This window comes from Raphanus sativus, chromosome 4 (assembly GCF_000801105.2).
Source record: "Raphanus sativus cultivar WK10039 chromosome 4, ASM80110v3, whole genome shotgun sequence".
NCBI lineage: Eukaryota > Viridiplantae > Streptophyta > Magnoliopsida > Brassicales > Brassicaceae > Raphanus > Raphanus sativus.
The window spans coordinates 6,847,825-6,984,296 of record NC_079514.1 but is presented as its reverse complement, the minus strand read 5'-3'; the positions used below and the strand labels follow the sequence as shown (position 1 = coordinate 6,984,296).

Here is a 136,472-nt window from a genome sequence, read left to right as displayed (position 1 = left end):
TAGCCTCGCAATTAGCATTCACTGCCTTCTTCTCTTACTTCCTTAACTCACAAAAGTTCACTCCCTTCATAGTCAACTCTTTGTTTCTCCTTACCGTCTCCTCTGCTCTCCTCGTGGTCGACACCGAGTCACAAGACACAACACATGTCTCAAGAGTACAGTACGTGATAGGGTTCATATGCACCATCGGTGCTTCAGCTGGGATAGGACTGCTTCTATCTCTGATACAACTCCTCTTCAGGAAGGTTTTCAAGGAGCATACATCATCAGTAGTCATGGACTTAACCATCTACCAGTCTCTAGTTGCGAGCTGTGTTGTTCTCATCGGTCTTTTCGCGAGTGGAGAGTGGAGAACATTGCCTAGTGAGATGAGAAACTACAAACTCGGGCAGGTGTCGTATGTTGTGACATTGGCCTCTGCAGCTATCTCTTGGCAAGTCTACACTGTTGGTCTTGTGGGTCTGATCTTTGAGTCGTCCTCTGTGTTCTCCAACTCCATAACCGCTGTGGGGTTGCCTATAGTACCAGTCATAGCTGTGATTGTTTTCCATGATGAGATGGAAGCATCCAAGATCTTCTCCATCGTTTTAGCTATATGGGGCTTCCTTTCGTTTGTCTATCAGCACTATCTTGATGAGAAGAAGCTGAAGAAGACTTGTAACACAGACCCTGTGGAGGATGATGGTATACAAACTTGGTGAAACGTTGATGTATGAATGGGTTACACAAACATATACACAAAGTTGTGTGCGCACGTTCATGCATATAATCATATATAAAGAGCTCTTTTGTGTGATTTTGTAATGGTCCATGCGAGTGGGATACATACATGTCTCTATGTACAGTTTGAGTTCATTTAAATAGTGCACGACTCTGTTTACAGAACTTCAGTAGCTAAAACTTGAGTTCATAGCAACCAAAGAAGAGCAGTATTACCAAATGTGATTCAGTCGTGTATATAAAGAGAGAGTGGTAGGCTTTGTAGCTATATTCAAAGTTATTGTAGACAATGTATGTGTGAGGATGGTTCCTGAAATGAGCTTTACATGAGGCAGCCAACATAGTGAGCACGAGGGTAGTTCTTTTGGAGATGTGACCATTGAACAAAGAAGTGATCAGCAATCCTTAACTTATACAGAAGCAACCCACTTAAAGAGAGCTTCTTAACTCTTGCTACACTCTCAACATAAAAGATGGATGACCATCTGATGCCCAGAACCTGTAACCATATGTGAAACAAGCACCTTGATGAAATGCTACATATAAGGCGTAACTAAGAAGAATGACATCCAACATACGCTCACCGAAAAAGTCAAAGCAAAACAACTGAGTAGTACAACAGTTTTGAAGTGTGTATAGTATACCTTGAACAAGAAAGCGATCACACAGAGAGGTATACAGGTCCCAGGCCCATTGCAAAGGATCTGAAAAAAACTTGAACCAGAATTAATAAAATAATCTGTTTCAAATGTTTTTTTTTTTTTGATGAAGAGGTCTTTTAGAAAGCATATAGAGAAAGATGATACCACTTGTGGTCTGATCCGGATCATGAGCCAAAGAGCATGGAAAATAGCAAGAATAGTAGTCCAAACAGAAGTCACATAAGACTGACCAACTTCTCTACTCCGGTAAATTTGTGTGAACCGTAAGGAGGCTTCCTTAACAGCAGGCTATATATCACAGCCACAGAAAACAAAACTAATCAATCGAAGAATCATCCAAAGAAGAAGGACAAAACAAAAATAAACCTTGTGAGGTAGAGAGTGTTCAAAGGAACGAGCTTTGTGGAGACTCATGTTATCAGTAGCAGCAGCAATGTAAAACCTGGGTGTATATCTATCCATCCGCATAACAGAGACAAGACTCAACATCTCTGCCGTGTGCCCCCCTAATTAAAAAAAAAAGACATTTCAGTCTAGTCAAATGATATGCAACATTCACATTGTATCCAATTGCATAAGACACTACTATATATAATTATTATAATATCAACTCCTTCTTACCAGAACCAAGAACAATGAGAGTAGTGAAAGAAGAGGGTGAAGGTCCTTTGGGAAAAGGTTTGCCACATCGGTACAGAACATACACTACACGTCTACACGAACCGTTAGAAAGATTGAGGAGATGATTAGGAATGAACCGAAGGTGCATTTGGAGAGCATCTTCGAGTAAATGCAGCAATGGTGTTCCTCCATTTTCTTACAGCGGAAACAGAAGATCTACGACGGAGACGGGAACTCCGGCGGTGTCGGAATCGAGATGGATTGGCGTTGAATTTTTCAATGGTCACCGTGTTTTTCTTTTACTGCTTATAATACTACACGTGTTAGCACGTGACTTATCTTTGTACTTTTTGCATTTTACCAAAGTGGCATTTTTGTATGTAAACCGAATTTAAGAGCAATTTTGTCCGGTTTAGTCCATATCTCTCAAAAAAATCATTTCTCTCTGTCTTCTTTGATCCATTTTCATTGTCTTTGACATCGATGATGATATAGATACCAACCCAGTTTTAAAATGGGTTTACGTTCGAAACCACGGGCAAACATGTTACTGAACGATTCTTTCTTGGTTTATATCGATGAGAAACATCCCACATCGGAAATATAAGAATTAATCTAGTATTATATAAAAAGTTAAGGCAAATCCATTCATTATTAATTGATTTTAAGTTGGAAACCCATAATAATCTGAATCTAACATGGTATCAGAGTAAAAAGATTCTTAAAACCTAAAAACTTTATGTTCTAAATATTTTTTCTCTCTTCTCTTCTACAAGTTGTTCGTCTATCATGATCGTGTATTCTTCACATCATGCCTTTTGTTTCCATTGACGACAACAAGCAGTTGCTTCCGTACTACTTTACTATGCAAGTTGCAGCTGGACAAGCCAGTGTTGCTTTCTCTTTGAGTTACTACTTCTACTACAGCCGCTTCATCAAGCAGCGTTCAAGTTCTACTTCTACTCAAGCAATCGAGCTTCATCAAGCCGTCGGCTTCTTTAAAAAACCCGCCTTTGTTTCATTCACGACAACAATGCCGTCACTTCCGCACTATTTTAACAACTACAAATAGTTATTGCTTACTTTTCAAGTAACCACTTCTAATGGTGCTTTAACAGGCCACAACTACTACTCCTACCACCAAACAAATCACTGCAAATTCAACGCATCAGACTGTTTGTGCATGGTTTATTACGTTGCCTTCCATCATAATTAAGAAGCATAAGCTCATGATGGTATAAAGGTATATGTACTTCAACTACTACTACTACTCAAGCTAAGTATTTGGTGACCCCAAAACAAGCGATTTTGTATCTCTACATTAACTACTCTTAAGAAAAGTCCAGTGTTACAAATCCAGAGCCGTTCAATTCTCCTACTTCTAGGAATTACTTCTAATACCATATTTTGAAGATTTGTCCAATCTCATACATGTTACCACATATGAGCTTGCGGGAGGGTATTGGGAGATCTAGAAGATCTAGATCGACCCAAATCCAAGATATAAAATATATGTCAATATATTAGAATAGGATACTTATCATTATCTATAATGTAATATTTCTTATTAGTTTAGGAATTAGGTTTAGTTCTATATATAAGCATATCTATATTGTAATATATCGGGGACGAGAGTCAATAATACTTCTCCTAATACTATACTCTCATCAATCTATTATGGTATCAGAGCGATAAAATCATTTGACCTAATTTACTACAATTACTACTACTACTATATCGATGGTGGACCCTCTGTGGATGTTATTCCCACATTGTCCACATTTCAGATTTAGATGTCTGAGCGTGAGGGAGGGTATTGATGAGAAACATCTCACATCGGAAATCTAAGAATTAATCTACTACTATATAAAAGATTAATGTCAATCCACTCATTGCCAATTGATTTTAAGTTAGAAACTCATATTAACCCGAATCTAACAGTTTACTTAGGTTTGGTTTATGTGTAGCTGAAACAAAAGAATGTTAAAACAGGGTTTGAATTACACGTTGAATCGAGCACATCATCAATTACATAATACGAAGAGCTCTACACGAGATCAGTGCCCAGAGCAAGAGCTTCTTCTAATCGCACGTGAGTTTTTCATCACGTGCATCCAAGGCCGGCTCGGACCTAAAGTTCATAAAGCATGGGCTTTGGGCGCCAAGTCTATGAATATATTAGAGGCGCCAAAACACATGGAGTCCGCTTTAGTCTAGGGGTTTACAAATCTCAACACTTATCCTACTAGTGGCAGGTTCGAACTCGAACTCGGCTTTTACTTGCCCCCTCCCTTAATATTTTCCTTTTTATAATGATTACAAATAAGACGTGTTTGATTTCTAAAAAATCTTAGTTTCCTTTCAATTATGTATGAAATAAATATTACACAAAAACATAACTATTTATTGCATTTTCTATGTAGATCTGAACTTAACTATTATTTTATGATTATTGTAATTTTAGGAGTTTTAAAATATAATCAAACATAACTATCATATATTAGAGATTATGCTCTCTCTGTAATTCTTTGAAATTCAACAAAGTTAAAGAAATGTTAGTGTCGAGAAATATTGTAAAAAAACGATAAATATGGTTGAGATGTTAGAATTTTTATACAAATGACAGAAAACATAACTATAAAATATATTAAAAGTTAATATGTTTTAACATAATAAAAAATATAAATATCAATGACTTTCCCATTATCTTATAAAATAGTTGAATAATTTTATTCCTCTTACTTTTAAACAAAAAATATTGGCAGTGATATACTTTATTTTTTAGTAAACAAATTTAAATTTTAATATATTTTGAGTTATTCTGATTAAATGATTAAAAATGCTAAAATTAAATATCATTAAGGGGCATAATTTTCTTAACATGCTTTAGGCGCCAATAAACACAGGACCACTGCATGCATCCTCATATAGATTCTTTCTTCTCAGCATCTTCTTTACTTTAATTTTTCATAATAGAGGAGTTTCAATCACATTCAAAAGATTTTTCTTTTTTTTTTGAACGCTGATCCATAAGATTTTTACTCCTTATGTTTCATGAAGAATTATTTTCTATAGACTTTTACACGTTAATGAACATTTAAAACTGTTGAATACTTATTGACGCTCTCTTTTTTTCTTTTTCTTTTTTTCTGACTACCTTCAGTTGAATTCTTATGTTTGTATATAGTAAAAAAGATCTAGTGTTTATTCATTATGAACTCTTTAAAGATTTTAAAATCTTTCTGAGTGGCTTAGTGTCAGAAGACTAGAAGTCTCTTCACTCTCTTCAATAGTTTCCCAAGCCATTATGGCTGGAGTAAGGAGAGGCTTAGGTGGAACCACTAGAGCTTCTAGACCTCCCTCTAACATCTCACCAACCTTTTTCACCGGTGGACGGTCACATGGATTGGTCTGAATACACCACAAACCCACTAACGTCATTTTCTTCACTATCTCCTCTTCCTCTTCAATAACATGATCTCCTAATACTCTCATATTTTCATTCCTCTCCAGATCCTTATAGATCCAATCCGGAAAGTACATTGTACTCATACTGGACCTACAAGTTTCAGCTCTCTCTCTGCTGGTCAAACCAATCAGCTCAAGCACCACCATTCCATAACTATACACATCAGACTTATGGGAAACTGCTCCGTAGCTCTTGGAAAACACTTCAGGAGCAATGTAACCAACGGTCCCTCTCGCCTCCAACATTGATATGATGCTATCGTTTTTCTTGCACAGCTTAGCAAGACCAAAATCCGAAATCTTTGGGCACAAATCTTCATCTAGGAGTATATTCTGTGGCTTTATATCGAAATGCACAATCTTTGATACGCAACTATTGTGCAAGTAATCCAACCCACGAGCAACGCCTAACGCAATGTTGTATAACGTTTTGCAGTCCATCTTCGTTGATATATCTTCGGAAATGAACTTGTCAAGGGATCCATTAGGCATGAACTCGTAGATGATAGCTCTCTTGCTCCCTTCATAGCAGAATCCAAAGAGAGAGACGATGTTGACATGAGATGCTATGCTCATGCTAGCTAGTTCATTGATGAAGTCTTCTCCATTCTCTTTTGGGTCTTTTAAGATCTTAAGTGCGATATCCTGTCCGCTCGAATCGGGTAGTTTTCCTTTATAGACAGTTCCATATCCTCCTTTTCCAAGAACATTGGCAAATGAGTTTGTCATCTTCTTGACGTCTGCATAACTATATCGTTTCAACATTACAACCGCTTCAATCTTCTCGTAATTTGAATCACGCTTTCTTCTCGCATTCTTTGCTCTAACCATTACCACAACCGCAACAACAATGATCAACGCGGCTAAGGCGGATGAGCCTCCTACAAGAACAACAAGCAAAACTTAGGTGCTATGTACATAAATGAGCAACATAGTTGTGGTTGCAATGAAGGTGGTACCAAGTATGGGTTTTAACTTCCCTTGAGAATTATCTGCAAATTTATCAAATGAAAATTATGACTAATAAAACCAAAAGAAAACATTGCATATATATATATATACACGTCTTTATGGAATGAGGAAAAGAAAATTTACTTTTGGGTCCTGCAAATGGAGACATGGAGCTTCTGTTGTTGTTTCCCGAGCAAATATCATAATTACATATATTAGTTTATGAAAGTAGAAACCAATTAGTTGAACCAATATAATATGTATGCATGAAGGCCGAGCTACTTCTCTTCTATGGGAATTTCTATAAAGCTCATGATACATGACTATGGTTAGAAATGTACAGGGTTGATTATGATATTCACATTAAGGGTTTTGGAGACTTTTTCTTTTATCATTGGTTTTGATGTTTTTCTTTTTATATTATGCTTTAATCGTTTTCCTTTTGTCATTAAGTCGTATATGATTAATAATAGTCCATAACTTATAAGAATTAACCTTATTCTGTAAGAGAGAAAAGGATTAAAAAGAAAAGTTAGCCTAAATACTCAGTTTAGTTCTTGTGTGAACTAAGCTTTATATCAACTTGGTATCAAAGTCTAAAGATTCAACTCCATGACAGTGTTTCTATAGAAACTAGACGAGATGATGGAGGCGATGAACCAAAGGATCATTCAGACTATGGATGATAAGTTAAATTGTTTCTAAGAGTACTTCCAAGACACAACACCAAACAAGATGCAGTGTTTGGAGATGACAACTTTTCTCCAACACTTTTTGATGCTGCGTGCAAGGAAGTTCGTGAGCCGACCGAGGTGGTGCTAGAATCTTTGTGAGGAGAAGTTACATTGCAGGAAGATATATAGAGTGACGTAGAGAAACCCTAAAATATTTCTTAAGGTTTCATTCAAGTAGATTATATCTCAACAAAGGAGATTAACTTTTGTGTTGATGAAGTGCAGTTTCTTTTCAGTACCTAGAAATCATCTTGGACATGACTTGCTAAAATTATAAAACGAGCGGGCTACTAGTAGAACATGCAGAAAGACGCATAGAAGTTTTTTTTTTGCTATAACGATAGTCACAAGCATACCATGGGTTGGAGCCAAGGAAAAGCTCTGAGTGGAAAAAGATATAATTGATTATGATATTCTACATGAATCCCTTTTATATATGGTTTTGATGTTTCTTTTTTATATAGTATGTTTAAATGTTTCTCCTTTCATTCTTAAACTATATATAGGCCTAAAAATGTAGCAAAACGAAAAAAATCCCCTATTTTATCAAATTCCCACCAAATGAAAGAGAGTCTGACCTGGTGTTATTGGGAATGGACGAGGGACAAAACGTGACGACGAAGTCAGTTGACTTAGGGCATTTAATGGTGCTGTTATTTTCATCGAAGGCATAGCTATAGGTGAGTGGGCAAGCTTGCTCGAAGTTCTTCGTGTACATCGTCCTCTCGCATCTTTCCTTTGACCTGAAGTCATTAGTGCAGCAAATTTCTCTGGTGCCGTACTTTCTGCACGCGCTTATGCAGCCGATTTGTTTCCCAGCGGTGAAATAACCAAGATCCTCTGGACAAGTCTTGTTCAAGTCAACCAAACAACCGGTGCTGATACATGTCTGGCTAGGCTGTGACGGGACTACCACTAAGGGAAGGTTGTAACCGTGCTCGACAGTGATTGTGTAGGTGCTAACTCCGCCGTGGTCCATTCTAAAGTAGACATACGTCACGGCAGACCAACCATATGAGCCGGGACATTCTATGATGCCGGATCCGCAGTCCCCGGTGGCGCACGAGAAGTATCCAGTCGAGTTTGTTGAGCAGAGCGTCCTAGCCGAGATAAGACCATCCCATGAAGATGGCGCCGGTAGGGCACGCGCCTCGCCGCTTCTGAGAACGAAACCAGTGGTGGAGAGGTTTGATTTCCATGAGAAGATTACTGGCCAAACTGTCTGATTACATTTGTTCTCTATGGTAATGTTACTCACTGACAACACTCCTGCGAACATAGTTAAGAGTTATGATTAGGGGAAAAAAAAGTTAAATATATAAAAAAAAAATGGAGACAAAACGTACCGGACACGAACAAGTGTGAAGCAAGGAGGACAATCAGTAGCAACTTCTTTGCCATGAGTTTAAAGAATTTACTAACAATAAACCCTGTTTTTTTTTGGTTATGTTATCTTTTGCTTCGTCCTTTTGGTTTGCAACTAAAAAAGGACGAAATCTACACGAGCTTGTGTATGTCTCTATCTTCTGCAGTGTACAATTCACTCAGCCACTAGTTTTTTTTGTTCTTTTCTTTCTGGCATGTATTAGACCATTCCTAATGGGGTGGCTTCAAGGACATATAGCGAGAGACATTGTCTACCGTATAGTAGAAGTCTGATGAACTTTCAACCATCCACACACCTCTGCATTAACACTGTCCACGTCCCGACGAGGATTCAGCCGTTTGTGTTGAAAGATCAACTTGTTGCGTACTGCCATATTCTCTCCACAATAGCTACAGAGGCATCAACGGTTGTTGTTTCGTTTGACCATCAATCTTCTGCAAAATTTAAAACTTGTCTTACATTTTCTTCAAGAGAGTTAGAGTGTAATGCAGGGTAGGTATTAGTAATTTGTGATAGTCGCCATGTGGCAGTCAAATAACTGAAAACATCCTTTACAACAAACAAAAATGAAAAACAAATTGACAGCTGTGGGATTTGAACCCACGCCCTTTCGGACCAGAGCCTAAATCTGGCGCCTTAGACCACTCGGCCAAACTGTCATTTGGTTAACTCAGTGTTGTTAATTTTATAAATCTATTGAATTCATTTGGAGCACAGTATACACCTGAAATCTGTAATGGACATTTTATAACGAAACAACCTGTTGTGTAGTACAGATTTAAAACTTAAAAGCATCAATCATAGCTACAATGCAAAAGAATTGTTTCTTTTTCTTTTTTGAGATTGGAAAACAAAAATTTTACTTACTCTTTACAAAAGAACATACTAGTCACAAATACAATATAAAAGCTATCCATCTAATCGAACTTAAAATTGATACTCATTCAAATAAGTCTGATGTTTCTTTGATCAGCTTAATTACCTTTTTCTGGGATTTATGTATCTCCCAAGTCATTAAAAGCTTGGCAAAGTAAAAAAACACATCAAATAAATCAAATTTTCCCCTCATCTTGTTGCTGCGGTTGTTGTTGTTGCTGAGCTTTAAGTTTCTCGAGCTGCTTCCGAAGATAAGCTTGCTTGAGTTTCTCCCGACGATTTGTTGCCTGCTCTTGTCTCCTTTGCTTCAACTCTGTTGCCTTTTCTCTCGCTTGATTCACTTCTTGATGAACCTCTCTGCAAAAACAAAATTTGCATTACTAATCAGATATATATAATATATGTATATATATGTTGATTCGCTTTATAAAAGCAGAGGACTTATCAATTCCTTCTCGGACATAACTAAACGGAGAACAAGGAGAGACAACAATCTACCTGACCATACGCACGTGTTGACTTATATCAGCTGTCTCAACCGCACGTCCGAGCCCGGCAAATTTGGTGCTAAACAGCAGCGAACCATCATCCTCACCATCTGCTTTTAAATCCTCAGGTGGTGCCGAAATGGAAATGTTACTAGTCCTTGGTGCTTGTAAATCTTCCCCATGTTCTGTTCCTTTCCTGAAGAAATCAACACAGTACTTCTCCTCGGCTTCTTCATCCGAAAGCTCCCCCCTTGCAAGCTTCTCATATAACTGAGCCTTCTTCTCCAACGCAGCGTAGCTAACTGCTCCGTCTTTAACCGCTTTAAGCTCGATCTTGTCCCTGCACTTCCCACATTCAAAAGCAAACTATTTGAATCCAGAACCAAGTCCTATCGTCTTAAATAAGTTCATCTAACTTGTGATTCTTCTACAACATGCCTAAGTTTCATACTTTTCTGCTTAATCTAAGTTCAATTTCATATAAATCAATCTAATTAGGCTTGGAAACTCGATTATCGTCCAATCTTATTCGATTTGCATTATAAAAAAAAAAACTAATTCCCAAATCATCTAACTTGTGATTCTTCTACAACATGCTCAAGTTTCAAACTTTTCTGCTTAATTTAAGTTCAATTTCATATAAATCAATCTATTTAAGCTTGGAAGCTCGATTATCGTCCAATCTCATTCGATTTGAATTTTAAAACCCTAATTCCCAAATCATCTAACCTGAGATTCTTCTCCAACCTGCCCAAGTTTCATACTTTTTTTTTGCTTAATCCACGTCTAATCTTAATCGATTAACAAACCCTAATCTCGCATCATAAAACCCTAATTCACAAATCAAATTGGTAAGCAATTTCAAAAAAAGGAAGATTCAGACTCACTTGAGAGCTCGACCCTCGACGCCGGAGTTCTTCGCGGCGAAAGAATCTTTAGCGGCGATCCTTTCCTTGGCGCGGTGGTACTGAGCATCGGATCCCGCGAAATCCTTCGTCTGCTTAGCTTCTTCCTGAGACTTGTAGAGCTGAGCCTTGAGCTCCATGATCGAGGAAGGACCCACGCCTTCGATGGCGCGGTGTTTCTTCGGCATGATGGAAGATTCCGTTATCCATCCCAGCGATTCGACTACCACTCTCATCTTTGTCTCCTCTTCGCCTCCCATTCTTCTTCTTCTTCTTCGCTCTATGAATCTGTACAATACAGAGTTTGACGATAAACTAATTATAATCATATTAATGACGTTGGGCCTTTTTGCCTACTAATGGGCCTCTCTTTGTTTATTTAGGCCCAATATTTATCCCGCGTCATGCGTCTCATGACTGACGTCACCTCCCAACAACAAAAAAGTACTGTAAATTTTTATTTTATTTATTTATTTGTTAAGTTGATTAACTTGGTGCTAAATCTTCAGCAATTCACCAAATCTGGACCCCTCAATAAGAAAGAATATATATCCTATATTTTCATTTTTCACTTTAAACGACTTTTTCTGATCTCTTTCTTTTATCATGTTACAGAGATTAAACTATTCAAATAAAAGTATATACTAAAAGAAAACAAAACAAAGACTATACTTACAAAATTCTCAAGAAAAAAAACATACAAACGGAAGCAAATCCAATAGTATATGTCATAAAAATATTTAAAATAAAATATGATACTGAGGATCACATCCAAAAAAAAAAATCAAATCCTTATATAGTTGATCTTGACCAATCAAATCAGTTTAAACAGATTCACAAGTGCATTACTCTTGCGACAAGGCTGAGGAACCATGACCTTTTGTTCTTGATCATTTCTTGTTACCACTTGAATAGTTTGGTCATTACTTCTTCCATTCGTGTCAGTATTTTGATGATGATCCAATTCATCAATAACCACTCTTTGCTTTTGAAAATGTTCCAATTTGTCTTGAATTAGATAGAAGAGAACAAGACAAGAGAGTTGAGCTGTGAACAAGATTGTCCAAATACTTGAGTCTCTACTTGAAGATGTCTTCTTTTGGTAAGCTCTTATGCCTGTGTATACGTTTATTATGCCAACTACTGACACTATTGTTCCAAGAATCCAATGCAATAAAAACCATTTCAACCTCCTTTTGCTCCCTCTACAATGCAGCCGATAATATCGCGAGAAGTGTGAGAACTGAGGCATGGATAGATACATATAAATGGTGTTTTATGTACGTATATGTACCTAGAGGGCCTGAAGATACCGGTCAAGAATTGGAGCCACATGGCAACATAAAGAGCCAGGCCAAGTCTTTGATGGTTGTTGTTAAAGGAGTTCTCCAATGTTCTTAAAGACATTATAGCTCCTATTGTTGCCAAAACCACTGCTAGTATCTGCTCATATATAACGTAAGAGAAAAAAATTTATACAATCTCATATAAGTAAAATCTTGTATTTTATGTGTGTGTGCATATATATGTACTGATGATGGATTCGAGTATGTGTGTAAGAAAACAAAGAGTGTAATCATAGTGTGTACTTCATTTCCCTTAATATTTAAGAAACCATGATCAGCTATAGAAATTTCAAGAAGCATTTCCTTCTTAAGCTATCTATCTGAAATTATTTCAGTGCATATGTATCTAGCTGTTGAAATTGAGTAAATGTAAGACTAATATGAGTGCTTCTTGATCTTCAATTTAAAAATAGTATTTCCCTTATTTAAAAGTTTTACCCCTTATATATATAGCATATTTAATATTATGTTTATAGTGGAGAAAATGATTAAAGTGAGATGTCATCATGAGTTCAAACTAAAGATTTGAAATATTTTTCCACATATTATATTGTAGAATGATACAATCTCTTAACAATAATTTACATTTTCCATCATTATAAACATTTATGAGGGGATGGATACTAATTAAATTACCTGGAAAATGACATGAAGGTAGAAGAACACTTTTACATTTCTTCCATTTTCATTAGCTTTATTGGCCATTCTAATGAAGAGAATCCCCATTGGCATAAGAAATCCCATTGAAGCCCATAAGAGAATGCCATGAAGCTTTATGCTGGTAATCATTTGATTACTCAACTGTCATTCAAAATTAAGATAATGGTTCAGTTAATGGTTAAAACTTAAAACTAGTAGCAAATACATTCAAAAATATTATTAGCTAAAAATATGTATCCAAATGTACTGAGAATCATATAATATATAAGCTTGTATAAATGAGGAAGCAAGAACCAGTTAAATTATGTACCAGGGATCCGTTGTTCTTGCGATGGCTTGGTGAATGGTTATCAATGGTGACGTCAAGAGATGAACAGATGACAAATGGTGAAGCAGAGGATAGATAGAAGATAACGGAAACCAAAACAGTCCCTAAAGATGTGGAGATTTTCATTCTGATCTTAATTACACTACTAGCTCACCACACTAAGAAAACAAACACTCTCTAAAACTCTCTTTAACTCTCTCTCTCTCTCTCTCTCTCTCTCTCTCTCTCTCTCTCTCTCTCTCTCTCTCTCTCTCTCTCTCTCTCTCTCTCTCTCTCTCTCTCTCTCTCTCTCTCTAAATCAGTTCATTACTCTGAGAAATTAAGAAAGACCCGTGATATATATATATATATATATATATATATATATATATATACAAACGCTTATTACTGAGGTAAACGGTGCATATGGTGATGATGAGAGAGAGAGACAAATAAAGAATAATATGCATGTGATTGCTGGTGCAAAAGAGGCTTTAATGGAATGATTTGAAGGCTTAGCTAGTTAAAGAAATCATATTCAATTTGTTCATGGAGGGATGGGCCAAATTCATATGATCATCATAATAATAATTTTCTTTGATTTCATAAATTCAATCACCAAATCCAAGATACCATCCAACATAATCATTGTCATTATATAACAAAGTCAAAAAGAGATAAAATAAAAAGTAGGAAAGTATATTTATTGGCTTGGTGATTTCAACTTGCATATCTTCATGTAATTGAATCATGATCACATCCCCTTTTCTTCTTGACAACTTAGTATATGCGCACAAATATGTAAAAGATAACATCAAGAGATACTTCCATGATATCACACTTGATATTCACGATGTGTATCGCTCTGATACGTACAATAGTAACGGGCCAAGGCCCAGACTATCTCTTTTATTAATGCATAATCAGTTGATCAAAAAAAAGGAAAGAGATGGAGGAGTCTAGGTTTACTAATTAGAGAAGATTCCTAAAACAGAACGATAGACATCGTGAACATTAAGTATGTGATCATGGGAGTATGGGGTATTTTACACCACTCAGTCTCTTACATGTGAGATTTTGGACTTTATGTGTTACCAAAGAGAATACATTAATAGTTTTAGCTTTTCAATTTGGTCCCATAAGCAACCAAATAATCCACTTCTTCTTGGCTCCAATGATGTAAATTATGATCATAGATTTGTAGGCTGTTTTGCAAAATTTCTTGGTATGTAAGTTATAACAAATCTTATTAGAATAAGAGAATTTTTTTTTTCTAGTTAAAAAGTTCACTGATATGTTTATGTAGGATAAAGAGTATTCATTAATCTATCTATGCAATGTGCACATTACTGAGATAGATTCCATCTTTCACAATAAGATTTCAGAAAGTGTAGCAACGTCATTAAATAGTTAGTTTACTACATATTACATCTTGTAGTTTTAGTTTCAAAATATAGATAAGTTGCATCAAAATGGCATTTTCTTGGCCAAAGAATATATGTTCTTTGAAAAAAAATGAATTAGCACTTTAGAGAGAGTTTTGTCTACGTCTTCACTATTATTGTTCTCAGAACATTATAATTCCATTTTTAATTGAAGAAATATATAATTATTATATAAGCATAAACATATGAATGGAATTTACTTTTTTGTTTCATTTTCATGTTTTCGTCTGTTTGAGTGTTCAAAAGTTGCAAGTGACATAGAAGTTGGCAGTAAAGTTTTAAATGGTAATCTCAGTCAGATCAGAATTTTGCGGAGATAACAAAATGCAAAGCTACTTTTGGAAATGATTGCAAATGCATGAGTAAAAAAAAGTCTCTGCTTCCATCGACTAAAACACCAACCAAACTATATATGCTTGCACCTAATTAACTTTTTGGTAGGCAATCAGTCTATTTTATATCAACTTTTTTCGTTTCAACTTTTTCTCGCTTTAAAGAATTTAAGAAAACAAAAAACTGTGTAGAGATCCGAAGGGTAAGAAGAAAAGAAAAGTTAAGCAGAGATAAGACCTACGTAAGCTGCTGAAAGAGAGAGCAAAGAAGATATAACATATGCCATTGTAACTATCATTGGCTCCTTCAAACCACTTAGCCTTAGGTGATGATGAAACGGCACCGTTTTGAAAACCCGACGGCCTCTTCCCTTCAAATGCTTAGTGGCTGAGTAAAACGCTACCTGCGTGACAAAACACACACACATACACATATATTTACATCATCAGCCGTGTAAAGGGTCTATTATTCTACTATTTACCTGAATAACGACAGAAGCAGCTTCCAAGATGGAAACACCAGAGGATATGAACAATGGCAAGAACATTCCAGAGCAAGCAGCCATTGCAGCCAAAGCTCCACCGATGGCCAATGATCCTGTACCTCCCATGGACACGGATGCTCTGTATCGATTGTGAAGTAGGAAACCAAAGCAAGCTCCAGCCATCGAAGCTCCGAATATAGAAAGATCTGGTCGCAAAGAAAAAACACACACTATCTTCACTTGAAATGTAATGTCTTTAAGATTTATGAAAGTAGATGATCATTAGGGACTGACTAACCAGAGCAAATAGGAAGAACTACTATTGCCATAGCAACGAAAGCCAAGGCAGCAATACCTCCAGCCAATCCATCGAGACCGTCGGTTGCTTTGAGTAAGTTCCCCATGGAAACGAAGTAGAACGATGTCAACAATAGGTAAAGTTTTCCCAAGCAAATGAGACCTCCTAATGGTGAAGGCAAAGGAACCAACATTTTCCTGCGGAAAAAAAATGTTATAATCAATAAGAATGTTATGAAAACATCTAAACAACCCAATCTATGAGTAGCTAACTGTGGTCTGGCTTTGATATAATCAATCATGTAGATTCTTTATTCTCATTGTAGGTTCATATGAAAGTGGATACGCGAGTTACCCTCATATTAGTTATAAGATGCTATACATGCCATAGGGAGATGATATGCTTGCACCCTCCAACCAAAACGCAAAGCATGTCCCGACTGCTCCCTGTGATTATTACATGCCGGTAGAACAAGTCAAGAAGATGAAAACGTCTATAAGCAAAAAAAAAAAAAAAATAGAATTAGTTAAAAGCACCTCCAAAAAAAGTTGTATCTTTGCAGATAAACCGTTACTATTATCATTGCAGAGGCTTAACGAGTCATCAACTAGACCAATCGCTGAAAACAAGACAGTAACAGCCGCCGCTCCAACGACTTCGATGGAAGAGAATTTAGTCATGGCTATTGCAACGAGAACACCAATGGGAACAAAGAACAAACCACCCATAGTGGGGATAGTTTGTCTGCGGCTATGTGTAACAACTAGCCCTAGTCTCCTGATAGGCTCATGCACTTTCATCCTGTCTAGCATTGGAACGCAAACGTAACCAGCCAAGGCGACTAAAACCGCCGAACTGAAGAAGGGGAGGGTCAAGAAATACGGAGGGAGAGGCAGTCTAACGATCTTCCAAGCGAAAGAGTCCATAAATAGAAGCAGCAGCGTCAAGAAGGCGAGAAGTCCCAAATTAATCCCGTATCTGATCCTGCAAACTTATAAAGAAATTATATTAAGTGGAAAAAAAAAATGAAACAAATAAAAGTTGAACGTGCCTGTGCTTTTTGCGGCCCTTGCGGAACTTTCCTAGCCTTTGAGCGGTTGTTTCAGTAACGACGTTGAGACCATACTCACCATCGCTCTCTTCGCCTTCACTGGAAGAAATGGAGTAGGCAGCGGCAAATATGTCACCGGAATCATAATCATATGAATCCTAGAGGAAAAAAAAATCAGAACATTTTTTTTAAGTCAAAAACCAGAGGAATGAAGGCTACTAATCAATCATTTTTTTGAGAGAAAAATGTTACGTCATCAAAGGCCTTGACTGACACAGAGCTATTATGTGCCATCATGATGATGCTGCTTCTACATCCATGTCTTGATACATTGAACTACATTGAAATATATTAAACATTAAGTATATTATTAGTTCCACAATAGTAACAGATCTTATGAGAATGTAGGGTAGAGTACCTTGAAAGAAGAGGGAGATCGAGAGTGGAGGACGCGAAGACGAGTGGCGGAGAGGAGAGGAAGCGATTCTAGAGATCGGAACGGATTCGGATGTTGGAATCTGTATGTGCTCCGACTCAACGGTATAGATCTCATCGCATCTCCTCGAGAAGGAAGAAGAATACGTTTCGGGTGAAGGTGTGGTCCAGTTCCGTGTGCTCTCGCTCCAACGAATCTCCGAGTTTTTTTTTCTTTTCTTCTGATTGCAAAACTAATCCTGTGAAAATGATATAATCCCAATCCTGAGAAAAGGTTTCTTTCCGACATTTAATACTCTGTGGCCACAAGTGACAAAAAAAAAAAAAAAAACTATGTGGCCACTGTCCACTGATTAAACCCACTCCTATAGCCCATGTCAAATTTGTTTTTTTGTCACCAACGCCCTAAAGCCCATGTGTTAATTATATCCAAATTTGGAGGATTTCTTCAAATTACAACCAAATTAAAGCCAATAAAAATTGACATATTTGCAAATACGAAATCGTATGTATTATAGTTAAAAATTAAAAAAATATATATATTTACTTGTAATTTTTAATCAATTAAAACTCACAAAAATGAATCGTAAACACCCAAAAAATAAAACACAGCTGAAATTAGCAGTTTTGTGTCGCTTAGTACAATTTATAAATAAAACACAACTGAAATTAGCAGTTTTATGTCGCTTAGTAAAATTTCTTGCCCTATTTAAAATTGTATAATGCATATTCCTTCTAGTTCTCTTCGTCCTTTGAAAAAGAAAAATAGAATATTTCATGTATAAGTTATAAATCTTTTCTGTTGTCTATCTCGTTTGTTTATGGAGGAGGAGAGTCTGGAACCCCTGTTCATTCTCCGGTCAGCCCAAATAGTTCGACCGGAAGGTCCAGCGGTGCAAGTGGTTCGGCTCATGGACCTAAATTAACTTAATGATTGGTGGTGGGGATCAACATTAGAAAGTGGTTATATATGGTTATGGTTTTGGCTCAGTTTCAACACCAGATGGAGGAAAAGGGACCGGATTTGGGTTTGGTTCTGGTTCAGGAACTGAGGTTGGGTTATTGTCAGGAGAGGAGGATCCACAGGCGGTGGCTCAGAGGGTGGAAATGGTGGAGCTTCTCCAGGTCGTAGAGAAAGAAGCATCTTCAACACATTTAATACATAAGACTGGAAAAGAAAACTAAATTACAATTATTATTGTATTGTATGAATACTACAAGCTTGATGCATAAATAAGGATCAGACGAATAATTAAATAGTTGGGCGTTTCCTCTGTATTATAGCTAAACCTGATGCATCTTTTGTTTTCTATGCAAAACTAGTGTGTTAATACAATATTTGATTTAATACTTACAAGATGATCATATGCGAATATGCAAAAGGCATAGAAGTATAGAAAACTATTGTTTTCTCATTTTCTTCTATTTTGTTTTTGTTTTTAATTGTGATTGTATTGTATATAAAGGAATTAATCAGCTATGTCATATATCTTGAACTAAAGAACAATATATGGTTGATTCTAAACCGTATTGTTCGTCTATTCTATGGCTAAGGGTCAAAGTAACACAAAGCTTTTGCCCCCAATATAAGTTTTTCTTGAACAATAAACTGCTTTTATTTATTTACATATTAATTTATCGATATGAGATATCCATAAGTCCAATGTACATGATAAGGACGACAAAAACATATAATTTAATTATCCACCGAGTTGATTGGAATATCAAATTAAATATGAAATTTGTATTTTATCGAACTTCAATAATTAAATTGTTTAGAAAAAATACTCTAACCAATCACGTTATTCTAGTCTCGATAACTTTCCGCCTAAAATAGTCTTGACATTACAACTTGAATCATCGCCGATATCAAAATTGTCCAATACTCCAAGGTCGTCTTTGCCTGTAGGAATAACAAAACATAAAATTCATTATTATACTTTTATTAATATTACACATCTAATGCCCTCAAAACCATTGAATAGTGATCGTACCTTAGTGGCATAAGATGAATACGTTACAGATTCTGAATTCGCAGTGGTAGTCGACATCGTAGAAAATCCCAAATTGTAAGCCAATGATCCATCGGGTCGAAATATACCATAATTTTTCTCTGAAGTAGGACCCGGTTTCATATCCTCGTTGAACAAGGCGAATATATAAACATCCAGCCTTGAATTGCGTCTGGCCGGAGTCCCTTCTCCGGCGAATTGTCTCATCATAAGATTCCTGTTATAAGTGGCAGCATTCGTAGGAGATGCTCCAACCTCTCCCGCATCTCCTTTTGAAGGCCACCCTGTTTCCGCGACCCTAACTTCTAAGTTACGGTACCCTAGTTTCGCAGCAGCATAAGCAACCGCATCAACTTGAGCATACATCATGTTGTCGTAATGTAGTCTTGTGTTGGGATCGGTCATACCGATGTTTCGGTTGAATAGGACGTAGTCGATGGGGATCTTGTTAGGGTTGTCTTTGTAGGCAAAGTAAGGGTAAGCATTTATCCAAAAAGGAGATTTCGTGGCGTCCAAGAATTGTAGAAGTTGTTGCATCACGGAGGAGACCTCTGGCTTGAAACTTCCGGCTGATGGAGGATAAGATTCAGCTAGGACAGCAAGAGAGCTAGGAGATGAGACTTCAATGTATCTATCTAAGCCTAGTTGAACCAAGGCTTTGTGGATGTTGATTACCGCCGGCATCATGTATCTATTACAAAAAGGAAAAAAAAGGAAGAAGCAAAGTTAGCATTATTGGACAAAAACTATTTCACCTACTTGAATAGAACAATATATATATAGTTTTGTAATTATATAATGTTGTTGCTTCTATAAAAACATATAAAAGTAACTTCAGTTGTATTATATGAACTCAAGTGTGTGAATCTAAGTTTTTTTTGTAAACAGTGTGAAGATAAGTTATTTTTGATAATTAGCTTTTTAATATATGGGATACGTCCCAAATTCGTATAGTTTAACCTTTTCTAAGACGTTTATAGTGGATAACATTATTAAAATCTCAGTGGAATTATGATAACATTTGAAAACAATGTAAAGATCCCAAAAAATGTAAAAATCTTATTGATTAAATATAATTAATTTGAGTCGAGACTAGTTACCCGATTAAACTAGAGTCTTCATCAGTGAAAAGCTCATTTCCGACCATGATTCCGGTGATCCTTGTCGCCGAAATATAGGGTTTGATGTGAGAATCCACCCATTGGAAAGCTTGTTGAGGATCTTGTAACAATGTTAAAACTTGATTTTCGATGGTGACGATGATCTCTATGTTTGAATTTGCGAAGGAAGTAAGAATTTGGGGATTAGTGTCGTAGATTCTTGTCTTGGTGATCCTTAGAGATCTCAAAAGGTTAATAACTTTGTCTGGTGAAGGCAAATTGTTCCCAACTTGTCCGTAATTGATGCCAAGAGACGTAGCTCTTTGTAGTATATTCCCTGCATTTATTTCCAATCAAAGAATCGGATTTTTTTTTTAAATTAGTGCCATGCAAAACCCTTTATAATATTAATAACGTACGAGACCAAATAAGGCAATCTAATGATTGATGATAAAAAAAAAATCAAATCACCTGAGAAAACAAGAGAAAGCATGAATAAGACATTACTGATATTAGGAAGCCTTGTGAATGTTCTTGATGTCATGTTTAAGAAGAGAGAGAGAGAGAGATAGTGAAGCTTTTGGATTTTAAGAAAGAGTAACCTGAACATATATATATATACTACACATGAAGGATGAAGCCAACCAAGTTGAAGAAGACTTTTCTCTGCTTGTTTGTTTATTTTCCACGTTTTTTATTTTCGTAAAATGAAATTGTTTAGTTTTGAAGTTTATGTTTTTTCGTAGCTGTTTAGCTTTGCCTTCCGTATTCTCATTTATATGCCTTTTTATACATTAAAGGCTTTCTTCAAACCAAAACGAGGGATTTCTTATTTAAAAATGATATATTAGGCTTCAAAATATTTATTTTCTATGTAAAATATGTTCTTTTAGATTTATGCAGACTTTATGACGATAAAATTTGCATGCACATGTATGGAAACACATTCTGTGTATTTTGTTTACATGTATTCGACAAGTTGTGCGACCGATTTGCAGCTTTGGGTTAAAAAGTGAGCAGAGTTATTAAATTTTTTTTGTAAAAGAGAGTTATTAAATTAACAAGAAAAAAAAAAAGAGCAAGAATGGGATACACGTAAGTGGACGTAATTGAAAATGGTAAAGTTTTCATAAAGTACCGAAAAAACTTTAAAAATTTGTTTCAATGAAGTTGGTTAGTCTGAATTCTGAAATAAAACAAACGTTTGCTCTCTCTATTTATATACTAAAAGCATATTCCACGATAATCCGGGAGAAAAAGCTATAATTTAAGTATATCACATAACAATAGCAAAACTGATCTAAACATGCTGCCTTTTTCTAAAAAATGCTAACTTTACCTCAGTTATTATAAATGTTTAGTCTTACAACGCCACTAAAGTAAACTCTAAAAAAATTAACCAATCATATTCATATGTATTAATAAAATTGTCGTATGTAAATACACGACTACACACACACATATATATATATAATATATATATATATATATATATATATATATATATTATATATATTATTTTTTTGAAAAATACATTTATATTTTTCTAAACTTAAGTATTAATTAATAACCGACACGGATTATTAGTCACAAAGAGTGGCTATTTCTTACAATTTTCAACTGTCATTATAATAATAATAATTATTAATAATATTATTATTATCATATTAATTATTTCTGTTATAATACTAATAATAATTATTATTATCCTTAGATTTCCAAGAAAATGCTCGTGTCGAATAGTTTAAAGCTAATTTCAAACGATTCGAAGAATAATAGTTTACATTTTCGCATGAATCTTGTGATAACAAGTGTATCCTAACTTTTTTTTGTAAATCTCTCGAGAGTCGAGACAAAAGTTACTTGGAGATCCGATGTGACTTGACGTGTCAAACGATTCAACGGTATACAGAGCCTCCCCGTTCTCCTAGTTTGTTTTTATGTTCTTTTCTTTTTTTGAGAAACGTTATTTGTTTTCGAATTTATTTTTACGTTTGCTTATAGTGTTCTAAATTCAAATCTCCCGGAGGAAATATATACATACAAAATCAAAATAACCGATATAAAAAAACAAATCTTTATTAATGTAGGTTAGATGAATTCGTTTTTATTAAACCTGAAAATAAAAAATAAAAAAGTGATCTAAATCATAAAGAAAGATTTCATCTAAAATTAAAGTTTTTTATGAAAACTGAAAAAGTATTCTTTTTAATTTAAACCTAAGTCAAAATCAAATCTGAACCAACAAATTTATTAATATTTAATTTTACTTTGGATGTGAATACTTATTAACCAAATTAAAACATCTGCAACCAAACCAAAATCAGGATTAAACACCATAATATATACATATATTGAAGGCAATAAACATATTCTGAAATGAAAACGAACCTAATCGTATATACGACGAACGTAGTAATTTAAATGCAGATTTAACGATATTTTGGTAACATATGGTACATTTTCTGTTTCAAAAAGAAAAACATATGATACATTTTCACCATATCCAATGTGAGAAAATCCTATTCCAATGTGAGAAAATTCTATTTTAACCACATGGTGGTGAGTTAGTGGTCTCGAGGGAACTTCAGCTCCAATACGGATCTGGTTTTGAAACTCTGTATGGTCATCCGGACTAGCGTTAAATTATAAAAATACGTATAGTATTTTGGATCTCGTGAGATTAGTCGGTTGACCTGGATCGCCGGATCCTCGTAGTTATCAAACAAAAAAAAGAGAAAATCCCTTTTTTTTTGTTTCTGAGGAGCCCAATATATATCTTTATTCGTCCAACAGAAAAGGTTGATGGCTTGATGCAATATAAATTTCTTTAACCGGGATTAAAATAATTCACCATCCATGTTAATTTGTTGGAATTTCTCCATCTTTTAGTATATTAAAGTTTGCATTATGCAAGCTAAGATTTGGAAGGCATTATGCAAGCTAAGGGATCTCGCGAGACCTTTTCTTCATTGTCAGGTTGGATCCGGCATTTCTGCAAGCTTATGGTTTGATAGTTGGACATCGGCAGGTCCTCTTATCGATCAGGTAGGCCCTAGTGGCCCAATGACAACCGGAATAGACATTAATGCTGTAGTGGCAGATGCTTTGACTGAAGATGGATGGGTGTTTGATCGTAGTAGAAGTAGAAGCCCGACCATTCAGTTTCTCAAGAATTGTATGCCTGATTCGCGCCCTATTATAAGCTCGGAAGCTGATGACACTTATGTTTGGTATGCGAATGGTCAAAATGGTGCAGGTAATGGTGCAGGTATTTTCTCTACCAGTGAGACTTGGAGAGCTCTATTCCCCTCTTCGGAGGTGGTTTTTTGGCATCAGGAGGTTTGGTTCTCTGGTCGGATCTCCAAGCATGCTTTTTTGACTTGGATAGCAGCAAGGGATAGAATTGTTACAAGGGATAGACTGATTAGATGGGGGCTGCAGGTCTCTCCGCACTGTGTGCTATGCGTGAGTGATATTGAAACAAGACAGCATCTATTTTTTGACTGTCCATTTAGTCATCAAGTATGGTCTTTTTTCACTTCAAAGCTCCATCTTCCCCCCCCCCCCTTTACCTTTTGAGGATGGTCTGCGATGGCTAAAAAACCCAGTCCGGGATGGTAATGTGAAGTTGATTGTGAAGTTGCTTCATCAGGCTTGTTTATATTTTATCTGGAAGGAAAGGAACGATCGGATCCATTCAGATAGTAGAAAAAGACCTGCAGTGATTATTGCTGAGATTAAACACCTGATAAGGTTGAGATTGGATCCCTTGGCGAGGGCACAACGCTTGCGTGAAGGAGAAGAGTCGGTATTAGCTACTTGGCTGAGAGTTTTTGCAGGGTAGAAACGGACTTGTTCTTGCGCTGCTTGTTCAGAGTTTGTCAGCCTGGGTTCGAGTCAGCATTGCTAAAAGTGAAGAGTAAGTGCAGAGTAAGTAAAGATTTAGGATTTTTTTTTCTCTGTTTTAGCCCGTTTGTGGGCGTTTTTTTGTTATTGTTTGTTTTTGTAATGTTTTTATCTTTAATAAATGGAAATTTAGAGTAAAAAAAAAAAAAGTTTGCGCTTTCTGTAGCGCATACTCGTTTTATTAATATCGCTGTAGTAGATTGTTGATATGTGCTTAATGAGTTAATGTTGAGGGACTCTGAAAACAAAAGAAGACAATTTTGTTTGTGTGTGTTTACAATACGTAAGAGCCATGGAGTAAGAGGAGAAACTTTTGAGTTCATCCTTAAGGTGAATTTATAAGTCTATCAACCAATAGAATTTAATTATTTTAGATTCAGTATACTTTCAAAAGGAAAACAAAAGAATAATAATTTATCAAATTCTACTATAATTTAAAAATAAATAAAATATAGTATTAGCTATCGAAAAGAAAAGGGAAATTTTATTACTGTTAACGCCGTCATAAAAAACTAAATCTTAAATTCTAAAATTTTGGATAAATCTTAAACTTTTGGATAAATAATAAATTTTAAATCTTAAATATTGTAAATTAAATCTTAATAACATTAAACTCCAAATCTTTAACCATAAATCTTAAACCTTGGACAAATCTTAAACTCTAGAGTTTATGATTTATTTACGAGTTCATAGTTTACTTAAGGGTTTAGTGTTTAGCATTCAGATAAAAATACATAAAATAATAACAGTTTTTGAAAAAAAAAAAATTTAATGCCGTCAGCAAAATAGTAAATCCTAAATTTTGAGTAAACCATGAACATTTGGATAAATCATAAATTTAGTGTTTAAGATTTATCCAAAAGTTTAGAATTTAGGGTTAAAGATTTAGAGTTTAGTGTTACTAAAATTTAGTTTTTAATATTTAAGATTTAAAGTTTAGAATTTAACTAAAAGTTTAAAGTTTATCCAAAGATTTATGGTTTATGATTTAGTGTTTTGCTGACGGTATTAATAATATTAAAATTCTTTTTGGTAATTACTATTATTTTTTATTTATTTTAAAGACATGATATAATTTGAGAAATTCTTATTTTTTTGTTTTTTTTTTAAAGATATTGAATCTAAAATAATTAAATTTTATTGGTACAACCTACAGGGGATTGAATCCAAAAATTTCTCGAGCAAGAGTAGTAGGTTAACAAAACTAAAATAAATGGGTCAATTGCTATAACGTTGCTAAGACTTGTGGCTGTCGGTCATTTTCAACCATCCGTAATACTTAATCACTTGATATTATAAGACCCTACAAAAGAAATTAATTTAAGCTAGAGGAAAAGTCTCTCACACAAACAAGCAGGCACGAGCATGGATCGAATATTTAGGTTTTTGAAAATATTTGTGATTTGCTTCGTATGTTATCTAATTTTCGATTTGCTTTACTTCGACAAAGTACTAATATTCGAAAAACGGATTTTTGGAAAATAAATAGGTATTTATGAATATTTATGAATACTTACAGATTCATATATTTTGATTAATACAAATAATCTTAAATATCCAATACAACTTTGTTTTGTAAAATATATTTTTGCATGATATATAAGATAATTAAAGGAATAGTGAATCTATAAAGTTGCCTACAAATTTGATTTTTTGTGGATATTGGATAAGGATTAACAGCCAAGATTTTATGCAGAAGAAAAGAAACCTTCGAAATGCAAAAAAAAACTTTATAATGCAAGAGAGAAAGTAAAGGCTCGACGATATAGACTGCTTTTTTGATAACCAGTAAACATCGTGCATGCATGGCTAAAAGCTTTTACGTGTGCTTTTTTCTTTTTACTATTATAAATCAACTTTATTATACTATATTCAAATTGTTTTTTTTTTCATTTATGACGCGCATACGTAAAAAGGGCCTTAATCTATGTGTATGTTTCTCCTTTTTCCGCAACCTTTTGTGGTATCAACGAAAAAGAAAATGAGAGTTTCTAAACATTTATATAAACTAATAAAAGTATGTAACTTGGGTCCGATATTAATGGATAAGACACGTCAGACAGTGGAAATTGTATTGAAGTTCAAATGTAGTCGTCTTGTCTTACGTCATGACATATTAGTATTACACGTTTGTTATCATAACGAGAAAAAATGGACGATACTAAAAGCCATTCTAAAATGATAAATCCAGCGTATAGTCTTCTCTTGTCAATTGTCATGCATAGTACATTTTCTTCTTAGATGAGTTTGCAAACAATATTACCGCTCTAGTTCCCAATACGTATTGTTTGTTTATTTATAATTAAGGTGTTGTAAAATAAATATTTCTATAGAAGATAATCGTTCGACCTTTTGGTGAGAATTCGATGAGGATCACCAAAAAATAGATTACCGACTACCGAGATTCGAGACTGATATCCTCTCCATTATGATATCCGTTACATTGTAATTTCATAAGCTATATACATGGTTGGCCTTCGTATATGCAGGGTTGTGATTTGTGTCTATGTTTCCTTAGTCACTTCTTGGAACCATCTTTCTCTTTAGTCTTTACTGTCATCCAGGGATATTTTAGTATTTCATTAAAAGAAAACATATCAGTTGCTTTTTTGGCACATGGCTTGACATGTAAAAGGGAAATTGTATGTGTGTGTGGAATCACGTTTTTGCATATGCATATAATATATGTTACGATTCGTATCAAAAATCACAAAAAGAGATCCATAAAAAAAGGAAATATTTTTCTTTCCGCCAAAAACTTAAAAGAAAGACAATTTTTCTGCCGACTTAGTGAAAATACAAGCAAGTATTAATGTATATGTAGAGAAAAAATATGTTTTAGGAGGTGTGTAGAGAAAAAGATCCATTTAAAAACAAGTTACAGGGGACAAAAAACGAATCATAGAACCGAAAATATAGTTCTCGCTTGGAGCCATGGAGTCAAACAATTACCGAAAATTAACAGCAGCACTTTTTTTTCATGCTGCGTGAACTTATTAATAACTAATAAGGCTTTCTTTTAAATTAACAAAAGATGTATTATTCTGTCTCATCAAATTTGAAGAAGAATTTCTCGCCAGCTTTGATTCCAGAAATGTATCGTTATCTGCCGGTTATGTATTTCAATGTTTATTCTTCCATGGTTATAAATATTTCGATGTGTGTTCCTCCATGGTTACAATGCAAAAGTTCAGATGATAAAAAAAACTTCTCTTGGGAGAGACGATTGTTTATATTCTCTATGTCATCTCTCATACTTTTCTTTTCTTCTAGTCAAGAGATTCAGATTTTTTGCACCACTGCAAATGTTCTAAGAGCAGGATTATCGCAGAGACCCACTAAAGGGGTTTTTCAATTTTTTTTTTTTTTTTAATTTTTGTCTTAAAAAAATATATTAAAACGTATCAATCGCGGGTCGCCACCTGTCAGTGGAATCTGCAAACAGTGCCAAATACCCCCAATTCCCGTTTCTTCCCTGGCAACTTTTGTAACACATTTCTTTATTTTTGTGAGACCAACTACCTACTTTTTCTCTAAATACCCCCTCAGGATACTGCAATAAATATGCGATACTGCAATAAATAAACTTCTAATGTTATAGAACTTTGCAAAATTCTTCTTTTTTGTTCAAAACTTTGCTGTTTTTATCAATAGTTTATATTTACTAGTTATAAGTATTCGTTTGTATTTGAGATCTCATAAATGTGCTTAGACTTAAAATAGAAAATTTAGTTAATCTATTTCTTAGCAGTTGATTTTAAGTAAAAATCTATAAAATTTAATGTTATTATAGTTCATTTAGTTAGTTCCGGTTAATAATCTGATTTCGATTATTGTCAATCTTAAAGTGGATAATTCGAGATGGAAAAGAAGGAAGAGTTATTTGGAGAAAACATGTTAGTAATCCCACATAAAATTTTAAAAAATAAAATAATTCGAAATCTAAATAAATAGGTGTCAATCTACTTATTAACTTTAGTCTGAGATGCTACTATATATTAGTTAATAATAGGCTATTTGTTTTCTATAACCTACAATTACAGCTTAGGCATACACATCAATAGATTGAAATTCGAATACATGACATAGCAAGATGCATCTAAAAAAAAGTGGGCAAAGGTACCACAGACAAATTTAACACATCCGACCTAATACCAAAAAAGTATTGGGTTTATCATTTTTGGTACTGAACCGTGCATATTTATTGGGCTTTTATGAATCATATACACATGGTATTGTAATTTCGCTTTTTGACAGAATCAATATAGACCATAACCAGAGATCAAGTCTTAAGCCATGCTCGTTTAATCACTGAGCTCTTCCAACAGGTAGCTTATTTTTTATGCTCACTTTATATATCCACCATACTCTCACTTCATAATCTTTGCATGATCTTGGTTTGTTTTATGAATCTTGCAGCCAGAGGTGGATGTACAAATATATTTTGTACGAGACACATATTAAACAAATACTTAGTTTAGGGACAATTAAATAAATTTTATATTTAAAGAAGAAAAAAAAACAAAAATCAATATGAGGCCTGTGCCATCTATGTTGTACGTGCGTTCGTCCCTGCTTGCAGCTGAAATTCCCAATAAAACGGGCTGATTTGAAGAAGTAAATGGAAAGTTTGATCGATCGAGATTACGTGGACAGAGACGAGATACTCAGATGTATAATACAATTATCTGCGTACTTATTTTAAAGCATTGTCACCCTTTTTCCTAACATTTCCTCTCTGTATATTTTAACGAATTACACAATTGGGAAACTCAAAATTTTCCTCCACAATCTTCAAAAAAGAAGAAGATCAAAATTTTTCTTTTGAGAATCCGAGCTTCTGTTCTCCCGCCATTTTATCTTTCTTTCATTTTGTTGTTCTTGATTAGATAGGCTGAAGAATATTCGGTTTAGATTTCGGTTTTGGGTTGGTTTAGTTATATGCCCATATAAAGAGGCCTCAGTGATGAAATTCATAAACAGTCCAAAATAAATAAACATAGCACTGTAACGGGTCTAATATGGGCCTATTCAATTCCTAGTTTTTTCTTTGATAACTACAAAATCACAACTTTAAAAAATTAAAAAAAAACTTGCTTTATTATAGTGGTTTATGCTAGTTTTGGTACCGTGTAATAATTTACGTTTATATTTATGTTTTTCCTTCTGAACTAAAATGTGTATATATATGTTCCAGCTATGGGGTAAAAAGTAACACTACTCCATAAGAGTTAATTGTGTAGTCTAAATTTCCAACGAATCCAAATTTCAATTTCTGATGAGTAAGATATATAAAACAAAAAGATAATATTAGTATAATCTAATGCACAAGAATGGTAATTAATAGAAACATTTTATATAGTTTTCTATTAATTATAAAAACAATGAAAATACAAAATTTTGGCTATATTAAATTCTTGCAATATAAATTTATAACTAAGAAATTGCTAGTGTTTCATTTTTTTAACTCTTGCAATAAAAATAATTTTAGATATTAAAAAAACTAAACAAATCATTTATAGAAAAGTATATCTAATAACATAAAGTTAAAATGTAGATGACCTTTCAAACTACAGCTTAATTTATTTGCGTCAAGGCACATACAAAATCCCATAATATGATCCTCGATTTGGAACTTTAGTTTTTAAGTCAACGATGTTGGTTTTTAGCCAAACTTTTGAGTTGTAAGATAGAATGTTTATTGTCATAATTCACTTACAAGACGACCATACTTTTATTTTCATACTTAAAATAGAGATAATCTGATTATGTTTCGTTCATTGGCGAAACTTCTTTCAGTAAGCACTTAGTTGATACGAAAGAAACACGATATAGTTATTCAAACTCTATAGATGTACCACAAAAACCTATCAAATTCATTGTACCTGTTATTTTCATAAATAAGCTTTCCTTGCTTTCTCGTGACCAAAAAAAAAAAAAAAGCTTTCCTTGCTTTCACTGAAATCAGAAAATAAAGAATATGAGAACGACCTTTCTCAAAAAAAAAAAAAGAATATGAGAACGATTAGACGAGATAAACACCATAGAATTACAACGTGCATTTAAAATATTAGTTAGTATACTTTCATTTGTTAAATTAGATGTATATACTATTTAAGTTATATATCGGATATATTTAACGTAAAAATTATAAATATTTAGATATCATATCCCTAGACATTATTTACGAAGTGAATACGTGTCACTACTACAATCATCTCGCAAAGAAAAAAAAATACCTGACACATGGTTTATAGTCAAATATGACATGGAAAATTACATTTAATATTTTTATATATTTTTGGAAAACTTTATGGAATATGACAATAATTCATACGTTACATTTAATGTCGATTTATATTTTTGGTAAACTTTTTAAAATATGGTAATAACTCATAAATCATCACTAAAATAATATTTTCAAATATGAAAAATTAAATTTCGAAAATATTATTGAATTTTATTTCTACAATTATAAAATTTGTATTACTAAAATTTTCAAAATTTTCAAAAAAATTTCAGAAATTATAAATTTGTAATCGTAATATTATTAGTTTCTTTTAGATATACAAATTTTATAAATGTTGTTTAGTTTTAATTTTTGATAACTATACAATTTTTATATGGATTTTTTTAGTAATTTTATATAAGTTGATTTAATATATATAACCAAAAGAAATAGATAAAAAATTACTAACGTTAAAATTTTAAATATATACATACATATTCTTAAATATAATTTTAAATAAACAAAAAATCTTTTAATCTACCTCTTGCAGATTTGTGGTGATTATCTTGAGGGACCTTTGGGCCCAATACGGAGAAGCTCAGATCTGCTGCGCGTGGCCACTGGTGGCTTAACATGGGGTGATCACCAGTCCTCCTGGATGCCTTCGGCGGGCTCTCTGGCGGGCAATGCCCAGATTTCCGAGACGGTCATTATGCGCTAGTCGGATTCCTCTCGAGGCATTCGGATACCAGGGTCATCAAAAAAAATCTTTTAATCTTATATTTAATTAAATTAAATTTATATTAAATATTGGTCAAAATAATAAAATATATAATATTAATAAATTTAAATTTTAAATAAAACCTAAATTTTTGAAAATTTGTCGTGAAGGAAAACACCTAGTATATATATTACATATAGAGAGGAAAATTGAGAAATATATAATATATAATATATACATGCACAGATGGATACAAATTATTTATACTTTTCAAGTTATATGGTGTAGAAAATTACAAAGGTTGAAGCATCCCCTTCCACTCTGACTAGTGTTTGACTGAGTATAGGTCCATATAGTTATAATATACTAAAGGAGTATGTGCAATATTATTTTCAAGAAGCATTTGACTTTCATGTCGACAAACTCTGCTCATCCTCAGTTATAAAAAAAAGTCTAGCTCATCCATTTTTCATAAATACCAAATAACAAGAGCCTATAATTTGTTTGTCGATATTATACGATTCCTAGTTATAGGAGAGCATATTTTTCAACAGAAATTATTTTCGGATTTATTTGTTTAAGAATGAAGTTTAGAAAAGTCTGGAATTGAAGTGGTGCATAAAACTTTAGAAGTTTTTAATTTAGTCAATTAAAAATATACAGTTGCCAATATGAATTATGTAAGTTGATATATCTTGACTAATCACACGTGTGCAGTAGCGTAGAGGTTTCGGATTCCTACATAAACAGCATTTTCAAGTCTTTATTTGAACTTGGATTAGTGGATCCATTGAGTTTAAGGTATAATTAAAGTTCATATGTATCCAGTATTCTATATGCACACACAAAAACACACTACACTATTGATATCTTTGTTTGGATTTATTGTATTTTGAATTTTCTTCCATCATTATAAAATCAGTTTCCTTACGTAAACAGTTAGTTTCTCATTTGCGCTTTAATTCGTTTTTCACATCTGTTTAAGCAAAATTTGCTAATATATATTCTTACTTAAGGCAGATACTCTATTCTAAAATATAACCTAATTTCTTAGTGGTAGTCTTAATTAAAGTTGTTTGAACAGAATATTTAAGTACTGTTTTTTTTTTCATTTAGAAACGCACGAACACTTTCTCCCCATATATAGGCATATTAGAGCATCTGCAGTGCAAATTTCTGGCAGATTTTTCAAAAAAAAATATATTAAAAACTATAAACGAAAAAAAAAAGATAAATGGAAAAGGAAAAGAGAAGTTTTTTTTTTGACGAAAAACTTGAGAACTGGAAAAAGAGAAGTTAAGAAACAGATTTGAATAGCCCTTTTCAAAAAAAAAAACGGATTTGAAAAGCAAATTCTTCTTTTTGGAGAGAAATAAACAACATATGTCAATATTTGGTTAATTTACTTTTATTTATGACTTCTACTTTAACTAATAAATAAAAATATAGTTCTTTTTTATAATCGGTATAAAATATAGTTTAAATTGGTGAAATTTTCGCAAGAGTCTAAACACACCACTAATGATGTTCTTAGTTTTGACAGTCTTATCATGGAATTCGTTAATTATTATCTTATATCTGTGCGTATATATATATATGCAGATGTACCTACCAATGTGTAGATCTATGCGTGCATGCGTGTATAATGTGTCTTACTATCTTATTACAACCAGACGACATTTCATGGAATTGTAATAATAACTTTTCTCCCTAAAACTTTATTAGAGATTTAGTTATTTTAACATATTATTTTCTTTATATTGTTTCAACCACACAAGTCGGTTTTTTAGTCAACAAGATCTCCACTATTCTTACAACAATTTGACATAATGATAACTGGAAAAAGCAATGTTTTTGAAAATAATTAACGGGGCAGACTTATAAAATAACCAGGCTAATTCGTAAAGAGAAGTACATTCTACATATAGATTTTTTCTGGATATTCAAATAAACTCTAAAAATAAGCTTATATCTGTGTAGCTACATGATCGAATTGTTAGTGCAAAGACGACACAAACAATAGTACTGCAGAAGATAAATCAGAGAGACAAAATACACAAGTACACACCAATAGCTTTATTAGAATCGTCTTGTACAACTCAATTACAAGTTCTGCTTAATCAGCTTCGCTAGCCTGTTAACACCCTAACAGCTGCTACTGAACAATTCTTAAGCTACCCGCTTATGTCTCTCCACCGTCAAGTACTTATTCCTTACTTCAGCACGACCCAGAACACTTCCAAACACTTCTCTCTCTTTATAAGATCGGCCTTTGTGTCTCTGTCTCTCTACAGACGACCCCAAAACTATCTTATACTAGTCTCCACTTCCTTACTTCTTATGCTTAATATTTAGATATCAATTATAAAAATTAGTTAACATATATCATACAACATATATACCATGCCATCTTACATTATATAATTACAAATATTTAAAAATAAAATTTAATAAAAACACTTTAATAAACCATCTTTAAAACAAAATATATACATTATGTTACATTAATTTTATAGAAAGTATTAACAATAACATTTTGTTATTTCTGATAAGTTTAAAAATTATTAAAATTACAAATATTTATTTTTGTTTTTTGTTAACAAAAAGTAAAAACACTGCAAATCTATGCTATTAAATTAGCAAATATCTTTCAACTAAATTTAAATATCACTAGCTCAACAAATATACTCTTATAAAACGCACAAAAATATAATGAGAGAAATTGGATTCGGGCATTCGGTTCCTCGGGTTATATACAAATTGTTTCATTTCAAGCCTGATTTCTTCGTTTTAGACATTTAGATCCAATTAAGTATTTTTTTTAAATCAGTTTAAATTTAGGTTGGTTCATTTTGGATCCAGGTCAATTCGAATCCATAATTCAAGTACATGTAAAATACATGTATTTGGGTACGTGACGGGTCGGGTTCGTTTCATATATTTCCCAAAAATATTCAAACTACATGAAAAGTCGAAACACGAAAAATACATGAAAATAAAAGAAAATCCAAAAATACTTGGATTGTTTTCCGAATCTTAGCCTAAGAACCAAAAAATTATCCAAAGTTTTATCCGAATACTTAAAATATATTTTTTAAAAATTTGATTTTCCTAAAAAATATCTGTAATACTGAAAGCATATATGAAAAACCCAAATATACATTATACGCCCAAAAATTGGTTACTTTGATACTGAAACTCGAACATATACGTGAGTCAAAAATATCCAATAGGTAAAAAATCCAATCGGTTATGTGTTTCGGGTCTGGGTAAAATATCCATGCAATATTTACATATATAAGATTTTATAGACATCAAATAAACTAATTAATAAATTATATAAATCTAAACAAAATTTATTATCCGATATAATACGACTTTTTAACATAATAATATACAACAAACTTTAAACATTAATTCATATCCAAATTTATTTATAATCCAAAGGAAAATTGTGTGTTTCGAAGCGTATATCAAAATCTAGTTTAGTTAATACTTTCATATGAAGCAACATAACATCGTAATCTACTATAAAGTAATACAACTATTAAATCCGATATATTGAATAAAATTTAAATTAAAAATCATTTTAAGTGTGTCTAAAGTGTTTGAAAATATTTTTTAGTTATAAAAATAAAAATAAAAATCTTATTGTTTTAGATAAAATTCTAGAATGATTCGAAAAAAATCACACCTGGTTTTTAAATTCACCTTAAAAAAATTCATTGGAAATCAAATTAATTAAAATTTTGACTGAATACACCTCCTATGTCTTGTATAAAGGGGATAATGTAGCGCTAAGAACCCTATCTAATGATCTTAGGAACATGTTAATTAGAAGAAAAATAAACTGTATATTCTTTTATCAGTGAACGTCGAAGGTAAGACATTGTTTTGAAGAGACGTTTACTCTGACCGGGTCTCATTTACATCAGAAAAAATATAACTATTGTTTCTCGTCTCCTACAAAAAAAAGTTTGCACGTGGATTCAAACCATGCACCAAATTTGAGTAATCTATTCTTATATGTATAGTGTAACTTGCAGTTCTCTTAAGCATACTATTGCCCATAGTAGTCCTTCCATCTCACCATGGAAAGCCTAGAATTTTTACAACAGATTTTAATTCCACTGTTTTACTCCCATTTGATCCCTGTGTGTTGACTGTAGTCCACTGATCATACTATGATTAATCCATGAAACATTAATTTAATAAGAAAGTTTATTAATTATTGTTCAAAAAATTATTAATTTTTACTGTACAAGAAAGCTTATTATATTTTATCAATGTATTAAGGTTGAATGACGCCAAAATCGTTGATGAACAAATTTTATTTTCCATTACTACAACTACGGTATAACAAAATTAATGTTAAGAATGCCTTTGATTTTTTTGGTTCTAATTATTGTGGCTATTATTTAGTAATAATATATATTTTTACCGTATCAACAAGTTGATTTAACGTATCTATTGGCATAGGTGAAGGATATCTGGAAAATTAATAGTAATAATTTTTTTATTTAAAATCTATCTAATGGTTTAGTATTATTAAATATAGAAGACAAAAATAATTTATTAAGAGATATGCAATATGTTTAGCAATCTTCAAATATTTATAGAAAAATCTCTTAATACCTTACTTGATTTCTTTTGTACAACAATACCTTATTTTACGAGCACAATTTGATATTCAATTTGTAAGTTACTGCTTATAAAAAATTCAAAAATTTCAATTTATTTTGATACTAGTTAATAAATAAGGAAATTTGACACAATGCAAAGAATTTTTTGAAGAAAAAGATTATTTTCTTAATATGATATCAAAAAAGATTTGTATCCTGATAAGAAATTTGTCTTAATGACTTCCCACTTTTAACCATAATACATCAAAATTATTTATTAATTTGTTTTCTATGGGTTTTCATGTAATACAAGGCTGGTTTTGTTCAAAAAAAAAAAAAAAAAAATACAAGGCTGGTTCATATCGTTTTCTAAATGTACTTATAAACTAGTAATATAGAGATTACTCTGTCTGTCTCTCTTACCCAACTCTATATATAGTTTCTCTTTCTTCATTTTTCTTATCATCGAACTTTCTTTTCATCTCCTCTCTCTATTCTCTCTCCCTCTCGCTCTCAGTCTTCAGACCAGAAACAAGATATACACAGCCAGTTTCTCAAAATACCATGGTTTCTCTGCTTACAATGTCGATGAGTGGTTCTTATCAAACATGGCCTCAGGCCCATATTGATATAGGCTTTAGGCCTATCAAACGACAACCGAAGATTAAATGCACTGTGCATATCGACGTAACGGAATTACCCTTAAAACGGCCTTCATTTACACCCAGAACCACCGCGACGCCACCGCAGCATAATCCTCTCCGGCTAAACATCTTCCAGAAAGCCGCGGCGATTGCGATCGATGCGGCTGAGCGCGCGTTGATCTCACGTGAGCAAGACACTCCTCTTCCCAAAACCGCCGATCCACGTATTCAAATCGCCGGGAATTATTTTCCGGTACCGGAGTCTCCCGTCCGAGAGTGTCTCGACGTTGAAGGAACAATCCCTGAGTGCATTGACGGAGTTTACGTACGTAACGGCGCGAACCCGATGTTCGAGCCTATCGCTGGCCATCATTTATTCGACGGAGACGGAATGGTTCACGCCGTTAAAATAACCAACGGTTCAGCGAGCTACGCGTGCCGGTTTACTGAAACCGAGAGATTGATTCAAGAAAAACGATTGGGTCGACCGGTTTTTCCGAAAGCAATCGGCGAGCTTCACGGACACTCGGGAATCGCACGTCTGATGCTATTTTACGCACGTGGGCTTTGCGGTCTCGTGGACAACCGAAACGGCGTCGGGGTAGCTAACGCCGGTTTGGTTTACTTCAATAACCGGCTTTTGGCAATGTCAGAAGACGATCTACCGTACCAATTAAAATTAACTCAAACCGGCGATCTCCAAACCGTTGGCCGTTACGATTTCGACGGCCAGTTAAAATCATCGATGATCGCCCACCCGAAACTCGACCCGGTCACAAAGGAGCTCCACGCGCTAAGCTACGACGTCGTGAAAAAGCCTTACCTGAAATATTTCAGATTCTCGCCGGACGGCGTCAAGTCACCGGAGCTTGAGATCCCGCTCGATACTCCGACGATGATTCACGATTTCGCCATAACGGAGAATTTCGTGGTGATTCCGGATCAGCAAGTCGTGTTTAAGCTAGGGGAGATGATCGCCGGAAACTCGCCGGTGATTTTCGACGGCCAAAAGGTTTCGCGGTTGGGGATAATGCCGAAAGACGCGACGGAGGCTTCCGAGGTGATCTGGGTGAATTCGCCGGAGACGTTCTGTTTCCACCTCTGGAACGCGTGGGAATCGCCGGAGACGGAGGAAGTGGTGGTGATCGGGTCGTGCATGTCGCCGGCGGATTCAATCTTCAACGAGAGAGACGAGAGCTTGAGAAGCGTCTTGACAGAGATCAGGATAAACCTCAGGACGCGTGAAGCCACGCGGCGCGCGTTGCTGGATGACGAGGTTAATTTAGAAATCGGTATGGTTAACCGGAACCGGTTAGGTAGAAAAACCCGGTTCGCGTTTCTGGCTATCGCTGATCCTTGGCCAAAAGTTTCCGGTTTCGCCAAGGTTGATCTTTTCACCGGTGAAATCGAAAAGTACATTTACGGCGGCGAGAAGTACGGTGGAGAACCGTTTTTCTTGCCTGGTGGCTCAGTTGACGGTAACGGAGGAGAAAATGAAGATGACGGCTACATTTTCACTCACGTTCACGACGAAGAGAAAGAGACGTCCGAACTTCAGATTATTAACGCCGTTAATTTAACGCTTGAAGCTACGATTAAACTACCGTCTAGAGTACCGTACGGGTTTCATGGTACATTTGTGGATTCAAGTGAACTCGTGGATCAATCATAATAATTACTGTACTTCTTAATGATTTGAAAAGTTAGTTATAGGTTGAAATTCTAACAATTTGTACCAGTTTTATAACGAATGGTGAGATTGTATATTGCCTTTTTGTCTGGACGTGATATTCAGAATAAACATATGAAACAAAAGAAAAAAAAATTGCAAATGTTAAGAAACAAAGAAAGAAAAACCAGCTGCATTTTCATCATACAAATACTGGTTGCATGTGATGTGATTGATGCAAATATTAAGAAACAAGAAAGAAAAACCAGCTGCATGCATTTTCATCATACAAATACTGGTTGCATGGGATGTGATTGATGCTAATATGCGATATGAAAATTACTCTGCGGATATGCGATTCTGTGGCTTTTAAAACTTATCGTTGACATGTAACTTATAAGTAACTAATATGTTCTTTCAGCGACGGAGATGTCACAAATTCCGCAATTTTATGATGTATGCCATAGTTAACTACCATAAAGTAGCTATAAGAACTAAATCCCGTTTTCGAATTACAATAAAGAAAATGATAAACATAGTAGCGGTGTTAAGTTGCTAAATAATGGAGTGTCGTGTTTGGTGATAGAAATTTAATCCATCTACAAAGAATTTCTTTTATCTTATTATGTAAATATAAACTCCTAATATTTATATGGTTCCTCCTGACTAGGATCATTTGCGTTCATGCATGAGTTGACTCTTATATGAATAGAAATATAAAAACTTAGCTGTATCACTATAAGAGATGACTAGCGCAATGACGAAACAGCAGAAATGACGATCTTAAATCGAATGTAGATTTCTCGTACGTATAAACACCCAAAACCAGCAAAAAAGACTGTTGAAATAATCCATAGATTTTGAACATTATATATGATGGGCAAGAAATTCGTGGTATTAAGTGAAGCCACCTGCGAATCATGTATCGACAGATAGTATTATACAGTCACTAGTATATTGTAAAAGCGTGTAAGTGTAACTCGCTATGTATCTAAATATACGGATGCAAACGGTGGGATTGTCAGATGAATGTATGATGGTGATGTCATGGACCTCATGTTGTTTACAAACGTTGCATGGTTAATGCAACCACGTTGTAACATTTTTCGTTTTCATCCAAATTATTTGGACCAAATTAAATTGTTGTTATCGCTTCAATGGTCGTCATCCAAAACAAATAGTCGTGAAGGCCAACCATATATTAAGTTCATCGGTACTGTTCCGTTTCATACATATATAGTTACAAATCAGAAACGTCTCGAAACTGTTATTGAAAGAAAAATAATAAAATCTATTCTGACTGTATAACAGATATTAAAAGTTTTATTCGGGGGGAAATTGAATTGGGTATAGGATAATAGAGTAGTGAAAATCATCTAACCTGATGAAGTAACTATATATATGGGGGGGGGGGGGGTTGAAGGAAGCATTTTGTTTTTATCAGTGTCATCACTTTTTTGCTCATATCCAAGAAGTTCTCGGTCTGGTAGGTTTGGAACTCGCTATCTCAAACTTCGAAGTAACCCTTAAAGAAATAGTTGGATATAATTGATGGATCGTAGATATAGGTCGTACCAGCCCGTCTCTTAAGTGGACTTTTAGTGCTAATTAAATCCAGTTCCAATTTATTAGGACCTTAAAGATATAAGATTGGAATAGTAAATTGGAACGCAGTTTATTCTCTTAGCTTCTTTGTTTTTTTTTTCCTAAAAATTCTCTTAGCTTCTTGTGTGGTAACTGACAGCAAAAATATTGATATCTATGTTAGTAGATCTCCCAATAGTCATTTTACCTTTTTTTTTTTGGTTCAACATAGTCATTTTACCAAAAAAAAAAAAGTAAGATCTTAGACACCGACCTGCTAGGGGATAAAAGGACCTGATCTGCCTACTCTGTTGGGAGCTGGCTAGCACGTGTCGTACATGACGATTTAAGGTTTTTTCTTTTTTGTCACGAATGACGATTTAAGGTTTGTACATTAAATACGATGAATACTACTCCCTCCGTTTTTTAAAGAGTATCGTTGTGACATTTTTCACATAGATTAAAAAAATTATCGAAATATATATAAGTTGTAATTAATTATACCTCTTTGACCAATAGTATTTTAGATAAATAAAATTATTTATAAAATCAATGCAGTTTGCAATTAATTTTCAGGTGAAATTTAGTATAATTTATATTAGAATTGTAAAGTGACACTCTTTGTGTGTAACAAGAAAATGAGCTCAGAGTGACATTTACTATGAAATAGAGGGAGTATGTATTTATATCCTCTATTTAAGGTTTCTACATTAATATGATGTATTTTTTTTTTTTGGAACACTAAATATGATGTATATCTTCTCTTTGCTTTATATAATGTTCATCTCTCTGTTATTTTTTTTGTTTATACATCCAGCCGCTAAATAATCTCAAAAAGTTGGATTTATCAAAATCTCGGGCAGTATGTAAAAGATATGAGCGTGATGTAGAGTACTCAATCACGCTCAGTATATATACTGTATTATACCATCTAATAAAATCAATTCAGTCAATATATTCTATACGTGAAACTGTGAAAGTTGAAACCTACAATGGAGCAATCAGTGACTCCAAAATAAGACGAGAATCGCGACGCACAGATTGTTCGATTAGCTCTTCTATAATGGGCTTTAAAACCTTTATGTGTAAGCAGCAAGCCCAAATGTTACTAAGTTACTAACGAGGGCACTGGTTCACTCTTCGGCCGACCAATGGGAGACCCACCTGGTAAAGTGGTAAGTGGTAACCATCTCCAGTCGTTAAACTTTTCTTTATTATTATGAAATTATATTAAATATTCATGACTAATTGTTATTTGCATATTGGCTGTGGAAGTTTGTGACAGAGTTTGAGCTACATATTCTTCTCTCAGTCTCTTATCAACTTAATCCAAACGACTGAAACTTCTTTATTAATGATCCTGTAATATCTGATCTTCATCACAACAGAATGGACTCCGAAAGTCTTTCTTTGCTGACTGCTCAGTCAAATACCTGTTTTATTCATATGCCTTCATGTTCATTCTCTTCTTATAGAAATACAGTTGGTCAAGCTTATCAATTTGCAACAAAATGTTCACACGTTTCGTTACTTGTATCGTTTTAGTGTTTGTTTCAGTGTATGATCTTTTATCCTTGTCTAAAAAGTATTTTCTGTATGCTTTGTTCTGTGCTGCTTAGCATCATCTAGAAAGGTTACTTTCGTCTCTTTTTGTGCCAAGATTTGGCCTGCTATCTGTTATCTTTTTATGTTTAGCTGAAACTTCCTACGTTTTGCTTAGTATGCGGAATGTTGCAATCGCTTTTGACTGATCATTTGGAGAACTTCTTTGTCGTAATATTCGGTTTATGTGGAAAAGCGTGGACACATGTCACTGGTGCAGTTTGGAAGATTTGGCAAAATCAAAGCTTAACCGACGACTTGACGCAAGACTTGCTAAAGTCAAGCCAATTAAACCGAGTTTTTTTTCTTTTCTTTTCTTTATTAGAAGAGCTGCATTTTAAGCCGTACTCATTAAAAAAAAATTGTCATTTTCCACACAAACACTAAAGAAAGAGAGAAAAAAAAAGATAAATGACGATTTCAAATCGATCTTATTGCTTTTCTGGCATTGTTACCTTGTATTTCTTCTTCTTCTTGGCTTTCCTCATTCCACACACTTTTGCTTCTCCTTGCGGTCATGATCAGAGGGATGCTCTTCTGGAGTTCAAACACGAGTGTCTGGTAAATAAATCCTACTCAACTCCACTTTTAAGTTCATGGAACAAGAGTAGTGATTGCTGTTCTTGGGAGGGTGTAACGTGCCATGATAAATCAGGCAAAGTGATTTCACTTGACCTTAAATTCACCCCTCTGAACAATAGTTTGAAACCAAACAGTGGTCTTTTCAAACTTCAGCATCTTAGCAGCCTAACTCTACAAAATTGCGGTCTCTACGGAGAGATTCCTTCTTCGTTACGAAACCTCTCTCGTCTCACAAATCTTGACCTTTCGTACAATGGTTTAGTAGGCGAACTTCCGGCTGCTTCGGTGGGAAACCTCTCTTCTCTAACTCGTCTCGACCTTTGGCGTAACGATTTAGTAGGTGAAGTTCTAGTTTCAATCAGAAACCTAACCCTACTAGAATACATAAGTCTTGGTTATAACAAGTTTGGTGGATATACTCCCGCTTCATTTGCCAACTTTATCAAACTGTCCACTTTTGATATCTCACACAACCAATTCACCGGTAAATTCCCTTTTCCACTACTAAATTTAACCACCAGTTTGTCTATTTTAGGCATCGGCAACAATCAATTCAAATCCACGTTTCCTTCCGACATGAGTGGATTCCACAACTTGGAGTATCTCGACGTGAGTGGAAACTCATTCTCAGGACCCTTTCCTACATCCTTGTTCACGATCCCTTCGCTGAGTTCAGTTAATCTGGAGGGAAACCGGTTTAAAGGACCTATAGAATTTAAAAACATATCTTCATTATCCTCTCAGCTCGGAACTCTATACCTTGCTCAAAACAAATTCGATGGGCCTATCCCAAAATCCATATCGAGTTTTCATAACCTCCATATTCTAGACGTAAGCCACAACAGTCTAAGTGGGCCGGTCCCGACCCCGATATTCTCAAATTCCGACAATCTGAAGAGGCTTTATCTTTCCAACAATAAACTGGAAGGTGAAATACCGAGTTGGTTTGGGGGCGTGTTGATGTTGTTGGTTTCTGACAACTCTTTCACCAGTTTTGGAAAATCGCTTGACCTTTTCGATTTGGACCTCCTTACACAAACGTTGGATTTTAGTTCGAATTCTTTCCAAGGCCCATTACCCCATTGGATCTGCAATGTTAATCCGTTAACGCGTTTAAATCTTGATTTGTCCAACAATAACTTCAGCGGCTTCATCCCTCAGTGTTTGGGGAATACAATTATTGGTTTTAAAGGGCTGAATCTGCAAAACAACAACCTCAGTGGAGTTCTTCCGGATGTATTTGTCGATGCTACCGAGTTGGTTTCATTTGACGTAAGCAACAACCAGCTAGAAGGAAAGCTTCCGGAATCATTGATCCACTGCATTTCTTTGCTGATTTTAAACGTGCAAAACAACAGAATCAAGGACAAGTTTCCATCTTGGCTAGGCCCACTGGTGTTATTAAATGTACTGATCATAGGATCAAACGATTTCTACGGTCCGTTGTATCATCCTCACGTGTCCGTTGGGTTTCAAAGTCTAAAAATCATCGATATATCGCGTAATAATTTCAACGGAACTTTGCCGCCTTTCTACTTTGCCAACTGGCCTGAAATGACCATGTTAACCGAATATGGTGAAGGATACATGGAAGATGGTTACCCCTACCATATTTCGATGGAAATGGTGAACAAAGGAGTTTATATGTTATTTGAGCTGATCCGGACCGACTTCAGAGCTATCGACTTTTCAGGAAACGAGTTTTCTGGTGAGATCCCCACATCCGTTGGATTGTTGAAAGGATTGCGTCTTCTCAACTTGTCAGGTAATGCATTCACAAGCGATATACCTCAATCTCTGGCAAATCTGATTAGCCTTGAAGCACTAGACCTATCTCGGAATCAGCTGTCGGGTCAGATTCCTGTAAATTTAGGCAGCCTCTCTTTCTTGTCGGTCATAAACTTCTCCCACAACAATCTCCAAGGTCCAATACCGCGAGGTACGCAGTTTCAAAGACAAAATTGTTCTGCATTCATTGGCAATCCCAAGCTCTTCGGTCTCGAAGATATATGTGGAGAAACTCATCACGTCCCGAGTCTTCCACCACCACAACAAGAAGCAGAGGATTTGTCGGAGCCGAAAGAACAAGTGATTAGTTGGAAAGCAGCTGTGATTGCCTATGTACCTGGTGTGATCTGCGGATTGGTGATTGGACATATCTTCTCTCCTTTCATACACAAGTGGGTCAAGTAAACGCTATGTCGAAACAGTCACCAGATGAGCACCATCTTCTCTTTTTAAATGTTTGTGAAGCATATGTATGTGTGGGTGATCTCCAACTGTCATTTACTAAGTTATGATTATATACAATTTGATCATGCATTTTGAAACTTCTTCTTACATATATCTAAGATATAATAATTTTTTACCTGTTAAATAAAATATTTTGGTTATTTTCTTACTTAAGAGACTTTTTGTGACAAAAATTTGAAAAAATGTTTAATCACGAGAATCGCCCAATTTTTATTCTCCAAAATAATATAGGATGAAAGTCTTCAACACTCTTGCTTCTCACACACGTCAGTATCGTTGTGCTATGCTAAAAATAAATCGATCGGGAAATTAAAGACATAAGATTTGGAATAGCCCACGCCTATTAGATACTATCACTTAATATTCGTACGCAATTTTTGTTTTATTCAAATGGAAATTTTCCTACTGTAAAAGTTGGATGGGGAAGAGTACATTATTGAATCGTAATTCAAACATTCATATCTCGTTTCATTTTGTTTGATGACTATAGAAAAGAAGTGAATAAGATATCCCCTTATAGCTTGGCCGGGAGGTAATGAGGAAAGTCCCAATCGGTCTTGATGTGGTTCCGACTGATCTCTCTCAGGGAGCGGCAGCCACTTAGTGCCATTGTCAGCTCAAACTCGTCTCTTAGCATCTGCAGCATCTTCCTCACTCCCGCCTCTCCATTCGCTGCAAGCGAGAACAAGCTAGGCCTCCCAACCTAATATTCAACACGTAATTGTTAGTTCAAAAAGTAGGCATATGCTATAGCAATGGGATGTGAAAAAGTAGTAATAAGGATAAAACAGAGGAAACTACAAGAGCTAAAAGAGTGTGTGATATGGATGAACTTACAAAGACACCTGAAGCTCCAAGAGCCAATGCTTTAAAGACATCAGTTCCACGGCGAACTCCACCGTCAAGAAACACCGGTAAACGACCCTCCACCGCTTTAACCACCTGCCATTTTTGAAATTTGCTCAGTCAGATTGTATTCAAATTTTCATAACACAAGAATAAAAAAAGAAAAAAAAAGGATGAAGGCTTTATAGTTAAAATGCTGAGATGTAAACCTCTTCAAGAGCCATTATAGTTGCAGGGACATAATCAAGCTGACGAGCTCCATGGTTAGAAACTATAATTCCTGCAGCTCCATACTCAACCGCGATTCTTGCTGCCAAATTTTTCAAATGATCAAAAAGAAAAGTTCTTAACTTTAAGAATAAGGTTTGATGCAATGTATTACCATCCTCAGCTGTAATAACACCTTTGACAAGAATTGGCAAGCTTGTGATAGACTGAAGCCACTTTATATCCTATAAGAAGAAGAAAGCATACGGAAAAGAAACTATTAGGTTTCTGGATACAAAATAGTTATCAAACTGAATAAAACTTGTTTACATATTTCAAACCTTCCAGCTAAGTGATTGATCAACTTGACCCGCAACATATGAAGCTAGCCCTGAGTCATCGGTCTGCAATTATCAACAGAAACACAAAAAGATATATAAGTATTAAGCATTTTGGATTTCAAATGTATTCATCATTTGTAGCCAAACTGACTTTGTCTATTTTCCCAAGATCCAACCCTTCGAAGTTCTTCAAGGTCAGACCTCTAGGAAGCGCGAATCTGCAAAAGATAATATCCATCAGGAGAAGAAGCAAAAGATCTCACAAATTGGTTTATATATATGAAATATGATGGTGGAGGAAGTTTCATCACCTGTTTTTGATGTCGGATTCTCTGCGTCCAAGCCTAGGGGTATCAACAGTAAGAGCAATCGCTTTGAAACCAGCTTCTTCAGCTCGTTTCACAAGCTGCCTAACCACGTTTCTATCCTTATAGACCTGAATCAATAGCCTAACTCAAGCCAAAAAAACATAACCGAGAAAATAAATACATGAAATGTCTTGTGAATGCTTACATAGAGTTGGAAAAAGCGAATCCCAGGTCCTGTGGAAGCAACTTCCTCAACACTAGACGTCGCCCATGAAGACAAAGTCTGAAAACATATCAAACAGTACTTAGACAGTTGGAAACAAAACGAGACAGCCTGTAAAGAAAAATATCAAAGGACACAAAAAATGAATGCAAAAAAGGTGTGTGTGAGAGAGAGTTAGAATCAAAACCATGATCGTTCCAGCAGCTGAAGTAGCTCTAGCGGTTGCAAGCTCACCTGCAAGGACAATAAGACATTTCATTCACATAGAGCCATTACTCTTAAGACAAAACATACATCTCCTTCTTGACAAGGCATAACTCTAATAAAAGGACATACCATCAGGGTGAGCCATTTTCTGCATAGCAGTAGGAGCAACCATGATTGGCATAGATATGTTAAACCCTAAAACAGTCGTGCTCACATCAATCTTGCTTACATCGATCAGAATCCTAGGCCTAAATCTGTTTTTTTTTTTAAATCAACACACAACCAAACCAATTAATATACTTTAAAACAATTAAAATAAAAAAATAAGACTCCTTACAGAATCCTGGAGAAGGCGTTACGATTCTCCTGAAGAGTCCACTGATCCTCTGCACCAGATGCATAGTAATCATAAACCATCTTTGGTAGTTTCTCCTTTGCTATCTTCTCGTATTCCATCACGTTCGTTATCTCCATCTTTTTATAAAATTTCTGCGTCGAATTAAAACATCTCTTTCATATTCACATCATCAAAAAATCATTTTCAAGAATTTACAAGAATCAAAAACAAGAACAATGACTGAGTGAGTGAACTACAATAGTACAGTAAGCGATCACATAATCAAACCGAAAACATAACCGATATGGATTCTAAAATCACAAGATCTTTCACAAAAAAATCAGAAAAGCTTACAGAGAGCTTACCTAGAGCGAGAGAGGGCGGCTTGGTTGGTGTTCTTGAGTAGGTGGCGAAGAAAACTATAAGGAGAATAAAAATAGAAAATAACAAAATGTTGATTGAATATTCCTGATATAGAGATCTCGATAGTCACAAAATTAGGTACGTCTCTGTTATTTTTTTAATACCACTGCTATATCTTATAGTCCCAAAGTAAGACAGCTAATTTTCTAATTTTATAGTCAATCTTTTACAATGATGCAGCTAAGTTTCTGCAAATCCTGAACAGTGTCAGTGCATGCATGAACGCAAATATTCCTACTTCTTACAGTCAACGACAAAGGTCTCATATCATATGGGGTATGATCTCAGCCCACATAACCACCTCAAGTTTAACCCGGTTAACGGTACTGATAAATCAATACAATTTAAAATCACAATGCGGATATAAAAACACTTTGGCAATAGGGGTAAGAGTTAGAAGAGTCTTTGTATATATCATATGTTACACTGATGCTGACATCAACCCAATTAGGTGGGTTGGGCAGAGAGAGTTACCTTCACCGAATTATGTGGGTTAGGCAGAGAGCTTTTTTTTCACTAATCTATGAACATAGAGATAACTCTGCTCTTGGATCCTCTGTTTTTTCTGACTTCGAGTAAGAAACTGTTTGTGTCACAGGGACCGGTATGTCTTCAGATGATAGCTTTGCCCATACCCATTGACACAGTTATTAACGAACAGTACCGTACCCTCATTGTATATGGAACAGCTTACAGAGACAGGTTCTGAAGAACACATACTTTGAATTTTTTTTTTTCATATTGTTGTTGATAATACAATTTGTAAAGTTTAAGACCTTTTTGTCTTCTAAATGTAAATACAAAAACATTTCCAAAAGGGTTTCTTATGCATGTATGTGAAACATACAATGACATGGAATACATTTTTTTCTTCTTTTTATGCATAATGATCGAAGAGATCAAAATCCATAATAAAAGACTAGTGTTTTGTTGACGCAATCTCTCGAGACTCTCTCTACTCTTTAAGCTGGATCAACGAAAGCTGTTCCTCGACAGAGCAATCGACATGGCAGGAGGTCCTGCAAGAGGCAGGGATAAGGATCATACCAAGACAACGCTGTTCGGTAGGCGAAGGAGACGACGATCTTCTTACGCTGCGATACTCCACGGCGTCTTGGAGAAGTATGTTCCCTTGTTTGTCAATGCAGTGGAAACTGCCAAGGAAGAATCTCCCGTCTTCGATTCCAACGAGCATCTGGCGGAACAAGAGCCTCCTCACTCGTGCTATCGGATCTAAACCCGAACCTTCAGAGGTTGATGCAGCAACAGTGGTGGTGCTTCTCTCTGCTTCTTCTTGTTCCATTTCCCACAACAGGTTCTTTGGTTTTTTGTATATATACTTTAAACACAAGAAAGAACAGTTAAAGCTCTAAACTTTGAATCTTACGAATGCAAATAACCAAACTTTTGAGAGCTAATCATGATCACCACACGGCCATACCACTTCATAAACACTTACAGAGTCCATCAACTAACACGAATCAAGACCAGAAGATACCTAAAAGATGATGGGCTTCAGATACGAGGACTCGGGGGATTTAATAATCTACGGCGTCGATCCGCAGCTGAGACGATTGTCGGAAAAAAGACGAAACGGAGATTGTCACGTCTCGTCTGTAGGGGCAGGGGAAAGGGATGTTGGGCCTTAAGTCCATTATCATTGTAAAACTTTTATCCGTATTTTAAAGGCCAATTGCTTTTTAGTATATTTTTTTTCAACAGCTGTGGATTCACTGCGGCTGAAATAGCTACAAATATTTGAGGACAAAACACTGATTATTTTAGTTCATGATATAAATAATTACGAAACACCATAACTATTTTTTTACTAATAAAAAGATAAATTATTAGTTTTTACTCTAGTAACATGGTGGCGGGCCTGGCAGTGATCATTATTAATTGTTACCCTTGTAAGGTGCAAGTTGTAACATGGTGGCAGTTGATTTTGTTTCCTATTATAGTACTAACAGAAATTCGGGTTAGCAAAATAAAAACAGCCACCATGTTTTATTTTGAATTGACTGAACTCGATTTTGCATTGTAAACCCTCTTTCTTCACATTCCTTTCAATTATCTTTCCATTATCAGTCTCGGGTTCTCTTATACCAAAAATTTTATCAGGCACTTAGCTTCTCATGTCCTATATTCCAACCCATTTAAACAAATGGCCATCCTAAAAAGTGATAATCAGTTGTGTAGCATCACTGCATCGAAAAATTACACCGAGTGGAAGGTAGTAGCTTACCTCTCAGAAAACACCACAACGAAAGTAAAGACATTTATGATTATGGTGTGGTGGTGATATGTAAATGTTAGCACCACTTCCACGTACAAATTTGGTCTGAATTTCCTTTTCCCATTGAAGAACAAATTGTTTAGAGGAAATTTCAAATTTTAACACAAACGATAGTTGGAGACAAAAAATCACCTGTTCTAAATAGGTGAGAAATTAAAGGAGCATTCCCAGTCGAAAAAAACAAACATGTCTGAATCATCTAGTACCGTAGGGAACATCACGCGGGTATTATATAAACAAACAGTTTGGCTTTTTAGGACGTAAGTTAGTCTCAATTGGGCTAAGTTCTAATTTTCCTGTCTAAATAACAATTCACGTCAAGAAAAGCAGTTTCAAGATAATTAAATTACATACGACTAGTTTCTAGAAGTCTAGAACTAGTGTTTTTAGTTATCTTTTGGTTTGGAACTGGCTTGTGATCCATTCGGAAAAAAACGTTCGATATAACTCTCAGAAGGATCATTTTGTTGTCTTCATTCTATCATTTTTCATTTGTAAATATGGTCCATTGACTTTAAACGATATTTTTGTCTCAAACTTTTAATCATTATAAATGTGACAAAAACTTATCATAATAAATGATATGGACCATTTGACTCTCTTCATACAGAAGATGCAGAAAAGAGTAATTAATTCGAAAAGTGTGCGTTAAAGATGATGATCAGAGACGATATCGAACATTGGAACTCGAAACACCAAGATATACCTAATACTCACGAACGAAGCAAAATCGAGTACACAATATCTTGCAGTAAACAAGTGTTGATTCGAAGATTATAGAATTATTTTCGAATTCCAAAAATGATAGGATTTTGCCATTTATCATCAAAATTTTAAATGTAATTAAAGAAAATTGTATAAAATTAGTTGAAAGAATCCTTTTTATTTTCTGTAAACATGAAAAAGTCCTCAGAACACATGAAACCCATGGCATGAAACACAAGTACACCAACTTTACTTTAATCCCAAAACCACAAGAAAGTTGAAAGCATCCTAAAATAAATAAACAACTAAAAGAATGAATTTAATAATAGTTTGTCTAGTACCCTAAAAGATGGGTTAGCCATGTGGGTGCAGAAGAAGATCAAGTAGCCCATGAAACAAAAAGTTAAAAGAATAAATAATAAAAACAGATCGTAACAAAAAAATATGAAAATTTGGGAATAGCCATTGTTGAAGACAACGACTGTCTAAAGGGGGGAAGATATATCATATTATACTCCTATGTAGATAGATATGAAACAATACGTATAGAGAGAGACAGAAAGAAAGACATGAGAGATGCTAAGGAAGAAGGGAACCAAACAGAGATCACAACAGGAGACAAATCATTTTAATTTCCACTCTCTTCAATACATAATGGGCATTGCCCTAAATTTTCAGTTTCAGTTATTGATCATAACTATTTTTCTTCTTATCAATGAAACTTTTATATTTTCATTTTAATTATAAGTTTGCTGTCTCTCCATTTAATTTCCGTATTTTTCTTCTTCTGATATTTGATTTGATTCAATCTAGTATTCTTAAAAGGCTCGCCCTATTACCTTGACCCCTATACTTGTTCATGAATACCAAGAAACAGTATCTTAGTACTATAACAATTAACTAAAGAAATAAAAAAATTCATACAAAAAAATAATACAGTAATATTCCAGAAACAAAATGATATTATCACAAATACAACATTACAAAACCCAATTCAAAAAGATTTCCAAATTGGACCATTAAACAAAAAAGGGAAACCCCTAAACAGATTTAACACACAATAAGGAAGATTATCAGAAGATAAACCAAGAAGAAGATTGACAGTTGGGTGATGAATAAAGCAAAAAAAAAACAAATAAAGAAAAAGATGCAAATGGGTAATAGCATCATCAGTTCTTGCCGTTGCCCTTGTGGTCTGAGTTTCTGCGTCCATTCTCATAGTAAAGCTGAAACTGGTGATGGTTGTTGTGATGATGCAGGTGGTGATTCTCTGCAGGCAGTGCACCGGTACCGAACAAGAACTGTGGACCTCCACCACCACCACCTTCTGATGATGGAAACCTCTGGAGATTAGCTAGAAAAGACTGATGATGCTGATGATTTGTTGAATTGGACTGAAGGGTCCCCCTGTTGAAACCACTGAACGCTCCGGCGGTGGAGGTTGTCGTCGACATGTTGAAGTCGAGATTGAAGCCGCTGGCTCCTGCCGGAGACATCAGTTGGTCGGGAACGAAGGAAAACTCTTGATGAGGTGACGACGAAGAGAAAGGGTGAGGAGAGTTTGTTTGGATCGGGAAATGGGTTTGACCCGACCCGAGAATCAAACCCGAGCTGAAATACTCCATAGGAGGAGGAGGCGACGAAGAAGAAGGAGCCATCCATTGCCGGTTTGCGTTAACCGGATCCGAACCGGAATTTAACAGATCGGTAAACGAAGTAGTAGTAGTAGTACTGTGGTGGTCTCTCTCCTTGGTCTCTTTCGCTGTTCTCTCTCTAGCTCGTTCTCTAGCTTTATCCCTCAGCTCCGATCTCGAGAGAGACAGACCAGAAGAGTTCTTGCTCGTGTCCGAATTGCTACTACAAGCCGATTTAGACAACGAATTAGCAGCAACAGTTCCTGTCGGAATCTGATTGTCGTCGTCATTGTTCATCGGAAAATTCGTGTTGTTGAGCGAAGGGAGCTCGGAGATGGAATCTTCAGCAGCTTTGATTAGCCATTCGACGGCTTTGCTGGGCTGATCGAGACCTAACCGGTCTTGAAGATCGTAGAACTGAAGAGCGGTGGAGACTGATAACCGGACACGCCGGTCACGTGGGCCTTTGGAAGTCCAGACTTTGCTGTGTCGATCTTTGCCGCCGGAAGCTCTCGAAACCCTAATGATCCTTGAGGAGTTGTGATGCCACCGGCTTAACCGGTTGTTGTTGTTGTTGTTATCCACGACGTCTCCATTGTTGTTGTTCTTCATCAGATCTCCGATCATTTCATCATCTCTAATAATCTCATTCCTAAGCTTCTTCTCTATAAGCATTTAGGGCTTTTTTTTTTTTGGTTCCCCTCAAAATTTAAAATTCTAAAGGGTTTATTTATTTTTGTGTGTGTGGGTTTTCTTGGGATTTAAAGGAGTAAAAAGTTTGGGAATTTGAAGTTTTACCCACTGTACTGTGTAAGCATTGATGATTAAAACCCTCAGAGGAAAAATCAAGGAAAAATAAATAAAATGAATTAAATTAGGGTTTTTGATATTTCACCATCAAAGTCAGTAGATACGGCTTCGTTTAAGCTTGTCTGCAGCAGCTGTGTTTCAGCAGAGTCATCAAAATCACTGTCTGAAACAATCTCAGGCCTGCAATAAGAAGATGAAATAAAACCAAATAAACAATCTCATCAGAAGAACAAATCTCTAGATATATATATATATATACACTCGTATATGCTTATGTTATATCCTTATCTACATACTTTACTAAGAGATGACTTTCATTTATGTACTTATTTAAGATACATCAGTTATTCTGATTTGGAATTTATGATCTACACTTTTTAGATCTGACATATTAATTTATTTTTTTTAAAAAGACGATTTTGATGAAACGGGTTTGAAGTGATGATCTTTAGTAACACTCTGATGATGGTGAAAAAGGATAATTAAAGTGAGAAATAATCAAAGAACTGCTACAAGGAGAATCAGAAGCTAAGATAAAAATAATTAAGCTAGTTAATTGATATGAAGACATCAACTTTCGGCTGAAGCGAGTATCATTGGAGACTTCAAAGATAACAAGACAAAGGATGCAGAAATCGAGTTCAATCTGTACATAAATATTTGAGTGTGTTTCTAATTATGTAAAGAAATATTATAAGTTGAGTTGTTGTTTCATAGTTACCAACAAGAAGATAAGTTAAATTAAATTTATTGATGTAGTAGTGTTCTGGATTCTATGCAGATCGCTGGACTCTAGATGAAACAGGTGTCAAGCTTCTCTTGCTTGATTTGTTTGAAACAAAGGTTTTTAAAACAAATAGGTTTATTTCTAAGTTGAATTTGGCTTTCCTGGTTTAGAAATTCTCAACAAGCAATCTAAATCATCGATCTGGAACTGTTTTCTTCGAATCATAATTGAAAAAAAAAATTCAAAATTTCGATTTTTTATCTGATTGGTTTATTTTTTTCCGGGAAAAGTTCAAACCTTTATGAGATAATCTGAGACTTACAGGAACAGAGGAGCTTGAGCTATGAGCTGAGTTGCGTGAAAGAGGGCTAGGGTTTTAGGGATTGTAAGAATTAAAATTTAGAAAGAAAATCCGAGAAAATTGGAATTTCTTTGATGGTGATTTAAAGGAGTGATTGATGATCAGGGAGAGAGAGAGATTGGACACAAACCAGTCTTCTCTGTTTATTTCCAGCTCTACCCCTTGTTACATGACTTTTTCACTGAATTGCCATATTCCCCTATAAATATCTGAATTAAATTATCATCCTTTATCTTGGAAATAATATTTATGATTTATTGAATGTAAAATGGTTTAATATTATTAAATGTAAAATAGTCTAAATATTTTAATTTCCATATTCCTCTATTTAATGTAGAATGATTTAAAAAAATTCAAAGCGGACAAATTTTATCTGAATTTGGCATTAAATAAAACACACACACAACAATTTAAGTTTACCAACTTTAAATCAAATTACAAAATATTCCTATAGTATTATTCGAGAATTCGGTTTCATATGTGTTATCATCAATTTAATTCTAAGAGTAGTTAATTACATAATTAACTTTCGTAAATAAAAGATACTCACATATATCATTATTAAGAATTTCTGCTATATTTCCTTTTTCTTAACAATTAAATTTTGTTTTAATATTTCATCACAAAATATAAATAAAATGGGAATATCTTAAATAAAAATAAATATAGACGATGTGAATTCAAGAAGCAAATTTCACAATATATATAACAAAGGAAACAATTTCACCCAAAAAAGTTATTTATCTATACATATTTTTTTTAAAGGTTCCCTTTGATAGATATGATCTCAAATAACATAAACATTTTATATTTTATCCTGTTACAAATAAATTGCAAAATGACTTCTAATTTATAGAAAATAAAAGTAAAATACTAACTAATTTCTTATGCTTCAATTATTATGCATATTAATGTATGAAAACCAATTATTAATTATGTTAGCTAGTGTTACTCCGTACCAATGGATCTAAACATAAGAAAAACTCATTACGATTACAGTATAACTTAAATAAATCATTAAACCAATCAAAAATCATAAATATAATTAATATATAAAATGATTATTAAACTGATCATAAATCATCAAACTGATCTAAGTTATAATATTCAAAATAAGAAGTTAAATTGAGCCAACAACATATTATTTTTAAAAATAATTTTATATTTAGTTTTAAAACATGTAAATTACCAAATGGCTTAAATTTTATAAAAAATACTATTGATTGATTAAGATGATAATATAAAATATACATCTTATAAATAAAAAATAACATTAATTGATTAAAAAGATTAATCAAATGTACAAGCTTTGTAGATATGTCTTTTCAAAAGTTATTAAAGTTGACCAACTTCAAGATTTTGGTTGGTACTTGACCCTAAGAAAAAAAATTGATTGGTGACTGATTATAAATGTTGTATTTCGGTAATTTATGTGGTTATAGTCTGACGATAAATCTTTTAAGAAGCAAATAGAGATGTCATCAAAAAAATGACTAGAAAAAATTAAGTCGGATCTTTTTCAACTAGGTCGTATTGTATAGGCCTACAGAACTTGAAAAGTTTTTAACATCCCAGGTCACTTTCCAAGTTTCTATTACACTTTAGATCACTTTCAACTACCAAGGTAGTTTTTGCATGGTTATTTACCTTTTTGTCCTTAGTTAAAGCCAAACGAGAAAGAGTCCTTTTTTCTCTTACTTCTTCGGATGATTTTTATGGAAAATAAATCAATTAAACTTTATTATATGTAGTTTCATTTTTTAACAATATCCTCTTTTATCTTTGCACCGTAATCAAGGCAAAACTTTGTTGAGAAAATTATAGAAAGTTATGACGGAGGCAAAGAGATCTGCCGACAGAGACAGTGGGCTAAGACGGCATCACGTCGGAAACGTATGGGCAAAGAGAGATTCGATAGTGAGCAACTTTTTCTATGGTCTGGACTTGGACTAAGTTGAAATCGAGACTCGACGATTTCCTCGAGTCATGATCAACAAGGCCGTTCGAAAACGACTTCACTTTGATCAGATTCGTCATCAAGAAAGCTCCACTGACTCGGATTAAGAGAAATTTTGTTAGGTGCTTGGGTTGGTATAATGTGTCTTGAGAACGACTCACTACCCTTGATGACTAATTTGTCTTTTTTTGTTGTGATTCTGGCGACTTGGGGTGAATATAGCTTGAGTCGACTCAGTAAGAGATGAGCCCAATAATTTCATTTGTAATTGGTAGAGAGCGAGATGACGCATCAGCCGTTGCAGCACACCAAAATTGAAGTGTTATAAAAGAGCCACTCAATAATCTATCCATGTAATTAACAGCCACATCTGCTCCTTTTGAGCTGTTTTTTTATTCTTTCATAGTTGAAGATGTGATTTGCACTTTGATGTGTTCTTGTTTGTAGTTTAAGGGGTTCAGTGTTTTTTGTTCGTTATATAAGCGAATGAGATGGTGTTCTAGTGACATTTACGGTGCTTGAGCAGATTCTCTTGTTGTCTTCTACTGGTTTTGATAAAAAAGTAATATAACATTAGATTATGTATGTCGACAACATGGATATGAGTGTCCATATGACATCTCTTTTTGGACAAAATCTATATGGACATCTTAGTTCCTGACTTTTTGTAGTGTGTACATGAATAACTTAGCATTCTTGATTATTTTTAGTTCCCGTAAGAATAATTTTAAATATCTAATAACATGAATTTGTGGCTCGTATAAAACTATATGGACAATAGTCAGTGTACACTGAGATGATGAATATGAGTGTCCATATGGATACAATAGTTCTTGTACACCTTTTGTAGTGTCCACATGGATAAAATGTCCATAATGATATGGATACATAGTTCTTGTGCACTTATCTCTGTTTCTCTAAGCCTTTGATATGAGTGTCCATATGGACATCTCTTTTTGGACAAAATCTATATGGACATCTTAGTTCCTGACTTTTTGTAGTGTGTACATGAATAACTTAGCATCCTTGATTATTTTTAGTTCCCATAAGAATAATTTTAAATATTTAGTAACATGAATTTGTGGCTCGTATAAAACTATATGGACAACAGTGAGTGTACACTGAGATGATGAATATGAGTGTCCATATGGATACAATAGTTCTTGTACACCTTTTGTAGTGTCCACATGGATACTTTAAAATTTTGATCTTCTGAAATGTCCATAATGATATGGATACATAGTTCTTGTGCACTTATCTCTGTTTCTCTAAGCTTTTGATAGTTTTTTTCCATCTCGTGATCTTCAAACCTTACCACATAAGCGAATATATATATTTGATACTCATTCCAAAAAAAAAGAAAAATTAGAGTGAAATTTTAAAGACTATCGCATTACTATCCAAGCTAGTTGGACGGAGCATGAACTGTTTACTTTTATTGGAAATGAAAAACTGTAAGTATTATTCTAACATCAGTTCCCAAAGCTTTTGCGACAGAAAGAAATAAGCATGGCTATTTGGCATGAAAACATGTAGGTGTGCATAATATGCATATGTATGTTTATAGCCGCAATACGTCTCCGATTTCCTAAAATATGACTGATATTTCTTCTTTCCAACAGCTCATATAAGTGTGAAAATTCTATTCAAACCTTTGTTATTGCGTACAGAGTATGCAAAGGTATCTGTATAACTGCAGACTTTATTTGATTTCTTAAAAAATGACACATTTCTTACTTTTTATCTTTTCATATGTGTGTACATGTGTACAAGAGTTGTTGTGTACAAAATTTTTATTTGTACACATGTACAAGAGTGTATCTCATTGGTGTACACATGTACAAATGTATTTTCAAACAAGATCGAAAAACAAATTCATGATTTAAGTGGTCCATCTGCAAAGCGTAATAATATAAGCACAAAACTCATATAGATAAACTCCAGATGTGAAACAAAGTTTATTCTCCACCAAAAGACGTAGTATGATTCCAATAATGAGGCATTAAACAATCAAAAGTTCCAACAATGAGACATCGTAACCTCTCGCACACTTTGGAGTTTGGCTCCTCGGCTAGCTCACATACTTGCGATTAAAAACTCAGAAAAGAGATAAGCATTTTTTCTCTATCTCTGTGATGTGTAAACTGTAATAAATTAAGCTGTAAATTTTTGAGTGAGCCATCGCCGCCGCGGAGCCACCAGAACTGGTAAATTCAGGCAAGACGAAGAAGCACAACGAAGGTTCTTGTCCTTTCATGTTCTCAAGCTCAGTTCGTGAGCAGAGACAGAATCTAAACGAGGAATTGAGCACCTTAAGCTCAGTTCGTGTACTCAAAGCGTCTCCATTTCATCAAATCAATCACCAAAACTCTTGTGTTGAAGTAGGAAGGTGAATCTCTCGGAAATGAGAAAGTGGAAGAAGATGCTCCCAGGACAAAAGTGTGTGTTGGAGGATGGAGTTGATAGCTGCGACTGAGCGATTCTGAAATCAAAGCCGGAGAATCTATGTGGATGAAAGAAGGAGGGCAGATGCCGAGAATCAACACTTGAGACTCTGCATCGATGGGATGCGTTCATGGCGGCTAGCGAATGGATGTCGGAGGCAGGTGTAGCAGAGATAAATGATTTAAGGCAACCGTCATCTATGTTTTTGTTGTCGTCGATCAGTAGCTTGATGTATCTTAAATTATAGATTGAACAACATAGATAAATGATTTAAGATAAGCTCTCTCGACAAATGATTTTGGAGGAAAAGTTTTTGATTTACAAAAAATGAAGTTCTGGAGGAAGAAGATGAAGAGAAAAGATAAAAATGTGTTTCCAATCCTTTAACGTCTTTTGATTTTTTGGTTAGGATAAAACTAAATTGAATAAAGAGTAAATAAATAAAAGAAGAGAAATGATATGTTAGGAATTTGTATGCTCAATATGCATCGGTTAATGTAAAAAACTACCTCAGGAGTGATAAGTGTCTTGCAATGTAATAAAAAGACATAAAGTGACCTCCGATGTAATTGTTTGGAACTTGAATGTCATTACCTACTTTCTCTGTAGCTTGTGCTCATGGTTTACACAAATTTTTTTCTTGATCAAAAGTTTATACAAATTTATTCCTAAATATACGTGTGTGGATGGAGATAGTTACTTGCACAATATTATATGTAGATATCTGCTTTAAGCATTTTGTAGCTACTATGAGTTAAATAGTTTTATCTATTATTCTATTATAAAACATGTCAAATAAATAAGATAAAAAAAGATCAAAATAAAGGGTTATACGCGAGAATCTTATCCTCTTTTGAGTACTCCGAAACTTCAAATGATCCGTATTAGAGACTGAGTAGCTAACCACAAGGAGTTTGCATCTTTTGACCTCTTTAACCATTGTTTGGCAAGTGTTCTGTATAGAAAGCTTGGGTATATTACTTACTCAAGCGCAAGCTAATTGATAGTATTACCCATCAAGTTGTTTGATTCTTTGCAGAAATATGCTTATACACCCTAAAACTGGTATAGAAGATCAAGAAATAAGCTCAAAATTAGCTAAGTAAGTACAAGCAAGACTGCAAAACTTGTTTAAACTAAATTCCACGTAGTGTTAAGTGAGTTGTCCAAGCTTTAGCGATGATGTATATTCAACCCAAAATTATACATATTTATGCAAATTAACACATATTTATAAGTATATATGTATATACTTTTTTTGACATCGTATATATGTATATACTTATATACGCAACAAACATATATACTATATATAACTACTTTTTACTTTAGATAGCTTATAAATTTATTTTCCACCTCTAATCATATTTATCAAGAATGCAGACCCAGTTTTTATAATATATATTATGTCATATCTTACGTCACAGCACTTAAACTCATACTAGAATAAACACCTAGAGATTAATTTAAGAGCTAAACATGTGTCTGCATTCGCGCAATTTGAATTAACTTTAATAAGGTGGATAGTTAATGTGATTTGTGGAATTCAATAATAATAGTAGTAATTAAGAAGTATAAACGAGAAGCAAAAAGAGGAGCAAGTGGTTCACGACGGGCTCGAGAGCACGTGTCGCTGTCTTAACGGACACTTGCTGACTTCTCGATCACTGTTGCCTTTACCAGACCACTGCACGTGTCTGTTTCTTGGTCATCCAAATTTCTGCTTACTCTCTATTTATCGCTCTCAAACAGAGTTTTTACACTGTAATATATTTTGATATTTCAATATAATTTAATTTTTAATATTTTAAAATTATACCTCTAAAATATGATAAATTGATAGAGGATTTTTCAAAAAATTCAAATAAAAATGAATGTATTTATTTCTTTTCTCATATTTCATTATTATTTGTCTCAAAACACGGTGAAAAATGTTAATTTGTCAAATAACCAATTTTGATGTATTATAAATACTTCTCAAACTACAATTGTTAGAAGATACATATTGTGATCGTTTAATACTAAATAATAATACAGTAATAGTAATAGTAAAACATACCTTAATGTAGTAAAAGGTGGAAAATAAATTATGCATTTTATGTGTTATATTGCATATCTAAACAATTTTATTGATATTGTAAATAATAAATATCTATATAATAAACAAACTATTATAAATAATTAAGAAATGAAAAATGATGCATGGATCTGAATTCTTACTAGATTCGCAGTGTAGTGGTACTGTTTTGACCACAGTTAGTGATGTGATGTTATGATTTTATAAACAGCCTTTTATAGTGCACATGTACTATTTTCTGGTCATTGCCACTATGTGCGTACGTACTGCCTTGCACCCAAATAAAAGATCTAACTAGTTTATTATATTTCACTTTAGTCTTTTTTTTGGAGCAAAATGAACATGTATACGAATCATCTGATCACTTGCACATATATATATAAACAAAATAAGTTCAACGATAAAGACTTCTTATGTTTGACAAAGAACTACTTAATCATGATATATCTATATCGATGAGCATAGTACATTGACTGATTGGTGTGTTGTATGTGTAGGTCATTCATCTAGATAAGATTTCATAGCCGTGCTGTGAGTCCTACAAAACAGTACTAACTTGATTTGTTCTTTTCATCAATTTAATTAATTTTTTGTTTGTTGAAAAAAAAAATTAATTTTTTGTACATTAAAATATAAGCGAAGTTGATGTACTTTTAAAAAAGAAAACTACATAAAGTTATTATATTTCATGCCCAATTGGATCAAGCGTATTAACTAAGAGTGTACATTAAAATATAAGCGAAGTTGATGTACTTTTAAAATGGACCATTAATTAATCTAGTGGGTCATTACTCATGATTACTTTTGTCCATTAAGCTTGTACATGCTCTATATGGAATAAACCCTAATTACGATTTGAAAGATAGGTCCACCCTGAGGTATATACCTTTCTATTATTAGATTCACTCTAATTAATTTATGATTACCCATTACATGTAAATTAGTCCAAACTAGCCTATGTACTAACCTTGGTTTTTATTGGTTAATTATCTTTCAGATAATCATGGAAGGACCACAACGTACACATATGATGCATATCGTTTCACTTTCACCATCTATATAGTTTATGTAAATGGTAATAGTGAGTTCAACGTCATATTCCATTAATGTTCAAAGCTATGATTAAGGCGCCGAAATGACGCCAAATTTTTTTAGAAAGTTAATTTAAGCTTAGACGAAAGACAAAATATGTTATGAATTTTACCAAAAAAATCTGTTATGAATTTATGGATAAAGAAGTTTATAGCTAAAAAAAGTTGGATAAAATTAAAATTTCCAGTATACAGTACTTAGTTGGACAAGTATGTACAAATTAAGGCCTAATGTAACTATACATTTTGGGCCGTAATTTACACAAGCTAGTTTTGATATGGTTAAACTTAAAACGATCACGTTAAAGATAGATAAAAATTGGTTAGTTTCGGTTAAAAACATTGTTCTGGTTTAGTGCGGTTCATACGTTAATCTTTGTTTCCAATTCCTACATATACTATCTAAAAGTGGAAAGTCCACAAAATGTAGGAGTCTTTCCTGTGTAATTCTTAGTTAGGAGACGTCTTTAGAAGGGGTAAAACTAATGTATACAACTTAGATAATCAAATGAAGTTTCAATCTTTTCACACATTCCATCTAAAATATAAGGACCGATTCAATACTCACGTAGAATTAAGCACCATACACGTTGTCTTTTCTTAACGTTTTTTCTTAGCTCGTTTGGAAGAAGACCTCAACGTCTCTTTTCTCACATCTTCTGGAGCTTTCGTGTACAGAAACGGCTGCACAGAAAGAGCAAAAATCAAACAGGTTACAACCTAAAAAACGAAGCCTAAAAGTTTTGCCATTGAGTTTCACCGATTAGGATCCAAGTTTATCAACTTCAATCCCTACTTGGAAGAACAGAACAACACACTAGTTTCATGCTTAATTCGTTTTCATGCTTAATTCGTTTAAGATTATTAAAGAGTCAACATTGTTTAGGATTCAATAATAGGGTGGTCCATTGCACAACTTAACATGTATCTATATATTCTACCCAATGCGAACAAGTTCATATAAATTTGCGAACCTCGGCCTTTCTCTTTTGGAGCTCCAGAAGCTCTCGACAATAAGCAATACAGTCGTTGTGGTAAGCTGCAGCTAAATCCTTAATCAAAGCCTTCCTCTTGATGATCCCAATCACTTTTAAGAGTCATAACGAAGATGTTAGAAAGGCGCAAAACCGAGCAAGATGGTGAATGAATGAATCATGGATCTTTCAGAAACATTAGCGATTCAACTTGTTACACATAATATATACTCCCTCTGTTTTTTAAAGATTATGTTTTAGAGTTTTCACACATATTAAGAAAACACATTAATCATGCATTGTTTTTAGAAATTATCAAATTTCAATGTATTTTAACCAATAGTCTTTCAATAAATTCTATTAATTTTATTAAAATTTGCAATTTTTATATAGAAAACATAAAAAATACATCTTTTTGAAACAAATATTTTTTCCAAAACATGCATTTTTTAAAAACAGAGGGAATATATTACAACATTCATGGATGGATCTGAAACTTAAGAAACAGAGTAAGTGTTCACTATCAATCAGATTCAGCTCTAATCTAATATAATGTCTCACACTATCAAATCAAAGTTGAGGTCTTTCTCAACGTTTGGTCAAAACCCAATTGGTTCTTGTGGGAAAGAGACGAGCTTTGGGGATATTAATTGAAGGTGGTGAGCTAAGGAAGCCCTAGAAATCAATTTGATTGCTGCAGAAGGAAAGAGGGAATTTAGAGAATTACTTCGAGTAGGATCGAACTTAGCCGGAGGAGTAGGCGTTTCCGGCGGAGAAGGAAGAGTAGGTTCAGCTGTGGTAGTAGTTGGCTTCTCTTCTTCCCCCGCCATTGAAGGGAGTTTCAGGTTTGTCAATGATTTTTTTTTTTAATCAAAATCCCCACAGTTATTCTTCTTTTTTTTATTGTTCTTCGTTTTTAAATAAAGCCTTTAGTTTGACCCCAAAAACACAACCTTTAGTTTCCATTATTCTTGTGATTAGTAAATAACCAAACTAATATATATTTTTAAAATTAATTTGAAAATTGAATATTTTGCTATATTACACAATTTTTTGCTATGTTCATGATTCATTTACTTTGAAAAATACATATAAACATATTTGTTTATTTTTTTATAAATTACTTCCTTTTTCATTCACCCGTAAAAATTGTCGAGTGAGCAACATAACAGATAGAAAATATTATCTAATTCGCTAAACTTACATGTAGCTTTTAAATATTATAAGTTATATAATAGAATAAATATCAAACTTGTGTGTGTTTTAAGAAGAGAAAACGTCAAGTCCCACAATTTAATGGATGCATAATTCATACCTAACTAGATTTGTTGTGAGAAAAAATACATATATAAATATAATGTTTTTTTTCTTACTTTCTAGAACATCTTCTAGATTTAGCACGTCATTATCTTTGATATTTTTGGATATTAGCATTTCCCATATTTATATATAACTAGCCATAAAAATCTTGTCTTAAGAAATTGTCAAAACTACTATATTTTTAAAATCATTTTTCATATTTATCGCGACCATTTTTTTTAAAGAAATAACTAGATATTTACAATCATATATTAACTAATATCTAAATTTATGGTTTAAAGTTGAGTGGTAGGGTTAGAGTTTAGAACTTTAATAAATAAATATTTAATTTTTTTTCTAAAATTTAAAAATAGATTCAAAAAAATTATGAATTATTAAAAGAAAATAAAATAAAAAGTTCAAGAAGTTATAAAAATACGAATTTGAAATTTTATAATTCGAAAAATATATTAAAAAGTTAATTATTATTTTTAAAAATAATAATTTATATTTATCTATAAAGCAAGGATATAAAAATATTTATTAAAAAAATATCCGTTTTCCGGCTGATGAAATGAGGTTATTCAAACATGGAAAGAGGTAATTAAGAGCATCATTATTGGTGAGCAGAGACAAAGCCCTTAACTTTCTTTTTTTTGTTTTTTTTGGTCATTAAAACTTAAGGGCAGATAAGGACAGCCCTTATCTAAGAGTTTTTCTCCCATTATTTGCATCGGTCCTCTCCCCCTTTCCCTTAAAGCCTGCCCCTTTGCCCACCAATAACGATGGTCTAACACCTTCACTATCTCGTCGGACAACAGATACGATTATCGAGGAGCATCTCAGTTCTCAGCAGCCTAAAATGGAACCGATTTTTGAAGAAGGATGTGATAGTTTTGCAGTTCAAGCGCCAAAACGGATTGTGATCTTTCTTCCTATTCTCCTCTCAATGATTTTGTACTGTGTTGGACAGGTCTATAAAAGACTACGGATTACTTCTTTAATCTGCAGTTTGTATATGTTGTTAATAACAAACTCTGTCCATGATTTTAGGTTAAATAAAGAGTTAAAGAGATTTGGAAGAGCTGGTTATCTGTATACTAGAAAATGTGTGCTTGCGTAGGTCAAAAGCTATTTAAACATATTTGAAAAAATTTCAAAAATATATAGCTTTGCTGATTTAGGCGATGTGTTTTCATAAGAATTCCTTTTCCAAAAACTCGAGCCATGTTAAAAAAATATATCACTGGTAAGAAAATTCAGAACTTATTATGAGCATAAAACATGTTATAAATAAGAACGAAATGAACTGAAACAGAGACATTATAAGATTATATATAATAAACTCTTCTGCTTACATGTTATATAATAACAAACTACATTGAAATACTTGTGCATACGTAGTTTCAAAAAAAAAAAATACTTGTGCATATGTATGTATGTATGTATCAATGTATGTTTACATGTTCAAGAAAATCGAATAACACGATCATGTCTATACAGCAAAACACAAGACACGGCCGATATAATCGCCGGAACGATAAGGAAGAGACGGTGTCGTTGTCCCACAACGACTTTTGAATAATAATCTTGATGGTTAAAATTATCGGACCTTTCTTCAAATATGGTCTCTAGTGTCGGAGACATTGAACAGCTCCGGCGAGAAATCATTGACGCCGGCGCCATTTCAGCTCGAGATAAAAACCTCCTTCTTCCTAGTTCTGATCTGACCATGATAGCTCGATCTTTTCAGGTTTTTCTTCTTCTTCTTAAAAATGTCTACGAAAGAATTTGGCTTCTAATTAATCTCAAATGGAGAATTCTGGATGTATATATAGAGTCTAATGATATTAACATTTGTAGCAAAAAATAAATAGAGTCTAATTCACGGCGACAAAGATATATAAAAACACGGTTTCAGTTTGTTTGGTAAAAGTATTCAAGAAAAAAAAAACAGATGGATCAACGGTTGTCTACGGTCCAAATTGAGCAAGTGGTTACTACACACGTACGTGCTCCTTTCGATATTGACAAAAATAGATACTGTGAAATTAACAACAATTTTATCTATCGTTTGGTGATACATAAAAGCAGACGCAAACTAAAAACAAAGGGAAGAATACAAATTAAAAATATATATAAAGTTTGAGAGAACTATATAAACAGTTGAATTAGTCATTAGTATCGGTCCCATGTATTTGGCTTTTACAAGTCTTGTTTGATTTTAGCCGTGACTTCTACGTAGACAAGAGACGCATCACATATTTCCAATGAAGTTTGGGTACATTCAATATCTTTTACAACTTCTAGAAGTATTTTCTTTTGACACAAATCTACAGCCTCTAGAAGTATTTTCTTTTCATTTTAATTCTACATAAACAATTTAACTCTTTGTTGACGAAAAAACAAAAAAAAAACTCTCTTTAACTTTAAGCAAATCATAGCACTCATATCAATCATTTCTTTCTCTAGCATCGATTAAAAACTTTTGAAAAAGCCTTTCAAAACATCTTATACGATAATACGACCGTATCCCCATATGGTTCTCAAACCCCATTCTAGAAAACCACTTTTACTGAGCTCAAATAAAAACAATCTGGGACAAATTAAGGAACAGAACTGGCTGTTATATAGTTAAGCTTGAGTGTTTTTGACTTGAAATTTTGAGACGTAAAAGAAACTTACAGATGCTTTGCTAAAAAAAAAAGAAACAGATGCAAGACTATTTTCACCGAATTCCCACATCTTTCTCCAAACTTCTAATAGCAAGCAAACGTATGACTCCTATCTACGGTTTCTCTAATTGTTACACGTTTTAAAAATGACAATATTTGAACTTTGTTTCTTCTCTCCCAAGGTTGCTTCCATCTCTCGCCACTTCTCTTTTTCTCGTCTCTTGTCGCTATGTTTAACTTGTTCTTATTTCGTCCTTTTTTTTGCAACAGTTCTTCCTTCGTCTATATCAGCCATTTAAAAGGGAAATTAGATGAGATAATATTGGAGTATAATTCCTATATGACTTAAGAATTATACAAGATCATGTTTAGATAAGGTTTTCATAGATTTTCCTATTCTAGTTTGTCTTTATCAATTTCCTATTGTAGTTGTACTTAGCTGGGTATATAAACCAAGCTCTCTCATCAATAAAAGACATCTTATTTTTGATATTATACAAGATTTGTCATGGTATCAGAGCAAGAACAAAAATAAAAACTTCAAAACCGATTTCTCAAAAACTTCAAAACTTTCAGACATCTTGTTGTCTTTACAAATCGTAGAACAACACATCCAGTTCAAACCTCTGTTTTACCGCGAAACAGAGCCTTCATCTTAATCATCAAGCATGGTGATTACTTCTGCAAGTGACATCAAATACAAAACAATAACGCCGTATGATTTATCCTCTAATGATAATCCAGGTGCCATCATCTCTCAATCACTTCTCAATGGAACCAACTATGACGAATGAGCCATCAACTTTCGTATGGCATTAAGCTCACGGAAGAAGTTTGGCTTTCTTGACGGCAGTCTTCCTAAACCGGCAGCCGATTCAACTTACCTTGAAGATTAGATAGCAAATAACCATCTCATCGTAGGTTGGATAAAACAAACCATCGAACCAAAGCTCTGATCTTCTATATCAACTCGAGAAATCGCTAAAGATCTATGGGATACAATCAAAAAGCGCTACTCTCTCAAGAGTGGAGCTCGTCTTCAACAACTCCGGAACGCTCTTGCAAATTGCAAACAGAATGGGTCCTCCATTGATGAGTACTTTGGACGATTAACAAAAATATGGGATGGTATCTCCGACTGTATGACACCCAAGCAATGCAGCTGTGGGAAGTGTGAATGTGATCTAAACTCTGCAAGAGATCAAGAAACAGAAACCTTACGTGTTCATGATTTCTTGTCGGGTCTGGATGATAATACTCATGGTGTCATACGATCTCAGATTTGTGCGATCTCACCACTTCCTGATCTTGATAGTGTCTATCACACCGTCTCGCAGAATGAGATTATTCGTTCAAACATAACACCGGAACAACCAGTCATGGGATTTGCTTCTCAAACTCGGAGTACACCTAGACCAAACTCATCAACACGACCGGGAAATAAAGATCCTACTCGTCAGTGCACTGTTTGTGGCAGAACAGGGCATGAAGCTTCAGGTTGTTTCACGATCATTGGTTACCCTGAATGGTGGGAAGGACAGAAAAACAAAGCTAATAATCGTCCCGCACCAGCTAAACCTGCAGACGCAAACGGAGTAACACCGAAGGCCAATACAGCAAGTGTTGCTAGAACAAACAACGCACCGGTTCAAGCAAACATTACCATCACAGATGCTGATCGTCAAGGTCTTAGTGGAATCACGGATGAACAATGGAGCATTGTTCACAAACTAATCAATAAAGGAGCAACCGATGATCATCTAAAGGGTAAGGAAAACATGGGTGTATGGATATTAGATACCGGAGCTACTCACCATATGACATGGCAACTTGAAACGATGGAAAACATTCGCGACATTGCCCCCATCCCCGTTTTATTACCTGCAGGTTCCGAAGCAGTAGCTTCCAAACAAGGAACCGTCAAGCTTACTTCATCACTACACATCCAGAGTGTGTATTATGTGGAGAACTTCAACATTAATCTTATATCGTTTGGCCAGCTTGTTACAGATAATTTTCTGGTTGGACAAGTTACTGGTAAACTTATGATCTTACAGGACCGTACCTCGAGGATGCTGATTGGAGCGGGTGAAAGAGAGGGAGAGGGATTGTATCTGTTTCGAGGGATCGAGTCATTGACGTCACTCCAGACAACTGCTCTAGAAGACTCAGTTTTATGGCATCGTCGTCTTGGGCATCCATCCTCTCGTATTACCGGCATAGTCTCTGCATCAGAAAATTCTTCATCCAAGAAAAGCGAGGATTTTTTAAAGTCTTGTGATATTTGTTTTCGTGCCAAACAAACTCGGTAAAGTTTTCCAGACAGTTTTAATAATGCAAAAGAGATTTTTGATTTAGTTCATTGTGATCTTTGGGGACCATATCGGAATACTTCTCTTTGTGGTTCTAGATACTTTCTCACGATCGTAGATGATCACTCCCGAGCCGTCTGGCTCTATCTCTTACCCGACAAGACTATGGTGGCTCAGCAACTCAAGGACTTCTTGGCTCTCATCGAAACACAGTTCTCTAAACAGATTAAAACCATACGGAGTGATAATGGAACAGAATTTACATGTCTCATGAAGTTCTTTAAAGAGAAAGGCGTGTTACATGAAACTTCTTGTGTCCACACACCACAACAAAACAGACGGGCAGAGCGCAAACATAGACACATTCTGAATGTTGCCCGAGCTTTACGGTTTCAGGCAAATCTACCTATAGAATTTTGGGGAGAATGTATCTTGACTGCGGCTCATCTGATCAATCATACACCGACAACGGTGCTGAAGCAGAGATCACCGTTTGAAGTATTATATGGTCATCCTCCGTCTCTATCTCATCTGCGTGTTGTTGGCTGTCTCGCATATGCTCATAATAAAGATACTAAAGGAGACAAGTTTGCATCACGAAGTAGACAGAGCATACTTCTAGGGTATCCATCGGGAACAAAAGGCTGGAAACTGTTTGATTTAGACAAAGAAACTGTGTTCATCTCACAGGACGTTGAGTTTCAAGAGACCGTGTTTCCTTACTTGGAAACAAAATCATCTTTATCATCCATCACACCTCCGATCATCTCACCATCATCTTCACATATTGAAGAAAATGACTCAGAACCTTCTATTCCTGCAACTACAGAAACTACAGAAGTCTCAGAAACAGAACATGAAAACGGGTCTACTGAAACAGAGCATCCTGAAACCGAACCTTTGGGACGAGGTCATCGGACAAGCAAGCCGTCTACTCGCTATCGAGACTTCATCATCACGTCTATGACTGCGATCCCCTCTACTCCCTCTCCTCCCTCTCTCCCGTTCTCCATTCCAATGCCATCCTCAGGTTCGAATTATCCTCTATCTGATTACTTAGTTTATGATCGTATATCTCCTAACCATCGCAGCTACATCATCGCCTTATCAACCAACATTGAACCGAAATATTTCAAGCAAGCTATGCAGTCTAAGGTCTGGCGCGATGCTATGAAGGCTGAAATAGAGGCTCTTGAGAGAAACCACACTTGGGATCTTCAAGAACTTCCTCCTGGAAAAAGAGCTCTCGGCTGTAAATGGGTTTATACGATTAAGCTTCGTTCTGATGGGACTATTGAGCGTTATAAAGCTCGCTTAGTAGTCTTAAGTAATAATCAAAAAGAAGGCTTGGATTACACGGAAACGTTTTCTCCGGTGGCAAAGATGACAACAGTTCGACTAATTTTGGATATTGCGGCAAAGAAGAATCATGAGATTCATCAGATGGATGTACATAATGCATTCTTACATGGTGATCTCCAAGAAGAAGTATATATGAAGCTGCCTCCGGGATTCTCAAATTCAGATGATACTCGTGTTTGCCGCCTCCGCAAGTCACTCTATGGTCTTAAGCAAGCACCTCGGTGTTGGTTTGCTAAATTGGTGGATGCTCTCCTCAAGTATGGCTTTGAACAAACATATTCCGATCACTCTCTCTTCGTTTATTCAAAGAACGGAATCTCGCTTCGAATTCTAGTGTACGTTGACGACTTGATCATCTCCGGTGATTCCAGTGCTGCGATTGAATCCTTCAAAGCTTACCTTTCTACATGTTTTTACATGAAGAACTTTGGTCCTCTTAAGTATTTTCTTAGCTTAGAAGTTGCTAGGAGTCCTCAGGGAATTTATTTATGCCAGCGAAAGTACACTTTGGATATAGTTACAGAGTGTGGGCTGCTCGGATGTCGACCTGCGGGATCACCAATGGATCAAAACCATACTCTAGGACGTGCTCAAGGGGACTTGTTACCTGATCCTGAACGTTATCGCCGACTTGTTGGATGTCTGATCTATCTCCTTGCAACACGACCAGACCTCGCTTACTCTGTTCACATTTTATCACAATTTATGCAGAAACCTAGAGAATAACATTGGCTAGCAGCAGTAAAAACGGTCCGGTACTTGAAAGGTACTATTGGGCAGGGGGTTCTCTTTAGAGCTAACACAAATCTTCATATAACTGGTTGGTGTGATGCTGATTGGGGCGCATGCTCCTCGACTCGTCAATCACTTACTGGATGGATTGTTCAGTTTGGTTTGTCACCTATCTGTTGGAAAACGAAGAAACAAAATGCAGTATCTTTGTCCTCCATAGAAGCAGAGTTTCGTGCAATGAAAGCAATCACAAAGGAGCTCATTTGGATCAAGGGTCTTCTGTCCGAGTTCGGGATCACTCACGACGCACCAATGACTGTCTGTTGCGACAACAAGTCAGCTTTACACATCAGTGCCAACCCCGTTTTACATGAGCAAACCAAACATATGGGCATCATTTGTCAATTTGTACGAAAAGAGATCGTCAAAGGAGTTATCGCCACTATTCATGTGTCTTTTCAAAACCAACTTGCAGACATTCTTACCAAAGCTCTTGGACGTTGAGAGTTTGATGCCTTTCTTCTCAAGTTGGGCATTAACAATATTCATGCTCCAACTTGAGGGGGAGGTATTGAAGTATAATTCCTATATGACTTAGGAATTATACAAGATCATGTTTAGATAAGGTTTTCATAGATTTTCCTATTCTAGTTTGTCTTTATCAATTTCCTATTGTAGTTGTACTTAGCTGGGTATATAAACCAAGCTCTCTCATCAATAAAAGACATTTTACTTTTGATATTATACAAGATTTGGCAGATAACCAAATAAAAACACATAAGTCATTGTTTAACCAAAATCACACCCTCTTTCATTTTCTCTTTTTTTATCTCTCTCTAACATTTCTCTACAAAACTAATTTCATAATCTTTGGTTATACCACAAACAAGCCCAACTCTATTAGGTTGGGCTTTAACAATTGGTCCAGTTTCAAGCTTTCTGATTTCAGGTGTGGGTCAGAGAATATATGACTGAGGCCCATGAACTTGAAGCTGTTCGAAACAGAAATTATCCGACATGAGACTCGATTCTATCTCGTTTTTTTTTTTGATAAAAAAGAATACATCTTTGACTTCTTGCTCGTTCCGTAAAATACCCTTTAAATATTAGGTGGCCATGAATCTGTACGAATCGAAAAAGAAAACGGTGGTTGATGATATGATGATGAGAGGCGCAGGTTCCTTTTGTTTTTCTATTTGCGCTAAAGCGTAAAATCACTCTGGTTCTGTGAATCCTTACCGAACCGTAACAAACCGGGAGTTAAATTTTTTGATTTCAAAGGTTCGTTTTAAGTATAAAATAAATGGAAGAACAAACACCAATTCGAACCAAGGCGAAGTGGTTGTGACTCAGCATGCAAATTGAGTCGCACCATGGTTCGAGCAACATATTGGTACCCGAATAGAGGAGATTATCTCCTGGACTCACGAGAGAACACTCGTGGGGGGCACGCCTGCCCAACAAGCACATGGGGCAAACTCCAGTGTGCCAGGTCTTGAAAAGAAAAGATCTGACCCCGGTTCTAAAATCCGGTGGTACCGGTCGGGTCCATCAAGATAAGCATGCTATCTGATGGTGATTTGAGGTAATCTTAATTACCTTTTTTTCTCTTTTTTTTTTGGCCAAAACAGAGAATGATTAGAAGAGGAGAAAGGAACATTAACGTGTTCATCTACTCTTTCCTGCAACTTATAAGTTTGAAATCCCAGCTTCCGTCTGTACATGCTTCATTAAAGAACAACTCAATGTGCCCTACCATCAGTGTGTGAATTGTTCCTACAGAACTATAAAAGAAAGAAGAGATTACTTTTATATGCAATGTAGAACTAATAGACAAATGTTATATCTTTTCCTGAAGTGGAAACATTCCAGAAGATATGATGAATAGACAAATACTTCTTACATGTTTGTTATCCAAATACCACTTCTTATGTATTTTATAATACATCAACCACTTGCAGCACTCAAATTCCCAGCCATGAGCGACGTTCCAGGTCAAGAGTTAAGGCACCAATTCGCATGTAATCTACAATTACAGAGGAAAAAAACTTCGTCGTGAATCTTGTGATCAGTAAATGAAATACTTCAAAGTCAACTATGTTGTCAGTCTATGTGGAATTGCCCTATTGCTTTGCTTAACATCTATATCACATCTCTCTTCTTATACAGAGCAACATTCGAGCCAGTGTCTCTATTTCCTAGCTCTGCATATAGTTCCCAATAGGTTTAACCGAATCGGTTTCAGGATTGATAAACGTAGATTTTGGTTCTTAAATAGACTCCCGTCCAAAATACTATACCAGTCCAAAAATGGTGTTCTTATACACCATATATGGATGGACTGCTAATCATTTACTCCCCATTCTCAGCCTATGATGATCGTCAAGTGTACGAAACAAGAAGCATCGGCATGTTTTGATGACACTTGAAAGAAAAGTCTTGTCAGAATTTGGACGGTGGACCTAACATGGCTCCGTGTGGAACAAGATACATTTCTTTCTTTATTTCTTTTCGAATTTTGGCAAATTAGTATGCAATATAGAACTAATAGACTAACAAATCCTTAATCAAAAGATACAAAACTAAAGTATCAAAACTATCACAAAGAAATATTATAAATCAGTTTTGGGATGGACATTTCAATTTTTCTGTTTTGTTTTGGTACTAGAAAAACTATAACTGACGTCAAACCGAGATACTTTTGGTTTGATTCAGTTTAGTTTCACCACTAAAACAGCCTTTTAAACCGGAAAAAATCTTGTTCATTTCAATATAAATTCGGTTTATGTTGCAAAACCAACATTAAACCATAGCCCTCTCAAAAATATAAATTCAGATACAACCAATCCAGAAACCAAAACCTCCCTCCAAAAACAGTTTACAGAAATTAACAAAAACGATAAAATCTTAACCTGAGCAACAACCAGAGGACTTAACAGCAGTAACATCATCCTTGTTTCCAATATCAATGGTCTGTCCTTTAGGCAAAGATGTTGGATCTCCAGTGCCATCAAGAGCTTTACGGCTCATAACACGATAGATCTGAGTCAAGACATGAGTGAAAGCTTGCTCAACATTTGTAGCATCAAGAGCAGAAGTTTCCATAAAGAACATATTCTCTCTTTCAGAGAAAGATCTAGCTTCTTCCGTGGGAACAGCACGTAGGTGACGAAGATCAGCTTTGTTTCCAACAAGCATGATCACCACGTTGGCATCGGTATGGTCACGAAGCTCCTTGAGCCATCGCTCAACGTTCTCGAACGTTACGTGTCTAGTTATGTCGTACACTAGAAGAGCGCCTACTGCTCCCCTGTAGTATGCACTCGTGATTGCTCTATATCTGTGTAAGAACAAAACAGATACATAAATAGAGAGATACCAAACCAATCTACGATATTATATATTCATGTTACTGTAACCTGTTTTGATTTTTGTTACAAAAATATTTAAATATCGATCTAGTTATAGGTATTATATTCATGTAACTACATCGAAATTTCATATATTAGAATTAATACAAGATGTTGAACGACAAAAGATTTTAAAACGTTAATAAAACTTATAGAAGTTAAAAACAAACAAACAAAATTCTAATAAATCAATTTCGTTATATGAGTAACCGAACTAATTGGTTCCAATATGTAATAAAACAAAGAGGTTATGAGGGATTTGTATACCTTTCTTGACCGGCGGTGTCCCAAAGCTGAGCTTTGATGGTTTTCTCGTCGACATGAACGCTTCTTGTGGCGAACTCGACACCGATGGTAGACTTTGACTCGATACTGAACTCATTTCTGGTGAATCGAGACAACAGGTTGGATTTTCCGACGCCGGAATCTCCGATCAAAACTAGTTTAAAGAGATAATCGTAGTCGTCGTCGGATTTGTACGCTCCCATTGTTGATTTCTTTCTGAACACACCAAAATGGAAATAAAGAAAGAAAATTAAAATCTTTGATCGATGTAATAAAAATCTTAGAGAGATGGTGCAATGATCATATGGTATGATTGATGTGTTGTTGTGTTTTGTAATGAAATAAAGAAGGGGGGGAGTGGGTAACGACGAAAACCTTGTTGGTTTAAGATCAATGATTTGTTATTATTAAATGGATGACTAAGCATATATGTTTTGAAAGTCGTTGGAAAGATTAGAGAACAAACATGTTTTGACGAATTCTCGAGGTTTGTGGCCGCCATGAACTCGTAAACGCAGAATATATACATTTGCAAGGAATATTTCTTCAATTTAATTGATAGCTTTGCTCAAAATCAAATTTCATCAATAGGAAACTTTTCCATAAATAAAATGATAACAATGTGTAAGAAGATATTTGGGAGATGTTATATATGGTATTAATAAATTGCTGCTTTAGTTTGTCACATTTTAAATTATATTTTTTGGGGGTCAAAATGACATTTGAGTTTATGTTTTAAGATATTGTTGTGAACTATGTTGCATGGAAACTTGCTTGAAGGTACGTTTCACGTTTCGGAAACGTTTTGGAATCAGAATCTCTCGGAAACTCGTGGAAACGCAATGGAAACTCGTTTCTTAAAATTTTTAATTTGGAAACTTGATGGAAACTTACGTTTCTATTTTGGAAACTCGCGATTCTGTTTTGAAAACAAGATTACTCCGCAACAAGAAACAAGATTACTCCGTAAAGGGCAGAAAATTTGGTATTTGTGCACACAAATCTCCGTCTTCTATCTAGACGAAGTCTTGCTTACAAGGATGGTTCCAATCATATGTAGGATGTTGGAGGTGATCAATTTGAATCACTGGATGAGATCAATCTTGGGAGACTTGAGTTCGAGGATCTCTCTTTTGATGAACCTGAGTTGGAAGCAGTCATGTTTGATGGAGCTAATGAAAATGAAGCTGAAGATGATGTTATTGATCTTTGACTTGGTGTTATGAATTTTATCTTCAGTTTATTTATTATTTGAATATTGGTTTTTTGTTATTTTATATGACTTTGATGTTTAATGATGATTTATTTTATTTTTCGTATGATTAAATAGAATGTCTATTTATTTATTTGTTTTCTGAGATATACTGAACATAATAAAATTGAATTCACATATTAATCAATTATATATATATATATGACGTTTCCAAAACGTTTCCTAAGCAAAATAATTCAAAAATCACGTTTCTACGTTTTGAAACTTTTCGTTTCCGCGTATCCGTTTCCGTTTCCATGCAACCTAGGTTGTGAAAGACGATTAAAACATGAAGTAGAGGTGAAATTATTGAGAGTCGCGTGTTTTAGTTGAATGAGTTGAGAATTGAGATAGATCTTACCAACTCTAAAGGAAAAGTAATGAGTTTCTTCCCAGTGAAAAATTACATTGATAATATATGTCTTAGGTTAGATTTTGTAAATGGTAACAATGAATAAAACTGCATAGCAAAAGCTCTGAATATATATGACAAAAAGCTCATAATGTTATTTATCAATTTTTTTTGGGAAAATTTATTTGATTTCTCTTTCATTCATATTTATTTGTCTAGAATTTGATCCATAAGCACTTGATTATATATAAAAAATATAAACCAGTCAAAATAAAAGAAAAAGGAATTCAACGTGTGAACTCTTTTATCATTTGACTCCAATGTGAATTTATTTTTGGGTTATATATGACCTGTCTAATTACCACAACTTTGAATTGGTTTAAGAATCAATATTAGTCTAGAAGTAAATAAAAATACAGGGCAGCAACAACTGATAATTCAAGATTATTTGGTGATGTCAAAATCTGGAAAAGGAAACATAACACAACAATACAAGGTTGTTCCCTTCCTCTCATTTCATTTGGAAAATAATAATACAAGGGTACAACCTTTATCAATTTATCATCAATGTCACAAGTGCAGAGCTAGCTTCATCAACGGTCAAAGCCAACAGCACCAACATATGTGTGTGGAGTTAACTTCAAAAGCTGAGATTTCGCTTCTTCAGGTAAATCCAAACCTTTGATAAACTCTCTAATGCTTTGTTCATTCACAGCTCTTCCACTTGTTAGCTCCTTCAGCTTCTCATACGGCTCCGGAACACCGTATCTCCTCATCACTTTTTATGATATCGTAAATTAGGGTTACATGTGGTAGATAGATTATTATAAGAGAAAAGAAAGTCACAGGGATACTTACTATTTGTATAGGTTCGGCGAGGACTTCCCAAGTTTGATCCAAATCTTCTCTTAACCGAGCTTCATTAACCTATATATCAACAACATCCTTTAGTCTATGACAATTAGATCATCACTACATCGTCCCACCACATTCAATAGGAGGGGGAGGACTGTACCTAGGATGGAAGGACAACGTTAAGGTCTCGATAGCATCAGCCTCTGACAACTTCATCGATACTAGAATTGTCTACAAAAACCTCTCCTTTCAAGCCACATTTGTCTATGGTGCACCTGATCATTCAAAGAGACAGGAAGTGTGGAATCAGATCACAAACTTAGCACCCTCCTCAGAAGAACCGTGGTTCCTCACAGGTGACTTCAACGACATTATAGACAATGGAGAAAAATTAGGAGGAGTAGAAAGAGCAGAAGGAACCTTTGGAGCCTTCAGGACTTTTATCTCAAGAAATGATCTCTTCGACATAAAACACACTGGTGATTTTCTTTCCTGGAGAGGGAAGAGGGGTAATCACCTCGTCCATTGCAGGCTGGACAGAGCAATGGGAAACAGCAATTGGACAGACATCTTCCCATCGTGCAGAAGTCATTATCTCCGGTACGAAGGTTCGGACCATAGACCCCTCCTCTCAGTGCTGGACCCTACAAGAAGAAAAGGAAACCGCATCTTTAGGTTTGATAGAAGGCTAAGGGACAACTCAGAGGTTAAAGCAATCATCGAGGAGATCTGGACTAAGTTCCCTAATCTAGATGTCGAAACTAGACTCTCCATGTGCAGAAGAGCCATAATCAGATGGTGCAGGAAATTCCAAGAAAACAGCAGACAAACAATAGAGACACTGAAGGAACAACTCGACCACGCTATGACTTCAGTCAATGCAGACGACTCTCTAATGCATGAACTGAATGGAAAACTACTTAAGGCATACAAGGCCGAGGAAGAATTTTGGAAACAGAGGAGCCGGCAACTTTGGTTATCCTTAGGGGATTCAAACACCGGTTACTTCCACGCAGTGACTAAGGGCCGCAGAGCAAGAAATAAGCTAACAGTAATAGAGAATAAAAATGGGCAGCCAGTCTATGAAGAAAAACAAATCTCAGAAGTCATCTGCGACTACTACAAGGAGCAATTTACCTCCGTTCCTGCGGATAGAAGCCACATCATCCACAAAGCCCTACAGGCAAAGATCACCCCTCTGATGAATCAGGAGCTGATCAAGGATCCCACGCCAGAAGAGATACAAGCAGCACTTTTTGAGATCCATCCAGACAAAGCTCCAGGTCCGGATGGCTTCTCTGCAAGCTTTTTTCAAGCAAACTGGGAAGTCACGGGAGCCTCGGTTGTGAGAGAAATCCAAGCTTTTTTCTCCTCTGGTTACCTACCAAGCTCCATGAACACGACACATGTCAGATTAATACCAAAGAGTTCGGGTGCAAAGAGTGTAATGGAGTACCGACCGATTGCCCTCTGTAACGTCTTCTATAAAATCATCTCCAAGTTGCTCTCCATTCGACTTAAGCAAGTCCTCCCCTGCATCATATCAGAAAATCAATCAGCATTTATACCAGGGAGAGCCATAGCTGATAATGTGTTAATAACTCATGAGACTCTACACTATCTCAAGAATTCTACAGCTGAAAAGAATTGCTCAATGGCTGTTAAAACTGACATGAACAAGGCTTATGATAGAATGGAGTGGAAGTTTATCAAGCTAGTCTTTGAACAGCTAGGCTTCCATGAGGTGTTCACTAATCTGATTCTACAATGCATCACTACGGTTTCATATTCTTTCCTAATCAATGATGGAGTCTATGGGGAGGTGAAACCGTACCGTGGGATTCGACAGGGAGACCCCCTGTCTCCTTATGTGTTCATCCTCTGCAGTGAGGTGCTGACAGGACTGTGCAAAGAGGCTGAAGCAAAGGGTTCTCTTCAAGGCATCAGAGTAGCTATAGGTAGTCCACGGGTCAGTTATCTACTATTTGCAGACGACACCATGTTCTTCTGCCAATCAAGTCCAGAGAGCTGCTCTACTCTAGTCGGTATCCTCCAGGAATACGAACAAGCATCTGGCCAACAAATAAATGCCATGAAATCATCAATCACATTCTCCAGGAAAACGTCACAAGAGAAACGAGAGACAGCAAAGCGGATTCTGGGAATAACTAAAGAGGGAGGCAATGGAAAATACATGGGTCTGCCTGAACATTTTGGGCGTCGAAAAAAGGATCTCTTCACAGCAATCGTGGATAGAATTCGTCAAAGAGCTACGAGCTTGGCTTCCAGGCGTCTGTCAAAAGCAGGGAAGATGGTAATGCTGAAGTCCATCCTGCAAGCTATTCAGACCTACAGCATGTCTTGTTTCCTCCTCCCTGCAAGCCTTTGCAAAAGGATTCAGTCAGTACTTACTCATTTTTGGTGGGATAAAGATGATCAGATAAGAAGAATGAGTTGCATAGCCTGGAGCAAACTAACAAATCACAAAGCAGAGGGCGGACTAGGTTTCAGAGAGATTCAGGACTTTAATCTAGCACTACTATCTAAGATCTCTTGGAGAATTCTAAATAATCCAGGGAGTCTGCTAGCTAGAGTTCTTACCGGGAAGTATTGTAGAAACAAAGGCTTCTTAGAAACTCCAGCTTCGCCCTCGTGTTCTCACGGATGGAGAGGCATCCTTCGGGGAAGGGATCTTCTGGTGCCTAACCTAGGAAAAGTCATCGGCAATGGATTGTCAACAAAGGTCTTGAAGGATTCATGGGTGTCTCTTACTCAAAAGATGATACCTTATGGCCCCATTATGGAGGATGTGAGTGACCTGAGAGTTGCTGATTTGTTGACAACAGACCGACAGTGGAACAAGAAGCGAGTTGAGGAAGTGCTCCCTGAACTGTCTCACAAGATCATGTGCTTGCAACCAAGCGAATTAGGAGCAGAAGACAACTTCGTGTGGTACCCAACATGCAACGGAGACTACAGTGTGAAGTCTGGCTACCACTCCCTAAGAGCACCGCACTCAGTACCAGAAACCTCTGGCTTAGGTAGCAATCAAGACTGCTTCGACTGGATTAAAGACATTTGGAGAGGCTCCTTTTCTCCAAAGATAAAGACCTTCTTGTGGTCTACTATCCAAAAAGCTATTCCACTTGGCGCCAACCTACAAAGCAGAGGAGTTATCCAAGAAGCAAAATGTGTAAGATGTGGAGAATTGGAAACAGAGGCTCACATTTTCTTTCGATGTGGCTGCGCGATCAAAGTCTGGAGTCTCATCGAGCTATCACCAGTGATAGACATCGCATCTTTCCCAAATGTGGAGGCATCACTTGTAGCGTTCAGGAACACCCGTTGCCTTCCCCCACTAGGAGTGTCAACTCCCATCCTCCCGTGGATTCTGTGGGCTCTGTGAATGGCTAGAAACATGCTCATCTTCGAGAAGAGAACCTACACAGCGGAGGAAACTGCCATTAGAAGAATTAAGCTTGCTAGAGAATGGATTCAAGCACAACCTCCAAAACTGGAGAACTTCAGCTCGATCAAGACCAAGACCTCGATCAAGACCAGAGCCACTTTGCTACCTCACCTAGGGCAAGCGCATGTATCTCTGATGGGGGTCACGATCTGCAATACAGATGCAGCGTGGAACAATGACTCGCACCAGGCAGGCATCGCATGGATCTTCTCGGGATCGACCACCAACGGGAACACGAGTGGAGCACAAGTCTTACAGAATGTCGTCTCCCCTCTTACGGCTGAGGCTCTCGCGGTGAGGACTGCGATACAAGTTGCAATCTCCTCGAAAGTCTCCCATCTACGGATTCTCTCCGATAACCAAACCCTTATCAGGGCCATCAACGACAACCTATTTGAGAAGGAAATCTACGGTATCTTGCAAGACAACGAATGTTTTTCATCTCTGTTTGTCGATCTTTCTTTCTGCTTTCTTCCACGGGCTGAGAATGGACAGGCTGATAGTCTGGCAAAAGCCATTCTCAAAAACCCAAACTTTGTAATGGGTCGGCCCACGGGCTAAACCTTTTCCCTTTTTAATTTAATGCAAGCTTAGTTGACCAAAAAAAATGACAAGTTAAAACATTTCCTAGGGAATACATTAATAATACCTGAAGCTTCCGGATTCCCTGTATGGCGCTCTTATAAGCGAGAAGAGAGTGTCCTAAAGCGCCATCCATGTTTCTCAAAACAGTTGAATCATTCAAGTCACGCTGCAGACATGGTATACTTTTTTCCCATCGCTCTAGCAAAAGAGATACAGAGAGTATATGCTCAAACCTGCATCCGTGAAATGGGAAACTTGTGTCGAGGAAAGTAACTAAATAAAATCGAATCCGTTGTAGTCTAGCTGGTCAGGATACTCGGCTCTCACCCGAGAGACCTGGGTTCGAATGCCGGCAACGGAGTTGTTTTTTTCTTTTGCCGAACAGTTTCCCTTATGGCGGGAAGATTTCCTTCGTCTTAACAGAAACATGGAGGTGAGAAACTATACCACCTTGCCTTCAGTTAAAGATCTCACTGTTGTATTGTTCAGGTCAGTAGTATCTTGCTGTTATGGACTTGCCAAAAACCTCAAGTTCATCAAAAAGTTTTGAATTTGTTTTCTCTCTTTTGAACGTGAAAAGCTTATTTGGTGCCTAATCTTTTTTTTTTTATACAATCTTAAGAGTGAATCCGAAGTGGATGGTTTACCAATCCATTGTCTGAACCGAGCGTCAGTACATGCTGAAATGCCATCACCATCAATCCTTCTTGGCTAACAAAAGTTGTTCCACACTTTTAACATAACCGGCAAAACGCTATGGCCTTTTGTAATCAACAAGCTACAACCCTGCAACTCAAGACAATAATAACAGTTGGTCCCTGACAACATCTTATGCTTGTTTCTTAGCCTAAACCATTGTAAGAATGCTTTGAAAATACAAGGAAACAGAGTTCCATCAGCTTTAATGGAGAAAAGAACAACTATATATATAATCATAGAATCAGATTTGCCTGTTTATTGTTCATGCTTCTTCTCACAGTTTACAAGAGCTAAAAGAAAATAACAAAAGAAGCTGATCTATTATTCAACTGAAAACCTCAGCGAACTTCTCAGAAACCAGAACTCCAGAATCAAAAGACTCCAACGGATCTTTCCTGAGACGGTGCCTTAAGCAGTTAGGTATAACAGTTGCAACATCATCCGCAGTTACTCGATCTTTCCCTTTCAAAGCCGCAAGTGCTTTTGCTGCTCTGTTAGTCACCACATCTCCTCTCAACCCGTCCACATTGAGCTCAGAACACAAACCTTAGAGATCTTCACCTTCAGTTCCCTATCAATCTGAACAGAGGAAAGATTGCTTCTAGCATTCGAAATCTGGTCTTGAAGCTTCTCCTGCTACTCAGGGTCCAACGGGTCAGAGTTGTAAGGATCACCTGCAACTACCTCAATCTCGGGTAAGAGATCAACTAAGGACCTGACGGTAGTGGACTTCCCGGTTCCTTTGTCTCCCATTATCATCACACTACCGGTCTAGAGATCAATGACGTTCAACAAGAGGCATAGCTTCATTTCATCTTGGCCTACAATAGCTGCAAATGGATAAACCGGCCTCGCACTCTTCTTTGAATCAAACTTGCCTACCTAAAACCCAAAACCAAAACCCACCATTACATAAAAACCATCAACAATCATATTATATATATCTTTGCAAAATCATTATTTAAAAAAATAAAAAAGTAAGTAAGTACTTAAAAGGCCCACAAGACGGTCCATTAACGAAAACAAAACCATTCGAAGACCAGCAATTTCAAATCTTCCCACTGAGCTCCGTCGGCGAACTTTCTCTCCGGTGACGTTGTCTTCTCTTCTCCCCGTTAAACGTTAACCGTCAGCTCCTACTTCGGAATCAACTGTAAATCAACTCAATCGGTAAGATTTTGCGTTTGTTGCTCGCTGCTTGAGTAGAATCTTACTCTTACGCGTCGTTCTAGCTCCGTTTCGAACAAAAATTGACGATCGTAGGTCTAGATTTGAGTTAGAGTGCTCATGCGTCGTTCTAGCGCCGGTTTGTTAAGCTTCGATGATCGTTGGTGAAGATTAATCTGTTGGAGGTGGTGATTATGCGTAGATTTGAGTTAGAATGCTCCATCCTTCCTGAAAAATAGTTTCCGAGTGCCGTTTCGTTGCCTAAAAACTACGAATCGCCTGAGTTTTTCTGCGAACTTGGTGATGATTCTCGTGATTTCTCAAAGCTACACATGTATTCCTTCTTTACATTGCTTCTCGTATAAATCACACACTTTGATCTGTTCTCGCTGGTAGTTAGACCTAACGGTAGTTTCTATCTTAGTAGCGAATCATTTACCTATTTTGGAAGAAGTTTATGATTTGTCTGCTAACGTTCTTCTTTGCTTTGTAACGTGACTTGATTCTTTTCATCAGAACATTAAATATCAAACGTTGTGAAGACTATGATGGTAGCTTTTTTGTTTTTCTCTTTGCAGTAAATTGTCAAAAGTAATACTGAAACAGATTTTGCCATGTCTGCGCCTGCTAAAAAAAGTTCTGCTGAAGGTAAGGAGAAAGATCTTATCCTCGGTAAGGTTTAAGTGTTTTGGTTTGAATGATCTGAACATTATTGAATCCAATTGTTTTTACTAGTATGGAATTGCCTTTAAGCGGCAAAAGTTATGAAGTAGACTTTATTGATAACTTGATGTTATGAGCTTTACATTAGAAAGAGCATACTATCTTTCGGTGTTTCTTTTCCTCATTGTTCTATCTATCCCCAGTTATTGGTCTACTTTGGTTCTTCTTGACATAGATTGATGCTCTAAGATGCGTGATTTGTCTGTAGTCTCTAACTTTCCATGGGTTACTTGCAGACAACGACATGGAAAAAAATACATGGAACTTTGCAGATGATTCCATGGATTTTGCCTTTGAGTCGCCAGCTAATAAGAAGAAGAATGTCTTCAAGATGTGAGTGTAACCTATATGATGTGCTTCTTAAACCATCTTTGCTCCCAAGCTTGTGTTGTTTAATCATGGAATATTTTTCATCCATTGTGATGGATTACTTCTTTTTAAGATGCGGTTGCTTGATAACAATGTCTAGGCTCTCATATAAGTGTTCTGTATCTATGACTCTTTTTCAGGGATATGGGTTTCGATCTTGATGGAGATTTTGGAAATGTATCATCATTCAAAATGGACATGCCAGACTTTGATTTCTCCAGCCCAGCCAAGAAAACCACAAAAACGAAAGAGAGCCCTGGTGATAAGTCCAGTGGAGATTTAAAGCAGAAAAAGAATCTATTTGACTTCTCTTATGACTTTGATGCGTATGAATCTATTAAAACAATATCCTTCTAAGAAATCCTATGTCAATCTGAATTTACTTACCACTATTCTTTTCTGCAAGCAGGTTAGACGACTTTGATTCAAGCCCACCGAAGAAGGGAACCAAGACAACGACTAAGGTCATGGATTTCGAAGACATTTCTGCTATAAGTAAAACTGATAAGTCTGACTCTTTGGACTTTGGTGAAGACTTACCAATAACTAGACAAGCTGCCTCTGTGACAAACACCGATGTCAAGGAAAAAGCTTCTGCTGAAAAAGAGAATAAAAATTCCAAGACCACAGATACTATGCTTGTGGATAGCGCACACTCGAAGCAAGCTACAGAAGAGAGCATGGAGAATTCTGAGGCAACGGAATCACCTACTCGTACAATCCGTCTGCAACCTCAATCTGTAAACACTTCACCATTGAAGACATCATGTGCAATGGTTGAGGATACAGATGATCCATGTCTTCCAAACGAGACCGCAGCACCCTCGCCGTTACATCCTTCTGAGAATACACCTACTGCCGAAAACAGAGAAACCAGTCCAGATATCCATGAAATCTGCAGGTCTAGCTCAAGCGAAGACTGTCCTAGAGATCCAGAACAGAATGCGAACAATGAAAAGATTTCCACCATGGACTCAAGCTATGAAATGGCTGAACAGACTAAACCAAGCATCTCATCTCAGTTATGTTTTGTCAAGATGGATCACCAACAGGAAGAAATGGGTACAGGGACTCAGGCAGAAAAGCAGGATCACACTAGAAGAGCAGCATCTGATCCAGATCATGGACATCTTCAACCAACTCTCTCAGGAAGAATATCACCAGGCTCTCGTCTAAGCCAAGCTGCCCAAGTACAAGATTCGAGTGGAAAACTACCACTGGATCCATCCAACAGGTTAAAAAAACAAAACTACTTTGTGCTTTAACGTTATTCCAGTAAACTTGAAAAACTGGAATAAATGTATGACTGCTTTATCTGTAAACTGAGTGCAGCGTGCCAGGGCTCAGTGATTTAAAGACCACGCAAAACAAAGACTCAGGACTTATCAGATCCAAATTTTTCAAGAAGGCAGAAAAACCACAAACCAATGTGCTGGAATCCTCTCTAACTCAAACAGAGAGTCGGCCGGTGACCCGAGAAAGGACTGCGGTTAATATGAACCTTACAAATGATAGAAGGTAATATTTATTTTCTTCATTGTCTGTCTTTCTATCTTTTCACTAATATTTTCCTCTCCAAAATGCAGACACGATATCCAAGATGTTTTGCCTGGATCCAAAACTAGAACATGTCAAGTTGAGTTTGTGAAAACGGATTCTGAAATAGCAAAGGTCAATTCTATCCGGTAATGCTCTGGGATTATATGCTATAACATAAGAATAAGCTTCACTTTCTTTTAAGGTGATAGATATAAGCTAGGTAACAAACTCAATTATTTTGCCAGCAGGTCTCATGAAAAGATAATCCACAAGGACCATTCAAATGCCAAGACTGCAGAAAATGTGGTTGGACATTTGGATCATTTAAAGCTGCAAGCTAAAAATACAACTAGAGAGAAGTCCATCTTGCAGATCAATATAAGGTGACATAAACTCGTTTTAAGTTACTTTCTTTCCTATCTGTTGCTACGCTCTTGATTCTCTAAGTAGGTTACTACCTCATTGTGTATAAATTTGTAGCCGTTAAATTTTTATCTCTATGAAGTTCTATTATAATGCTATGAATTAAAGCTTCCTTTGTTATGGAATTTGTCACAGCTCAAAACTCGATGCTTCTAGCTTGACTCAGAAGCTAAGTAAAAATCTGAGTTCTGGAGCAGAATCTTTGCAGAAGTCCAAGTTGGTATCTCTTGAAAGGCCTAAACTTGGAAATATGGTGTCTGATATGCGTTCTGCGAGAACTCAAAGGTACAACAACAGTTTGTGTTATAGAATCTCACGATAGTATATCAATTCAGATTCCCTAATTTCTTCAACTATAGGACCATTGGAGTAACTAAAGACCAATCCAGTTCGTTGGTGCAACCAGTAGTGAACTCTACAATAAGCAAGGAGAGAAATACCGAAGCATCAGTTAAAAAAGGCTCTGAGTCTCATCATTTGGCTCCTAGAGACAAAACTCAACTCCTGGACTACCCATCTTCTTTAAAGCGGAAAGCTCTTGATGAGGTTTATACTTGAACTCACATTTTGCAATGTTTTCTCTTCATGAATATATCTGGGGATTGAATAAAAGTCTTTTGTTTTTCAACACAGGATGCAGATAGATCACTGAAGCCACAACTTAAACGCTTTTCCATGTCTCCAAGAGAAAACAGGTTTCTACTTTTGGTTTTCTAAACCATACTTATAAATTTGCTTCTTTAGTTCTTAGTTCTTGATATATGATACGACTGGGAAATGCACAGGAACGTTGAGGATCTCACACATAGAGTTGCGCAAGGAAAGGTTAGATTCATCAAAAGACCTTTGATTAGTATTTATCAGGACAACCTTTCTGTGTTTAATTTACCTTAACACTTTGTCACACAATTGATTTTCCAGTTCTCAAGCCAAGAAAGTAGAATAAATGATAATAATACAACCAAGGAGCTCGTCAAAGACAGTCCATGGAGTACGTCTAATCACCACATGATAAACATGGCAAATCTGGAAATCCCGGTCACGGAGAATTCTGATAACATAGAGAAAGCTGAAGCATATACAAAAGAACTCGAGAGTGTAAGTTTCTTCTTCTTCTCGCTCATAGCACCACATTTATCAACTTGTTTGATCATTGCCCTTTTGTTCCATTGTGCAGATTTGCAACATTCTGAAGAAGAAACATGAGGAAGCAAAAGACTTACTTGTCCGTTCTGTAGTAAACAGCAATAAGCTCCTGATGCTCAACCATCCTTTACATGAAGAAAAGATATCCTTTTAATTTATGTATCGTTGTTAGATTTTGTCTATCTATAGCTGTGTATATATGGACTCTTGTGTGTTTTGTTTCCCTTAATAATCAGAAACGTTCGTATGATCCAGAAGTTCGCAGCCAAGTTGAGTTTAAGGGACATTCAAACCACCACTGTTGCTTAAGAGGTAAAGGATTCTCTCAGAAACTATCTCGAGAGAGATTTTATCTAAAAACTCTTAAACTACTCTCGGATTATTCATTTCTTGACCTGGTGGCATCTTCCTATAGGTTCGATGTGGACTTACACCAACACTATATCGGCAACAGTAGGAAGGTTGAAGTCTCATTAGTCCAAGGTATTCGATCATCTTTCTCATTTGCTGGTTAATAAAGGAAAAAAAAACGTCACACTTATAATTTGGAACGTCATGTTTCGTTATGTCGGATGACTCCAGCTATGATCTGGAAACAGTGATATACAATACTCAAAAACCAATATGAAAAGAACAGTTTTAAAGAAAAAAAACACTATAATTGAAGAAGTCATTATCCAGATGAATCAGAAACGAGTTAAATATAGGGTTTGTGTCTTGATTCAAAAGACGTGAAAGGAACTATCAATCATTATATACGAGTTAGATGATTGCCGATAGATTGAATATTTGGTTAATGGCATTTCAATTGAATGCAAGTTATAACACACAAATACATTCATACTAACACATACACTGGATATATCTAGGGCCCTACCAAATAGTGTGCATGCGTGCATTACTAGCAGATAAATCCCATGGGCTCGGAAATGATGTAGTCCCTTTGGGCCCAATTTTGATAAATTGATTTTCTATTAGAAAAGAAAAAAAACTCGGGTCGTTCCCTCCACTTCTTGGCGCACATCCCAAACCAAATGTGGCGCGTAAAACTGTGCTAATTCCAGTGAAATGATTTGATCTCTTCAAGTCAAAAGTCAACACTTTAAATAGTACCAAAAACAAAACCAAAATAGAAACGGAGATTTTATTCTTTCTAACACGAGTTCCCTCCATAACACAGAGCCCTTTTCCAAGTTTCGGAAAATTTTAGAACCCTCAAAAACCAAAAAAAACTCCCTCCAGAGAAACGAAAACACCAAATCTCAGATCTATGAACTTCCAAATCTGTTTCAAAGTCCCTCCTATTCACATACTTCATATACAGTTCGTCAGTTCCTCCTCCTTTCCTCAAGTCCATCTCTCTCTATCTCTCTCTCATCAACACTCTTATCTTATCTCTTTAGCTGTGCATTAATGGCGGCTCTCGATCTAAACCCTCAAAACGACAACAAAGAGAACGTCTCGCCCTCGGAGATGACCACAACTTCTGTCAAGCCTCTGGATTCTTCCTCATCCATTGATAAAGAGAAAACCCAGATCAGAATAATCAGGAGAAAACGATCTAGAAGACAGCCTCTTAAAGACATCACCAATCTCTTTGTCTCATCTTCATCCCCATTGTCCTCTTCGTTTCTGATTCGTCACTTCCCCTCTTCTCAGACTCTATCAGTAGATCCCAAATGCATGAAGAGAAGATCTGTTGTTGCTCTCAAGGCTTCTTCTACCTTCTCTTGTAGAAATTTCAGATGAGATTATATCATCTTAATATTGGGTTTTTTTTCTAGTTTCTGGAATTATGTATCAGTTTTTAGTTAAGGTTATTCTATCAATACCCTGTCATTAGCTTTCATGTACTCAACACACGAGATATGTTTCCATGAGTATACTGGTTTCTCAAATTATTACGATTCTTGCGGTATTTCTGTCCAGCGTCAGTATAATTACGCTCCTAACTTCAACGTATGTAACTGTGAACATTCGAATTGTGATCTGGTCTTTTCTGACTAGCTCTTGGTTTTAAATTGAACTAGCCAGGAATATTTGAGATATTAGTAGTAGCTACTGCAATTTTTCCCCATCTGAGAAGTGAATCGAAGTTGTCTTTCTGTTAAATGATAACTGATACTGTCCTGGTGTTTAGGAAAAAAAACAGGTGTCATGGGAGTTGGATTGTAGATTGTGTGTACACTGAATCACTGATTAGTGATACTGTGTCATGAACTTTTTTTTTTAGAGCATCCCCACCTTATTTTTGAGATTCACCAAATGCAGTTTTAAATTCTTCGTATTTTGTATTGAAGTCCATATTCGTTAAATTAAGCTGGATCATAATTTTTCGTTATGTACAACTTAAAAACATACAATAAATAATTACAAGCAATATTGATTGTAATACAGTCTTCATTTTTTGTAATATTTATGTGTTCATGCAATTTTTTTCTGTATGTTACTTTATGTTGTATGAGTTTTTTAAACATAATATTGTTTGTGTGTAAAATTTTGTTTACGATTGAAATATAAGATATTTATTTAGAAATGTTCTTAGAAGACAAAAGATATATTTACAAACTCATATTAACATTTATAACCTCTGTAATAAGGTCTAAAGATTATATATGATCTTCCAAACTCTCAATAAAGTTATTGCATTTTTGTAAAAAATATTATTTTTATTTGAATAAATTTTACCCTTTACATCTACAAAATTACATTTACAATCTCAAATTAAGCATTCATAATCTCTCTAATGATATCTAAAATTATAGGTGATTTTCAAGACTCTAAAAAGTGTAAAAATAATTTATTTTTAATATGCATTTATATAAATAATAAGTTTAAAAACTTATTAACTACTATTCTCAATAGTTTTTTTATTAAAGTTGTTTACTTATCTTAACATTTATTTGTCAATGCTTACTTTTATTCTTTAAATATACATTATATTAATTTCAATCCACTTACACTCTAAATAAGTATCGTTAGGGAAATATTGTCCATGACAAAAGTGTAACATTCATAGAATGATGATTGCTTTTTCATTCTTTTTGCACTATCCCGCTTATTTTTATTCGGTGAATCTAAAAAACGATTTTAATTATACTTTGGAATGGTGTTTATAATTTTTAATTCTGGAAAATTGAATTGTAAAACACTAAGCAAAACAATGAAAATATAGACTGATCAAAGGTTCAAAACAAGAATATTTGTTAAGAACTTTGAGTAACAAAACCACCAAAAATAGACCATTTAACATAGAGGAAACAATTTTAATGGTGTTGTTTGTATATCATACTCTGTAATATTTTCTTGCCAAAGTGAAAGAATGCTTAGCAAATGCCATAAAACTATCAAAATTAGATAGGATGCATATCGCTCAAAACATTTAAGAAATATATATACTACAAAACAATCCATACTTGTGCACTCGCAATCACCTAATCATTTAATAGGAAAAAAACGATTAGTGATTTACCGATGTGCAGCACCATAGCCTAATAAAAACAAGAATTTATTTGTCAAAGGTATCATTTTTAAATTTTGTTGTCACTTATTGTTTTTTAAATAAATTAAATATCTGTTTTTTTGGTCAAACAGGAAGTCTCTTTCATCTGTCACTAAAATGCTGTAGTGATTTACCGATGTGCTGCAAAATTCTTGGCTCAAACAAAAACTTGCTAACACAGTGACACCCTTTATAGACAATGTTATCTGGATTTGGATAAGAAATGCCTCAGTCAAAACGTTAATTACAGTATAAAGAAGCTGAGATTAGTTGGAAACTTATCCTTTTGTATAAAATCAATTTTGACCTCACCTTAATTAGTGGAATCTTAAACTACGCTACCACCTACAAAAGTAATTAGGATTAAAATACTTCTCGCTTAAATAAAACTTTGAATATTCTTCTTGTAATGAAATCTCCTGATGACTCAGATGTGTGAATATATATCTCTGATTCACCAATACAAAAGCAACACAAACCCGCAAGTGCTCTTAGCCTTTGACTTCATTTAATGTTCATATTTTTACTCCTTTCCTTATCTATCTTATTGGAATTTCATGAATCACTATCCTCCTCCATTACCATTACCTCGTATTTATTAACTCTCTCTCTCTCTCTCGGTATAAAAAAATTCTGCTTTATACGTAAATAAATTTGTTCTTTCAAAAAGAAAAAAAGACATACATAAATGTTTAGTATATTTAGCACTCGACTCTTATCGTTCTTTTTGATAGACCAATGTAACTATATAAGATTCTGAAGATTCAAATCTTTCTTTCTTTTTCAAAGATTCATATCTTCTTTTTAATACCGAAAAATCGTCCTACAAATGGATAAATTTATGTTCAGACTTTTTCTTAGAATAGTTCCCATTTCATTGATTGAGGGCTTAGTCTTATTTGCTTTTGATCATGTAAATACATGTCAGTTGCAGTGACCCAACAAATCAGCAAGTATTCAAAATGGATGAGCACATGCATGCCCGATATATGATTCAACAAGATTTGACAATATACTCGTAAATGCTTCAGATAACTAGAGCTTTATAGCTTATATGATCAAATTATCATATTACATAAATTTAGACTAGATAAACTGAGGGAGTCGATTACCACTGAATGCAACCAAGTGGTGGTAGCCTAGTGGCAATTTCTTGGGGTTTGGTGTGTACCCACATCAGTCCTGGGTTCGATTCTCCCTGGGAACTAAATTATCATCACTTGGCCAGTCTGGGCTTGGGCTTTGGCCCAAGTGGTTTACATGGTGGATCGTAACAGATGATCGGTTCACCCCCTGGCATTAGTCGGAAGGTATTCCAAACTCGGGTTAGGCAGTGTGGTAGCCAGTCCACTCTGTAGCACTAAGTGCGTTCCTCCCGGGGCCGACCGGATCAGCCGATAGGGTTTATCAAAAAAAAAAAAAAAAAAACTGAGGGAGTCGATTACCACTGAATGCATTTTAACCACCACGGTTTCACATAGTTGTTTTGGTTTAGTATATATGCACGATCCATCCTTTGAGACAAGGCCACCTACCAAAACAAAAGTTTAAAAATGGATCGCACATGAGTCTATAAAGGGCTTGGCCCTAAGACAATAAGCATATTTATTACGATGTCGATCGTATTAAATGTGTACTAAACCGTAATGCGGCGATCTTTATCAGTTCTTATACTATTCAAAGCACCAATTTATTTTTTGCAAGTCGCAAGAGACTTCCTAAGCTGGTAAGTTGGTAACAGATTAAATATGAGTATTACTGAATAAATAGCATTTAGCAAAATAAACAGTCAACCAACAACTTTTTTAACTCAAATAATTTTAAAAAATATTTAAATGTCAAAATATCAATAAAATCATTTGTATTTATATATTAACAACTATGTTATAGAATTTACATATAACTATGATACAATATATGATAACCCTATCTTATTTTAATTTAGTTGTTATTCCTTCAGTTTTTCGGTTTGATAGTTTTATAACCAAACCATATACATATATTGCAGTTTCTAAATCCTAATATCCATACTATTTAAACAGTATTATCAAACTCAAACTATATTATATTTCTTTTTGTTGGGTTTTATATATTTTCAAAACCGTCATCGGTGACAACTCACGTTTCCACTTGCCATAAGCACTCAAGCCCTAAGCTAGCTTAACCTATCCCCACTACCACTAGAAACCCTTCGTACAAATAAATCGCTATAAGTAGAAACTCTTTGAGATCACTTCTTTCCTCATATACATTCATACACACACCACATTAACTACTTCAACTGCAATCTATTTCTCTCCCCCTTTCTATTGTCTTTCTATATATAGAAACTAGGTACAATATCTTGTAATTTAATGGCTAAGTTAAGCTTCTCCTTATGCTTCTTGTTGTTTCTTCTGCTAGCCTCAGTTGCCACCGGAAGCCGCCCTCTTGAGCGGACTCTCGTCGGGGTGAAGGTGAGAGAGTTAAGCACTTCTATTGAGGTTACGAGCCCAACTGTAGCAGATGGTCAAGCTTCAGGGGCCAGTGGCAGTCAGGTAAAAACTCCAGAGCGTTTAAGCCCAGGAGGATCCGACCCGGAACATCACTAGGGGTTCCTTTAAAATTGAGAGTTGTTCTCAGTTTCTTCCAGATGTGTATTTCTTATATTATCAATAATTTGGTTGCAATGAATCTGTTTTTTCCCTTTGTGATAAGATTATGAATACGTGTTTGTAAGCTCATTACAAAGGTATAACAGTTGTATTGATACATCATATACATTATTCTAAGTTTTCTTATATATCAACGTTAGATATTTGAATTTCGCTATTTGACATACCTTTTGGAACACGTTTTTCTTTTAGCTCTATTACTTTGTGCCTTTTACAATATATATAGCAATGCAAGGGAGGTTGATTTTTATGGTTCTTGTATATATATATCGTATTTTATGATTTTTATCCAACATATATATATATATATATTTTTTTTTTTTAAACCTGATGGTCCTGGTATTTAGATGGTCCTGCATATAAAACACGATATTACTTTGTGACTTTACAATATATATAGCAATGCAAGGTGCGAGCCTGCCTTATGATTATATAGTGTTTTATGCCGATTGTTACTAGCATGTTTAAAAGCAAAAGTAAAACGAACAAGTACGTTTTAACTTCTAACAAACAAGCAAAATCAAGCAAATAGGTATTCTCTTTTTTTCTTCTAAACCGTCAAAACTGTAGAACGGTTTGAATGTACAATTACATTACATGTGGTCGATTTAGATGGTCCGGGCATAGTAGATCATTAAGTCGCGTTTTAAGTTGATGGTGATTGTCTTATCAAAGAAAGGATTAAACAGTTGAAGAGAATGATAAAAAAGCAAATTCAAGTTACATATCTTACATTCACCTCTGGATTCTTAACTGATAGGAACCTTTTTTTTTTATCAACATCTGATAGGAGCCTTTTCTGATTAAAGGAGCTTCTCATTATATTAACAAAAATATAAACACTATTGGAAACGACATATGAAAATGGTTTTTGATTTCTTCTCATAGTTAAACCGTGTATCAGTTCAGTTGAGAGTACAGGAAATCTATAAATATAACACTACAAAATTGATTTTGATATATATTTTAAGTTCTATGAAAATAGAGATATTAGCTGATTTAACAAATATTTGATATATAAAAATTAACTTCTATAACTAAGAGTAAATTGATGGCTGATTAAGTAGCGTAAATAACCTTCAAATGTTTTTATGGGCGATACTACATCGTTCTTCATTGTCTCTCTTGTTAAACTTCTATTGAAGTCAAAGATCTTGTATTCAAGTATTGACTAACGAAAATTTGATGATGTGCCAATAAAATGCTTTAGTAATTGACCAATCGATAGGCTGTATAATCTTTGGATAAGAAATGCTTCAGTAAAAAACGTACGCTACAATATAATTAAGGGGCTGACTGGTTTTCCCGCTACCACCCGCAAACATAGTTTTTGCGGTTCATAGCGGTTGTTGGCGTTTCGAAACAATCACAGAAAACGCTACAAATCGCTTCAAACCGCTCCGAACCTCTTAAAATCAAAAGCTGGTTCCAGCTAGCGTTTGCGGTTGCGGGCGGTTGTGGGAGGGTAAATTTTTTTTCTTTAAAAACAAAATAAATAAAATAATACTAAAAATATCCAATAAAAAATTTCAATTGAAATAATAGAAATTGTAAAATGTATTCATATTATATTTCAATTTATATTATAAAAATTCAAAACTAAAATATTTTCTATAAATTTTTAAAATTGAATAATATGATTTTATAAATATAAAATTTTATATTTATCATATTATTATGATTTTTAATATTTTTATAATTACCTAAAATATAAATATTGTTAAATTATTATTTAACAGATGTTGCGTTTGGTAGTTTACCAGTCATAAGAATCCCGCAAACGCAACAATTTCTAACAGTTGTACCAGTCGTACAAATCTCTAGAAAACACTTAAAACCGCAACTACCCGCACCTGCAAACTCCCGCAACCGCAACCGCAACCGCTGCGGTTACACCAGTCAGGCCCTAAAGAACCTGCGGTTAATTGGAAACTTATCCTTTTAACCAATATCAATTTTGACCTCACCTTAGTGGAATCTTATCAATTTTCTTGCTACAAAATATCACTTTAGAATTTTAATATAATTTTCAGTTTAATATTAGTTGTAAATTTATTAATTTTATAGATAATTTCATTTATCTAAAATACTATTGATTGGATATAAGTAATTAATAAAAATTTAAATGTATTTAATACTTTTCTTAATTTATGTGAAAATATCAAAATGACTTTCCTTATAAAATGTGTAGTGAGTAGTAAAGATTATAATACTTTTCTCAATTATTTATTTTGTTTATGAATATTCTTCTTGTTGTGAAATCTTCTGATGAATCAGATGTGTGAATACACGTGAGTTTTAATTAATCTAAAACAACAAACACGAAGTGCTCTAGGCCTTGGACTAGATTTGATTTTCATATTTTGTACTCCTTTCCTTTTCTATCTTTTCTTTGAGAAATTTTCCTTTTCTATTTTATTGGAATTTCTTGAATCATTCTCTTCCTTTACTACTACTATTAGGGCTGGAAATTTGAGTCATTATCTACGGGTCCCACCTTGTTTGATCTGCTGTGGGTGCGTGTGACTCGACCGGTTTAAAATTTCAATATACGGATGCTTGAATCGATTTCAAGCAGAGCGAATATGTGTCGACCAAATTTGAGTCGTTGGGATCAACCCACAAAAAAATAATAACTTGTAAAAATACAAAAAACCAAGAAATATATAAAATATTTTTAAAACTTATATAATTTTAAATATAAATATATAATTTATGTTAAGTTTATAAAAACAATTAATATATAAAAACAATTATTTTATTAATTTTAATATTACACACAGATTATCCACAAATCTTATTGAAATGGATGCGAATATGTAATTTCAAGGACTGCATAGATCGAAGTTCTGAGTAAAAAAAAAGAGTTGATGGTTGACAGGTTTACCGTGAACCCATTCTTATGTTTAAAGTATTTTAATCTATAACACTATTTCAATGTAGTTTTATCACTAAAAAAATTATTTTCTAACTATAACATTAAATTTTACACCAAAACTTATTTTATAATATTTTATGTGTTTATTTTTTGTTTGTCATTTATTTAATTGAATATTTTATTAATAAAATAAAAGAATAATATTTTAATAGAATGAATAATATTTTAGTGTGATAAATAATAGCATACAAAATTTGGTATAAAACTATAATATTACACAAAATAATGTGATTTTTACGGTTAGATTGTAAATTATTTTGACGTAAAAATCACAGTAAAACTATGTTTTGTAGTTAGATTGAAGATGACTTTACTATTTACCTTGTATTTTAGACTCGTTCTCTCTTTCTTTCTCTCTCATATATATAATTTTTTGTGCGCATGCTTGTATTATTATATATAGTATCACTGGCAGGGACGGTCGAGTTAGACATAGTGTAACTTTTTTGGTGTTAAAGATTTGTGCTTCGTGGACATGCACAAATGATTAAATGCTTATTATAATTGGCATTTCAAGCCGTCTCTTATCACTCTTTTTGATAGATCAGTGTAACTATATAAGATTCTTAAATTAATCTTTATTCTTTTTAAGATTCATGTGTTTCTTACTTGATGATACAATTACCGAAAATAAACGATTTTTGTAAAAAATCATTAAAAAAAAATCCGTTTAAGTGGAGAGTCTGGAGACTACGTCCGACTAAACACTAATCATAAAACATCTAATTATCGTCTAACCATCTTTGAACATTTTTTCGAGTAGATTAATTGAGGGAATCGATTCTTGCCTTTTAACAACTACCACTACATTCACATGGTTGTTTTGGTGTTTTTACAAAATTCATCTTTTGAGATAAGGCCAGGACCGATCCTATTTCGGAAACTAATGATGGTTTAAAAAGGATTTTAAAATTTTGTGGACTGAAATTTTTGTTTTCTATAAATTTATGACATTATTTATATATGAATTTTTAAAAACAATTTTAGGAATTTGAAACGAATATTTCATCCGGCTTGGATTAGCGCTCGTCCTCAACAAGGCCACCTAACAAATCAGGATGAGTATAAAATGGATCGCACATGAGTCTATAATGGACTTGACCCTTATACAATAAGTAATTTATTACGATGTCGATCGTATTAAATATGTGTACTATACCGTAATGCGGAGATCTTTATAAATTTCCTATACTATTAAAAGCACCGATTTGCAGTTTCAAGTCACAAGAGACGTCTTTTCAAAAAAAAAGAAGTCACAACTCACAAGAGTCACTCGTAGAACTATGATTTTGTAGATGTTTTTGGTAATCAAGAACTGAAAACAAAGGCAACGAGAAAAATGAATACATAATTTGATTGCCGTTTGGCTTTTGGGATATTGATTTTTGGACAAGACTTGGGTTCACCACTCCCTATGGTGAACCTTTAAATTCACCACTAATCCAATAACCAATCAAAATGCCAACTAGATTAATGATTAAAAATATTAAATAACTTTTTCAAAAACTAAAATAATTAGAAAAATAAATAGTGTCAATTTTAATAATGCTAATGTCACTATCTAATCTCTAAATTCAAACTCTATACCCTAAATTCAAATTCTAAACCCTAAATTCTAAATTATAAACCCAAACTATATACCCTAAACCCAAATCTAAACCCTAAACCCAAACCATAAATCATAAACCAAAAAACTTAAACTCTAAATCCAAACGTATACCATAAACCCAAACCTAGACTATAAACCCAAAACGTAAATACTAAATTTAAACCCTATGCCCTAAATGTTTGGATTAATATTGATGTTGTTCTTTTGAAATTTAAGGTTAAGCATTAAAGTTTGGATTTAGAGTTCATGGTTTTGGTTACGGTCTAGGGTTTGGGTTTAGGGTCTAAAGTTTGGGTTTGGGGTTTATAGTTTGGGTTTAGGGTTTAGGATTTGGATTTAGGGTATAGGATTTGAGTTTAGGGTATATGTTTGAGTTTAGAGTTTAGATTTTTTGGTTTATGATTTATGGTTTGGGTTTAGGATTTAAGATTCGGGTTTAGGGTATAGAGTTTGGGTTTTTTTTTTTTTTGATCAAAGGGTATAGAGTTTGGGTTTATAATTTAGAATTTAGGGTTTAGAATTTGGATTTAAGGTATAGATTTTGATTTTAGGGTATAGATTTTGATTTTAGAGATTATATAGTGACATTAGCATTATTAAAATTGACATTATTTATTTTTTAATTATTTTATTATTAATCTAGTTGGCATTTTGATTGGTTATTGGAGTGGTGGTGAATTTAAAAGTTCACCATAGGAGGTGAACCTAAGTCTTGTCCTTGATTTTTTGGTGTATAAATTTGATTATTATATTGAGACATCTACTTTAATTTATAGTCAGTGTAATCGCTACGGTTTTGGGTGCAAAGGATTGCGGATGCTGTTAAAGATTTATAGTCAGAAATCTACTTTAATCGACATCGACATAATCGCACTTTTAAGCGTTTCTGAAACATTTATATAACTGGTATAGCTGTTAAAAATTGGTGTATTTGAAGAATATTTATGACTAGTTAACTATCAACTGTAGTATTTGTTAAATAATAAATTAACAATATTTAAATTTTTATAATTGTAAAATATTAAAAATCATAATATTATAATAGATATAAAATTATATTGATAAAAGTATACTATTAATTGTTTTTTTTAAATTGTTAGAAAATATTTTTTTAAATTTTTTTTACAATATAAACTAAAATATAATATATAAACTTATTATTGAATATTTTTATTGATAAAAGTATACTATTAATTGTATACTATTATTTCAATTTAAACTTATTATTGAATATTTTTGTTTTTATTTTATTTTTATATTATTTTTCTTTTTAAAATGAAAATTTTACTTTACTACAACCGCAAACGGTAGTTGAAACCAGCTTTTGAATGTAAGAGATTTAGAACGGTTTAAAACGATTTATAGTGTTTTCTGTAATTGTTACAAAACGCCAACAATTTATCAACCACAAAAGCTGCGTTTGCAAATGATAGCCAATAAGCCAGTTATTTTCTTAGTTTAATATAGGTGGCTTTTGGCATAAATGTATTTAATTTAATATACACTTTTGTGAATTTTTAATTATATGATTGATAATCAGATTCTTTTAAAGCATAAAGAACTAGTATCAATGCTCAAATTTTATTTATATGGAAGATTTTTTATTTAACTATTTAGATGAAAATAATTTTAATTAATTATTTAAATGTTTAACCAAGGGGTGGTAACCTAATAACAATTTCTTGGGATTTGGTGTGTACATATATCACTTTTGGGTTAAATTCCTTTTGAAAACTAAATTATCACTATTTGGTCGATCTGTGTTTAATATTATCCAGAAGGTATTCCAAACTCTAGTCAAATGGTATGGTATGCTTTTAGGCTAATCCATGTTGTAACACTAAATGTTTTCCTCTCAAGACCGAACGGATCAGCCGATAAAATTTATTAAAAAAACTATTTAGATGAAAATAATAATAAATAGTGAAAACAATAACTATTAAATTTTTTTTTTTGAACAACAACAATAACTATTAAAATAGTTGTGAATATTTTTCTAAACTAGCAAATAAGAACAAACCTATTAATATTTGTAACATTACTAAATAGATAAAATTTATGAATTATCAATATCAACGTAATAAAAATAACTCTTAATTCTAAATAACATAATAAACTAATAGAATTAAATTTAATGTCAAAATATATATTTTGTATGCTTAAATTTACGACTATACTATATTACATATATAGTTTACATATATCTCTATATCATTATATATCATTTTAATCAATTAATCGAGTTTTCAAACTTTCAATTTTTTAGTATTCAATTTAAAAAAAAAACAAATTACAAGATGTGATTTGTTAGATAACATAGTTTGGAAAGTTAGATACATAAAGTAAGTAATGAAAGAGCTTAAAGCCTTAAACCAAGAACTTGGTAAATACTCTTTAGTTTGACCAAACTATGAAGGATACTTCGTGCTTGATTTAAGAACCTTGACCCCTACGATCTTTTTTCCCTCTTCCACGCATTGTTATCCATTCCATTTCTTGGTAGTTTTGTGTAGGCTTGATCAACCTACGTCTTCATGTCACACTTCCAAATTCATCCATTCGCTCGGTAATATAGAAATCACTCTCCATACCACTAATCTCGTGGTTGGACTCGGTTGAAAGAAAAGTCATGGTTGAAGAATCATTTTTTTGAGTGTGTAATACCCTCGTTGATGATAATATTTTTTGGAACATCATCCATATGAAATGTGAGCAGATGATAAACCTGCTAGTGTATAGGAAGTAGATTTGGTATCCGGAGATGAATGGCAAAAAATAGTAAAACTATCCTTTTGAGAAGTAGCTACCTGAAGAGACAAATCTGCTAATGGAGGTAAATCGAGTGACAGTTGGAGCATGTGGCTATTGTTACCGGAGAGTGAGTGGGGCAGCTTGGTGGCGTTGAATGATCCTTCATCTCAACACCATCTTGTGTTTCCGTCCCTGAGTTTTCAACTTGTACTATCTTTTGATCTGATACAACACTGAACTAAACTTGTTCCTTTTCAGTTTCAATCGCTGGTACTTCATTTTTCTACGTACACACGTTTGGGGAACTGAGAGGAGACATCTTTTTTCTTTATCTTCCAACTGTCTACATCTGCTACAAATATTCGGAATCCAAGTGTATTCAACATTTACGAAAAATATATTATCATGTTTGTCATCCAAAACAATTTGTTTTGAAAAAAACTTGTCAAATTCTACTTCAATTAGTATTTTTTTCTTCTTTCAGATAGTCGGATCTAAAGGAGGTTTGCGGGTTTGCATAGATTCACAAAGTCTTGATGCAATGTGATTGAGGCCTAGTTTTGAGTAGCAACAATCCTGAACATTTTTGATGTTTATCCCAACCGGAATAGTTGAAATGTCAGAGACTTTGAGTGAGTTCAAATTTTCAGTTTAATTTGTTTAATCACTGTATAACCCAAACCATACACGTCTACTACAATTTCTAAAACTAAAATCATGTTCGGTAGTATCATAATCATATTTCGGTTTGGTTTTGCATATTCTTTATGTCAATAAAATAAAAACTTAATTCGTCGGTGACAACGCACGCTTGCACTTCCAATAAGCACTGGAGCCCTAAGCTAGTTCAACCTATCCCCACTACCACTACTAGAAAGTAGAAACCCTTCAAATAAATCTTTATAAGTAATTTTACCAAAAAAAAATCTCTATAAGTAGAAACCCTCCTGAGATCTCTTCTTTCCTCATATACACCTCATACACACCACGTTAACTACTTCACAATTGCAATCTCTCTCTCTCTTTCTATTGACTTTCTATATATAGTAACTAGGTGCAATAATTTGTAATATATAATGGCTAAGTTAAGCTTCACGTTTTGCATCTTGTTGTTTCTTCTGCTAGCCTCAGTTGTCACCGGAACCCGCCCACTTGAGAAGACTCCCGTCGGGGTAAAGGTAAGAGAGTTAAGCACACCTAATGAGGCGACAACCCCAACTGTAGCAGATGGTCAAGCTACCGGTGGCAGTGGCAGCCAGGAAAAATCTCTGGAGAGGTTAAGCCCAGGAGGATCCGACCCGCAGCATCATTAGGGTTTCCACATATGAATTTTTTATTATCAATAAATTGGTTGCAATGAATCTGTTTTTTTTTCCTTTTGTACTAAGATTATGAATACGAGTTTGTAAGATCACTACAAAGGTATAACAGTTTTATTGATACATCATTCTAAGTTTCCTTTATCGTACGTTAGATATTTGAATTTCGATATTTACGTTAAATATTCTTTATTTTGTTATGCTTTGACTGAAACAAGGATTGCATCCTTATTTTCCTTTACCTCTCTTTTTAGTTCTTTACTTTGTGCCTTTATAATATATCTAGCAATGCGAGGTATGAGGTTGATTTAGATGGTCCTGCATATTTAAATGGTCCTGCATATATACGAGGTTGTAATACACATGCGAGCCTACCTTATGATTTTATCGTGTTTTATGCCGATTGTGACTACTATGTTCTTGAAAAAAAAAGTAAAGTGAACATGTCCGTTTTAACTTCTAATTAAAAAAAAACAAATACTAATGTTTTTATAAACCCGATCCAAGAACTGAACTAAACTACTTTCAGGATCACCGAATTATTGGGTTGAGTCGACCGTGGGTTAATAAATTAATTAATTGTAATTTATATTTATATATTAGCTATTAAAAATAAGAGCTTATTTTGATATATAATTTAAGCTATTTGTCAAAAAGATATATAATTTAATACCTACAAAATAGAGTTAGTTGATTTTAATATATATTTTATAACAAATAATATAAAAATATGAAGGAATCTAAGAATATAAAGAAGGTGTTTTTTCAAGTGGATCATATAAATAGAAAGTTTTCAGGATAAAAGTGGTATAGTAGATTTTGACGGAAGTAAATGACACAAGATTGAGTCTCACACTATTGCACTTGGAATTTAAAGTTCTTATTTGGGTTATATTATATATGATATTTGTGACAAATTTCTCTAACTCGTTGAAAATGATTTATGAATCATGAGTATTGTCTGTGTTTGCAATATACATGGAAAAGTTTCGAAGAAATAAAAATAATTTCAGAACATTCATGATTACATATGTGCTCTCAGCTTAAAATACAACTAGAGTTTGACTCAGACGTCTATGTTGTACATATATTTTTCATTCTATAATTTTTTTATAACTTTGATGTTTTTGTTAACGTTTAAATATATGATTTAAACTTAGTGTTATATCTTGTATAACTCTATAAAACTTTATTTAAGTTTTTTATTCGACATTATTAATATATACTTATGTTTTTTATAGATTTTACTTTGTTATTAATTATTTTCACATAATAATATATTTTTGAGTTCATTACAATAGATTCATAATATGAAATAATAAAATAGAGAAATTTTCAAAATATTTTTTACTAATTTCTAATACGACACATTTTTAAAACTTATTTAGTTATAATATAGAAGAAAATTTTTTAAGGATAATTTATATCTACATGTTGTGTTTAACAAAATATTTTAGCATCTTTCATTCTAGATTGTTGCAAGATTTTATAAGTAAAATACATTGTTTAGTTTAAATAATTTAGCCCTACTATTTCAGTAAATTTTATACATATTAGCATTTATCATATTATTTTTGGTAAATTCATCGATATAATTTTTTTTGAATGTTACAGTATTAAGTTTTCTCATTGTTTGTTACTATTAAATTAAGATTTCAAAATGATATACTAATTTTAATTTTTTACACATATTTTTTCGTGTTACATTTCAAAAACTTATACTTTAGTATATATGATTTTGTTTTATAAAATTGGTATATTAACATTTTGAGTTTGAAATATTTATTTTAAAAATTATATACTTTATCAAGAGAAATTTGGAAAATTATACAACTATTTTTGAGTTTGGAGAATTCTATAACTTTGAATTTTATTCTTCTTAGTAGTTAATGAATGTGTTATAAAAAATATTTGAAATTTGTAATAATTGTTTTAATTTTTCCTCAAAGAATTTTTTAGCTAAAAATAAACATTAAATATATAGTCAAACTTGATTTTTCATTAATATATTTTATGTATTATCAAAAAAATTACATTTTCAAATATAATATTTTGTAAATAGTATGTGAATAAAAGGTTAGATATATACTATTTTATTGTGTATATAATCATTTTGATAATATATTGTTCTGAGTAGGAGTGGACATTCGGAAAAACTATGTTCGGATCTATTCGGATTACGAATTTTCGCTGTTAAATATTTAAATCTAATTTTTATATTAATAAATTTTGGTTCGGGTTTGGTTTAGATCTTTGCGGGTTTGGTTTGGGTTCAGATATCCATTTAAATTATGTATACAAATTAAAAAAAATCAATATACGTTAAATCCTTAAATTTCAAAATAAAAATATTATATGAAATATAAATTTAAATAATGTATGATAATTATCTAAAATTAACATGAAAATGGTTTGGTTTTATATAACAGGATGAAAAACCTGTAGGTATTTATGGTATTTTTGGTGTTTACATTATTTTGGGATATTTATTTTTAGCTATTTTAAATACTTTGGATAATTTTAAGTATTTTGAGTATTTTGGATATTTTAGATATTAAAATTAAATATATCAGTTATGTTTAGATATTCTTGTGTTCTTGAAATATATTGGTTCGGTAGGATATGGCATATGGGTTTACCTTTTTTTTTTTTTTTTACTTTAAATTTCCATTTTATATAACTTAGCCAACCAGGCTTACGCACAATTATAACAATTAACAACGGATCACAGATGATCAGGATCAATAACAAAAGAACAAAAGAACCAATCAGAAAGATTAATGAAACACTTCGAACCATATAGATAAAAAGGAGACTGTGGCTTGAAGGTTTCGCTTAGCTCTGGAAAAAAAATCCAGTTAGCTTCTTGTCAAGAAACCTAGAATAGGGTAATGGATCTTTAGCTCTGATACCATGTCAAGTTTGGAGGAAACCTAAGTAGTATAATGGTTTCTCTCATCTTATTAACTTAGCCAATAGACTTATTTATACAAATTACATAACTTGTCTAGCAAGTTCTTTACATAATAGAATAGGAAATCTAACTTATACATTAATGATATATTTTCTAATAGTTACATCCAAATATATTCGGGGCGATCTCGTAATCTCCGAGATCTCCCAATACCCTCCCGCAAGCTCATACGTGGTAACACGTATGAGATTGGACAATCATCAAATTATCTTCATGGTGTTTATACCCCACCATAAGGTCATCAGTAGCGTTTATACCTCGCCACGGTCATCAATAGCGTTTATACCTCGCCACGGTCATCGATTTAATGAAGAATACTGTAGTAGTTGTGTATTTTCATCTTCTCATGCCACCATGTGAACTGAACGAACCCATCTGATTCATGCTCAAAGTCCACAGCAACATCATCAAATAATCACTCCACTGGATCCGTATATACCCATTGGAGTTGTCATCTTCGTGACTATATCGAAGTTGTAGTTGATAAATAGCCACATGAAGATCATGATAAAAGAATATTACACAAGTGAAATATGAACGAATCCATCCATGGTCCATGCTCATAATCCGCAGTAATAATAATCAAATCGAACGTCGTCCTCTTTGTAGTATAAGACAACGTCTTTTTTTTTTAAAAAAAAAATAGTAGCAAAACCAAAAGAAAATAAATCAAAGAAGATAACATAACTGAAACAATCAAAACTCGCCGCGAAGTAAAATAAGTAGTAGGTAAAAAGCAAGAAAAAAAATAATAAAACCATAACCCATAGGATTTGGATCTATGGCTCTGATACCATGTCAAGAAACCTAGAATAGGGTAATGGATCTTTAGCTCTGATACCATGTCAAGTTTGGAGGAAACCTAAGTAGTATAATGGTTTCTCTCATCTTTTAACTTAGCCAATAGACTTATTTATACAAATTACATAACTTGTCTAGCAAGTTCTTTACATAATAGAATAGGAAATCTAACTTATACATTAATGATATATTTCCTAATAGTTACATCCAAATATATTCGGGGCGATCTCGTAATCTCCGAGATCTCCCAATACTTCTAAATATCAAAATTTTGGATCCATTTAGATATTTTTCAGTTTGGTTTGGGTTATATACAATATTTAATGATCGGACTTGCAACTAATTAAAATAGACAAACATATAAGCGTTGAAACTTGAGATTCATCTGCTTACTCCAAAAAAAAAAATCGTTGCTAATATTTGACTTAATATTACTTTGAGCAAAACATATAAAACTAACAAAACCTATTGTCGTCTAGTTTGCTGATAGATATTTCTTTCGTATTTTAAATACCTGTAAGAAAAGTGATATATATATGTGTGTGTGCGTGTGTGTGTTTTTGTGTGTGAATTGATGTGGTTTACAATTTCTTTTCTTTTATTCAAGTCTAAACTTTTAAAAAATTGAACTCAAATCTGTATTTGTTAATATAAGCTTTTTTGGGTCAAAATATATGTATATGTTAGTTATCTATATTTGGTTAATTAAGTTAAAGCATCGGTCCATCATTTGAATGAATTAGTGAAGAAAATAATAATCTTTTATCGAAAGTTTGGTTACCATTGCTTTATAGTAAACCAAACACATAATACTATGATCAGACCATGGATGATATATAGGTAGTCATGAGTGAAAAAGACAGATTCCGATGAAATCATATGCGTATCAAAGAACATTTATAATGATTAACCTAACGATACACACGTATAAAGAGATAAATCACTATCTTATAAATCATTTAAAAACAAATTCAAGAAAAAGCATTCAACCTAAAGTTAAAGAACATGGAGACCGAATTGGAGGGATTATCGGCTGGAAATGGCATCATATAATAAAGTCGTTTTATCGACGAACAAAAGACGGCGAACGTGAAGCATTCTTTTCTGTTAAAAGCAATCATATTTTTAATGAATAAAGCCAAAAACTAATGACTTATCACACGACCCAAACGGACCCTGCACAGTGTATATTGTTTCTGTTAATATAGATTAATATCACCCAAGATAAACTAAAGCATAGTGACTTTATCATTTTATAAACATACGCACGATTTGGATTTTATTTAAATCTCAAGAAAACTTTATTGTTAATATCATATAAAGTATATAATATGATAGTGTTTACATCAATTAGTATATAGCTTTAGTTTTTAAATGAACCTCGAATATATTGCTAACCACACATATTAGTAGGCACCTTATAGTATGTGCTTTATAGGCCATAGACTATTTTTTATTTTCTAAAAAGAAAAAGCCGAACTTATGAAAACTTACAGCATTTCACAAAAAAAAAGAGATAGAGAGATATTCACAATATAAACCTAAATATATAGTTTAATAGTTTATGTTAGTGTCGTCATTGTGTCAATCCGTATACAAATTCGGTATAATACATGTTGTCAACAAGAAAAGGTAACAATACTACGAAGAGGCGGGTATATTTTTTGTATTAAATTTAGTTTTCATATTTATGTTTTTTTGTGATTATATTCGTATATTTTTTTGTAATTATATTTGTGTGTAAATCTTAATCAAAATATAATTTATTAAATAATGATAATTTAAAAAGTGATTCGGTATATGTTCGGTTAGGGATGGGTTGTGGGTCGAACCCTGCCCGATGACCCGTTTCAATTTTGTTTTGGTCAAAAAATCTGACCCTACAACCCGCAAACAAATAATTTTGTACCGCTTTGTTTAACTTTGTGGTTATCCGCAGGTTATATTTTTTCAAAACAATAATTCTTTAATTTAATTATTATAAAAATATATTTATAACAAACCTTTTATATATTATCAAAATTTATATACAGTTATATATTTTGATTTGAATAAAAAAATATTTGAAAATTAAATAAGATATATGGTTTGAAAGTTGAGGTCGGATCATAATTTTGATTTTTTTTTGTTTTGGCTGCCAATCAAAAAGATTTATCATAGTTACCATAAATTATATTACATTAAATTAGTACTAAAATAATATGTTTACAAAAAACTCATATATAAAAATTAAATTCTTCAAAAAAATAATTTAAACAAATTTATATCCGTCTTTTCAAAGACGGATCAAAATCTAATTCCCTTTAAACATATAACAGTTCTTATATTTTATAAGAAGCATTGCTAACAAAAACAAAAGGTATTGCCAACAAAAATAAATCAAATACAATTATTCCAAATAATAAACCATCGATTGAAATACAATTATCAAATACAATTATTCCAAATAATAAAGAGTGATATTTTATTATGAAATATATAAAAATTTTAAAGTGGACACAACTCATGTCAATAGGTCATGCTAGAGAATTAATAGAATAGATACACAGTTTTGGTCTGTTAGCCAAAACAGATACGAATCAGAACATTCAATAATCAACACGGATTGAAAGGCTCTTATTCGCTCTTAAAATTGTTTAAGCATTAACCACTGTGGAAAAGTATCAAACTGTAGTGATGAAAATATAAACATCAAAAAGGAACTAGAGGCAGCAAATCGGTTCATTGTGCTTCACTGGGGACCATTTAATATATGATTTTAAATCAAGAAAGAGGAGACTGATTACCAAAATTGAATATTTAAATAATTTATTTATAAAAAACAATTGAAGGAAATTCTTTTAACTTAAATGTATAGATCATCGACTATAATATCATAAGAAATTGTTTTTTCCAGTTTAGACGATTGATTACATGACACATAGTGGATTCAAATTACAGACAAGATCCTACCTATTATAATATTTCTTTTCATTTCTACTTTATTGGCACCTCAACTGAATCTCTTATTTTAGTAGTCAAATAAAAATGATTAGTTTCTTTTTTGGGTCTAAAGTATCATATATTTCTTTATTCAAAAACGGAAGGGAATCACTAATCGAGGTAAGAGAGTATGACTATGACCCATATATAATTAAAAAGCCCATTAAGTGAAGGTTCTAAAAAACATTGAAAGAGAATTTGCTAATGAACTATGAGAATGTTAAACAAGATGTGAAAATTACTTGAACCAGATCAACAGGACTCGGTAGCTAAACTTTATCTTTAAAACAAATAAATTTGTACATTTGATACTATTGTGAAACTTTGTCATATAAAAACTTGAATAAGTGATTCTATGGAAGAAACATCAAGAGGTCTCCAAGTAACAAGTTGCAGGAGTTTCAGCTTCATCTAGCTCAATATCCCCACAAGTAGAGAGAATTGTTGCAAATATATAATCATCAACCTCAAATCCCTCTGCTTCCATTCTATACATTAGCTTCAACGCTTCCCTGCAAAACCCATTCCTCGCATAACCCATTATCATCGCCTTCCATGAAACCAAGTTCTTCTCGGGCATGCTGTCAAATACCCTAAAAGCTTCAGAGACAAACCCACATTTTGCATACATATGAATCAAAGCACTTCCCACAAAGACATTCGACAGAGCATGGTTCTTCTCTGCAATGGAATGGATTGATCTTCCGATAAGCAGAGCTTCTGAGTTAGCACAAGCTTTCAAAGCTGAGGAGTACGTAAACGGGTTCGGCTCCACACCATCCTGAATCATCTCTTTCAAGAAGTCCAGCGCTTCTGCTTCGTGTCCTAAGCTCGAACATCCAGATATCATAGCGGTCCATGAAACCACATCTCTAGATGGCAGCTGCTGCAGAACATTGAAAGCATCACGAGACTCTCCGCATTTACAGTACAGCCAAACCAAAGTACTTCCTATGTAGACATTCTTTTCGATCGAGTTCTTGATGATCTGAGCATGAAGCTCCTTCCCCAACAGTAAAGCCCCAACAGATCCACAAGCTCTAAGGATGCTTACCACTGTCAGATTGTTAGCTATCAAATGCCTTCTCTTCATCACCCTAAAGAGGCTTATAGCGTCCTCACCAAAACCTTCCCGAGCATGTGCAGCGATTATCGAAGTCCACGTGACCGTGTTTCTATTGCTCATTCCATCGAACACTTTCCTGCAATCCGAAATCTCCCCACACTTAGCATACATGTCCATCAGCGAAGTTCCTACAAAAACATCTTTCTTAATCATCTTCTTAACCACCAAGCTGTGCACTTGCCTCCCAAACCTCAACGCTTTCTCCTCACTACAAGCCTTCAAGATACTACACACCGTGAACTCATTAGGCAAAAACCCATGATCCAACATTCCTATAAACATAACTATAGCTTTCTTCCCATGCCCTTTTCTCGAACAAGCAGATATAACAGCCGTCCAAGATATCACATCCTTCTCCTCCATCATATCAAAAGCTCGCAACGCACTCGTCAGCTCACCGCACTGCGCGTAGAAGTAGACAAGAGAACTCTCAACAATGAGATTCTCCACTCTAACTTTCACCATACTACCATGCACCTGCCTCCCTAGCTCAAAATCCGGTCTCCTACTACACAGATTCAGCAGACACACAAACATCCTCCCGTTCGTGTAACGAATCCCATGCTTCACGTAATCCTCAAACAGCGAGAAAGCCTCATCTTCGAGACCGTACTTCAAATACCCATCAATCATCGCGGTCCAAGTAACAGTGTTTCTCTCAGGCATACTGTCGAACACTTTACGTGCGTAGACCAAATCACCGAGCCTCACGCAAGCACTGATCAAATTGTTACCGAAGTATATCACTTGGTCGTCGAAACACTTCAAGGCCATCGCGTGAATCCTTTTGATCAGTCGCATCCCGTTTGAAGACTGTAGCCACTCGGCGAGCAGAGCGTAATCCACTCGGGAGGAATCGTAGCTCAGATTCTCTCCGGGAAGCTCTAAACCGAAGTTATCGCTGAAACCCACATCGAAAGTTGATTTCTTTTTGGAAAAGAGACGAAACCCAGATGATGTTCGGTTCCTCTGTTCATCTCGCTTCGGTCTTGAATCGGTAATGGGAGATAAAGTCGACGACTTTAGGGTTTGTGTCGCCGGAATCTCTGGAATCCGGAGATGGGGTTGAATCAACGTTAACGAGAACATCGAAGTCGGAGAAGATTCAGATAAAGTTTTCTCCTTTTTCTTTTCTCTTAATTAATCTGAAACTTGTATTTATGACGACGACAACAAAAAATATCTCCGGTCGATTGAGAGATGTCTGAAAAAATAAATAAATAAATAAATGAATGAATAGCCAATGATAATGAAACACGTGTCTCGTAACTTGCCACTTTTCAAACACAAAGCGCCACACACACTCTCTCCGGAAAACCCTTGAGATTCTACACGATCTCACAAAACGTGTCTCTCTTAACTATACAATTATCATCAGTTTTCAAATGCTACTTCGACAGTGTTTAATGTTTGTTCATATTTTTCAGATTTTATTTATGATTTTTTTGAATCAAAAAGTGAAAATGATTCTGTAAAAAGCTTCCCTGAGACATTCTTTTTTCCTTTTTTGGGGTCAAAACTCGGGAGAAAAAAAGTCAGAGTCACATTTTGATTTCTCTTTATAAGCTTTTTTAGACGAGAAGTTGAAAGGACCCAAGTTCGGAATATTCGTTTCTACTTCCTCGACTTTCTGGCGTCCCTTCTTCTTCCTTATCCAAAAGGTTCGATGAAACAGGTGAACAAACCTTCTCTTCTTTCTTCCGTCTCCTTTCACTTCATATATACATATTTGTGTGTGTTTATGTTTATGTTTGGTTAATCGTTGACGATGAAAAATTTAGATTAGGTTTAGATTAGGTGATTAACGGAATAACTAGCTATATATTCTTGTCACGTTCATATATCGTGGGCTGTCCTCCATATCACCTCAGCAAATTAGTTTTTTTTTTGCGTTTCTTCTTAATCGACACGTTTTTAATAGTTTAATAAAAACCTGATTTAAGTGTTCCGATATGTAATGTAATGTCGGAATATGTCTAGGCTCTATGCTCTGTTCTTTGTTTTCTTATTTGACGAGGTCTGTGAAATTTGCAGGATTCGATGAATAGATCATGTCTCTGTAGTATCTTGGTCACCACTGCTCTGATCTGTAGTGCTTACTTCATTGGAAATGCTTATATTGATGAAGAGTTAAAAGAGGTAAATCCTCTTCTTTTTTTTTGTATTTGACATCACGTAAGCTATATTCTATGTAATCAGTGTTGACTATTTATCCATGACATGAGAATAACATGAAATTATTGAAGAACTCTAGTTTTATAGTCAATACTTGATAGATTGTTATGATTTTGGTATAATAAGATTTTTTTTTATTTTACAGAAATTGCTGAGATGGGAAATCACTGATAAGATGCATAACGTCACTAATAAGATACAGAACACCACTGATGAGATGCATAATGTCACTGATAAGATACAGAAAGTCGCTGATAAGATGCAGAACGCAACGTCTCCTACATGCGAGGTTTGTTTTTGAATAATGAATCAGTTTAGTTTTGTTTGAGTTTCTTTTAAGAGATTATTATCTATCAAAAGCTTACAATTAACATTCTTTCACTAGAATCTCAATAAGCCATTGGGTAGTGAAGCATTACCGCAAGGAATTATCGTCAAAACATCAAACTTGGAAACGCAACATCTATGGGACTACCGTCAAGATAAAAAGGTTTTAAACTGGTCATAGATCCTCAAAATACAGTTGCTCCAAAAAAAAAGATCCTCAAAATATTTGTAAAATTCCATTTTTTTTTTGTTTTTTTAGCTTTATCTGTTGTTGTATGTTCTCCTTTCTCGGTTTATTTTCAGGGGAACCCGAACCGTGCAATGAGTTTGTTAGCCATGGCAGTTGGAATCAAGCAAAAGGAGCTAGTTAACAAAGTTATCCAAAAGGTTTTTGTCTTTGTCTTTTACCCAATAAGATTTTTTTTTGCCTTTTCATGTAAAAGAAACTATACTAAGTGCTTTGATTTCAGTTTCCTTCTCGAGATTTTGTGGTCATGCTTTTTCATTACGATGGTGTTGTGGAAGATTGGAAGCAGTATCCATGGAACGAACATGCGATTCATGTTTCCGTGATGAATCAAACGAAATGGTTCGTTTCTTGAAATTCTTGTATTATATTTTACACTGTAATATCTAATGGTTTCATGATGTTATTATGTTAATGCCACAGGTGGTTCGCCAAGCGGTTCTTGCATCCTGATATAGTTGCAGAGTATGAGTATATATTTCTTTGGGATGAAGATCTTGGTGTAGCTCATTTTAATCCTCAACGGTAACTCCACCATATCTAGGCTTTTATTTCTTTCTTCCTTTTTTCATTTGCATGATAAAATTATTTTATTATTAGATACCTATCTATTGTCAAAGAAGAAGGTCTTGAGATATCGCAACCCGCTCTCGACACTACAAAAACAAAGGTGCATTATCCTATCACCGCTCGTCACAATAACTTAAAAGTTCATAGGCGCATGTATAAAGACAAAGGCAGTGTTCGATGCGATGACCACAGCACTGATCCTCCCTGCGTCGGGTGAGAGTTCTTTTACAAAATGTTCCGGTGAGTCTCTTTCTCTCGTATCTGGTTATAACATGCAACTTGGACTTGTTAGGTGGGTGGAAATGATGGCACCAGTTTTCTCTAGATCAGCATGGAGATGCTCTTGGTATATGATTCAGGTAACATTTTGGTCTTGGTTTAGATTTGGTTCGATTTGGTTTATACGATTATCTCTATTATTACCTCATGGTCTTGCTGCTTTTGTTGTCATGCAGAACGATTTGATCCATGCTTGGGGCTTAGATAAACAGCTTGGTTATTGTGCTCAAGTTAGTTTATTTTTCTAATCTTTTAAACCGGTTTTAGTAGATCCTTTTACTCCCTTGGTTCTTGTTTAAACACATTCTTGGTTGTGGATAGGGTGATCGGAAGATAAATGTAGGTGTTGTTGATGCTGAGTACATATTTCATTACGGTCTTACCACACTTGGTGTGGTGAAAACCGCTTCAAGCTCGTCGGGGAATGAGACAAAACCGAAATCACGGGTACAATAATGAGCTTCTTCAAGTGTGTGTATATGTTTGTTTAAGTAGAATATATCTGTGTTTCAATAATCTGCTTTTTTTTCTTCTGAAGGTTTCAGACTCTCGTGAAGTGGATAATAGAGCAGGAGTGAGGATCAAGTCAAATGTGGAGATGAAGATATTTAAGGAACGTTGGAAGAAAGCTGTGGATGATGATAGATGTTGGGTCGATCCGTATTGAAAACCTAAGCGGTGTATGTAAACCGAACCAGACCGGATTACCTTCACAAATAGACTTTTGAAAATTTTCTTCTTATTTAGTGATCTAGTGTATACCATTGTTTTGGTACATAGATTAGAAAAAAATCCAATGTACTTATGCGTTCGGTGTTGGACCACATAAATGTAGATGAGTTTAGCAACTTAATATTTATATTATTTCAGTATTAATATAAATTTAAACATTTATTTAAAATAAAATTAAACATTAAAAAAGATTTTGTTATATAACTATATTTTATAAAATTATTTAAACAATAAAATAATCTCATGTGTAATGATGTGTTCTGGTTTAATAAAGATCTTAGAGTGATAAAATATTTAGAGAGTAAAAAATTAAATGTGTTTTTCATATTTATTTTAGATCTTGAACTATTAAATTATTTATTACTTTATTCATCAAAAAAAAATTTGTTTCTTTTTTAATTTTTTAATTTTTATTTTTTTATTTTTTCTAAAGATAATATTTTAGTCTTTAACAGTAAAAATTATAAACAATCGCAACCATAGTCACATTAAAAATAACTTAGAATTTAAATATGGTTAAGATTTAATAATTTCCACTCATGTTTAGGATTCGAAACTCAAACAACATAATTCCTTGTATATTAAAGAATACGTAGTTTATCAGAGATTATAAAGCATTGTAGGCTGTTTGTTGTGGTTGTCTGCTGTGATGTAGAAATATCCATTAAGATGTTGTATATACAGAACTATATGTCGATCATAATGTTTCGGGAGGCTTTATGGAGTATCATATATGTTGCACGTAGTTGATCATCGTATATATAATAGAGTTAAGATTATATGATAATGTAGTTGTTATCCAGTGTTTAAAAAAACCTTGGAATTTTACGGTTTCCGTTGTAAAACGAGTAAAAGTATAAAACAGAAAGCCTCTTTATTTTAACACCAAACATAAATTTTTTTTTTTTTAAATAAGAAGCAAGTAAAGCAGAAGAGAGAGTGAAAAAGTAGAGGGTCTGTGCTGCCTGCGGATCTTAACGGGCTTAGCATAAATGCCGTGACCCATGACCCATTTATCAATATGTGAAATTAGACGGATCCGTAAAAGGTTGGTACAGATACTACATCGTTTTCTTCTCCTCTTCTCTTAAAAGTTAAAAGGATGAAACTGAGATAGGCGGCGGCGTAGTCTGAATCGAACTTGAGAGAAACAATATAGTTCTTCCTTTATTCTTCACCTAAAGCAAAGGTAAAAACTTCTGATTTCGATATTTATTTTATGTCTTGTCTCTGATTTTGATTCTTGGTTGCATGAGAGAGAGAGGTTTGGTTCCAAATTGGAACAAAGTAGGCATCTTTAATAACGTGTTATACTTGCTTACTGTTACTAAGAGGTGATTTGAAAATCTTTAATGTTTGACCAGTGACGTGGAAGCGAAAAAAAAGTAAAGATGAACGACGACATGAACGAAGTGCTGAACAGATTCAAGGAAGAGAGAGAGCAGCTGATGAAAACATTTACCGAAGGGTACAAGAAGCTACTCAAGGACAAGGACGAAGAGCTCGAGAAAATGTTCAAGGACAAGAACGAAGAGCTCGAAGAAGCAATGAAGGAAGAGCGTAGCGAGTTTGAAGATCTAGAGTATATAAACACGGCGCTCTGCATCAAATTACGCCAAACCAATGATGAGATCCAAGAAGCACACCAAGAATTAATTACTGTAAAATATATTATTTTCTTGAATATTATAAGTTGTGTGTGGGGTATAATGTTTTTTACATGTGTTTGATGTATCACTACTGCAGGGATTGAGAGGCTTATCGGGGGGTGAAAGATCCACGATCGGAGTAAAGACGATGGGACAAGTTGATGAAAAGCCTTTCCTGAGAGTATGCGAGCAGAGATTCAGTGGCCAAGACGTTGCGCTGCAAAGCGCCAGGCTTTGCTCGGAATGGCAGGAACGCGTCGGTGATCCACGATGGCAGCCATTTAAAATTCAGACATGTGGAGATAAATTTGAGGTTTTGTTTTATTATGTCTTCTCATGTTCTTCCTTTCCTGTCTGTTTTTTTTTTTTTTTTTTTGCGGATATCGTGACTCTGTGTTGTTATGTTGTTGTTGTTATTGTAGGAGGTTGTGGATGAGGAAGATGAGGAACTTAAGAAACTGAGCGAAGAGTGGGGAGAAGATGCGAAGAAGGCAGTTAAGACAGCACTCGAGGAGATGAACGAGTTTAACGCAAGTGGTCGTTTTATAGTTCCTGTACTGTGGAATTTTGGACATGGGAGAAGAGCAACACTCAAGGAAGGGATTGCTGCTCACGTGAAGCATCAGATCAACACTCTTAAACGCAAACGAACCTGAAAGCAAGCAAAGCAATATTGATCCTGTTGATTGGTGGTTGTAAAAATGTTTGAACCTCTTTTCGTTAGTCTGTGTTTCTCATTTTGTATTTCATTAACTAAAACCCATGGACGGTTCTTTTTGGAACTTTCGCTTCTGTATTTCCTATGAATATAAACTAGATTAAGCTCGTACGTATTTTTGCAAACTACATGTTGCTATGTTAGAAAGTAGAAACAAGATGTTTTTTTCTTCCGTATTAAAAGAAAATGTGAGACACTTCCATCTCTATTTTCCCGTACGAGAGAGTAAACTTTATGTTTTTTCTTTTAGATTCCAGCTGCACTAAACTTAGGTGAAATACCTTCTAATATTTTATGTCTGCACTGAAACTAAAATACTACTCTAAAATGACAAGTAATTCGAAACTGAAACTAAAATACTACTCTAAAATGATAAGTAATTCGAAACAAGTAATTCGAAATGGAGGGAGTATCTGATGTTTATGTGAATTTTATATAACTCTAGAAGTACATCTCTACTTATTTAACTACACGTTTAGCAATGTATATATGGTGGAGACTACAGCGATAATGAGTCATTAAGTTGTTAATATAGAAATTTTTATTTTTATTTTAAATTATATAATAATATTTTTTTAAATGTACATACTTATAGTATAAGAATAATTATTTAGAAAGTAATAAATAAATGTTATTCTTTTGTTATATATATTAATGATAATAAACTATTAATTTTGTTATAAGTCTTTGTTACACATCCAGATATGATAACAAGAAATAAAAATAAAACTAAACATGACACAAGATAAATAAAAATAGCTACGTAAATTTTACCACCATCATTAGAGAGAGTTAGAACATCTGAATTATTAAAACCGAAAGTCAGAGATTTGTTTGAAAAAATGAATAGCAGTTTTTTTAAAAACAAAAACTGTTTTAAAAAATGGATAGCAGTTTTAAAAAAAAATTGTTTAAAAAAATGGATAACAATTTAAAAAATATTTGTTTGAAAACATAAATAAATGTTTTTAAAAATAAATTTGTTTGAAAACATGGATACCAATATTAAAGGAGTGTATTCAATTAAGAGTTTAAAGTGATTTGTATTAAAATGACAAATCTACTGTTATTCAAACATGAATTTAAAAAACACTCTAAAATTTAGTGTTATTGAACTTGACATTTTGAAAACACTCTAACATCTACTGTTATTGAACAAAATTGAAATTGAAGATTTTATAGTAGTTTAAGTGTGTCTAGAGTGTTCAAGGAGAATTCCTTAACTATAAAAATAAATTTGCAAATCCCATTATTTTAGATAAGATTCTATAGTGTTTTAACAAAAATCACACCAAATTCTCTAATTCTCCTCAATCAATTACAAATTCATTAAAAATCAAATCACTTCAAATTTCAGATTCAATACACCCCCTAAAAATAGTATAATGTTATTTGAAAACATGGATAATAGTATATTAAGAAGAAAAAAAAGTAATGAGTTTATGTTATTAAGAAAAATTGAAAGTGTATTATATTATGAGAAATTATATATTTAGGCCAGCGAAAATGGGTCAATCTAATTACCTAAAAAAATATTTTGCCTAAAATAATCATAAAATAAAATTTAAACTTTATATACATATTTCAAATCGAAATAATAATTTGAAGTTAATTTATATAAAAAAATCAAAATATACATATATTCAAAATTTGATTTTTACTAAAATATTTTTCAATAGCCATTTTTAAAAAAATGTTTTCAATACATGTGTAAGAAAAATACAATCCAAAACCCAATTTCATATACCAATTTAAATTATGATTTTTATTTTCACATTAAGTTTTTAAAATATAATACATGATTATTTATATGATCATAAGTATAAAATAAAGCTTCTTAGATCGTGGTTCATCCTGGTTTGATAAGAATCATGAAGATAATGGCATATGTTCGAACAGGCTAATCTGGAATCATCTGGATAGAAAGTGGGATATCTTCTTACTCACAACTCCTATGAGATTTATTCAACTTCCTGGTTATTCTCCACTGATTAGTGGTTCCCAATCAAGGTTCTTACATATTGGTTCATCCTGGTTTGATAATAATCATGAAGATATTGCCATATGTCCGAACAGGCTAATCTGGAATCATGTGGATAAAAAGTGGGATATCTTCTTAGTCACAACTCCTATGAGATATATTCAACTTCCTGGTTATTCTCCACTGATTAGTTGTTCCCAATCAAGCTTCTTACATATTGTTTGATCCTGGTTTGATAAGAATCATGAAGATATTGGCATATGTCCGAACTGGCTAATCTGGAATCATCTGGATAGAAAGTGGGATATCTTCTTACTCACAACTCCTATGAGATTTCTTCAACTTCCTGGTTATTCTCCACTGATTAGTGGTTCCAAATAAAGCTTCTTAGGTCGTGGTTCATCCTGGTTTGATAAGAATCATGAAGATAATGGCATATGTCTGAACAGGCTAATCTGGAATCATCTGGATAGAAGGTGGGATATCTTCTTACTCACAACTCCTATGAGATTTATTCAACTTCCTGGTTATTCTCCACTGATAATTGGTTCCAAATAAAGCATTTTAAATTGTGTTTCATCCTGGTTTGATAAGAATCATGAAGATAATGGCATATGTCCGAACAGGCTAATCTGGAATAATCTGGATAGAAAGTGGGATATCTTCTTACTCACAACTCCTAAGAGATTTTTTCAACTTCCTGGTTATTCTCCACTGATTAGTGGTTCCAAATATTGCTTCTTAGATCGTGGTTCATGCTGGTTTGATAAGAATCATGAAGATAATCGCATATGTCCGAACAGGCTAATCTGGAATCATCTGGATAGATGGTGGGATATTTCATTACGGTCTAACCACACTCGGTGCGGTGAAAACCGCTTCAAGCTCGTCGGGGAATGAGACAAAACCGAAATCACGGGTACAATAATGAGCTTCTTCAAGTGTGTGTGTGTATGTTTGTTGAAGTAGAATATATATGTGTTTTAATAATCTGTTTTTTTTTTCTTCTGAAGGTTTCAGACTCTCGTGAAGTGGATAATAGAGCAGGAGTGAGGATCAAGTCAAATGTGGAGATGAAGATATTTAAGGAACGTTGGAAGAAAGCTGTGGATGATGATAGATGTTGGGTCGATCCGTATTGAAAACCTAAGCGGTCTATGTAAACCGAACCAGACCGGATTACCTTCACAAATAGACTTTGAGATTTTTCTTCTTATTTAGTGATCTAGTGTATACCATTGTTTTGGTACATAGATTAGAAAAAAGATCCAATGTACTTATGTGTTCGGTGTTGGACCACATAAATGTAGATGACTTTAGCAAATTAATATTTATATTGTTTCAGTATTAGTTATAATTTAATTATTTATTTAAAAATTAAATTAAAAATTAAAAAGATTTTGTTATATATCTATATTTTATTAAATTATTTAAACAATAAAATAATCTCATGTGTAATGATGTGTTCTGGTTTAATAAAGATCTTAGAGTGATAAAATATTTAGAGAGTAAAAATTAAATGTGTTTTTCATATTTATTTTAGATCTTGAACTATTAAATTATTTATTACTTTTGTTTCATTTTTAATTTGTTATTTTTTATTTTTCTAAAGATAATATTTTAGTCTTTAACAGTAAAAATCTTAAATAATCGCAACCATAGTCTCATTAAAAATAACTTAGAACTTAAATCTGGTTAAAGTTTAATGATTTCCACCCATATCTAGAATTTGAAACTCAAACAACATAATTTCTTATATATTACAAGATACAAAGTTTATCAGAGATTATAAAGTATTGTAGGCTGTTTATTGTGGTCGTCTGCTGTGATGTAGACATATTCAGAACTATATGTCGATTATAATGTTTCGGGAGAGTTTTATAGAGTATCGCATATGTTGCACATAGTTGATCGTCATATATATATATAATAATAGAGTTAAGATTATATGATAATGTAGTTGTTATCCAGTGTTAAAAAAAACTTGGAATTTTACGGTTGGTTTCCGCTGTAAAACGAGTAAAAGTAAAACAGAAAGGCTTTTTTTCCCAAATTGAAATATTATAAACATGAAACTGTTAATCATACAAAAGCATAGCCAAGCAAACTACTTGCTATTTAACCACTACAAAAAATGGGTTAGTATCACCACTAAACCACACATCAACGCCTCAACAGGCGGATACCCAAAAAATCAGCAAACTCGTTAGTCATCAGATGCACCTCTGTCATTCGTGTAGAAGCGATCCAACCACCAAGAAAGGCTCTTTTCTTTCTTTTTTTTGCCCAAATTGAAATTTGATTAAAAGGAATCCTGAACCAAATCTTACAAGCAGATCACAACATTCATACTTAGCAAACAAAGCCCGAACATAATATATATATATATATATATATATATATATATATATATATATTTTTAGTTTTAAAAGCAAGGAGCAAGTAAAGCTGAAGAGAGAGTGGAAAAGTAGAGGGTCTGCTGTGCCCCGCGGATCTTAACGGGCTTAGCATAAATGCCGTGAGCCCATGACCCATTTATCAATATGTGAAATTAGACGGATCCGTAAAAGGTTGGTACAGATACTACATCGTTTTCTTCTCATTTCTTCTCCTCTTCTCTTAAAAGTTAAAAGGATGAAACTGAGATAGGCGGCGGCGTAGTCTGAATCGAACTTGAGAGAAACAATATAGTTCTTCCTTTATTCTTCACCTAAAGCAAAGGTAAAAACTTCTGATTTCGATATTTATTTTATGTCTTGTCTCTGATTTTGATTCTTGGTTGCATGAGAGAGAGAGGTTTGGTTCCAAATTGGAACAAAGTAGGCATCTTTAATAACGTGTTATACTTGCTTACTGTTACTAAGAGGTGATTTGAAAATCTTTAATGTTTGACCAGTGACGTGGAAGCGAAAAAAAAGTAAAGATGAACGACGACATGAACGAAGTGCTGAACAGATTCAAGGAAGAGAGAGAGCAGCTGATGAAAACATTTACCGAAGGGTACAAGAAGCTACTCAAGGACAAGGACGAAGAGCTCGAGAAAATGTTCAAGGACAAGAACGAAGAGCTCGAAGAAGCAATGAAGGAAGAGCGTAGCGAGTTTGAAGATCTAGAGTATATAAACACGGCGCTCTGCATCAAATTACGCCAAACCAATGATGAGATCCAAGAAGCACACCAAGAATTAATTACTGTAAAATATATTATTTTCTTGAATATTATAAGTTGTGTGTGGGGTATAATGTTTTTTACATGTGTTTGATGTATCACTACTGCAGGGATTGAGAGGCTTATCGGGGGTGAAAGATCCACGATCGGAGTAAAGACGATGGGACAAGTTGATGAAAAGCCTTTCCTGAGAGTATGCGAGCAGAGATTCAGTGGCCAAGACGTTGCGCTGCAAAGCGCCAGGCTTTGCTCGGAATGGCAGGAACGCGTCGGTGATCCACGATGGCAGCCATTTAAAATTCAGACATGTGGAGATAAATTTGAGGTTTTGTTTTATTATGTCTTCTCATGTTCTTCCTTTCCTGTCTGTTTTTTTTTTTTTTTTTTTGCGGATATCGTGACTCTGTGTTGTTATGTTGTTGTTGTTATTGTAGGAGGTTGTGGATGAGGAAGATGAGGAACTTAAGAAACTGAGCGAAGAGTGGGGAGAAGATGCGAAGAAGGCAGTTAAGACAGCACTCGAGGAGATGAACGAGTTTAACGCAAGTGGTCGTTTTATAGTTCCTGTACTGTGGAATTTTGGACATGGGAGAAGAGCAACACTCAAGGAAGGGATTGCTGCTCACGTGAAGCATCAGATCAACACTCTTAAACGCAAACGAACCTGAAAGCAAGCAAAGCAATATTGATCCTGTTGATTGGTGGTTGTAAAAATGTTTGAACCTCTTTTCGTTAGTCTGTGTTTCTCATTTTGTATTTCATTAACTAAAAGTCTAAAACCCATGGACGGTTCTTTTTGGAACTTTCGCTTCTGTATTTCCTATGAATATAAACTAGATTAAGCTCGTACGTATTTTTGCAAACTACATGTTGCTATGTTAGAAAGTAGAAACAAGATGTTTTTTTCTTCCGTATTAAAAGAAAATGTGAGACACTTCCATCTCTATTTTCCCGTACGAGAGAGTAAACTTTATGTTTTTTCTTTTAGATTCCAGCTGCACTAAACTTAGGTGAAATACCTTCTAATATTTTATGTCTGCACTGAAACTAAAATACTACTCTAAAATGACAAGTAATTCGAAACTGAAACTAAAATACTACTCTAAAATGATAAGTAATTCGAAACAAGTAATTCAAAATGGAGGGAGTATCTGATGTTTATGTGAATTTTATATAACTCTAGAAGTACATCTCTACTTATTTAACTACACGTTTAGCAATGTATATATGGTGGAGACTACAGCGATAATGAGTCATTAAGTTGTTAATATAGAAATTTTTATTTTTATTTTAAATTATATAATAATATTTTTTTAAATGTACATACTTATAGTATAAGAATAATTATTTAGAAAGTAATAAATAAATGTTATTCTTTTGTTATATATATTAATGATAATAAACTATTAATTTTGTTATAAGTCTTTGTTACACATCCAGATATGATAACAAGAAATAAAAATAAAACTAAACATGACACAAGATAAATAAAAATAGCTACGTAAATTTTACCACCATCATTAGAGAGAGTTAGAACATCTGAATTATTAAAACCGAAAGTCAGAGATTTGTTTGAAAAAATGAATAGCAGTTTTTTTAAAAACAAAAACTGTTTTAAAAAATGGATAGCAGTTTTAAAAAAAAATTGTTTAAAAAAATGGATAACAATTTAAAAAAATATTTGTTTGAAAACATAAATAAATGTTTTTAAAAATAAATTTGTTTGAAAACATGGATACCAATATTAAAGGAGTGTATTCAATTAAGAGTTTAAAGTGATTTGTATTAAAATGACAAATCTACTGTTATTCAAACATGAATTTAAAAAACACTCTAAAATTTAGTGTTATTGAACTTGACATTTTGAAAACACTCTAACATCTACTGTTATTGAACAAAATTGAAATTGAAGATTTTATAGTAGTTTAAGTGTGTCTAGAGTGTTCAAGGAGAATTCCTTAACTATAAAAATAAATTTGCAAATCCCATTATTTTAGATAAGATTCTATAGTGTTTTAACAAAAATCACACCAAATTCTCTAATTCTCCTCAATCAATTACAAATTCATTAAAAATCAAATCACTTCAAATTTCAGATTCAATACACCCCTAAAAATAGTATAATGTTATTTGAAAACATGGATAATAGTATATTAAGAAGAAAAAAAAGTAATGAGTTTATGTTATTAAGAAAAATTGAAAGTGTATTATATTATGAGAAATTATATATTTAGGCCAGCGAAAATGGGTCAATCTAATTACCTAAAAAAATATTTTGCCTAAAATAATCATAAAATAAAATTTAAACTTTATATACATATTTCAAATCGAAATAATAATTTGAAGTTAATTTATATAAAAAAATCAAAATATACATATATTCAAAATTTGATTTTTACTAAAATATTTTTCAATAGCCATTTTTAAAAAAATGTTTTCAATACATGTGTAAGAAAAATACAATCCAAAACCCAATTTCATATACCAATTTAAATTATGATTTTTATTTTCACATTAAGTTTTTAAAATATAATACATGATTATTTATATGATCATAAGTATAAAATAAAGCTTCTTAGATCGTGGTTCATCCTGGTTTGATAAGAATCATGAAGATAATGGCATATGTTCGAACAGGCTAATCTGGAATCATCTGGATAGAAAGTGGGATATCTTCTTACTCACAACTCCTATGAGATTTATTCAACTTCCTGGTTATTCTCCACTGATTAGTGGTTCCCAATCAAGGTTCTTACATATTGGTTCATCCTGGTTTGATAATAATCATGAAGATATTGCCATATGTCCGAACAGGCTAATCTGGAATCATGTGGATAAAAAGTGGGATATCTTCTTAGTCACAACTCCTATGAGATATATTCAACTTCCTGGTTATTCTCCACTGATTAGTTGTTCCCAATCAAGCTTCTTACATATTGTTTGATCCTGGTTTGATAAGAATCATGAAGATATTGGCATATGTCCGAACTGGCTAATCTGGAATCATCTGGATAGAAAGTGGGATATCTTCTTACTCACAACTCCTATGAGATTTCTTCAACTTCCTGGTTATTCTCCACTGATTAGTGGTTCCAAATAAAGCTTCTTAGGTCGTGGTTCATCCTGGTTTGATAAGAATCATGAAGATAATGGCATATGTCTGAACAGGCTAATCTGGAATCATCTGGATAGAAGGTGGGATATCTTCTTACTCACAACTCCTATGAGATTTATTCAACTTCCTGGTTATTCTCCACTGATAATTGGTTCCAAATAAAGCATTTTAAATTGTGTTTCATCCTGGTTTGATAAGAATCATGAAGATAATGGCATATGTCCGAACAGGCTAATCTGGAATAATCTGGATAGAAAGTGGGATATCTTCTTACTCACAACTCCTAAGAGATTTTTTCAACTTCCTGGTTATTCTCCACTGATTAGTGGTTCCAAATATTGCTTCTTAGATCGTGGTTCATGCTGGTTTGATAAGAATCATGAAGATAATCGCATATGTCCGAACAGGCTAATCTGGAATCATCTGGATAGATGGTGGGATATTTCATTACGGTCTAACCACACTCGGTGCGGTGAAAACCGCTTCAAGCTCGTCGGGGAATGAGACAAAACCGAAATCACGGGTACAATAATGAGCTTCTTCAAGTGTGTGTGTATGTTTGTTGAAGTAGAATATATATGTGTTTTAATAATCTGTTTTTTTTTTCTTCTGAAGGTTTCAGACTCTCGTGAAGTGGATAATAGAGCAGGAGTGAGGATCAAGTCAAATGTGGAGATGAAGATATTTAAGGAACGTTGGAAGAAAGCTGTGGATGATGATAGATGTTGGGTCGATCCGTATTGAAAACCTAAGCGGTCTATGTAAACCGAACCAGACCGGATTACCTTCACAAATAGACTTTGAGATTTTTCTTCTTATTTAGTGATCTAGTGTATACCATTGTTTTGGTACATAGATTAGAAAAAAGATCCAATGTACTTATGTGTTCGGTGTTGGACCACATAAATGTAGATGACTTTAGCAAATTAATATTTATATTGTTTCAGTATTAGTTATAAATTTAATTATTTATTTAAAAATTAAATTAAAAATTAAAAAGATTTTGTTATATATCTATATTTTATTAAATTATTTAAACAATAAAATAATCTCATGTGTAATGATGTGTTCTGGTTTAATAAAGATCTTAGAGTGATAAAATATTTAGAGAGTAAAAATTAAATGTGTTTTTCATATTTATTTTAGATCTTGAACTATTAAATTATTTATTACTTTTGTTTCATTTTTAATTTGTTATTTTTTATTTTTCTAAAGATAATATTTTAGTCTTTAACAGTAAAAATCTTAAATAATCGCAACCATAGTCTCATTAAAAATAACTTAGAACTTAAATCTGGTTAAAGTTTAATGATTTCCACCCATATCTAGAATTTGAAACTCAAACAACATAATTTCTTATATATTACAAGATACAAAGTTTATCAGAGATTATAAAGTATTGTAGGCTGTTTATTGTGGTCGTCTGCTGTGATGTAGACATATTCAGAACTATATGTCGATTATAATGTTTCGGGAGAGTTTTATAGAGTATCGCATATGTTGCACATAGTTGATCGTCATATATATATAATAATAGAGTTAAGATTATATGATAATGTAGTTGTTATCCAGTGTTAAAAAAAAACTTGGAATTTTACGGTTGGTTTCCGCTGTAAAACGAGTAAAAGTAAAACAGAAAGGCTTTTTTTTCCCAAATTGAAATATTATAAACATGAAACTGTTAATCATACAAAAGCATAGCCAAGCAAACTACTTGCTATTTAACCACTACAAAAAATGGGTTAGTATCACCACTAAACCACACATCAACGCCTCAACAGGCGGATACCCAAAAATCAGCAAACTCGTTAGTCATCAGATGCACCTCTGTCATTCGTGTAGAAGCGATCCAACCACCAAGAAAGGCTCTTTTCTTTCTTTTTTTTGCCCAAATTGAAATTTGATTAAAAGGAATCCTGAACCAAATCTTACAAGCAGATCACAACATTCATACTTAGCAAACAAAGCCCGAACATAATATATATATATTATATATTATATATATATATATATATATTTTTTAGTTTTAAAAGCAAGGAGCAAGTAAAGCTGAAGAGAGAGTGGAAAAGTAGAGGGTCTGCTGTGCCCCGCGGATCTTAACGGGCTTAGCATAAATGCCGTGAGCCCATGACCCATTTATCAATATGTGAAATTAGACGGATCCGTAAAAGGTTGGTACAGATACTACATCGTTTTCTTCTCATTTCTTCTCCTCTTCTCTTAAAGTTAAAAGGATGAAACTGAGATAGGCGGCGGCGTAGTCTGAATCGAACTTGAGAGAAACAATATAGTTCTTCCTTTATTCTTCACCTAAAGCAAAGGTAAAAACTTCTGATTTCGATATTTATTTTATGTCTTGTCTCTGATTTTGATTCTTGGTTGCATGAGAGAGAGAGGTTTGGTTCCAAATTGGAACAAAGTAGGCATCTTTAATAACGTGTTATACTTGCTTACTGTTACTAAGAGGTGATTTGAAAATCTTTAATGTTTGACCAGTGACGTGGAAGCGAAAAAAAAGTAAAGATGAACGACGACATGAACGAAGTGCTGAACAGATTCAAGGAAGAGAGAGAGCAGCTGATGAAAACATTTACCGAAGGGTACAAGAAGCTACTCAAGGACAAGGACGAAGAGCTCGAGAAAATGTTCAAGGACAAGAACGAAGAGCTCGAAGAAGCAATGAAGGAAGAGCGTAGCGAGTTTGAAGATCTAGAGTATATAAACACGGCGCTCTGCATCAAATTACGCCAAACCAATGATGAGATCCAAGAAGCACACCAAGAATTAATTACTGTAAAATATATTATTTTCTTGAATATTATAAGTTGTGTGTGGGGTATAATGTTTTTTACATGTGTTTGATGTATCACTACTGCAGGGATTGAGAGGCTTATCGGGGGTGAAAGATCCACGATCGGAGTAAAGACGATGGGACAAGTTGATGAAAAGCCTTTCCTGAGAGTATGCGAGCAGAGATTCAGTGGCCAAGACGTTGCGCTGCAAAGCGCCAGGCTTTGCTCGGAATGGCAGGAACGCGTCGGTGATCCACGATGGCAGCCATTTAAAATTCAGACATGTGGAGATAAATTTGAGGTTTTGTTTTATTATGTCTTCTCATGTTCTTCCTTTCCTGTCTGTTTTTTTTTTTTTTTTTTTGCGGATATCGTGACTCTGTGTTGTTATGTTGTTGTTGTTATTGTAGGAGGTTGTGGATGAGGAAGATGAGGAACTTAAGAAACTGAGCGAAGAGTGGGGAGAAGATGCGAAGAAGGCAGTTAAGACAGCACTCGAGGAGATGAACGAGTTTAACGCAAGTGGTCGTTTTATAGTTCCTGTACTGTGGAATTTTGGACATGGGAGAAGAGCAACACTCAAGGAAGGGATTGCTGCTCACGTGAAGCATCAGATCAACACTCTTAAACGCAAACGAACCTGAAAGCAAGCAAAGCAATATTGATCCTGTTGATTGGTGGTTGTAAAAATGTTTGAACCTCTTTTCGTTAGTCTGTGTTTCTCATTTTGTATTTCATTAACTAAAAGTCTAAAACCCATGGACGGTTCTTTTTGGAACTTTCGCTTCTGTATTTCCTATGAATATAAACTAGATTAAGCTCGTACGTATTTTTGCAAACTACATGTTGCTATGTTAGAAAGTAGAAACAAGATGTTTTTTCTTCCGTATTAAAAGAAAATGTGAGACACTTCCATCTCTATTTTCCCGTACGAGAGAGTAAACTTTATGTTTTTTCTGTTAGATTCCAGCTGCACTAAACTTAGGTGAAATACCTTCTAATATTTTATGTCTGCACTGAAACTAAAATACTACTCTTAAGTGACAAGTAATTCGAAACTGAAACTAAAATACTACTCTAAAATGACAATTAATTCGAAACAAGTAATTCGAAACAGAGAGAGTATCTGATGTTTATGTGAATTTTATATAACTCTAGAAGTACATCTCTACTTATTTAACTACACCAGTTTAGCAATGTATATATGGTGGAGACTACAGCGATAATGAGTCATTAAGTTGTTAATATAGAAATTTTTATTTTTATTTTAAATTATATAATAATATTTTTTTTAAATGTACATACTTATAGTATAAGAATAATTATTTAGAAAGTAATAAATAAATGTTATTCTTTTGTTATATTTATTAATGATAATAAATTATTAAATTTGTTATAAGTCTTTGTTACACATCCAGATATGATAAGAAGAAATAAAAATAAAACTAAACATGACACAAGATAAATAAAAATAGCTACGTAAATTTTACCACCATCATTAGAGAGAGTTAGAACATCTGAATTATTAAAACCGAAAGTCAGAGATTTGTTTGAAAAAATGAATAGCAGTTTTTTTAAAAACAAAAACTGTTTTAAAAAATGGATAGCAGTTTTAAAAAAGAATTGTTTAAAAAAATGGATAACAATTTAAAAAAATATTTGTTTGAAAACATAAATAAATGTTTTTAAAAATAAATTTGTTTGAAAACATGGATACCAATATTAAAGGAGTGTATTCAATTAAGAGTTTAAAGTGATTTGTATTAAATGACAAATCTACTGTTATTCAAACATGAATTTAAAAAACACTCTAAAATTTAGTGTTATTGAACTTGACATTTTGAAAACACTCTAACATCCACTGTTATTGAACAAAATTGAAATTGAAGATTTTATAGTAGTTTAAGTGTGTCTAGAGTGTTCAAGGAGAATTCCTTAACTATAAAAATAAATTTGCAAATCCCATTATTTTAGATAAGATTCTATAGTGTTTTAACAAAAATCACACCAAATTCTCTAATTCTCCTCAATCAATTACAAATTCATTAAAAATCAAATCACTTCAAATTTCAGATTCAATACACCCCCTAAAAATAGTATAATGTTATTTGAAAACATGGATAATAGTATATTAAGAAGAAAAAAAAGTAATGAGTTTATGTTATTAAGAAAAATTGAAAGTGTATTATATTATGAGAAATTATATATTTAGGCCAGCGAAAATGGGTCAATCTAATTACCTAAAAAAATATTTTGCCTAAAATAATCATAAAATAAAATTTAAACTTTATATACATATTTCAAATCGAAATAATAATTTGAAGTTAATTTATATAAAAAATCAAAATATACATATATTCAAAATTTGATTTTTACTAAAATATTTTTCAATAGCCATTTTTAAAAAAATGTTTTCAATACATGTGTAAGAAAAATACAATCCAAAACCCAATTTCATATACCAATTTAAATTATGTTTTTTATTTTCACATTAAGTTTTTAAAATATAATACATGATTATTTATATGATCATAAGTATAAAATACTGTTAGTTATATGATTATTTATACGATAGTACATATAAAATATGATTAATTATGCGATGACACATATATGATATATGTATGGACATCTGGGTCCTCAGGTCGGGTCCTCTCCGGTCCGGGTCTTTCGGGTCCTGAAAATTTAGACTCATATAGGTACCTATAATTTTTTGGATTGGTTGCAGGTCGGGTCTTGTCGGTCCGGATCGGTTTGGGTCTTTAATTCTAATACCTGTAAAATACCCAAAAATATTTCGGATCCAGGTCGGGTTTGGATATAGAATCTGAAAGATATGACATACTATATTTAGTTAATATTTGTCATATATATCTAAAATTTTACAAAATAATTTAAATTAAACTATTAATAGTTAAAATAAAACATTTTTAAACTCTAATTTTAAAATTTCATGTAACTTAAAAATGTTACAAAATAATAAAAAAATATTATTAACAAAATATTTCAACTAAATCATAAAATAATATATATAATAGAACACAAAAACTATAATTTTGGATATACATGTTTTTAAGTCGGGTACAAATTGGTTCTTATCGAGTCGGGTCTATTCGGGTGGTTCTTTTTGGGTTCGGGTCTATTCGGGTCGGTTCTTTTCAGTTTCGGTTCTTTCAGGTAAGAAAAAAACTTAAGACCTAAAATGTATTTGTAAATTTTTGGTTCGGCTTCAGATCGGGTACTTTCGGGTCGATTCCAGGTCGGTTCCTCGGATCCGGATAAAATGCCTAGGCATAATATGATATATAATAGTGACTATGGATGGGCATTCGGGTTCGTTTCAGGTCTGTTTAGGTTTATGAAGTCAAAAAATTTAGCACCATTCGAATATTTATAAATTTTGGTCTGGTTCTGATTCGGATCTCTACGGGTTTGGTTCGGATAACCTATTTAAATTATTTCAAAAAGATTAAATTCATTATATAGTTTAAATTTTTCAAAATCTATAAACAAAATAATATGTTATATATATATATGAATAACATATGTGATAATAAAACCTAAACTTAACATATAAATTGATTTGGTTTAAATATTTGGATAGAGAATTAATAATTATTTTAAATATTTTCAGTATTTTGAGTATACTTTATTTTAGATATTTACTTTTGACTATTTGTAAATATTTTCAAGTATTTAAATCAACTTAAAAGTATCATATATATCTTGAGTGTTTTGATATACATTAAATCTAAAAACAATTAATATATAAATATATAAATCTATTTCAGAAATATTCGGATACTAGAAATAATTCAGTTCGGATCGATATCGGTTCTTTAAATACTAAAATTTTGAACAATTTAGATATTTAATCAATTTTGGTTTGGGTTTGATATTACTTTTTCGGATTTGAGATATGTTCGGTTTTTCAGATTCGAATATTTTCTCAGCTCTGATATTGATATGAAAAAAAAATAGCAACATATTTTTAAAAAATATAACCAGGCGGATCAAAGTTAGTCTAGTTAGAATATTTTTTGACTTAAAATCCTTGATTCACTTAATTATCATTTCCAACTTCTGCCAACTTTTTAACTTTGAATTAGACTAATCATTATTTATAGTCATACAAAATTTAATACAAGTCGAAGAGAATACACATTAAAAACTTGGAATTCACAGTTTCCGCTGTACGGCAAATAATAAAGAGAAGATGAAAGAGGTGGAAGATGAGAGGTTAAAACAGGTCTTCTACTCGCGGATCTTAACGGGATTAACATTAAATTAATGTCATTAATGGTGACGTATGACCCTTGACCTAGACCTATGACCCTTGACCTAGACTTATGACCCTTGACCTTGACTTATGACCCTTGACCTATTTATCATTATGTGAAAACGACTAGGTTTTGTTTAAATAGATGTCTCTTTCTTGAAGGGAAACAATATCGAAGGGTTTATATTTTCATAAATCAAAGGTAAACTTCTGGTTTCAACATTATTTTCTATCTTATTCTGATTTTGACTCTGGGTTGAAAGAGGGTACGTATTATGTTGTTGCCTTTACTAAAATCTTTCTAATGTTGGTCACTGACTTAGATAAAGATGAATGATAAGGAAGAAGAGCTGAAGAAAGTAATAATGGATCTGGAGGAGGAGCGTCGTGATTTAGAAGATGCAAACATCGAACTCTGCAAAAGACTATGCGAAAGCAATGATGAGATCCGAGAAGCACACGAAGAATTGATTAGTGTAATATTTTTTTCCCCTTCTCGAATGCTCTCTGCTGATAGTAATAATAAGTTGTGTTACCTATGTTTATGTATCTGCAGGGATTGAGAGGCATATCGGATGAAAGTTTGACGGTCAGAGTGAAAATGATGGGACGAGTTGATAAAAAACCTTTCCTGAAAGTATGCGAGGAGATATTTAGTGGCAAAGCCGTTGCGTTGCAACACGACAGGCTTTTCTCTAAATGGCAGGAAAGGGTCTGTGATTCAAGATGGGAACCATTCAAAATTCAGAGATCTGGAGATAAAATTTTGGTTTTGTTTATGTTCTTCCTTTTGATTTCTTAATTTATCACAGTACTCCTGTCTGTTTTTCCGGATCTTGACTTTGTTGTTATGGTCTTGTTAGGGAGTTGTGGATGAGGAAGATGAGAAACTTAAGAAGCTGAGTATTAAGTGGGGAGAAGACGTGAAAATGGCAGTCAAGACAGCACTCGAGGAACTGTACGAGTTTAATGGAAGTGGCAGGTATCCAGTTTCTGTACTGTGGAATTTTGAACGTGGGAGAAAAGCAACAGTCAAGGAAGGGATTATTGCTCACATGAAAAATCTCAAACGCAAAAGAACCTGAAGCAAGCTTGTGGCTTCAGGAATCTTAAGTTTTTTTTTAAGAAAGAAACACACATAGGGATCTTGATCTCTTTTTAATTTGTTGTTCTCACTTTGTATTAAGCCATTTAAACTCATGGAGGTTTCGTTTGGAATTGCTGCTTGTGTATTCCTATGAATATAAATCTAAGCTCGTGTTATTTTCTGGCAAGCTATGTACATGTTATCTTGTTAGAAACAGGGTGAGTTTCTTTTGTTCAAAGTTTAAGCAAAAAAAAAAAGTTGTGTTTCTTTTGTTTTTCTTACGTATTAAAAGAAAATGTGAGACACTTCAATTATGCCATATGAGAGACTAAACTTCAAACTATCATTGGCTGCGAAGCGTCCATGAGTCCAGAGTCTTAAGGTCTATATAAAAACAGTTAATTTGTTGTATGATAATCTATTTCTTATTCCTTTTTGGACAAATAATATGTTTCTTATTCTTAACGATAAAAGAAATCAATTTCTTGTTGATTATAATCTTTGAGTTTGGATTACTCCGATATAAGTTTCCTAAGTTTTTGCTTTCTTACTCATCTCTTCGAAATTGACAAACTAGTTAGTCAATGATTCTAGCTAGGGCGATATTTGTTGATTTGTTAACTTTTTCCTCTATAATAGACAACCAAAATAAAAGATCATAACAAATGAAAGGTAAACTAAAAGAACGTGTGTGCCAAAAAAAAGGTTAACTAAAAGAACGTGTATTAGTCAAAAAAAATGTTATGTAAAAGAACGTTTTAGAAAAGAAAATCCTCAGATATTATGGATTACGAATTGGTCAAATATTTGTATATATGAGAAGTTGTGAACTAAGTCAAACTCTCGCGTCAGCTCTTCGTATATATAACAACTTCTTGACTCAGAAGAAAAGCTAAGCAACTCATATCAACCTTTTACATGCACATGAATCAGTCTTATGTTCCTTTTTTTTTGTTATCAGCTCGTAAATCGTAATAGTATTCATTTATATTACGAAACACAGATCTTTTACATCATTTTGCATGCGAGACAGAGAATAAATTATCAGAAAAGGTAAAATGAAATAGTAATCTACGAATCCCAAATGGGACCAAAAGCAGGAACACCAGAAGCCTTACAAGCATTAACAACGTCACGACTTCCTTCAGGATTGCTCGTAACTATCACAACTTGAGCTCCAAACTTCATGGAAGCTTTCACGGTCATTTCAGACACGTTAGGTCGCCCTAGAATCGCAGTATCGTGAACTATGATCCTGTCTTGATGAGGATAATCTCTAATCCTATTCACAATCTCCGACCCGAAATTATCATCCAATCCTTTAGCCACCCATATTAAGTACACCTCGGCTTTACTCTGCTGCATGAGAAACGATAAAAATACACAAATCCCTGAACCGGTCGCCACAAGTAATACCTGTAAGAAAATATACTATACGTTAAATTTGTAATAGTATTTCAGTTAAAAAAACATAAAACTTAATAATAACAGATTTATTAAACTTATAATTTTGTTGATCATTAACGTTTTTCACAATATTTTGCCTAGTCTAGTTTCTACAAATAGGTCAAAAAACAAAAAAAGCAAAATAATTCCGCCGACAGCCGACTTGCCAGTTGAGCATTAATAGCTCTGAATATGGTTTTGTAGGGTTTTCATTTTGCACTTTTATTTGTAGAATTATTTAGCTTTTGTAAATTAATTAAAATCTACTTAAAATGGTCAAATAACCAAACAAATAACCTGTTGAAGTTTGTAACCAGTTAAACTATAAGTTTATGAGAGAAAATTAATTTACCTTGTCATACAAGTTAACCAGATAGGGTAAGCCAGCAAAGTGAACCGTACGGACCCATAAGTGACTCGGAGGTTTTGAGACTAAAGACTTTGTGAAGTCACCGACAGCACCAGCTAACATCATGTGCGATGTCTTCCCATCAGAGATGATCCCAAAAGCGTGCCATTCCGACAAAGGCGATGGACTGATCCGACCCAAGATCCCTGACTTCACACCTCCTCTAAATTTGATCAGTGACGCGTGGCCCGAGAGAGATGATACATCAACCGGAACACGTCTCACGGTCAACCAAGGGAGCAAAATCGCGACTGTGATCGCTAACGTGAACCAAAACTCTTGCGTTTTGATCAGCTTCGAACCGAGACCATCGGTGTAAGATCTTGATATTGGATCGTAAGAGATCGTCAGAACTATAAACGCCCAGACAAGACCTAAAGCTGACCAGCCAGCGAATCTATGGACACGTTCGAAGACGTTGTGGTGTAGATGGCGAACAAGTGGAAACGCAGCTAAGGAAGTGAGGCAGAGGAGAGAGAGAATCGCGGACGCAACCGCAATGATCGCGGTTGAAGTGTTGTCTCTGTCTTTAAGAGTGAGAACCAAAGCGTAAACGAGCCAAGCGACTGAGGAAACGCCGCAGCCGCTGTGGATACCTCCGAGGCTTTGTAAGAGCGACGTGACCGCGAGTTTGATGCGGACAGGGACGAAGGAGTGTCCGAGGATGTTCACGGTTAGGTAGAAAACGAGTCTCAAGAAGGCTTCGCTTCTGCAGAGAGTTAGGGCGAGAATGTTTGCGATTGAAAACAGAGATGCTCTGTTTCTAGCGTAAGTGAAGTGTCCCGTGGCTGCAAGAACGAGAGCTAGGATGTTTAGGAACAACGAAACGACGAAGAGGCGTTTGTAAACGGTGAATAAGCCTTGATCAAGAAGTATGATTGATAGTCTTGAAGCGCGTTTCTTTGGAACAGGCGTTTGCTGCGGTTTCTCGCTGTGTTTGCTTGCGGAAGAAGCAAGGATCGCCTTCTCGTCGCTTTCACTGTGTTGTTCGTCTCCTTCCTTGATTCCACCTTCTTCTAAGTAGTAAAGACTGTCTCTTTCTCCTTCTTCTTCTTCCTCTTGGTCTTGGTCGGACTCTAAGTCGCAGAAATGGCTGCTGGCTCGGCTCATAGAGCGTTGCATCGACGAAGGGAATACTTTCGAGGCGTTTCTCATGAAATCCCATGGAAGTCGAAACCTTCTACTTTCGGGTATATCGTTTGCGTTGCGGTTTTGATCAGTTTGATCGATGGCGAAAGGGTTTGCATGAGGTTTTATCTCAAACGCAACTCCTCGACAGCTAGAGAATCTCACAGTCGAAGCGTTTTCCATTTTTCTTTTCTCTTTTGCTGGTTTAAGGAGCTTTTTTAAAAAGAGACTTGAGATGCAAGGCTAGTAAAGTGAGCTCTACTTATCTTTTGTGTGAGGGCTTGTTTTTATGGCTTCATGAAGAGTATGCCTCTTTATATAATAGTTTTGTATCACCATATTCAAATTTTCATCATTGACTAGAACAAATCCTTCGTGTTTTTACGTTATGAGAGTTGCACATTAATAGTCTTCGTTTGAATCTGACTTGGAAGGTCTGAAAATGTCAAATGACACACTTAGGAGATAAACTAGCTTTTTGAGAGAAAAATAGAAAATAAGAGATTTCACGAATCCAAAATCTAAAGTTTGTTGTTGCAATTATTGGAAATCGATTGAATTATCAGAAACTTGGTAATATTATTGACTGCTTTTACCTTTGATATAATAAAATTTATGTGGTAACATAAGGAGATACCTTTTTTTTTTTGGTCAACCATAAGGAGATACCTAATTTGCAAAGAATCCCAAATAAGTACCATAAAATAAAATAAGGGATCCGGTTAGAGTATATGTGGTCGGTATTGGTCATACCGAATAAAATATTAGTTTTGCTCACAAGTTTTCAAGAGAATATAGATTATATTTCCATAGTGTGTTTAAACTAAAATTTTAATAAATTATTTGTAACAATCTTAAAACCAGCCATGGTTTTATTACTCTTTTGTAGGGATATCTGGTTTGATAGATATGTACTTTGTAGTATTGAGCCAAATAAGTATTTAGAACTTCTATTTCCTGAAGAAAAAAAAAGTATATCCAAAGATATACAAT

At 34.1% G+C, this 136,472-nt stretch overlaps 26 protein-coding genes, 2 non-coding genes and 1 pseudogene across 33 annotated transcripts in view; 14 read left to right on the top strand and 15 right to left on the bottom strand.

Moving 5' to 3' along the window:
* The window catches only part of LOC108848562 (probable purine permease 22), a 1,520-nt gene extending 635 nt beyond the window's left edge, over positions 1-885 (top strand). The window contains exon 2 of the mRNA XM_018621956.2: positions 1-885. This exon is cut by the window's left edge and continues 414 nt beyond it. Coding sequence (XP_018477458.1) covers positions 1-701 — 701 coding nt within the window. The 3' untranslated portion in view covers positions 702-885.
* Positions 886-959: 74 nt separating this feature from the next.
* On the bottom strand, positions 960-2,308 carry LOC108848563 (uncharacterized). Its single transcript, XM_018621957.2, is given in 6 exon segments — positions 960-1,219; positions 1,365-1,424; positions 1,527-1,670; positions 1,749-1,888; positions 2,004-2,100; positions 2,103-2,308. Coding segments are annotated over 6 exon segments (711 nt in total). The 5' UTR covers positions 2,196-2,308; the 3' UTR covers positions 960-1,042.
* Positions 2,309-5,038: 2,730 nt separating this feature from the next.
* On the bottom strand, positions 5,039-8,648 carry LOC130511571 (PR5-like receptor kinase). The gene is made up of 5 exons (XM_057008729.1): positions 8,503-8,648; positions 7,735-8,425; positions 6,567-6,598; positions 6,431-6,463; positions 5,039-6,352 (listed from the first exon to the last, which is right to left on the bottom strand). Exons 1-5 carry the CDS (start codon positions 8,555-8,557, stop codon positions 5,235-5,237), a joined length of 1,929 nt encoding a protein of 642 aa, XP_056864709.1. The 5' UTR covers positions 8,558-8,648; the 3' UTR covers positions 5,039-5,234.
* Positions 8,649-9,122: 474 nt separating this feature from the next.
* Positions 9,123-9,202, bottom strand: TRNAL-UAG (transfer RNA leucine (anticodon UAG)). Its single transcript has one exon. It is a non-coding gene; the product is annotated as a tRNA-Leu (tRNA).
* A 187-nt stretch (positions 9,203-9,389) lies between these two features.
* Positions 9,390-11,101, bottom strand: LOC108855933 (uncharacterized protein At4g18257). The gene is made up of 3 exons (XM_018629863.2): positions 10,795-11,101; positions 9,918-10,247; positions 9,390-9,776 (listed from the first exon to the last, which is right to left on the bottom strand). The coding sequence occupies exons 1-3, from the start codon at positions 11,070-11,072 to the stop codon at positions 9,596-9,598; spliced, it is 789 nt and encodes a 262-aa protein (XP_018485365.1). The 5' UTR covers positions 11,073-11,101; the 3' UTR covers positions 9,390-9,595.
* Positions 11,102-11,468: 367 nt separating this feature from the next.
* LOC108855932 (cytochrome b561 domain-containing protein At4g18260) lies at positions 11,469-13,409 on the bottom strand. The gene is made up of 4 exons (XM_018629862.2): positions 13,129-13,409; positions 12,795-12,959; positions 12,107-12,255; positions 11,469-12,017 (listed from the first exon to the last, which is right to left on the bottom strand). Exons 1-4 carry the CDS (start codon positions 13,270-13,272, stop codon positions 11,627-11,629), a joined length of 849 nt encoding a protein of 282 aa, XP_018485364.2. The 5' UTR covers positions 13,273-13,409; the 3' UTR covers positions 11,469-11,626.
* A 1,432-nt stretch (positions 13,410-14,841) lies between these two features.
* LOC108848751 (phospho-N-acetylmuramoyl-pentapeptide-transferase homolog) lies at positions 14,842-17,437 on the bottom strand. Its single transcript, XM_018622188.2, has 8 exons — positions 17,155-17,437; positions 16,989-17,072; positions 16,737-16,894; positions 16,222-16,669; positions 16,067-16,131; positions 15,686-15,882; positions 15,385-15,593; positions 14,842-15,306 (listed from the first exon to the last, which is right to left on the bottom strand). The coding sequence occupies exons 1-8, from the start codon at positions 17,287-17,289 to the stop codon at positions 15,124-15,126; spliced, it is 1,479 nt and encodes a 492-aa protein (XP_018477690.2). The 5' UTR covers positions 17,290-17,437; the 3' UTR covers positions 14,842-15,123.
* A 1,317-nt stretch (positions 17,438-18,754) lies between these two features.
* On the bottom strand, positions 18,755-20,998 carry LOC108851895 (glucan endo-1,3-beta-glucosidase 14). The gene is made up of 4 exons (XM_018625370.2): positions 20,755-20,998; positions 20,284-20,620; positions 19,166-19,874; positions 18,755-19,074 (listed from the first exon to the last, which is right to left on the bottom strand). Exons 1-4 carry the CDS (start codon positions 20,891-20,893, stop codon positions 19,000-19,002), a joined length of 1,260 nt encoding a protein of 419 aa, XP_018480872.2. The 5' UTR covers positions 20,894-20,998; the 3' UTR covers positions 18,755-18,999.
* A 15,256-nt stretch (positions 20,999-36,254) lies between these two features.
* LOC130510671 (9-cis-epoxycarotenoid dioxygenase NCED2, chloroplastic-like) lies at positions 36,255-38,125 on the top strand. The gene has a single exon (XM_057007213.1). The coding sequence runs from the start codon at positions 36,329-36,331 to the stop codon at positions 38,078-38,080; it is 1,752 nt and encodes a 583-aa protein (XP_056863193.1). The 5' UTR covers positions 36,255-36,328; the 3' UTR covers positions 38,081-38,125.
* A 3,504-nt stretch (positions 38,126-41,629) lies between these two features.
* On the top strand, positions 41,630-44,170 carry LOC108854195 (receptor-like protein 30). Its single transcript, XM_018627703.2, has one exon. It carries the CDS (start codon positions 41,675-41,677, stop codon positions 44,036-44,038), a length of 2,364 nt encoding a protein of 787 aa, XP_018483205.2. The 5' UTR covers positions 41,630-41,674; the 3' UTR covers positions 44,039-44,170.
* Positions 44,171-44,461: 291 nt separating this feature from the next.
* Positions 44,462-46,992, bottom strand: LOC130510476 (glycolate oxidase 3). The gene is made up of 12 exons (XM_057006815.1): positions 46,933-46,992; positions 46,568-46,719; positions 46,360-46,484; positions 46,211-46,257; positions 46,006-46,083; positions 45,804-45,928; positions 45,644-45,710; positions 45,493-45,555; positions 45,327-45,396; positions 45,154-45,254; positions 44,936-45,040; positions 44,462-44,801 (listed from the first exon to the last, which is right to left on the bottom strand). Exons 2-12 carry the CDS (start codon positions 46,702-46,704, stop codon positions 44,613-44,615), a joined length of 1,107 nt encoding a protein of 368 aa, XP_056862795.1. The 5' UTR covers positions 46,705-46,719; positions 46,933-46,992; the 3' UTR covers positions 44,462-44,612.
* Positions 46,993-47,707: 715 nt separating this feature from the next.
* On the bottom strand, positions 47,708-48,752 carry LOC108851898 (uncharacterized). Of its 2 annotated transcripts, none has more exons than XM_018625373.2 (2): positions 48,432-48,752; positions 47,708-48,329 (listed from the first exon to the last, which is right to left on the bottom strand). In XM_018625373.2, the coding sequence occupies exons 1-2, from the start codon at positions 48,456-48,458 to the stop codon at positions 47,946-47,948; spliced, it is 411 nt and encodes a 136-aa protein (XP_018480875.1). In that variant the 5' UTR covers positions 48,459-48,752; the 3' UTR covers positions 47,708-47,945. The 2 variants fall into 2 exon arrangements, with proteins under 2 accessions (XP_018480875.1, XP_018480876.1); XM_018625374.2 differs by having other exon boundaries at positions 48,489-48,742.
* Positions 48,753-50,887: 2,135 nt separating this feature from the next.
* LOC108835751 (transcription factor TCP2) lies at positions 50,888-53,642 on the bottom strand. Of its 2 annotated transcripts, none has more exons than XM_057006958.1 (2): positions 53,485-53,642; positions 50,888-52,615 (listed from the first exon to the last, which is right to left on the bottom strand). In XM_057006958.1, the coding sequence occupies exon 2, from the start codon at positions 52,298-52,300 to the stop codon at positions 51,161-51,163; it is 1,140 nt and encodes a 379-aa protein (XP_056862938.1). In that variant the 5' UTR covers positions 52,301-52,615; positions 53,485-53,642; the 3' UTR covers positions 50,888-51,160. The 2 variants fall into 2 exon arrangements, with proteins under 2 accessions (XP_056862938.1, XP_056862939.1); XM_057006959.1 differs by having other exon boundaries at positions 53,460-53,615.
* Positions 53,643-61,537: 7,895 nt separating this feature from the next.
* LOC108835750 (uncharacterized) lies at positions 61,538-62,982 on the bottom strand. Its single transcript, XM_018608971.2, has 3 exons — positions 62,795-62,982; positions 62,068-62,180; positions 61,538-61,777 (listed from the first exon to the last, which is right to left on the bottom strand). The coding sequence occupies exons 1-3, from the start codon at positions 62,895-62,897 to the stop codon at positions 61,694-61,696; spliced, it is 300 nt and encodes a 99-aa protein (XP_018464473.2). The 5' UTR covers positions 62,898-62,982; the 3' UTR covers positions 61,538-61,693.
* Positions 62,983-64,672: 1,690 nt separating this feature from the next.
* Positions 64,673-65,439, bottom strand: LOC108831578 (uncharacterized). Its single transcript, XM_018605103.2, has one exon. The coding sequence runs from the start codon at positions 65,098-65,100 to the stop codon at positions 64,834-64,836; it is 267 nt and encodes an 88-aa protein (XP_018460605.2). The 5' UTR covers positions 65,101-65,439; the 3' UTR covers positions 64,673-64,833.
* Positions 65,440-73,192: 7,753 nt separating this feature from the next.
* On the bottom strand, positions 73,193-74,482 carry LOC108851965 (ras-related protein RABA1e). Its single transcript, XM_018625445.2, has 2 exons — positions 74,125-74,482; positions 73,193-73,787 (listed from the first exon to the last, which is right to left on the bottom strand). The coding sequence occupies exons 1-2, from the start codon at positions 74,343-74,345 to the stop codon at positions 73,355-73,357; spliced, it is 654 nt and encodes a 217-aa protein (XP_018480947.1). The 5' UTR covers positions 74,346-74,482; the 3' UTR covers positions 73,193-73,354.
* A 5,525-nt stretch (positions 74,483-80,007) lies between these two features.
* Positions 80,008-80,631, top strand: LOC108850128 (uncharacterized). The gene has a single exon (XM_018623705.1). It carries the CDS (start codon positions 80,008-80,010, stop codon positions 80,629-80,631), a length of 624 nt encoding a protein of 207 aa, XP_018479207.1.
* A 312-nt stretch (positions 80,632-80,943) lies between these two features.
* TRNAE-CUC (transfer RNA glutamic acid (anticodon CUC)) lies at positions 80,944-81,016 on the top strand. The gene has a single exon. It is a non-coding gene; the product is annotated as a tRNA-Glu (tRNA).
* Positions 81,017-82,367: 1,351 nt separating this feature from the next.
* LOC108849459 (uncharacterized protein At4g18490) lies at positions 82,368-87,204 on the top strand. Of its 3 annotated transcripts, none has more exons than XM_018623014.2 (16): positions 82,368-82,524; positions 83,100-83,169; positions 83,481-83,577; positions 83,754-83,939; positions 84,023-84,847; positions 84,946-85,131; positions 85,200-85,298; positions 85,398-85,535; positions 85,711-85,860; positions 85,935-86,121; positions 86,209-86,270; positions 86,361-86,400; positions 86,497-86,673; positions 86,753-86,863; positions 86,962-87,033; positions 87,137-87,204. In XM_018623014.2, exons 2-15 carry the CDS (start codon positions 83,136-83,138, stop codon positions 87,028-87,030), a joined length of 2,361 nt encoding a protein of 786 aa, XP_018478516.1. In that variant the 5' UTR covers positions 82,368-82,524; positions 83,100-83,135; the 3' UTR covers positions 87,031-87,033; positions 87,137-87,204. The 3 variants fall into 3 exon arrangements, with proteins under 3 accessions (XP_018478516.1, XP_018478515.1, XP_018478514.1); XM_018623013.2 differs by having other exon boundaries at positions 83,100-83,193; positions 85,401-85,535; XM_018623012.2 differs by having other exon boundaries at positions 83,100-83,193.
* Positions 87,205-88,134: 930 nt separating this feature from the next.
* On the top strand, positions 88,135-88,805 carry LOC108849460 (uncharacterized). Its single transcript, XM_057007015.1, has one exon. It carries the CDS (start codon positions 88,135-88,137, stop codon positions 88,468-88,470), a length of 336 nt encoding a protein of 111 aa, XP_056862995.1. The 3' UTR covers positions 88,471-88,805.
* Positions 88,806-92,577: 3,772 nt separating this feature from the next.
* On the top strand, positions 92,578-92,881 carry LOC108853568 (CLAVATA3/ESR (CLE)-related protein 2-like). The gene has a single exon (XM_018626978.2). It carries the CDS (start codon positions 92,578-92,580, stop codon positions 92,812-92,814), a length of 237 nt encoding a protein of 78 aa, XP_018482480.1. The 3' UTR covers positions 92,815-92,881.
* Positions 92,882-101,135: 8,254 nt separating this feature from the next.
* LOC108853569 (CLAVATA3/ESR (CLE)-related protein 2-like) lies at positions 101,136-101,488 on the top strand. Its single transcript, XM_018626979.2, has one exon. It carries the CDS (start codon positions 101,252-101,254, stop codon positions 101,486-101,488), a length of 237 nt encoding a protein of 78 aa, XP_018482481.1. The 5' UTR covers positions 101,136-101,251.
* Positions 101,489-108,517: 7,029 nt separating this feature from the next.
* Positions 108,518-110,559, bottom strand: LOC108849767 (pentatricopeptide repeat-containing protein At4g18520, chloroplastic). Its single transcript, XM_018623370.2, has one exon. It carries the CDS (start codon positions 110,464-110,466, stop codon positions 108,619-108,621), a length of 1,848 nt encoding a protein of 615 aa, XP_018478872.2. The 5' UTR covers positions 110,467-110,559; the 3' UTR covers positions 108,518-108,618.
* A 534-nt stretch (positions 110,560-111,093) lies between these two features.
* Positions 111,094-113,836, top strand: LOC108853019 (uncharacterized). Of its 2 annotated transcripts, none has more exons than XM_057006936.1 (11): positions 111,094-111,516; positions 111,698-111,841; positions 111,938-112,042; positions 112,183-112,266; positions 112,350-112,468; positions 112,550-112,651; positions 112,727-112,909; positions 112,989-113,055; positions 113,152-113,205; positions 113,297-113,422; positions 113,521-113,836. In XM_057006936.1, the coding sequence occupies exons 1-11, from the start codon at positions 111,418-111,420 to the stop codon at positions 113,551-113,553; spliced, it is 1,116 nt and encodes a 371-aa protein (XP_056862916.1). In that variant the 5' UTR covers positions 111,094-111,417; the 3' UTR covers positions 113,554-113,836. The 2 variants fall into 2 exon arrangements, with proteins under 2 accessions (XP_056862916.1, XP_056862915.1); XM_057006935.1 differs by having other exon boundaries at positions 111,142-111,516; positions 113,514-113,836.
* Positions 113,837-114,735: 899 nt separating this feature from the next.
* Positions 114,736-116,185, top strand: LOC108849066 (factor of DNA methylation 1). The gene is made up of 4 exons (XM_018622571.2): positions 114,736-114,896; positions 115,072-115,368; positions 115,454-115,669; positions 115,779-116,185. The coding sequence occupies exons 2-4, from the start codon at positions 115,099-115,101 to the stop codon at positions 116,010-116,012; spliced, it is 720 nt and encodes a 239-aa protein (XP_018478073.1). The 5' UTR covers positions 114,736-114,896; positions 115,072-115,098; the 3' UTR covers positions 116,013-116,185.
* Positions 116,186-120,614: 4,429 nt separating this feature from the next.
* On the top strand, positions 120,615-122,072 carry LOC130510763 (factor of DNA methylation 1-like). Its single transcript, XM_057007381.1, has 4 exons — positions 120,615-120,776; positions 120,952-121,248; positions 121,334-121,548; positions 121,658-122,072. Exons 3-4 carry the CDS (start codon positions 121,384-121,386, stop codon positions 121,889-121,891), a joined length of 399 nt encoding a protein of 132 aa, XP_056863361.1. The 5' UTR covers positions 120,615-120,776; positions 120,952-121,248; positions 121,334-121,383; the 3' UTR covers positions 121,892-122,072.
* Positions 122,073-126,547: 4,475 nt separating this feature from the next.
* On the top strand, positions 126,548-127,955 carry LOC130510785 (factor of DNA methylation 1-like). The gene is made up of 4 exons (XM_057007434.1): positions 126,548-126,659; positions 126,835-127,131; positions 127,217-127,431; positions 127,541-127,955. The coding sequence occupies exons 3-4, from the start codon at positions 127,267-127,269 to the stop codon at positions 127,772-127,774; spliced, it is 399 nt and encodes a 132-aa protein (XP_056863414.1). The 5' UTR covers positions 126,548-126,659; positions 126,835-127,131; positions 127,217-127,266; the 3' UTR covers positions 127,775-127,955.
* Positions 127,956-131,543: 3,588 nt separating this feature from the next.
* Positions 131,544-132,680, top strand: LOC108852801 (factor of DNA methylation 5-like). Its single transcript, XM_018626288.2, has 4 exons — positions 131,544-131,611; positions 131,733-131,885; positions 131,966-132,178; positions 132,273-132,680. Exons 2-4 carry the CDS (start codon positions 131,739-131,741, stop codon positions 132,492-132,494), a joined length of 582 nt encoding a protein of 193 aa, XP_018481790.1. The 5' UTR covers positions 131,544-131,611; positions 131,733-131,738; the 3' UTR covers positions 132,495-132,680.
* Positions 132,681-133,682: 1,002 nt separating this feature from the next.
* LOC108851998 (adenylate-forming reductase 03009-like) lies at positions 133,683-135,836 on the bottom strand (annotated as a pseudogene).
* Between the last annotated feature and the right edge of the window lie 636 nt (positions 135,837-136,472).

What these genes read in the sequence shown, in the direction of transcription:
- LOC108851898 (XM_018625373.2), bottom strand. Translation starts at nt 48,458, where the DNA reads ATGGACTCTGTAAGTGTTTATGAAGTG. An exon ending in CTGTAAGTGTTTATGAAGTG is followed by an intron (nt 48,330 to 48,431) that starts GTATGGCCGTGT and finishes TTGTGTTTAAAG; the next exon opens with TATATATACAAAAAACCAAA.
- LOC108835750 (XM_018608971.2), bottom strand. Translation starts at nt 62,897, where the DNA reads ATGGCGGGGGAAGAAGAGAAGCCAACTACTACCACAGCTGAACCTACT. An exon ending in TAAGTTCGATCCTACTCGAA is followed by an intron (nt 62,181 to 62,794) that starts GTAATTCTCTAA and finishes GACTCTTAAAAG; the next exon opens with TGATTGGGATCATCAAGAGG. An exon ending in TCCAAAAGAGAAAGGCCGAG is followed by an intron (nt 61,778 to 62,067) that starts GTTCGCAAATTT and finishes CTTTCTGTGCAG; the next exon opens with CCGTTTCTGTACACGAAAGC.
- LOC130510763 (XM_057007381.1), top strand. Translation starts at nt 121,384, where the DNA reads ATGGGACAAGTTGATGAAAAGCCTTTCCTGAGAGTATGCGAGCAGAGA. An exon ending in CATGTGGAGATAAATTTGAG is followed by an intron (nt 121,549 to 121,657) that starts GTTTTGTTTTAT and finishes TTGTTATTGTAG; the next exon opens with GAGGTTGTGGATGAGGAAGA.
- LOC108852801 (XM_018626288.2), top strand. Translation starts at nt 131,739, where the DNA reads ATGAATGATAAGGAAGAAGAGCTGAAGAAAGTAATAATGGATCTGGAG. An exon ending in CACACGAAGAATTGATTAGT is followed by an intron (nt 131,886 to 131,965) that starts GTAATATTTTTT and finishes ATGTATCTGCAG; the next exon opens with GGATTGAGAGGCATATCGGA. An exon ending in GATCTGGAGATAAAATTTTG is followed by an intron (nt 132,179 to 132,272) that starts GTTTTGTTTATG and finishes TGGTCTTGTTAG; the next exon opens with GGAGTTGTGGATGAGGAAGA.
- LOC108850128 (XM_018623705.1), top strand. Translation starts at nt 80,008, where the DNA reads ATGGCTAGAAACATGCTCATCTTCGAGAAGAGAACCTACACAGCGGAG.
- LOC130510785 (XM_057007434.1), top strand. Translation starts at nt 127,267, where the DNA reads ATGGGACAAGTTGATGAAAAGCCTTTCCTGAGAGTATGCGAGCAGAGA. An exon ending in CATGTGGAGATAAATTTGAG is followed by an intron (nt 127,432 to 127,540) that starts GTTTTGTTTTAT and finishes TTGTTATTGTAG; the next exon opens with GAGGTTGTGGATGAGGAAGA.
- LOC108851965 (XM_018625445.2), bottom strand. Translation starts at nt 74,345, where the DNA reads ATGGGAGCGTACAAATCCGACGACGACTACGATTATCTCTTTAAACTA. An exon ending in GACACCGCCGGTCAAGAAAG is followed by an intron (nt 73,788 to 74,124) that starts GTATACAAATCC and finishes GTTCTTACACAG; the next exon opens with ATATAGAGCAATCACGAGTG.
- LOC130510476 (XM_057006815.1), bottom strand. Translation starts at nt 46,704, where the DNA reads ATGGAGATAACGAACGTGATGGAATACGAGAAGATAGCAAAGGAGAAA. An exon ending in TTCGCTTTTTCCAACTCTAT is followed by an intron (nt 45,929 to 46,005) that starts GTAAGCATTCAC and finishes CTATTGATTCAG; the next exon opens with GTCTATAAGGATAGAAACGT. An exon ending in GAATCCGACATCAAAAACAG is followed by an intron (nt 45,711 to 45,803) that starts GTGATGAAACTT and finishes TATCTTTTGCAG; the next exon opens with ATTCGCGCTTCCTAGAGGTC.
- LOC108835751 (XM_057006958.1), bottom strand. Translation starts at nt 52,300, where the DNA reads ATGCTTATAGAGAAGAAGCTTAGGAATGAGATTATTAGAGATGATGAA.
- LOC108849460 (XM_057007015.1), top strand. Translation starts at nt 88,135, where the DNA reads ATGGCGGCTCTCGATCTAAACCCTCAAAACGACAACAAAGAGAACGTC.
- LOC130511571 (XM_057008729.1), bottom strand. Translation starts at nt 8,557, where the DNA reads ATGGCAAAGAAGTTGCTACTGATTGTCCTCCTTGCTTCACACTTGTTC. An exon ending in TCCATTCCCAATAACACCAG is followed by an intron (nt 6,599 to 7,734) that starts GTCAGACTCTCT and finishes AAACAACAACAG; the next exon opens with AAGCTCCATGTCTCCATTTG. An exon ending in GAAGTTAAAACCCATACTTG is followed by an intron (nt 6,353 to 6,430) that starts GTACCACCTTCA and finishes TTGTTCTTGTAG; the next exon opens with GAGGCTCATCCGCCTTAGCC.
- LOC108855933 (XM_018629863.2), bottom strand. Translation starts at nt 11,072, where the DNA reads ATGGGAGGCGAAGAGGAGACAAAGATGAGAGTGGTAGTCGAATCGCTG. An exon ending in GTCGAGGGTCGAGCTCTCAA is followed by an intron (nt 10,248 to 10,794) that starts GTGAGTCTGAAT and finishes TGGGAAGTGCAG; the next exon opens with GGACAAGATCGAGCTTAAAG. An exon ending in CAACACGTGCGTATGGTCAG is followed by an intron (nt 9,777 to 9,917) that starts GTAGATTGTTGT and finishes TTGTTTTTGCAG; the next exon opens with AGAGGTTCATCAAGAAGTGA.
- LOC108849459 (XM_018623012.2), top strand. Translation starts at nt 83,136, where the DNA reads ATGTCTGCGCCTGCTAAAAAAAGTTCTGCTGAAGGTAAGGAGAAAGAT. An exon ending in TTCTCTTATGACTTTGATGC is followed by an intron (nt 83,940 to 84,022) that starts GTATGAATCTAT and finishes TTCTGCAAGCAG; the next exon opens with GTTAGACGACTTTGATTCAA. An exon ending in GCAAAGGTCAATTCTATCCG is followed by an intron (nt 85,299 to 85,397) that starts GTAATGCTCTGG and finishes TTATTTTGCCAG; the next exon opens with CAGGTCTCATGAAAAGATAA.
- LOC108849767 (XM_018623370.2), bottom strand. Translation starts at nt 110,466, where the DNA reads ATGTTCTCGTTAACGTTGATTCAACCCCATCTCCGGATTCCAGAGATT.
- LOC108831578 (XM_018605103.2), bottom strand. Translation starts at nt 65,100, where the DNA reads ATGGTCAGATCAGAACTAGGAAGAAGGAGGTTTTTATCTCGAGCTGAA.
- LOC108849066 (XM_018622571.2), top strand. Translation starts at nt 115,099, where the DNA reads ATGAACGACGACATGAACGAAGTGCTGAACAGATTCAAGGAAGAGAGA. An exon ending in CACACCAAGAATTAATTACT is followed by an intron (nt 115,369 to 115,453) that starts GTAAAATATATT and finishes TCACTACTGCAG; the next exon opens with GGATTGAGAGGCTTATCGGG. An exon ending in CATGTGGAGATAAATTTGAG is followed by an intron (nt 115,670 to 115,778) that starts GTTTTGTTTTAT and finishes TTGTTATTGTAG; the next exon opens with GAGGTTGTGGATGAGGAAGA.
- LOC108851895 (XM_018625370.2), bottom strand. Translation starts at nt 20,893, where the DNA reads ATGTTCAGGTTACTCTTTCTTAAAATCCAAAAGCTTCACTATCTCTCT. An exon ending in GCTTTCTCTTGTTTTCTCAG is followed by an intron (nt 20,621 to 20,754) that starts GTGATTTGATTT and finishes AAATAAATGCAG; the next exon opens with GGAATATACTACAAAGAGCT. An exon ending in GAAGACTCTAGTTTAATCGG is followed by an intron (nt 19,875 to 20,283) that starts GTAACTAGTCTC and finishes TTTTTGTAATAG; the next exon opens with ATACATGATGCCGGCGGTAA.
- LOC108853569 (XM_018626979.2), top strand. Translation starts at nt 101,252, where the DNA reads ATGGCTAAGTTAAGCTTCACGTTTTGCATCTTGTTGTTTCTTCTGCTA.
- LOC108854195 (XM_018627703.2), top strand. Translation starts at nt 41,675, where the DNA reads ATGACGATTTCAAATCGATCTTATTGCTTTTCTGGCATTGTTACCTTG.
- LOC130510671 (XM_057007213.1), top strand. Translation starts at nt 36,329, where the DNA reads ATGGTTTCTCTGCTTACAATGTCGATGAGTGGTTCTTATCAAACATGG.
- LOC108853568 (XM_018626978.2), top strand. Translation starts at nt 92,578, where the DNA reads ATGGCTAAGTTAAGCTTCTCCTTATGCTTCTTGTTGTTTCTTCTGCTA.
- LOC108853019 (XM_057006935.1), top strand. Translation starts at nt 111,418, where the DNA reads ATGAATAGATCATGTCTCTGTAGTATCTTGGTCACCACTGCTCTGATC. An exon ending in GCTCATTTTAATCCTCAACG is followed by an intron (nt 112,652 to 112,726) that starts GTAACTCCACCA and finishes TTTTATTATTAG; the next exon opens with ATACCTATCTATTGTCAAAG. An exon ending in GCTCTTGGTATATGATTCAG is followed by an intron (nt 113,056 to 113,151) that starts GTAACATTTTGG and finishes GTTGTCATGCAG; the next exon opens with AACGATTTGATCCATGCTTG.
- LOC108855932 (XM_018629862.2), bottom strand. Translation starts at nt 13,272, where the DNA reads ATGAAAATCTCCACATCTTTAGGGACTGTTTTGGTTTCCGTTATCTTC. An exon ending in GCAAGAACAACGGATCCCTG is followed by an intron (nt 12,960 to 13,128) that starts GTACATAATTTA and finishes TTTGAATGACAG; the next exon opens with TTGAGTAATCAAATGATTAC. An exon ending in GGTATCTTCAGGCCCTCTAG is followed by an intron (nt 12,018 to 12,106) that starts GTACATATACGT and finishes GCTGCATTGTAG; the next exon opens with AGGGAGCAAAAGGAGGTTGA.
- LOC108848751 (XM_018622188.2), bottom strand. Translation starts at nt 17,289, where the DNA reads ATGAGATCTATACCGTTGAGTCGGAGCACATACAGATTCCAACATCCG. An exon ending in ATATCATCTCCCTATGGCAT is followed by an intron (nt 15,883 to 16,066) that starts GTATAGCATCTT and finishes TTTTTTCCGCAG; the next exon opens with GAAAATGTTGGTTCCTTTGC. An exon ending in CTGCTTCTGTCGTTATTCAG is followed by an intron (nt 15,307 to 15,384) that starts GTAAATAGTAGA and finishes TTTGTCACGCAG; the next exon opens with GTAGCGTTTTACTCAGCCAC.